The following is a 131,005-nucleotide window of genomic DNA, read 5'->3' as shown; positions in this document are numbered from 1 at the left end:
CTTAGGTCCCCTTGAGGTCTGGGGTGCCAGGTTGAAGGGTTCCTGATGGGGTTTGAGGGGCTAGGGTTGTTTAGGTAATGCTGTTAGGGATCAGGGTGCTGGGCTGGAGGAGATGCTGGTAGGGTTTGGGATGCCAGGAGAAGGAGGGGGTGTTGGTATACTTTTGGGGATTGAGCTGCTAGGTTGGGGGGTCCCAGTGGAGTGTTTGGTGCAGTGATGGGGAGTTTGGGCTGTGGTCCCAGTGGGGTTTGGGGTGCTGAACAGGGGGGTTCTGTTGAGGATGGGGAGTGTCAAACTGGAGATATCCCAGGAGGGTTTGGTATACTGGGATGGGGAGAACAAATGAGGATCCTGATGGATTTTTGAGCCACAGGGATGGAAAGAACATGGAGCACCCTTGAGGAGTTTTGGGTGCTAAGTCAGGGAGGAAGGTCCCGGGAGGAATTAGGGGGTTTCTGTCTGTGGCAGGATGATGTAATATACTGCATGGTCTACTGATGAGGTCAATATCTTAAACTGCTGCCTCAAACTTGCTACTCTGCCTAATATCATTCCCCTCCCCCTCTACAGCCTTTTCCCCAGAGGGCAGGTTTCATTTTCTCTTTCTTTTCAGTATGCTCATCTTCAGAGAGCACTGAGGTCACGCGGCTGAGTTTTCCTCCTTGACTTCAAGACACAGGAACTTGCATTCAGCTATGAAACCAAGCGGGCTGCAAATCTCATCATATCATATGACTCCAAGTAATAGCCTTAAAATCAATGGTAAGCATTACAAGACACTAAAGAAAATCACGGGAACTGTTCCTCATCTGAGTCAACACATCCCCTGGTACCAACGTGATGAAATTGCTCCTGCCAGAGATAGTCCCTCCTTTTTTCAAGGGGTGAACCAAGCAATGGACTGGCAGATGCTCAAGTCACCTGATTTAATCACGATTTAATCACGAGTTCAACCAGCGAGCTGGAAGTTTGATCTTGCTAAGTCATTTCCAGCCGATCTCATGTGTGCAGTATTGTTTCATAAAAAGGTTAATTCCTCTGGGTTAGGAGATCTGTTTGTGTCTTGCAATCAGTTGCCCTTATACTAAATTCTAAATTAAATATTGAAGTTGATATTGTTACAGAAGCCAGCTGAACACCTTGCTAGCATCTATAAAGCAATATGTATCTTAACACAGATTGATTTTGGCTCTAGCATTTTACTTCTTCTTAAATTCCCTTGGCTGCTTTTGAAGAACCATTGCCAAAAGCTGGTTGTTGGATGACAGTTTTTCACATGGGAATTGCCTCAGGCTCTTTTTGCCCAGGTATTGCACAGCAATTGGAGAACACACGCAAGACATTTATTTGAACTAGATGGATATTTCTTCAAATTTCATTCTCTATGGATATCCTGCAAATTATTCATCAAAGGCTGTATTCAGGATGCATCAGCAGACTGTGTGTGTATATGCAAAGGGAGGTTTTCCAAAGGCTCCCTCTCACCATTGGTATATCCTGCACTCCTGCCAGCCAGTAGTGGTGGTTTCTCCCTGCTGCTCCACTCAGCAATGGGAAGTTATGCGGAGCCTTATTTCCAGTTGCTGAATCTTTCACAAGAGAGCCCAGTATGTGTGAAAACACACAGGCTATAAAAGAGATAAAGGGAAAAATCCTGATTTCACCCCTTCCTGCCCTTCATTGAAGAGAGAGGTAGCAGTCCCTTAGTGGTTATTTGTACTCAACACTTCACTGTGAAACCATAGCCTTGGCTTACCAAAAGCATGATTTGCACTTCAAAATACTTGGATTTTTGAAACCTTTGCAAGTAGCCCTAAAGGCTCAGCTGTGTTGGTTGTGGAGTCTGTGGGCTCTGGCTCCTTAATTCTGTTATATTATTTTGGCAACTAACATGTCCCACATCTGTCTCCATACCTTTTGTCTGCCAAGGATTTTTATCTCTCTTCAGAGGCAGCGAGGAGCAGGATCCCATTTAAATCTGGGAAGGAGAGGAGAGGAGAGGAGAGGAGAGGAGAGGAGAGGAGAGGAGAGGAGAGGAGAGGAGAGGAGAGGAGAGGAGAGGAGAGGAGAGGAGAGGAGAGGAGAGGAGAGGAGAGGAGAGGAGAGGAGAGGAGAGGATTCTTTGCTTTTCCCAAAGTCTTGGTTGGATAAAAGTCTGGAGAGGCTCAGAACACAATGGTCAGTTTATGTTGATTTACTTCTGTCTATCTTTGTGATCTGACAGAAATATGCATGAGAGTTGTTAAAGCTACTTCCAAAAGTAGCAAAGTGAGAAAAAGGAAACCAAGCAGGCAAATACACAAGAATTTCTCTAAACAACTGAAAATTAAAAAGAAGTAATCAAGAGAAAGAAAATAAAAACCCAAGAAAATTTAATTTAAATATTAGATGATGGTTGTATACTTAGAAAAGCCAAGACACTCCGATAATTTCAGGTAATAAGGGATGCAAAAAGAAATCCTGGCAATTCTGTACATGTGAAAGGAAGGACTGAGTAAATCTCTGAATTCTCAGAGAGAAAAAAACAAACGCTGGAAACCATAGAAAATACTTCCTATATTTTTTCCTCTTTAAAGAAGGATTAACCAGGTTTGACTAGCAAGTAAAATTGGTTTATAAAGAGTAGAGCAGAAACAGAACAGGACAAGAATGTGCCAAAAGATGAGATGGGGTAAATCTGAGGTATGCCTTAGCCCGAAGAAACCTGTGCAGGAGGAGCTATGAAATGAGGCCATGGCGGGTGACCTAAACCCACCAAAGGGATATTCCATACTGTATGGTGTTGTATTCAGCAATAAAAGTGAAGAAAGAGAAAGAAGGGGGGCTATTGTAATAAAAGTGTTTGTTCCTCTAAACAGCAGTTACTTGTACTGAGACCTTGCTTCTCAAGACATAGCTGCCCATCAGAGTGAAAACACCACAGCAAGTAAGAACATCTCCTTGCTCAATGAAAACCAACCTTGGCCAAGGAAATGACAGGTGGAATATCAAAGAGATGCTGGTACAGGCTGCCCAGAGAAGTTTTGGATGCCTCATCCCTGGAGGTGTTTAAAGCCAGGTTGGATGGGGCCATGGGCAGCCTGCCCTGGTGTGTGATTTAGCAGTTGGAAACTCTACTCATGGTAGGGGGATTGAAACTATATGATCTTTGAGGTCCCTTCCAGCCCAAGCCATTCTATGACTCTGCAAATGCATCTTCCATGCCATTCCCATGCTACGTGAGCATAACACATGGACTGAACACATCTATACCCACAGCAGCGATGGGGAACATCAACAAAATGAAGACTTAGCAGCATGGATCAGTGAAGTGTTTTGGACTGCCAGATTTGAAAATGCATAAAACAAGTGCATCGTGTTGAACTAGATCAAGGTCTTTATTATTGTTGTTATTATTTTCTGTTTCTCGGTGATCCTGCTCTATTTTACCCTATGGGTACTGAGAACCCATTCATTTTCTTCTAGATTTTGTATCCATCTACCATCTCCTGAAAAAGGCTCTCCATATTCCTTGAAGATAATGCGTTCTTTTCTTTTTTTCTCTGCTTGAAAAAGCAAGTAAACTCTTTTGTTTTTCTTTTATATCTATTCTATTTTTTGAAAAGTTGCCATGGCCTTGGATGCCATTACAGCAATGCTGTAAAATCATAGGTTGGAAAAGCCAAGCTTTGCTTTGTAGCAGCTGCTGTTGGGTGGGATTCATCTCACCTATCTTTAGGGATAGGTGGGTGGGATTCGTCTCCAGTTATAGTCAGTGGAGGAAAATAGGCTCTTAGAGGACACATTTCTCTGATCTATTCTGGTCAGCTCTGAGATGAAGTGAGTCACCTCCAACTCTACCCATAGGTGTTCCTGTTCATTGCAGGGGAATTGGGCCAAATTAAGATCAACTAGTCAAATTCCTCAGCAATGAACAGGGACACCTCCATGAAAAGAGACATACGTAAGTCCCTTCCAACTCAAACAATCGCATGCTTTTATGATTCTATGATGACAAGCAATTCAATGGCAGTCCTGTATGTCAGAAAAGTCATGTGAATGTATTTGCCAGTTTTTACAGCAACACAACATTGTTTTCTTGCACTCACTTGCCCCTTAAGGACTCAGGTGTTTTGTATCCCCAAGTCCTCAGTGTAATGCAAAGGACAAGGGATGTCTGCAGACAGTTACTGTGATGTGAGTGGGAGGAGGACACAGACATCTGCCCTCTTCAGGATGACACATACGTTTTTTATTTGAATTTATTTCTCTTCTGGTAGAGAAATTGTTTATGAAAACAAAGGCCCTTGAGAAAATTTTCTTTAACTGATACTTCATACAGGCTACATTCATACTACCATCAGAATGGATCTCTGTTGATTAAAGAGTAACTGGTCCTTATTCTTGCCATATTATCCCCTTTTTTTTCTTTCTTTTTTCCCCTATTTTTAATTTTTTTTCAAACATCTGACATATTTAACGTTCACTTCTAGGTTATGTTCATAAGCAAGTGGCCAGCACCAGTTTTAATAACGACCAAGACTTTGTATTGCTTTTTACTCCGAGGAGTAGTTGTCAGGATAATAGCTCTATATTTTTAGTAATTGCTTTAGCTACATTATCATGAGATGTTTGGTTTCCAGCTCTGAATGAATGGGAACAACTTCATACCTTACAGAACCCGTGCTATTATTTGCATGCCAAATTTGGCTTGGGGCTAGGGCTTTCAGACAGTGTTTGTTCAGCTCACATCTGGCCACGTGAGCCAGTGAGGCAGGCAGCTAAGGCTTCCAGACCTGTGTTAGACTGTGTGGATATGCAGGAAGAGGCAGATCTCAGCCTCCCTTCCTCCCTCCTCTCCCATAGAACACCTCGGCTGTGCAAATCAGTCCATTAGTGGACATCTCCTTCATCTTGTAAGGCCATCCCTTCTCCTGTGGTAGGAGACAAGTATAAAGGAACCTCCTATGGCTCCCACCATCCCTACAGAAATGGTCATCCTGCATCAGGATGGACTCTCTTGACATCCTATATCACCCCACATCTCTACAGTGATGATGGTTATACATCACCCTAGATTTCTGCAGTGCCTACAGACTCCATTGATGACAAGGCAAGCTCATCTTTACCAGCACAAGAAATTGGAGGCCAGATCCTGCTTCTTAGTCCTGCAAAGAGCTCAAGAGCTGAGAAATTACTTTCATACTCTGTTGATAGAGTAAAAAGCTCATCCCAGACCAATTAGTTCACATACTGTTTGTAGAACTCCATCCTGACAGGAGTGTTGTTTGATTTGATGTTTAAGAGTGGACAGAAACTTATTTTAGTGACTGGCTTTGCTATGGTCTTGGTACATTATCTTGGGAGTTCTGCAAGTAATTTGTAGAATCATAGAATCAGTAAGATTGAAAAAGACAGCTAAGATCATTTAGTCCCACCATCAACCCATCACCACCATGCCCACCGATCATCCCTAAACTGCCAACATGATGGGATGTGACTTTAATTCAGACCATTTTGCTGATTGTGTGCGTAGAGATACTTCTAAAAGCCAGTGCAACTGATGAGGGTGGTGAACTGCAGAGAGGCTGGGATTTTTGAATGGACTTTGCCACTGAAATGAGAGGGGACAGCCAAAGATTACTTAAATGGAGTACAAGTACCTACATAAGCATAGTCAGAGGCAGTGCTTTGAATTTCCTGAGAATGTTCCTTTCAGTAGGATATTGGCAACACTCAGCACATACAAAACTCTATGATAGTGAAGCTGTCATCACTGAAACCTGTTGGGATGATTACCATGATTGGAGTGTGGTTATCAATGACTGCAAGCTGTTCAGAAGGAACAGGAGAGAAAGGAGGGGTGTGGGTGTTCCTATCTACATCAGGAAAGGAATAGAATGTGAAGCTATCCCTAAAGAACAGTCATGAGCAAGTCAAGAGCCAATGGGTGACAATTAGAGACTGAGGCAGCAAAGGGAGCCTTGTGGTCCGTGTCTGCTTCAAGCCACTAGATCGGTCAGAGCCTGTCGATGAAGCTTTCTCCCTCCAGCTACGTGAGATTTTGGATGAGCAAGTGCTCATCCTGCTGGGGGACTTCATATCATAGAATCATAGAATGGCTTGAGTTGGATGGGACCTCAAGGGTCATCAAGCTCCAACCCTCCTGCTGCAGGCAGGGCTGCCAACCTCCATATCTAATGCTGGACTTCCACCACTATCTGCTGGAAAAGTAGCACAGTGAGCTGTAGGCAATCCAGAAGGCTTCTGAAATGCATTGAGGATAGCTTCATGACTCAAGTAATTGATGGCCCCACCAAGGGGAATGCAATACTGGACCTGTTGCTCACCACTGCAGATGAACTGATTGGTAACATCAAGATTGGAGATAGCCTGGGCTTTAGTGACTATGCTATGGTTGAGTTCATGCTCCAGAGAGACATAAGACAGGTAAAGAGTAAAATTAAGAAGCTAAACTTTAGGAAATCTATCTTCCAGCTCTTCAGAGAGTTAGTCAACAAAACACCCTGAGACTGTCCTCATGGGCAAGGGTCGGACCACAGCTGGTAGATCTTTCAGGGGGGTTTCTTCAGGGCTCAAGAGCTCTCCATCCCCAGGTGAAGCAAGTTGGGAAAGGAAGGCAAGGGGCCAGCATGGCTGAACTGGGACCTGCTGGTCAAACTGAAGAGCAAGAAGAAAATGCACAGGCAGTGGAAACAGGGATAAGTACTGTGAGAAGACTGTAAGGAAGCTGCTAGGCTGTGTAGGGATGGGGTCAGGAAAGTCAAGACCCATCTTGAACTGAACTTGGCTAGAGATGCCAAAAAGAACAAGAAACGCTTCTACAGGTACCTCAACCAGCAAAGCGAAGAGCAGGAGGGAGTACCCTCTGCTAGGTACAGGCTAATAACAACAGACAAGGAGAAGGCTGAGGTAATAATTATTTTTTATACCATGGTCTTTCCTGACAACTTCTCACCACATAGCCCTCAAACATTTGGTTTGGTAGGAGGAGACTGGGGAAGCAACTTTCCTCCCACTGTAAGTGAAGATCAAGTTCATGACCACCTGAGAAGCCTGAACATCCACAAATCTATGGGTCCCGATGAGATGCATCCCAGAATCCTGAGGGAATTGGCTGATGAAATGCCAAGCCACTCTCTATGATATTTGTAAAGTCATGGACACATTCTGTGCAGATCTGTGGCTTGGACACATACTGTGTAATAACAGGATGGCCAGATCCAATTGCCTTCAGGCCTGAAAGAAGACTTGAATTTGCAGCCACTGTGGCCTGGGCAGAATGCCCAAGGTCTGAACTGAAACAGTGGATTTAGCTTTGCAACAAGATGCCTTTTCCAGGAATAATGCTTGTTAAGCGGTGCTTGCCGATGTTTCTTTTACCTTTCCCCTTTGGGAAGATCAGAGTCCTGACTAGACAAAAAAATGGATGAAGAAGAAAAAGAATCAAATATGATTTTGTTCTTTATAGTTTTTCTGTCTCCCTGACAGGCCTGAGACTGCCCCCAGAGGAAAAGAAGCCTTTTTCTCTTCACAGCAGTGGTTTTGGATGAGCCCTTTCAGATCTTTTGCTGGATGTGAGAACCTGATTTTTGGGTGACTATGAGAAAAAGATCAGTTAGGAAATGGGGACTTGACCAACTGACAAAATGTTAAGTATTCACAAAATTCATGTAGGATGAACCAGAGAGAGCCTTAATTATTTTTCCCCGAGTTCTATAGCTCATTGAGAGAGTCTTGAAATAAGATGCTAATTTGCCAAAACCTGGCAAATATGCACCGCTTTCAAGCCTTTCTTCAATTATCACTTGAAAACCACACGTTCCTTCCCAAGCCAGCCTTGATGTTTTATAAATGTTATCGTTAAGACATCGTTTCTACTTCCTTTAATGCATTTTTTACAGCTGCAGCAAAGAAATTATTTCAGTTCAGGCTGCAGATTCTCATCCTGCAAAGAGATCTCACTTGCCTCTCATAGAATATTTCTACAACAGCAAATGCTACCTATCTTTAAGATAATAGCCTGCAAGAAAGCTCCATCTGTATTTGCAGTGCAACCTTAGCTGCAGAAGTGTGGGTTAGGAGCATTGACATAAGGGCACAGATACAGCAAATCTTTCAGAAGAGGGCTTGATCTCCTGGCTGGGTTTCACCCTTTGGATTAGTGGAGGTGTTTCCTTCCAGAATGTGCAGGAATTGAGGTGGTCATGGTCTTGGGATTGAAAATCATAGAATCATATAATCATTGAGATTGGAAAATACCAGTAAGGTCACCTAGTCCAACTATCAGCCCATGCCTGTGACTTCTCTAGACCTGGTGTCCCTTGGAGTCCCATCTATTCTCTTCTTGAAAACCTCCAGGAATGGTGACTCCACCGCATCCCTGGACAGTCTGTTCCAGGCTGATGCAACAAATACTGCAACTCAGGGATCAGGAAGAAGCCTGACTTCAGCCTGGAAACATCCATGAAATCTACCCCATTCTAACTTCCAGGGATTCTTCCCATGGATTGCTAAAAACCCATCAATTCTCAGAGAAGTTGTATTTGTTACACCCCTCCCCCATTTCTGATGAGAAAAAGGCACATTCTTGATGGTAAAAATTACTTGTGGAGACAGCCACATTCTTGGTAGCCATAAGAGAAGCCCAAAGGAGTCCAATAATGGTCATATTAGAAGTGAAGTGTGTGGGAGGAACAAATACAATAAAAATCGTGTTACATTTCTTAGAATCTTTATGAGCCCCAGACCAGTGCATCATCCAACAAATGACCTGTAGTTTTGTACACTAGAAGGCAAATGCTGCACGAGACAGAAGAATGGGTTTTCCCATGTCATGGTCTTATTGGTATTCCACATCATGATATCATGCAGTGCACAGGCAGTTAAACAGTTAATGCCCCAGTTCCATGGATTGTTGACAGTTTCAGGGTACTTTTCACAGAAGAGCTACATCTCCCAGAAGACTTCACTGTTTCATTTCCATTTTCTGTTCAGGGGGAAAGATAAACCTGCTTGGGAGTCACAAAACACCTGTTTTTCTGCTTGTTTCCTGTGGTGTGCGCTCCCTAGACATCTTGCCTTCAGTATTAGAATAAGGCCTTTGTTTTTGGACACTCTCTCATTTATTTATTAACTTCAATTCCAATGATGTTGTATTGTATTGAGTTATCTCGCGTTCTGATATCATATTTAGTAAATCAGATTTTCTCCCTCAGCTCATTGCCACTGTTTTTGTTTATTACAAGTTCTCACATCACTCCTATACCTTCACAAGTTCTCTTTTCCTAGCTTTCCTATTCGCCCCTACAAGTCAACAAAACATGACAGGTGGGTTGTGGATTTGATGGGTGGACCATCTGATAGATAAGGAATTGGCTGAAAGGCTGCAGACAGAGGGCAGTAATAAATGGTTCTCTGTCCAGGTAGAGTCTGGTAATAAGTGGTGACCCCCAGGAGTCTGTCTTGGGACCGATGCTCTTAAACATGTTTGTCAATGACGTTGATGATGGAATTGAGTGCACCCTCAGCAAGTTTGCTGATGACACCAAGCCGAGTGGTGCTATTGACTCAGTGGAAGGAAGGGATGCCATTCAGAGCAACCTCAGCAAACTTGAAAGGTGTGAGACTTGAAGCAGTGCAAGGAGAGGAAGTTTGCACCCACAGTTCCACCAGCTGGTGGAAGCCCCATGGCTCTGAGGTGCTCTGGTTGGAGCCAGAATTGATGGTGGCCAATTGATGGGCCAAACCCCAACGTACAAAGGCTGTTTTCAGGGAGTGCAACTCCCAGCAGTGTGGGAGAACAGAGCTGGCAAAGAGTGTGGTCCAGGGCATCAGGTATACTGCTCTCAATCAGCTCTGAAAAGCTGACTGATGTCAAAGCTTGTTTTCTAAGCTCTCCCAGATTTTGTCTCTTCATCTCCTGAGTTTAGCATCTGGAGTGAACACAAAGATCCTCTATGTTGTCTAAAGGGAACCCCAATATTCAGCTAACTTAGAAGAACCAGGCTCTGATTATTGATGATAAATAGGTATTGATTTTCTGATCCTGTGTTTGATCCCTGGGGAAGCCGTGCAAAGGTTGTAGTATTTAGGAACTCATCCGACACATGGATAATTGAAACTGAAAGTTGTTGATAAATGAGGTCTTCTTTCCTGAATGTGTCATTCAGTAAATATGATTAAGTGAGCACGCTTATCCACACCCATGGGAAGCTGCCTATAAATATTTCATAATATATTTAAGTGCCATTCATAAGGTGTTTTATCCCCATAGGTATTTCAGATGGGAAATCCTGACTATGCTATAGCAATGCACCACAATGGATTATAGCATGAAGATATTGTGCCATCACAAGAGAAAACTTCACCACATAGGCACTGCAGGTGGATTCTTATTGGGAATCAGCAAAGAGATGCTGAGCAATTACCTTTAGCTTGTTGCTTAGACTGCATTCCCAGGCAGTGACATTCATGCTGCTGCCATGAAATTCATCTGGCATGAGACATATGAGTCTCTCGTATGAGCGGGAATTTCCTCTCTGTAAACAAAAAGCACTTGCTGCATCTGTGCTAAACATACAAGAAAATGTTCCAGTTTTCTTTTTTATTCATCAGAAGACTATTGGCCAAGGCAAAAATAGTTTTAAAAATAATTTATTTCTTCAGAAAATGTGGGAGTGCTTGTCCTTGCTTCTGTCTGTTCCCATCCATCCTTTTACTGGGCAGTATTAAAACATGTTTTTCTAGCAAGGTCTGCTTAGTGGCATGCAGTAAAAATTGATCTATTGCTCATTTTCTTCTTATTGTTGTTCAATCGCTCTGGCTCTTCATACCACTTAAAGTGGATGTTAGCTCTTGGTAACCACCGTGTGCCACTAATGTAACAGTTCTTCTTCAGGAGAATGGTTTTCCTCCAAGCTTTCACTACACCATGTGCCTTTCTCATGAAATTCTTATAATCCCTTTGGGTTCTTCTTGGAGAAAAACTCCCCAGGGACACACATTTAGAGCTTGGTTTAAGAAGACAGAAAGCAGTGTAGATCCAATACAGCAAAACTGATACATACAGGCATTAATTTTATCATGTGAGTCATGACCCTATGGAGGAACTTCTGCTCCCAAGACTTCTTAGTTTTTACTTCTCACATTTTCTGTGTTTCTCACATTAGGATGCTTCTCACCTGAGGGTCAACACCAAGGGATTTGAAGAGTGGTCTTGTCCAAGGGAAGAGGTTCCCTTGCATGGAGGCACGGAATACTTGGATTTTGAAGCTATGAAGTCTCAAGCATATGTATAACATTTGCTACATACCCAGAAGTGAATGATCCTTCCAGCCAACTCCCCTACAGTGAATTTCTCCACTGATTGCAATGGGGATTGCTACGTCAAAGGCAGACATCTAAGTATATCCTCATTCATACAGATTAATATCAGCTAAAACATTTTCTGGATTTCTTTTAAGGAACCTTTAGTCTTTCAGTGATTTGAAAAATCATATCTAGCATTACATTCTTTGGGATTCTCTTGGGAAAATAGTTTCCTACTACTATGTTATTTGGTTTGGATCTCCTATCTTGTCACACTTAACAAAGTGCTGTAGGAAGGAACACTGCTGTATTGCTTTCATGTTCTCCATCGTCTCTGGTACAGCTGGTTGTTCAAAAGCCTCATACATAATATATGTCGTGTCTTAAAGCAGCCCTGTAAACAACTGTACAACTGTGGAGGTTTTTGAACACAACTAGCCTCCAGCTACCAGCTAGAAAAAGGCATTTAAGAAGATTAGCATTAAAACTACCAGGTGAAATGAAAAATGAGGAGGCAGAATGGCCTAATGATGACTCATTGGGCTGTGAGCAGTCGCATGGCAATGTCACCTCTCTGTGCCTTAAGCCTCTGAGTGCTGATGCTAATCCTCTCTTGAAACTGTTCTGTAAATGTATGGTTTGCCCTCACAAAGGCCACCTTTCTGAGATTTTTCCAAGCAGTCCAAGGGAAATATTCCTCCTTTCCCACTGGGTATGAATTTGCTCTGTCTCCTTTGAAAATTACAAGTTTGCTGCACAAACGCCTTTGAATGACTTTGCATGTCTTTCCAGTCATCGTAGCGTATTCTGTCTTTTGCTTTAGCAGAGTGTTCCGAAACAACTGGAGGAATAGCTGCCAGGAGGTGGGGTCCTATCTGTAGCTAGAAAGAATTCCTTATGGATTGATTTTTTAAATGTTTGTGCTGAAAAATCATGTTCATTTTAAAGCCTGTCATGTAGAAAAGCAAATTAATTAGCTACCTTTCTTCCCTGTGCTGTCATGTTGATCAGATTGCTCTGTGTCTCCATGGATATAGCTCACCTACCTCATCATGATGCTTGGCTGAGCACAAGTCATAGAATTATAGAATAATAGAATATCCCTAGTTGGAATGGACTCACAAGTATCACTTATGAGTCCAAATCCTGTCTCCACAAAAGACCAGCCAAAATCCAAATCTTATCTCTGAGAGCATTATGCAGAGGTTTCTTGAACTATGGCAGCTTGGGGCTGTGACTGCTGTCCCGAGGAGCCTGTTCTGTGCCTACCACCCTCTGGTGAAGAATATCTACATGTTATCCAACCTGAACCTTCCATAGTCATTTCATAGGAACAGAAGAGCATAAAGGTCAATTGTCCAGACTCAGAAGGATGCAGACAGTACAGAATGACCGGCTCATAGAATGACCTTGGTTGGAAGGGACTTCAAAGACCATCCAGCTCCAGGTCTCCTGTTGTGGACAGGATTGCCAGCCACTAAATCAGGTACTAGACCAGGTAGCTCTGGATCTCAACCCATCCAACCTGGCCTTGAACACCCCAACAACCTCTCTCCCACTCTGTCTGCCCTGCCTTACTGTCCAGAATATTTTCCTAGTGCAATTAGGGATGGTCATGCTTTTTAGCCCCTTTTTTAATACCCCCTCCCTCCCCCCCTTTTTAAAACCCCTTTTTCCATTGGTTCTAAATCTATGAAACTTGCTGCTTATCACATTATTATGCTTGGAGAAACCTTGCTAAAAGACATCATTAAAAACCCTGGTAAAGTTTGTAGGTATACTTCTTGTAAAGCCAAATGGGAGCCAAGAGCAAGATTCCTCAGACTAAAACCTCTTGTTTTACAATATGCAACTGTAGATGCAAACATGAATAGAGAAGATGTTTGTGTAAAGAGATGTGTTCCTTTAGAGAAAAAAAAGAACTTTTCACAGGACTAAAACCTATTTTATTTCTTGAAAGGACTTCCACATCTGTACCTCATATCCATAATGAGAGGAGGTCAAAAAGTGAGGATGGAAAAGAAGTTTGTCATATTAAAATGTCAATGCTTTTGGTAGTACACCTTTCTTACAGATGACCCCCCAAAACACCTCCAGTGCTGGTGAAATCTTCACTGTATATACTCTTCAGTGTCATCTGATATAAGGAAGATCTCCAGCCTCCAGGTGAAGTCATGTACATTTAACTTACGTCTGGCTTCTTCCCAGGTCTGCTGGTCATGTCTAATTTGATACTGGTATTTTACTGTGTTCCACTCTGGGATTCACACGGCATCTCTCTGGCCCTAGGAAAAGAGTTATTTTTTAGGACAAAAAGTCTGAAAATGCAGAGTGTTTGTAGCACATCCCTGCCATAGAGTACTGGCAGAGTGTTCTAAGGACACTTGTGGTGTGGATTGTGATGGAGTAAACTTAGAGGACTGTGAAGGGCAGAGGGAGAGGAATTTATAGCCTACAAAGGGAAATCCTTCAAGTGACCCATGAACTCACCAGGTTTCATCTCATAGGGAAATGGTTGGTTCAATCCAAAAGAAAACCCGAGAGGGAATTAATATTTATGGTGCGTAGCTGATCAGAGAGTGATGGGAATAAGCCTTGCAAGTAGCTTATTTCTCACTTCAGCTGAACACACTGAAAAGCAGGGCAAGCATGGATGCCAGAAGTTGCTTGTGTCCTATTCCTTGGCTTTGGGGCAGAATTGCCCTACATTGGTCTAAATTTGGGGATAAAGTTGTATCTACAGTGGAGTTTTGAGGTTTTGACCAAATTGTTTGCTGTGTTCAAGCGTGGAGTAACATCACTAAGTGTGTCCTGGATAAACTTATTAGGAGTTTGAAAAAGGAGACAAGAGTATCATCATCATAACAAAAGGTGGGATTTTGGAGATCTTGCTGTAAATGTCCTCTACTGTGTTTGTCATCAAAGCTGTATCCATATAGTTTGATTCCCCACCAGTCCGTAGAACTCAGAGCACCAAGAAAGGGAAGTCCTTATCCAAAGAGACAGCAGGACTGAGAAATGTCACTGCAAGAAGCTCTCATTCTCTCCCTAAACTTCATCTTAGGGACTGGTCGATGCAGATGTGGGCCTAACAGGGGGAAAGTGACTGCAGAGCTTGAATGAAGAAGAAGGAAAGCACTGGTGGTTTTCAGCCACGGATCTCAAGAAAATTTATGAAGTCTGTAATGAGATGGAAAAAAAGGAGACACCGAGACCATCTCTTAGTCAAAAAGACCAGAAAATACTTTTTGAGATGGAACTCCCTTTGAAAAGCTTTCACAAGAAATCCCTTCTTTATTTATTAACCAGCAGCCATATCTTGCTCAACAGAACCTTAGTAAGAAAAGTATTCATACACCTTCCCTCCCAATTCCCGGACTGAGGTACTTAGTTCCAAGCTCATTATGACCTTAAATATGTTACCTATTACTTTTAATGGCATATTGTAGACTCTCCCACTTGTATGCATTCTTATTAAATGTGCTTAGCAACCTGGCAGTGAAGAAATAGAAGTGTCAGCTTCTTCAAATTAAAATAAAAAATCAATTATGCTCTTAGGGGCAGATGGAGATTAAGCTGGATGCAATGTACACTTACCCTTCTGTGGAAACCGATGCCTTTAAGTGCAATTAGCAGCATGTTATACTTAATCTTTCTCCTTAATACAAAAGGAACTGTTAAAACAGTGAGAGCCATTGACACTCCAGCTTCGCAGTCAGCTTCAGAGCGGTGCTTCTAAATGTATCATTTGCAACTTAGTGTTGTAGATCAAAAACATCACTCGCACACCCCTTCAGTGTTTTTTCGGGGGTGGCAGCAAATATAGGCCAAAAAGAAGAGAAGATCAGCTGTATAACTGTAAAATGGGTTTTTGCTACACTTGAGTGTGATTTCAGATATAATGCTCTGAATGCTGCATTCTCTCCTCCAGGTTTTATCCAGCTTGCTGAAAACTGGAGGTGCTCACTGGAAAAATACCATGCATGGGAACCTACCCACAACTGCTAAGTTTATAAACTTGTTTTGGTACCAAAACTGAGCACACAGAGCTAGGACAACCCATGTACTGTGATACAGAATGCACTCAGCTTGCAGCAAAGGCTCTGATCCCCATTGGGGTACAACAGCAATGATGAGAAATGCAGATGTGAAGTAGAATTTAGCTTTGTTTATAGGCCATAAGCTCCTGGTTGTGTTTGTCAGTCAGAAGATTTGGCCCCAGTTTTCCCAGAATCACTTACCAGCACCACGTCTTGGATGTTAAACACGCTGTGAGGTGTCTTCTTGCTATGTAAATAATCAAAGTAAATAATGAATCTGCTATAAGTGGTACAAATGAGCAAGATCTTGGTGTGGGAGTGGATCTCTTCTGCAGTGCAAGTATGATCAATAAGACATAGCTACGAGCCTCAGTATTGAACCTCAGTGCTGTGATTTATTGTATATAACATGCACTTCCTTTTCATTTACTGCTGAGGTGGAAGAGCTGTTGTTCAGCACATTTTCTAAGCACTCTTGAGCTACAGACATGATGCAGTGGCTCAGCATTTCCAGTTGACGTTAAAACCAGTCTTTGTTCCTCTGCTGAACAGACACAGCCCCTACCCAGCAATACAAAAACAAATTAAATTGGGCCAGTAAGCTGCAAGGAAGACTGCATTTGCTTTGAAGTAGAGACTAGATATGTGGGTTTGCAACCACCATGGACAGGGCTGGTGCTATCAATGAAGTGGAGCAAAGCGATGGGAGATGTAAACCACATTCTTCCCTAGTCCGAGGAGAACATACTGTGAATCCCAAGCCAGGAATCTCACTGTAGCTCATGGTGCCTGCCTGAGACTTTTGCTGTGAAGCATGAAGAGTAGGTTTAAATTCTGGATTAAACACATCTATGCTAATCTCTTCCTCAGTGTTGCCAACTTTGGTGATCTGAAGGGATTTCCTTCAAAGCACCCTACATTCAGCGGTAAATCAGGAGAAAAAGGTGTCTGCAAAATGCAGTAGATATGTGATATCATTCTCCAGAAGATGGCACTGCGAAACTAGGCTTAGAGCATCCCGGTGCCAGCTGACAGGGATTGGAATTGAAGCCAATGAATAAAATGGAGACAAAGGTGTGTGCAAGACATAGTTGTCCCCGACACAACACTAGCATCAGCTGGCACAAAGTGGCAGCCTCGAGATGCCTTTTGCTTATGAAGAGATAGAGTGTACGGTGGGTTGAATGCTGAAAAACTTCAATCTGAAGGCATGGAGGGGAGGAAATCATAGAATAATAGAATGGCTTAAGTTGGAAGAGACATTAAGAATCATCCAGTTCCAGTCCCCCAGTGGAGAGCTGCTCCATCATGAGCCCAGCAGCAATCCTGCAGGAAGGAGGTGTCTATGGCAGAAGGTACACATGATGATGAGGATGGACTGAACGGATGTGGATCTCCTTTGACACCAAGATCCTGCTGGGCAGTGTGCACGCTTCCTAGAATCCTAGAATCATTAAGGTTCAAAAAGACCACTAAGATCATCTAATCCAATAGCTCCATCAGGTTTGACATTGCTAATCATCCCCAATTAATTCATCACTGTGGGCTACACATCTTTGCCCCTCCTCACTGCAACTCAATGGCAGCATTCCAAAGCAGTCCACTACCTCCCTAAACTCCTCCAGGTAGTTTACTATTAAATAACCTCTGCCCCATCTGATGGTGTATATCACAGCGGAACTGCCAAAGTTGGAGTTTTGCTATTTTATGTGGTACCAGGGCACTTACCATTCCCAAAGAGAGAAACTGGGAGTGTTAATGCCATAAGATTTGTATGCACGTGTTCTTGCATCCCTTTTTGTAGGGAAGTCTCTTTGCATTCCCACCTGAACTCTAAAGCCTAACCCTGCTAAAGATTCCAGATTGGGAAGTGGATGCATTTGTGTGTGTGTTGATAACCTATTCTGGAGCTTAAAAAACACTGATTCCTAAAACAATGAGACTGTGAACTTCACTGGGTTGTACATATTTCACTTCTTCAGCTATGGACAGCTTGGAGTGTGAATGTTCTTGGGAGGTGAAGATCAGAAATGGGCAGTTAGATGATAATCATAACTTGAGTGCTTGGTGCTCAGGTAAATCTTTTACCAGTCCTGTTTAGATAAAAGCATTTTTCTTAAATACATCAATCAAAAAAATATTGAGAAACTTCTTTTCTCAACTTGAAATACAAGTTTGGGTGTTAGGTGGCTGCCAACAGGTGTGATGCTGCAGCATCAAAAGCAGCAAAATTTATGTAACTTAATAGTTGAAGATATACCCCTGAGGACACAGTGCTACTGAGACTAAAGCTGGAGCTAAGCTTGGTGTGATATTTCACCAGGGATTAAACCTATTTTAAATCTTGGGATACTATCATAGAATCGTGGTGTACTAAGCTGGGACAACTCAGTATTTCCCAGGGTAGTTTCTTTTCCCCAGTAATGCTCTAAAAGGGAGAACTAAAATGTAATCACTCAGCTTTTGCTGTCTTTTATGTCCACTAAACCATTTTGTATTCCCAGCTATGAGCAAGACCCAACGTCTCAGCCACCAGCAGGAACTGTTACAGTCATCTACAGATCAGACCTGACATTTGTATCTTTAAGTTTTACAGAAACAACCACTTAGAAAAAAAAAATTGAATGGATTTTCTCCCTCAGCCTCGATTTTATTTTAGTCACCTTCCACCGAGCTAATTTAGATAATAAATTCTTTGCACAAGGATAATACTTTCTTCTACATTTCTGTGTACGTGGCCAAACATGCTGTCAGATGCCCAGAAATGGTCTCTGAGTGAAAATAGGAGAGGGCCATGAGAGAGGAAGAAACTCCAGAGAGATCAGAGGAACAAAAGAACCCGTAAATGAGATGTGGTGGATGCTCCTTTCTAGGAGACGTGCAGGGTCAGGCTGGATGGGGCTTTGAGCAACCCGATGTAGCTGGAGGTGTCCCTGTTCATTGTAGAGGAGATGAACCAGATGACCTTTAAGGGTCCCTTCCAACTCAAATGATTCTATGATGATTCTGTGATTCTATATGGGGATGAGAATAAAGCAGAAATGCATCTAATGGAAGGGAGCTGGAAAAAAAATAATCATGCAGTGAGAACTTATGATGTGTCCCTGGCTTGGATGGCTGCAGTGTCAGAACATGCCACGGCCTTAGCCACACTGAACTATGCCGCAGTGAAAGAAGCCTCAGGGTAACCTAATTTAGAGCAGGTTAAAAGGAGCAAGAACAGGTATCATGTTTGCAGGGCATCTTCCACTCAAAAATATGCTGAAACTATGAAATGTCACCATGCTGAAAATGTCAACCCCTTCCATCTTTTCTATCAGGAGAAATAGGACTTCAGTGCTTTCCTGGCATCTGTTGGAGTTTTCGTCTTATCTTGAAGATCTGACAGCATTTCCTTTCTACTCTGAAATTCCATCCAACCTGTAAGCCTGAAAAAACATGAATTGCTTGAAGTGTTTGTTTCACAGCAACTCTGATGGAGCCAGAGGAGACAAACCATGACCTTCTGGAGATGGACCACAAACAGCAAGAAGGTGGTAAATTAACGCACAGTCTGAAGCATTTGTTCTTTTCTCTGTGAATGTATCCCCTTCATCTCTATTGCCTGACTTGTTTTGAGGCACAAACACACCATGGTGCACTGATGTACCTATGAGAGGTGTGAGAAAAACAGGCATGGAATAGTGGAAGGGAAAGGAGATGGGTTGATGGAAGAGAAAGGGGATAGGGAGGCTCAGCACTGAATTCTAGGCAAGGATCAATGAAAGGATGATGGTGACAACGGGACAGAGGAGAGTTGGGGTTAACTGAGAAATGTGGATGCCCCAACCCTGCAGGTGTTCAAGGCCAGGCTGGATGTGACTCTGGGCAGCCTGGTCTGGTGGTTGGCAACCCTGCACACAGCAGGCGAGTTGAAACTGGATGATCACTGTGGTTCTTTTCAACCCAGGCCATTCTATGATTCTGTGATTCTATGATTCTAAGTCACTGCTACTGCTCTGACACGTCCCCAGGTGTCAAAAAACCCTCCCTGCAGCAAGAACAAAGCCCAGAAGCAAGGAAACCTTCCTTCTGTTCTCCTGCTGAATGTGTGCACTGATCCCAGGGAATGCTCCAAAGATGTCCTGCATCCTCAGCCCCATCAGGAACGCTGCAGGAAAAAGGGTTACAAAGAGTCCAAAAATCCCCAGCAAATGAGCATTGCTCAGCTGTTGGGCTGGGCTGCAAGGCAGGTAGCAAAATTCCTGCAAAACACATTTGTTGCTGTGCAAACTTGTGTAGGGGAAGCTCTAGAGCTGTCCGGGTATCACCAATTGGGGCATCCCAAATAACCCCGGGTGCAGAAGGGGGGTTTTCATTCCCCCTGGGTATTTTTCAAGCACCCCACAGGGAAGCGGAACCAATCGGTGCGAGGCGCACGGGGCGGTTTCCAGCGCTGCGTCGGGGATAATTTCGGCAGCTTGAAAGAAAGAAAAGGACAAAAAAAACCACCCAAATCCTGAAAAAATCCGCAGTGTGGCTGAACGCGCGAACAGCCCCTCACCAGCACATCCGCACGTCGCGATTCTGCCTACATCCCCTGCTGCCACTAAAGGAAAAATGAAAGAGAATGATCTAAGATGCAAACGATAGCTGGAAAGTTGTGCGTGTGCTGCGCGCTGGGAGGGTACGCACCAGTTGATTTCGCATCTTGTCTTGTTCCTCGTCAGCTCTGGTGATGTTTCGTGCCTTATTTTTTCTTTCCGACAATGGGGAATAAACAGATAATACGGCAATACGGGAGCCAAGGGGTGCCAGGATAGGGACTGGAGGAGCCGCGGTGCTTTTCCCCTTATCTCTGTACCCCCATCCTCCCCGAAAGTTTCTTTACTACGCAAAATCAACCACCAAACCCAAGCGAAAAGATCGAGGGGAGGGAAAAATCAGAGCAAATATCTCACTTCGCTGGCGGCTCCGCGATGGCTTTGAGGCATTTTCTCGCTCAAAATTGCGCGCACGGAGAGACCGCGCTGCGCGCCTCCCCGCACAGCCTCCCCGGCGGCACCGCGGCTGATGCTGAGTGTGCCATAAGGGGAGGGGAGGGTGAGCGGGTTTCTTATTAAATTCTATATTATTTTCTCTATATTTCGGGAAACTGTTGAAAAAGGTCAACGGAGGAGTTGGCTGCTTAAAAAAAAAAAAAAAAAAGAGGAAAAAAAAAAAAAAAAGCCCTAAAAAAAGCGGCAGGCATGCGCACTGCGCGGATGCCATATTGGAATGAGTCTGCCGCGGGTGCGGGCGGAGGGACGGGTCGGCTCCGCGCAGCGGAAAATAGATAACTAAATAAAAAACCCCATAAACTTATTCAGGTAAGCGCCGCACCCTGCAGCTCCTTTGCAGTCTCTCTGCTGGCATTGCTCTTTATTTATTATTATTATTGTTGTTTTTTTTTTTGGTGGGGGGGAGGGTCGTGGTGGGGGGTCGCTTCTTCTTTTCCAAGGTTTGTTTTAATAAACCTCTTTAATTTTTTGTTTGCTTTTTTTTAAGAAGAAGGAAAAGCGGAGATGGCAGCGGGGCGTGGGGGTTTTTGCTCTCGGTGGAGTGAGTTGTTGTGAAGTGTTTGCGGGGCTGATGGGGCGCAGCCCGGCAGTGCCGCTCGGTACCTGCGCTCGGGGCTGCGGCTGCCGCTCCCCGCCGTCCTTCGGCGGCACCTCGAGTTGCGATTCACTGCGGGCGTGCGGAGCTTTCTTTCTTTCTTTCTTATTATCTTTTCCTGTCGTGCTGTAGATGCGCTCAGTTCTTTCTCTTCCTTCTTTTCTTTTTTTTTTCCCTTTTTTATTTTTTTATTTTTTTAAATTTTTCTCTTTTTCTCTCGTTTTCTTTTCCCTTTTTAAACTCCCATCTGTCTTCGTGGTGGTGCTTCCCTCGCTACGTTCTCACGCGACCTCCTTTCGCGTTCACTAGGCTGACGATTGCATGCCTCGGAAAAGAGTTATTTTGGGTGTGCGAGTGGCTTTCTTCTGAATCTGCCAAAGAAGTGGGGGGAGGAAAGCCGAGCTGCCGCAAATAGCGGGGAGGAAAAAAGAAAAGAAAGAAAAGAAAGCAATCGGCTGTGCCAAAACGTGCAGCCCCTGATCGCTACATATTTCCCGTAGCGCTCCCGAACTGCGGTAAATGAATATTTATAAAGCTTGTCGGCTCAACATGGCGGATTAAGGTGTCTTTTAAAAGATGGAAATAAACATTTTTTTTTGGGGGGGGGGTAAGGAGGGAAGCGAGGCGCCGCACGTTTGGTTCAACTCTCTTTTGTTGCTCGGAGAGGTGCGCTGGGGAATTAAATGCGGAGGGAGAGGGATGGGCTCCGTCCTCGGGGTTCCCCCCCCCCCCCCCCCCCAATGCAGGACTTTAGAGGTGGGAAAAGTGCAGGGGTTTGTGTGTGCTGGGAGGAAAGCACGAGGAGAACGCAGACTTCGGAGCGTGGCCGGTTTGCTTTGGGATGCCAAAATTGCAGACGTGCCATGAAAAAGGAGGAGGGAGCGGGGGCTGGGGGGGGAAAGAAATGCCGAGAGACATAGCGATGATTTATTTTGCATTAGCGGTAGATGTGTCGTGGGATGAGATGTCCTGTTGGAGCTGTCAAACCTTTCCTCGACAATCAACGGGGATGTGCTTCTTTCCCCCCCCCCCCCCCCTCTGTTGCTGAGCAAAAATGCTCTGAAATTGCTGTGCGCTGAAATTTGGGCTGACAAGTAAGTGTTGCAGCGAGCAGCTCTTCTGCAGAAAGACCCTAAAAAAGCCCGCAGTGATGGAGGGGAGGCGGAATCGCAGCTTTTGCAAAGCGAAATGAGAGTTGGTGAGGAGTTTGCAAGGAGTTGTTTGTGCCCTTCCCGCTGCCTTTTTGCAAATGCATTCTTCAGGGGAGTGGAGGAGTGAGGCTGTCTCAAGAGAAACTTCCTTATTCCAGTGCAGGGGATGTTTTACTGCTGCTCAGGGATTGCTTTTTCGTCGTTGAGAGATGTTAACTTTGGAACATCGATGTTTTGCAGCCGTGGGAGGTGATGGGAAGCTTCAGCATCCCAGTGTCTGGGAAGGGGTGGAGGAACAGGGAAGACCCAGGAAGGAAAGATACCCTTGCACCTTTTGGGATGCTCTCCAGAAACTCACTGTGCTGGAGAGTAGAGGTGGTGTTTGTCCACCTTATCGTGCACATTGAGGTTTTGCCTTTCCACAGGGCTTTACTCCATCTCCCTATCCTGTTTCCCCCCTCTGGAAGGCTGTGGGGCTGTGGTTGCAAAATCCAGGAGCTGTGGTGGAGTGGTGGGATTTTCTGTGAAGTGGGAAGGGATGGAACCACTGCAAAACTGGAAGCAGGTCCTTCATCTTCCCTGCATCTCCCCATCCTCATAAGCACCGCTTTTTGGGTGAGGTGATTCATCTCTACCTGAGCTATTGCTGCATTCTGCCATCCCCCCCTCCCCTCACCACCTCTTTTTTTTTTGTGTGTTTTTAATTTGCATTGAAGGATTCTGTGTATAACTGGAAAAAACAAACAAACAAACAAAAAACAAAGGAAAAAAGCAGCTTAAAATGGTGTTTCCCTTTGCAAACTGCACTTTCTGATGGGGACGCTTTGCTTTGCATAGAGTTGCTGTGGTGGTGCAGTCTGCGCCCCGTCCACGTTGGTGTGCAACCCCTATCCTCAGCTCCTTGCCAGGGCAGTGGGTAAGGCAGGTTTGCTTCTTGCATTTAGGATCACAGATCGGGGGAGCAAAGATGCAAATGGCTTCCCCCCCCCCCCCCCACCTTTTTACTTCCTCTTTCTTTTTTCTCTACCACAGATTATTTATGGGAGGAAGGAAAATAGTCTCGCAACTCTAATAACTTCAGTGCTTATAAGGGATTAGATCCCGATAACTACTCTGATAAGATGGAGGCTCAGCGTAATCTGTTACTAAGAGAAAATCTAAAAGCTATTTAAATAGATACAGCAAAGAGCCATCAGGCAACTAGTAGATTGTAAGCCACAAGGAAATACATCTTCACTGATTTTTAGGGGGGCAGAATAGTAGATGCATTATAAGCAAGCTGGTGTGGTTCCATTTATGTATTGAGAAAACACAGATATTCAACAGATGTTCTAAAGGATTCTGCAGAGGTGGAGTGTAACACACAGCTGTAAGGCCATCTGTAGAAGGCAGTATGTAGCTGTGATTATGAGTGATAATTGGCTGGACAGACAGCTGATGTTTTAATGAAACATTTATTAAAACTTTATGCTTGTATTACTACACGTAGAATAAACATTGCAAGTGCCAACTGTTTAGTCTATGGGTACTTCTCCCCACTGTGGCTTGTGCCGCACCAAGTGTGCTTCTGATCACTTTATCAGGCCTGTTTGCAGCCATCAAGATGCTAGCACAGTAGGAGAGTGTGGTGGTACCCTGATGGCAGAGAAGGTGCTGTCTTGTTTCTTCAGGGGTCTTTTTGCTGGCTAAATTCATATTGATGTGGGTAGAGGGGGATCTCAGGTGGTGGTGGTGGCTGTAGGATTTGGCTGCTGCCTGCTTGTGTCCAAGTGATGAAGGAAAGGATTTGAGAAAGCACCAGGAATTGAGGCATGTAGCCAAAATGTATAGAAGGAGCTAGAAGTGCGTTTCTAAAGCTGCACAGAGAATCATAGGACCATTAAGGTTGGAAAAGACCGCAAGGATCATCTAGTCCAGCCATCAACCCATTACCACCATACCTACTAAACCATGGCCCTCAGTGCCACATCTGCCCACTCTGTGAGAAAATGGCATGGAAACCAGGGGGGGGCTGCATTTCAGGTGACCTGAAGGTGATGGAGATGTTGGAGTCTTTGGTTACTGAGCATGTGGACAGTTGGGTTGCGGTGCAGGGGGTTGAAGTGATGTGAGCAGAAAACTCTCTGACATTTAAAAAACTCACAAAAAGGTTTATTTTGAGACCGGCCACTTGCAAACAAAGCGTTCTAGAGGAGGTTTGGAGAGCGTGTTCGCAGTTACTCTTCTTTTATGAATCAGAAGCGTTTGTTCTAAAACGAAATAGTACTAAAAAGGCATCTAAAAATCCCCGAACGAAGCGGTTCTTGACAACTGATCAAGAGATTGTTCTGAGTAGGTGTGAAGCTTAAAAAAAAAAAAAAGCCATGTGCAGAATCCATGCTATTTTTTCTTGCATTCATGATTCTTGCCTTTCTTAACATCGCCGGGCAGCTACCGCAAGGAACTTCTTATTGCTCGGGCAAAGTCCTGAGATCCAGTTTGAATAAAAAAAAAACATGGGAAAGGTTTGTGTTTATTTCTCTTTTCTTAGAGAAGAGGGCTGCAGTTAGCCCTGTAAGTGTGACTTGCAGGACTCTTGGTTATAACATGTGGTGGAATTTGATTCTGGATAGATTTTGGCAGGGGCTGCTGGCTGCCCTCCCATGCCCTGGGGTAGGGAAGGGGGTGGCAGGAGATGTCTGTGAGGGCTGCAGCTTATTTTTTGGCACATCCTTCCAGCTGTTGAAGCTTCTTTCTGGATGTTGAGCTCTGAGAAGGGCATAAACACCTGTAGGACCAAACCCAAGCACTGATCAGCTCAGTGGTGTGAATGGACTAAGCAGGGTCAGACCTAGAATGTCATTTTTTTCCTATGAATTGTTGGAGTCAGATGGCGGATGTTTCTTGGATTCCAGTTTGTGTCACAGTTTTCTTTGGAAGATGGCTCTGGCTGCTGTGTGGCACCGCAGTGTAACTCACTGCCCTCAGTGATGGGAGTTTGGGCTGGTGGGAGATTTGAGTTGGGCCCTAAATTAAGTTCATAACTTAATGAACTTCAGACTTGGCTGATCCATCCTGCTGTGAAGATCTGGGTGGTGTCAAATGAGAAATGTTGGCATGATAGACATCTGTTAGCATTCAAGTTGCCCATCTAAAAGGCTTCCTGGTGTTGGTGGCAGTGCAGGGGGATGGTTTGAAGACAGATCCTGTTGTCAACACCTGAAGTTGGGATGCTCCCCACCAGAGTCTAACATGGAATAGTTCCATCTCAGGAAGACTGGTGAGGCACTGGCATAGGCAGCCTAGAGAAGTGGTGAAGTCAGTGTCCCTGGAGGTGTTCAAGATGATGGGTAGATGTAATGCTGAGGGATGTGTTTTGATGGGTGTAGTGTAGGGATGGTTTAATGGTTAGACTGGATGATCTGAGTAGACTTTTCCTACTCTAATGATAATTTTATAGGTTTGGTCTAGTCTTCAGTGAAGTCCATGGCAGGGGTTTGCTTTAAGTCTTCTCTGTATTTTTAGGCTGCATTTTAGTGTAGGGCAGCTAAGAGTGGTGTGAGTACCCAAGCCAGACATTTGTGTGTTTGCCTGTCATCTTTTTTTCCCCTTTCATTCTTGCCTGATACTGTGGGGCTTTTCACTGTAAACAACTTACTTGCTCTAATTAGGTTTATTTTACTTTCTGTTGCCTTATCTCGCTGCCATTTATCTTCCTGTGTATCCTGGACTCTGTGGTGTGCCGGGTGGAGAGGATGAGAAAATTGCTTTGAGAAACAGGTCTGTCTCTGTTGGCTTGATAGTGTGAGGCGTTTGGCACCAGGGCAAGCAGGAAGGAGTGCAGTGACCTGCTGAGTTACAGAGGGCAGTCACCTCCTCACGTAATCCCTTTTCACACAAGCACAGAATCATTAAGGTTGGGAAAGATGACTTAAGATCATCTAGTCCAACCATCAACTCATCCCCACTGTGCCCATTAAACCATGGCTCACAGTGCCACATCTCCCTTTGTCTTGAACACGTCTGACTTTGCACCAGGTCTCTTCCAAGTTTAGTTCCCATCCTTTTTTTCCCCCTTCAGGATGGCTGATTAGACCCTCTGATGGTTCTGTTCTCTGCTTTTAGCTTGTTTTTCCTCCAGAGTTATTTATTTTCTCTGGCACTACACAAATGATGCAGCTGTAAAGAAATGTGCTCAACCTCAGGAGCAGAAGGATGGGCCCTATTGAGTGGCTGGAGCAGGACTGCAAGGGACCTACAGGGCTTGTTCAGACCATCTCTTACCCAGGGGCAGGGATTAGCTCTATTGGGATGTTCTTCTGGACAGGTCATCATCCTGACCCCTCCAGACAGGGATGTTTTGTGCCCGTCTTGCATTCATTGGATTCATTATTAGTGATTTGCTTCCTTGTACCCAAATCCCTTGTACCCTCCTGCAGTTTAAATCCAAATCTTCCTATTCTATCTACCAAAAAAATAAAATGTGGAAAACAGATTATTTTCATTCTCTTTTCAACTGTTGCTCCTGATAAAATGCTGTGGGGTATTTGGTATGAAGGAGAAACTGTCACTTCATATAAGTGAGAATAGTTGGTGAGGGAACCCCTCAAATAAGTGAAGGGACAGGAATTGGGAAGAAGTGATCCTTAAAAGGATTCCAACTGGTACTTTGTCTGAGAAGGAAGACAGGCTCTTTCTCTAGGAGGTGAAAGCTGTTCCTTGATGTGTTCAATAGCCTTTCTGAACGAGCCTCCGTTTGCATTGTGCAGATGCTCAGGGGGTGTAAATATTGTGGCAGGCTGCCACTATCCATCCTTCATGAAGTGTGGTTTTATTTAGGAACCTCTGCCTGAAGGAGCAGCCTTTCTTCTCTGCCGCGGCTTTAGTCCTGAGCATCCTCATGTTAAATGAGTTGGGTGATGGGCAGCATTGCATGTCAGCTAGGTTTTTGGGGAAGCTGAAGACTGAATTAACTGCCTTGTGTTGCCTACGTGCTTTTGGCGATGTTCTTAGAGCACTGAAAAAGGTCACCTGCATTGTATAAAGCAAAGACTGGAGATTCGGACTTTCAGACCTGAGAGAAAATGTTGTTGACTGACCTGAGTTGTAAAAAGTGGAGGTTGTGTGTTGTGATTTGCAGTGGGGTTACTGGGAGTTCAGCATTTGCTGGGGCTGGGATGTGCATATCTCCCTGCTAAAGGCAATGAAGGCAACCAGAAGGGCCACAGAAGTATTCAAATGAGCACCTAACGAGGATTGAATCCTAAAGAGGAAAGTGATGCTCTGGAGAATAATCTTTTAGGGCAGGAGATCAACTTGATTCCTGTATGCTTTGACTGTTCAGTGATGACTGATTGTGTGTTGTGTCCTGTGGGTGAGAAGATGGGTCACCTTAGTGGGGAGAGCCTAATTCAAGATGAGTTTTGAAGTGCCTGAACTGAGAAGTTCAGCACCAAATGCTGCAGTTTTCTGATGTATGGTCTGGTCTAAGTTCTTATTCAATCTAGTTTTCTTGATTGCTTTGCAGTGGATTTTTCACTCTTAGCTTGCAGAAAGCTTGAAGGCTGCATGAAATCATAGAATTGTAGAATTCTATGTAGAATTAAAGGTCATCTAGTCCAGCCCCCCTGCAGTGAACAGGAACACCTACAGCTTGATCAGTTTACGCAGAGCCCCATCCAGCTTGACTTTCAGTGTCCCCAGGAATTGGGCACCTACCATCTCTTTGAACAACCTGTTCCATTCTTCGTTGCCCTGTTACAGAAAAACATCTTCCTTATATCCAATCTAAATCTCCAGTATTAGTTTGAAACTATTTCTCCTTGTCCTATCACAACGGACTCTGTTAAAGACTCTAAAGTGACACGTGGTGGTGCTTAGCTTTGAGAGGTCATTCAGTAGCAATTATTTTGGACCTATATTCCACTTCCAGCTTGAATGGGAAAAGAAATGCAGGTTCCTACATCTGGATGTACCTAGGGGTGAAGCCAGTGTTACTCAATATTGGAGGCAGGAGCCATATCCTTGGGAAAACAGTGGTATTTTACTTTTCCACCATTTGGGCCTCCACAGTACACTGACATAATCGATGCACAGAAATTATCCAGGTAGGGAATTTCAAGGATATAGGATCTTTTCTTGCATCCTCTGTTCTGATAGCCTGCCTTTTTAGTATGTCAGTCCCCATTAATTAACCTTGTTTTGGAAGAAGTTCAGTTTTTAAGGAGTCATGCCAGGGGATAGACAACCCTGGGGTGCTGGATTTGTGTGTGCATGGGGTATCTCTCCCTGCAGGGGCTTATTCCAAAGGAAGGAAGAAGAGGGAGGAATGTACAGGAGATGAGAAGTGTAGAATGGCGTGACAATGCCAACGCAGGCAGTTACTCAAAGAGCCAATATTGGTAGAGATGACAGGGCAACGTGTTTGAGATAATGATGCAGCTAAGACTGACAGCTGTGGGAAGAAGCAAATAAAAGAGATTCTTCTTTTTATATTGGCTGCCTTTTTCCGACTGTGAATTAAAAGTCTGGATGTGAATTAAGTACCAGGGGAATGGGAGCTGTGTGGGGGAAGCATCAGACCGGTTTGAACCACCAAATGAACAAGGGATCTGAAAGCAGGGGATTTTTCCCTCTCTCTTTCAGTTGCATTTCATAACCCATTTATTTTTGTTGCTGCTCAATGTAGTGTCACCTTCAGTATTTTTTGCTGGTTTTTTTCACATTCCCTGGTTGACAGGCTGGCCACGTGGCTTGTGGTCCTTAATTTGAGATGCACGTTTCTTTCAGACATGCAGAAATGAGGGCATGGCACTGTATGTTGCTTCTTTAGTGTTGTTGATGCAGGCCAGTCAGCATGCTGCTGTTAACAATATGGCTGGAGACTTCGTTTGAAGTGTTAATTAGCAGCAATTAATAGGGTATTAGTTTTTCTCTTCTTATGTTAGTTAGTTGTATCAACAGGAGGCTCAGTTATCTGGAAGCTCATGTTTGCATAGGAGTTTTGTTTTCTTGTCGCATCGTATTGGGAAGATACATAAATGCTTTCCTACCACGTGAAGTAGATACTCCTAATATAAGAAGATATGTAGCTCAAAACAGAGTTGCCCATAGCTGAAATAGCAAACCTGAGGCCATAGAATCACCAAAGTTGAAAAAGATCTACATGACCACCCAGTCCAACCATCCACCTGTCACCAATAGCTCTCACTAAACCACGTCCCTCAACACAACATCTAAACGTTCCTTGAACACCTCCATGGTTGGTGACTCCACCACCTCCCTGGGCAGCCCATTCCAGCTCCTGACCACGCTTTTAGAGGAGTAGTATTTCCTAACATCCAGCCTGAATCTCACTGAGGCAACTTGAGGCCATTCCCTCTAATTCAGTCACTAGTTATATGAGAGAAGAGGCCGACCCTCAGCCCACTACAGTCTGCAGGTGGTGCTTTTCTCCCTTTCAGTCTAAGTGGACTTGAGCTTGGTCCCAGACGTGGCTGTAGAGGATCGATCTCTTCTAAGTGGTAACCACTTGGGCAGCTTCCTTCTGATTTTCCCATCTGTTTCCCTTTTCTGATAAGCAATTCCCAGTCTCGGGGGAATGGGCCATTCTTGTGAATCTGGTGGTAGATCTGGGGTTTAGCTGCATGAGAAATGGCGAGTACTATCATTGTTTGAATGGGCATCTTCAGCTTTCTATCTGTTCGTGACTTTACCCAGTCAGCGTTGTGGGAACATTACAAGGTTTAACTAAGATACCAAGTAGCTTGTGTTTCAGTATTTGTATTGGTGCCCCTGAGTTTTGTTTAAAATGATAGATTGTTGTGCTTAAATTGATTTCTTTCTGTCCTTTAAAATTCTTTTTCAGTAGACCCAGATTACCATTCATTGCTGTTTGGTCCTAGACAGAAATGAAAACAGCTGAAACTACCCAAAATGTAGCTTCAGCTGACGATTCTGTTCCTCTCACACTTAAGAAGCGTGACATAAAATCCTGATACTTAACCAATTTATTATTAATGATGTTTATTGAAGTCTTCTCTACTGAAACATAAGCGTTTTTTCGACTTACAATAGACGGATTGCTTCTAGTTTTCATAGTTAATTGAAAGTTAATATACACTGAGGATGAGTGGTACATATGTTATCAGTTAAAAGTCTATGACAGAGCACTCTCCCTCTTTCTATTTTGTGACCGCTGTATTTGGTCTTCCTGAATGTCTTCTTGAGTAGTAAAAGTTGAAAAAAAACCACATTGCCTTCTGCTTTGCATGGAGTCTGGCAGTAAGCTTCTTTCCTACTTTTCATCATGCTTCTTGTAGAGCATTTGGTGTTGGTGCTGCCAGCATAGTCCTCTCTGTCATCTGAGTCTTGGAGGCACCCACTAATAAGCAGGACCAGACCTCTGTATCTTACGTTCTGGACACACGCCTTCCTCACCATCTGTCTTCACTGCAGCATATCTTGTATGACTAGCTGGTTCCCTCTGTGCCCATAACCTCAGCTCTTAGTTTCTCTTTTCCAGTCCTCCCTTGACACCTTGTAATTCATCCTCATCTTAGTGAGTTTTACTGAAAAGTTCATTCTTTTCAGTTTTAATCCACTTTCAGATGTGTATCTCTGGGTATTGTTTGTTTGATGGCTTACTCTTACTAGAAATACGTTTCTCGATCTCGTATCTGATTCAGGATCTTGTCGGTCTTATATTCCCTTTCTCACATATTTTTATTTTGTGGTTTTATTATGCTGTTTTTAAAACAGTGTTAAAACAGAAGAACCTCCTCTGCCATCACAACCTGATCTACACCTAAGTTAGTATTTTCTACCCTAGATGGCACTAAATGGTGCAGTTCCCTTAAATTTGCCTTCAAAAAGCGGTTGCAGCCAGCACTGTTTTATTTCAGCATCTGCGTTATAAATGCTTAACTTTATTTTCTAGAGGTTTTCCCAGTCTCTCCCAAGTATTCTCCTTTAGGAACCTGGAGAATATTTCTGAAATGAAGTATTTTGATAGATATCTCTGCATGAGCTGTGTTGGAAGTTGAAGGCTGGAGTTGGGAAGGTGACTGAGTTGGCCTTTCTAGGATGCCTTTTTCTGTCAAGGATTGCATGTCTTTATCAGCTTGTCCTCATCTCTCATCTGGCAACATGGGGCTCTGGTCTGAACTTCTGGATGTGAATCCTTTGTGTTGAATATCGTGGATGTTATTGCTATCTCTCTGTTGTTGTTATTGTGATACAATGCAGTGTGAAATAATACTGATATGATATGTGATCTCTTATGATACTGTTGCCACTTAGAGGCGATATCCTCTGTTGTGGTCTTTCTTCCAGCAGCGGCTTCACTTTGGAAAGGAGAGCGAGATTGAAAAGCTGTGATGAAATATTATAACATGAAATCTATTTGGTGTGGCTGAGTGTTGGTGTAAGTACAACAAATCACTCACTGTTTCTTTTTCATTTAGTTTGTGCCATAGGAACTCTGCTACAGGATGAATTAGGAAAGGAAGGACTCTTTTCTCTGGACCATGGACACAAGAGCATCCTTCATCACTACCATGCAAGAGAGCCAGCATCTATCCCCAGAGAAGGGGCAGGGCCTGGCCAATGGCGATGGGGAGCAATTTGATTCAGGTGAGCTCACCTTTGCTCTTGCAGGTTTCCTACATGGTCACAGCCTTCCAGATGACTGCTTTAGGGAAGCTGGCAGCTGTTTACTGGATGGCATTAGAGTTGCATAGATTGATGGCTATTTTTTGAGTCTTGTGTTTTGGAAAAGGCTGTATGTCCCATATTGTGGAGTGCTCCGGTGGATCCATGATTGATGAGTTGGGGAAATTTTGACTTTTCTTTGGAGCTTTTCTACGGTACATAGTAGCTACTTTAAATGAAAAGCAGTTGAAAACCTTCCCCAGGACATCATATTGTTATCTTCCTGTCTGCCCACACACTCTTTATTTTATTTTACTCTTTAGATTAATGAAAGGAATATTCAGAAATTACAGTATTTTTCCTTTGTTTTGACCTTTATCTTTGTTCCTTCAGATTATTATTATTATTATTTTTGTTATTATTCCAAACGAGAGGGCACCACAAATGTTATCCCAGCCAGCAGAGAGCTGGTTGCATGTTGTCCTTATGCACATGAGTATGACTGGACATCTGCAGTGCTCTGAGATGGGCACTGAAAGGTAAGGATTTGCTGGGTAAAACTGGCTCAGTAACTTCACCCTTATTCCGTGTTCACGCAGGGAAGCTCAGCTGAGGAACTTGTGAAGCACAAAGCTGAGCCCCATGTCAGTTAATCTGTACAAAACATTTCATATTAATGTTGTGGTAATGATGTTGTTGCTAATGTGCTTGAATGCTTTTCTAAAAATCTTGTGCGTTTCTGTAACAGCAGTTCTTCAACAGAGGTGTAATGGTGAATGAAAGTCTACTCTTGCATGTAAGCATCCTAAAGGGTTGCCTGAAGTCTGTTTCCACAGAAGTAGGCCCTCTCGTCAGGGGTAAATCACTGATTCAAGTCTGAAAATGCAGTGGTAACAGTGTTGGGGTGAATGCTTGAAAACAGCTTGCTTTGGCTTTGGTATCCTATGTGTCTGTTCTCTCAGATGGTTCTGTGCTGGAAGGTGCCTCTACTTGAGGAAGGCTGGCTAAGGATGTCCTGTGTTCCCCCTCAGTAGGGGTTTTGCAGTGGGCATGAAGGTTTGTGTGCAGTCCCACTACTGTACTTGTGGGTCTAAGTAGGAGTGTACCCCCTGACCCTGGGCTGCCCTGAGTTTGCTCACAATGTCCCCTTGCCAGGTTTTCTAGAAGGGATAGGAATCCATTTAAAAATGGTGGTTGGAACCAGATGATCCTTAAGGTACCTTCCAACCCAAACAGTTCTATGATTCCACGTTATGCTCAAGTCATTTGCAAGGCTTTGTCTTTGGTCCACTTCTCACTGCTTCTCATTGAACACCCCAGAAATTGTGTGTGTTACGAAACCTTGATTCATCCCACCTAAAGGAAGTAGAACACTCTTATGCTACCTTAGTTAAGAGCATAATAGTTATCCTGGGCTCTGCTGTAGACATGAAAGAGCTTCTCTTCCGTAAGGTTACATATAGAGAGCTGAGGACTATCTAAAGTTAACCAGCTGAATATGGAACTGTAGTGCCTGAAGACGCTTAAAAAAAAGTCATCATAGAATTTCCCAAGTTGGAAGAGACTCAGAAGGACCGTAGAGTCCAACTACTGGGCTCCAGTTCAAGTCCTATATCTGAAAATGTTGTTCAAGTTCTTCTAGAACTCTGGCAGCTTGTTGCCATGCCCACTGCCCTGAAGAGCCTGTTCCAGGGCTCAGTCACCCTGTCAATGAAGAAACTTTCCCAAACACCCAACCTGACCTTCCTATCACACAGCTCCACGCTGTTACCACTATTAAAGAGACTCTTGTAGTTCTATAAGACAAGTAATTGCATTTAACATCAGTTCTGGTTGTCTTACAGTTGAGGAGTCACTTGGCTGGAACAGAAAGAGACATCAGGATCCTGGTTGGCTGTATTAGGTAGATGCTTATCTTGGGATGGCATTTCCAGAGTGGGCATCCTTATCTAGTCACAGCTGGATCTATTTATATCTATGAGAGAGCTTCTAGGATGAGGCACAGGTGATCAGTAGGCATTGGGTTTGAAGCAACAGAAACTGGCATGTGGACCCTAAGTGTCTTTGAGAATGTGTGTGTTGGTGACTCTCCCAAGGCTGGGCGGGAGGCTTGTTGTTGATCAGGATTTCTCCCTTACCCCAAGCCCTCACCTGGTGTGTTAATCCTGAATCATTTTGCCTTTCAGTTCTTTGTGAGTGAACAAAGTCATGAATATATTGATGTGCCGGTAAATAAGATAGCTTAGCAATTTCCACAAATACTGTAATTTCCAAAGATGTTCTCCTTCAGGTAAGCCTGGGAAAAATCTAAGCTTCTGTAGCCACAGGTTTTGGGTCTTTTTATCTCATCCTGCGAGGCTGATAACAGCTGGAATAGTTGCATTTTTATAGTGTCAATGCATGAAGGACTGCAGAGCACTTTAAAGCCATTCAGGGGCTCAGAGATAATGACTTGTTGATTTTATTTGCCATCCTAGGCTTGTTTATACATCACCGTATTGTAGGCTAGCCAGCCTTGACTCTTTCATTAAAAAAGAGCACTGAGCCTAAGCACCAATAATTGGAAAGGGAGCTGATATGTAAAATAGGCCTAATGCCAAATTTGTCATCTCGCAGGGAGCTCTGTGAAATGCTGGCACCTGGGGCTCTGTGTCTTTCCAACAGAGCCAGGACTTTGTTGTAGGAGTGTGTGAGTGTGTGGCTTGAGGACTGACAAACAGATCGCCTTTGGGATCATCGCATCCTGAGTGGGAGCAGTTGTCTTTGTATGTTGAGAGAGACTTTGCCTTTTGTTTGGAGACCTCCAGATACTCAAGAAAGGTTGGCAAAGGGTGTCTTGTCAGTAGGGGTTTTGCAATGGGCATGAAGGTTTGTGTGCAGTCCCGCTACTGTACTTGTGGGTCTAAGTAGGAGTATACCCCCTGACCCTGGGCTGCTTTGAGGCTGCTCACAATGTCCCCTTGCCAGGTTTTCTAGAAGGGAACAGAATCCATTTAAAAACAGATTTGGAAGCTTACGTTTGCTTCACAATCTTTGGTGATAAAATGAGGCAAAACAAAACACTGATGCCATGATAAATGAGTACTCCAACATTATTTTTACAGGCCCTGTAAAAGTAATTTCCTGATCAAGTCTGCAGATAAAACACTGTAGAGGAGTCAGACTGCTGATGTGTCAGAGAGAAATGAATTGACTGGGAGGGAAAGCTTTAGCTCACATTGCTGTGGAAAGAATATTCATAATGCTTCTCCCCTGGCATTCTGAACCTCCCTGTATGGCTTTAGAAAGGACAGATCGGGGTGATTACTAAAACAAGTGCTTTTGGGAGTTCTGTTGGACTGCATGTGAATGAACCTGTTGGCAAGGCTGTGGGAATAGCATGACTGGTGGCTGTGGGTTGGCACATAGCAGAGCAGGTAGTGGGTGATAATGCATTAGGAAGGACAGGAAGCTGCATCTGTAACTAGCATCTTTAATGCTAACGTAATTAACTTAGAGTTGCTGAATCCTGTCTCTCTGGAAATACTGCTCCTTGCATGGATGATATGCATTGAACTGCTTAGAAGTCTTTCTACCACTCCATGGAAATTAGGTTGCCCAGAGAGATGGTGGATAGAAATGTCGATCCTTGGACACACTCAAGGTCAGGCTGGATGAAGCTCTGAGCACCCTGATCTAACTGTAGGTGTCCCTGTTCATTGCAGGGGAGTTGGACTAGGCAGCCTTTAGTGTCCCTTCCAACTCAAATGATTCTGTGATGTTACTCCTTCCCATAAGAATGCTGAGGAAGGATGAGGAGGAGAAATATGTGGACTGACCATGAAAGTGGGAGCAAGAAGGAATGGCAGCTGAGTACACACAGAGAGCACTGTGGGCTGAGAGAAGTATCTCGTGCCTTGAAACAGAAATAGTTGAGAGAGGGAAGACCTGGGGGATATGTTCAGGTGGAGATGACCTTGGGGTTGTTGAGCAGCCCATCCCAGCACCAGAAGCACAAAGAGAAGACAGAATAGGGAACAGCCAGGCAGAGGGGGTGTGCTTTTAGCTTTTTGTCTTTCGCTTCTCACGTCAGAAGTTACTGGCTTATAGAAGGACTGCGATTGCTGGTGCCTGGGTTAGAAAGTTGCTTAAACATAGGAGTAATTCTGAGTCTTGGATAGCCATATCTGCCCATGTACTCATGAACTTGCATTCATTTAAAAGAATTATTAATCCTTGAGATCTCTGAACCTGCTAGAGCATTAACTCCATGGGGTTGCTGATTTTTGAGGCTGAAGTTTTCCCTGATCATCAAAGTTGATTGCTTGTATGGTATAGCAGAGTCTTAGCAATTTATGCACTAAGTTCCTACTTCTGCAAAGGATGGCAAAGGATGACCTAAAGAAAGCAAACTTAGCCTATGCTGAATTAGTACATTTTCAGATTGTTATTGTGGCCTTGGGTTATTGTCCAGTTGAGTAGCATGAGCATGGCCATTGCATCCCTGTGATAGCTGAGAGGCAGCCGTCTGCTAGCCACCTTACATGGGAGTAGGACTTGATTTAAATCTCCATATTTAAGCAGGTTAATTGAGTTGGTGGTAAGGAGCCAGACCTTAGACTTGATGCAGCAGTTTGCAGTGTTTAACAGTGATGACAGCTCAGTGCTCTTCTCTGAACTCCCAGATAAATCTTTACCCTCTTCCAACTCTGTCTCAAAAACCCTCCTCTGAGACATCTTTTTTTTTTCCCCTTTGCGTACATATGTCTGCAAATAAAGCCTATTTCTTCCCCTTTTAATGATGAGAGATTCCCATTGCACAGTATAATTTTCTAGTCTTGAAAACTGGAGACCTGTAGCAACAATTGCAATAAATTAACCCTGCCATTTTCTTCATAAAACTATCTGGGGAGGTTCTTTAATTCAGTTTGTCATGAGTCACTTTAATTACATCATGACCACGCTGATAAATGTGTGGGCAGGTAAGGGTCTCATGTAGTTTTCCTTGATAAATGCTTATTGCAAACAACTCATTGCTAGACTGTAAATATTTTTGCTCTGGGGATGTGACTGAGTTTGCGAGATTGCTTGGGAACAAAATGAAAACAATCAGATGTGGCTGATTTTCTTTAAGGGGAAAACAGTTTGTTTTTAATTATTGCTGAGTGTGTTTCAGCGATGGTTTCTGGCCTCAACTCTGCTCGGTGGGGATATATTAAAACAAACAAAAAGAGTAGTAATGTCAACTCCTTTCCTATGGGGAAGGAAGGATTGTGAGGGGGCATTGGTGTGGGTGGGGAAGGCATGATTCAGAGCCCTAAATCTGAAATGGGGTAAGGATAAATGCAGGCAACAGGAATGGGGATTTGGGGGGATTTGGAAAAGCAGCTTCAGTGCTGGTGGAAGGATCTCATTGGGGATCCTTGGCTGTTGGAGGGCGGAGGAAGGCTGAGCAGAACAAGAACAACATCTATTGTTATCACTGGTACACTATTGCAATCAGCAGACTGGGGGAAATCAAAGGCTTGGACATGGGCATGGCTACTACATTCTTGTGATAGTGAGCTGACAACCAGCTCTTGTAACAGCTCCTGTTGCAGTATGATGAGTTTGTTCCCCTGTTGTGATGATTGCAGGGTCAGTTCTGGTCTCAGTGTTGACTGCTCAAGTCCCAAAATCTGCTGACAGTGTTTTAAGAGCCAGTCAAGCTGGCTAAGAACAAATCTTTGAAGGAAGCTTTCTGTTTTCTTTCGTGTTGATGTTAGTATCAGTTGCTATTTTTTCCTTGAACTGTTTGGTACAACTTTTGCCTTCTTTGGCTGTATTTTGGGCTGTTTACTTTCTACTACTTGTTCTTTTTTTTCTTCTTTCTCATTTTGAACAGATGAGGGCTCCAGCATTGAGGATGCAGACTTCAACTGGGATGAGTTCCTGGAGGAAACAGGAGCCAGTGCTGCTCCCCACACCTCCTTCAAACACGTATGTGCTTTGTCTACCTTGCTGGTATTGAGTGTGTTCCCTCTTCTGGCTTTCCTGACCAAATGAAGTGGAATCTGACTGTTCAGTGGGGAGTTTTGCCTTCTGTGATAGTGTATGTGAGAGTAAGGCTGACTACTGCCTGTTGTCCGTGCGGCTCCTGGCCCTCTTAATGCTGTTAGGTGACATTGGTTCTGTGCTCTCAGGGCACTATGTCTGTACCACTGGGCTCCAGTATCATTTAAGAGGTTTAATTCTGCTCTCCTAACATACTCCTCTTTTTCTTTACATTTTTTCTGTCTTAATTTATTGCTATCAATAGAGATTCATCTCACCAGAGTGTCTTATCTCTCTGAAGGTGCCCTCTCAGTGCATGATTTGCTGACTAACAGGGTTGCTCACCACTAGAACCCAGTATGGTCCATAGAAATCCATCTCTTAGCCTCCTTCCTGAGGATGCTGCCTCAGGGATGTGAGAACCAAACAGTGGGGCTGGTGATAACTTTCCTGGGCGCATGTGTTTTATGGTGATGTTGCAGTCCTGTATATGACATGGTAGTTACAACACGGTGGCTCCAGCCTACATTAGCAGTAGTATACAGAGCCTCTGAAATTTTGAATGATGGAGAAGATCGGAGTGTGCTTTGAAGAAGGAGCCTGTCAAGGAGCAGAGCGTGTCAAGGATATTCTATGGACCCATTTTTCCATATGCAAGCAGTTGTTTAATGTCTTCTGTTTGACCCACGTGTGTGCTGTCCATAGTCTGCCTTTACACGAGGACTTGAGATGGAACTTAAACAAACACGTAGGTTCACAAGCATCATCAAAGGCATGCACATATGCTGTAGCAACAGTAGTTAGAGACATTCTGCTGGCCTTTGGGAGTTGTGTTACGATGTGTCTGCAGCAGTCCTGCAGTGTCCTAGAAGAGTGTGGCATCTTCAGTGTCTATGAGCAGGTTACTTGTGACTTTCTGAGAGAAAAATAAGTGACTTCTCCATCAGATTGCAGGACAGTGACCCAGGGCCTTTATTTCTCTCTGCCGTGGATCCTTTTGTCTTTGTGAGAACACCAGGAGAGTAAATTGGGTACGCCTTGAAATTCTGCGCATGGATTTGGTGGAAATAGTCTCCTTGTTCTGCTTGGCACAATATTCAGCCTTTGGTGTTTTACAAGCCTCAAGAGGTGTACAAGTGTTGTTATATGACTAATAGCTGGGTCTAACTCCCATAGGTGCTGAGTGCCTGCCTGTTTTGCCTTGCGTGTGTCCTGGGATTTGCCTGATGGAGCTGTGCAGAGGGCACTGTAACTCCCCTGAGATACACCACCTTTCTCCTTGGTATTGTTGAGATTTATGATGCTCAGGTGGCTGCAGTCCCTCTCAGATTTAGTTCACAGCTGATGCATCCCTTTGGAGTACACGGGAGCTTGTATGATGGGGTATGTAGTAGTGAAGTAGGAATGGTTCTGCACAGACAGGCTACGAACGAGGTGGTTGTATTAATAATAGAATGGTTTGGAATGGAAGGGATGTTAACTGTCATCCAGTTCCAACCCCTGCCATGGGCTGATTGCCACCCACCAGATCAGGCTGTTCAGTGCCCCATCCAACCTGGTTTTGAGTGTCTCCAGGGATGGGGCATCTTATAGCTTCTGTGAGGAACCTGATCCAGTGCCTCATCACACTTTTAAGTAAAGAATTTCTTCCTAATGGCTAAACTAAGTTTCCCTTCTTTTAGCTTCAAACTGTTCCTCGTATTAACTCTGTTCTCTTATGGAGCATGATCAACTAATGTCTTATTCCAGAGCATCTCTTTAATGGCAGCGTTAGCTTGCTTAATTAAATAAGGAGTCTCCCTTTAAAGAAGGAAAAGTAACATTCTTCCTTTCTCATTTTGTAAGGTTGAAATCAGCCTCCAAAGCAGTTTTCAGCCAGGAATGAAACTGGAAGTAGCCAACAAGAGTAACCCTGACACATATTGGGTGGCTACAATCATCACAACCTGTGGACAACTATTACTGCTTCGTTACTGTGGCTATGGGGATGACCGGAGGGCAGATTTTTGGTGTGATGTAATGACAGCAGACCTCCATCCTGTTGGCTGGTGTACACAGAACAACAAGGTCCTGATGCCTCCAGATGGTAAGTTGTATGTATTTTGCTGGAGTCATGCTCTAGTCTTGGGCTGATAGTTAATCTCCAGGCTTCCAGTTGGTATTGAACAAGTACTCCAGATGCTCAGCTGATGTTGAGTGGTGCAATTTCACTGAAGTTGTTGTGTAAAAGCTTAGAGTCAGGTCTCTGTAGATTAGCGGGTTATTCAGTTTGCCAGACAGTCCTCAGGAAAGGCGTTTTGGTCTAGGTGGTAAGAACAGAAGCTTATGGATGAGGCTGTCTTAAGGGAGTGTATTGCTGAATTGCCAACCCATGTCTTAAAGCAGGAGAAAGCAGGTTGTCTCATAATTCTAGAAAGAAAGGACCAAATTTAGAGTGAGAATAAAGAAAAATAAACAAGATCTGATTTTGATGACACTCGAATTTAAGTTGGCTGCGCATTCGGATGTTTTGCTCTGAACCTTGAACACTTTCCATTGTCAGACTTCTGAAGCATTTAATTCCAAAAGTAGACCCAGGTGAATGAAGGTGGCAAGATCTGATCGTCGTAGGTTAGACTATGTCCCAGTCCTCAGCTCTTGGGTGTGTGAAAGCTGAACATGAGAACTGTAGATTTATGGCGCTTGGAATAGCTTTTTAATAATATGTTTGTTCCTCTATTGGTTCTCAGTGTGTAAGAAAAATGTTTGATTATTGTTTTTTTTTTTGGTGTTCTTTTTTTTTCCCCGTGTTATTTATACAGGAACAGAACAGCTGTGCATCCTTACCTCTGTTTAGCTCTAGGCAGTGGCCTACTTGTCACTGTTGCTCATGTGTATTCCCTCTGTATATTCAGTTTCTTTGGGGCCAGGGGAAGAAGAGATGAATGGTTGGCCTCCAGCACGTGGCTGTGTTTGAGAGAAGTCTCATTTAAGAACTCTGCTTCTGAAGTCATTCTCTCTGTTCACGTGGCTGCTGAAGAAGCAGTTGTGCTGTTTGTGTGTCACGCATGACTTCTGGTGTAGATGCTGCCTCGCTTCCCACTAAACTGGATTGTGGATACAGTCTTTGTGACAGAGCAAAATGGTCTCATTCTTGCTTTGCTTGTGCTGAAAACCGAGCTAAACTCTTATCTTTTTCTTCTGGTCTGACTGTCTTTAGAACAAATGGAGGATTGATTGCTTAAAAAAGCCTTGAAGACAAATATGGCTGAGAAATCTGTTGGCTTAGGAATAATACATCAAGCTGATGTAAGAAGAGTTATTATTTTATCTTACTTTATTGGTCTCTTAAACTATCTTTTATTATGTGGATTATAATCAATGTTACCGGAAAAGGTGTACAGTGCTATAAACTAAATCTCAAAATGTCAGGTTCAAGGGGTGAAAGATTTCGTTGACTGGTGTAATAGAAAATAATGATTGTTTTATAGCTGGAGGCAACTGCTTTTCATGAAAACGTCTTTGGGATCTGCTCTTTGGTTTGTGGTTACTTCACATAAGCTGTCTTGCTTGAGTGAATGCGAATGTGCAACGCCTTCCTTCTTCTCTGCCTAAGTGATATAACTGTATGCTGGACTCTTATGTCTAGGCAACTGTAGGTACTTTCTTACTGAGCGTGTGGTTGGTTTTTGTTTGGTTGTTTTATTTCCTTTCTCTGCTGTAAGACTTAAGCATTTAAAAGGCTGAGTTCTATTTTGGAATGAGACATCTAAAATACATGGGAGCATTCCGGACTTCTCTTGGGTTGAAAAGAGGGAGGTTCTAAATGCATTCATAAATGCATTTAGGGGTCTGATTCTGCACATATTGATCACAATGAGGGTATCTGTTGGCAAGATCTATTGGCCAACAGCATGGCCAGTTATCTGTCATTAAGATTTGTTTCTTGTCAGGATCTGAGGTTTAAAAAGCAGATCTGCTAAGGACTGGCTTAGTGGTCAGGATACCAGCACTGGGACGATGCTCTGTTTCTGCTTAGTAATCAAATAGGACTGACTGGCTCTGCTCTTCTAAATATGATCCCAGACAACACTGTAACAGAGTGATAGGATGAAGAATTTCATTAAATGAAAAGAGAGATGAAAAATGGGGCTGGTTCAGTTTACCAAATCAATGGAGCTTGATTTAATGTTCAGCACGTATAGAGATTTTAAGGGGCAGCTGCCAAATAATTGTTGTTTATGATCCCAATAGAAGGAAGTCATTTAGTTTACAGACTGTTACGTTATTATTTATTGGGTGATGTTAGTTTTGCATCGTGGTGCCTGCAAGTATAATGTCAAGTCATGTTGTGTCCTCCCCTGATGTTATGGTGCAGTGCTCTGGACTGAGGGCCAAATGCTTCAGTTTGCAGTAAATTGTATTGACATATGAAAGGATGGTGTGAGTGTATGCCCACCCATAAGCTTTACCCTCCACCACCCTCTTCCTTTCGGGAAATCAGGGGAGTAAAATTGTACTTACTTCAAGCTTTGCCATTAATTATATTTTTCTCATTACAAATCGGTGTGTAATTTGAATTGCAAACTCAAATATCCTGGCAGAATAGATCTGTTTACCATTCAAAGCAAAATGAAAATTATTTAAATTAGTTAATATAGAACTCATTTGAATGAATTGAATGTTTATTCATGAACTAGCTGAGGCAAGTGTGAAGCTGTCCGTATGGTCTGTAGCTTTGGCACTGATCAGCTCTAAAGTCACGTCCTGGGACAGAGCTTTCTTTCTTATTGCGTATTAACTGTGGTGTAGACTATTGGATAGCTTCTGCCCAATGGGTCTGAGGATGAAATTTGCATCCTTTCTGTCAAAACCCCCCAGAAACTGTAAAATTCATATGGGGAAGTAGTTCAAGAAGGTGATGTGCTTCAGAGTTCATTGACAGCGGCTGGGGTGGAGCAACAGGATGGCAATTGGCTTTTGTGCTATAGCTGTGGGATGTAACGTAGGCCTTCCGTTCTTCAGTTAAAACTTCCCTATTATATTGCCCTGCATGAAAGCGGGGATAGCCTTCATCACCTCATATGCCTTTACCGAATGCCGTCCTCCTGAGCACAGAGATGTGGTGGCTGTTCTTACAGGATGAAAGATGCTGAAGATCTGTTACTCACTCATCAAGCATTAAAAATTTAAGTCTAACTGAACTTGGCCATAGTAGTGATTCCCTTAACTGTGAAAGAAAAATAGGTCTCTCGCCTCTTTTAGCCTGTTTTTTTTTTCCATGTGCTGTTTTCCTTTGTTGATGGCAGTTGGGTTCATGAACACATTTGCCATCATGTAGAGGAGCAGCGTGGAGAACCTGACAAACACAGTAGCTAAATTATGCATTGTGAAACACGCACAGAGCAGGCACGTCTTTTGATTGACACGTGGGTGGTTTTGTACAGATTGCAGGTTTACAGCTGAGCCAACATAACTGAATCTCTCCTGGCACTATCTTAAGGCATTCTGTGATGCACCGGAGATGTTGGACAAAAAGATGATTGTGTACACTTGTGATTGTGGCAGTGCTTTTGTTTCAGTGTTATTGACAGATGGAAATTCAAATAAAACATTTCTGAGTGTGGATCCATGTGGTGATCTCGGATCTGCTCACAGTGTCAGCCAGGAGGCTGAAGAGACTGGAGATGTAAAGGAACACAGGAATGCAGTGGGGAGAGAACCAGGTCTGTCCTCTGGTTTTACTATGAGCCATTACAGGTGGGAAACCTCAGAACACTGTCTAGCCATGGATTTGGTGGTCACAGTGATCGCAGCCTTCATAGAGTCATTAAGATTGGAAAAGATGGCTAAGATTGTCTAGTCCAAGCATCGACTCATCTCCACTATGCTCACTAAACCACATCCCTCAGTGCCACATCTCCATGTTTCTTGAACACCTCTGGGGGTGGTGACTCCACCACGTCCCTGGGCATCCTGTGCCAATGCCTCACCACTCTTCCTGAGAAGAAATTGTTCCTAGTATCCAACCTGAACCTCCTCTCCTGTAACTGAAGGCCTTTTCTTTCATCCTATCACTGTTAACCTGGGAGAAGAAGCTGACCCCTACCTCACCACAACATCCTTTCAGGTAGTTAAGGTAGCCTTAACTCCTCCACTGTACCAGAATTAAAACTCAGAAGCCTGATCCCAGCATGTAATGGATCCCTCTTGCGAGGTGCAAAAAATAGATAAAACTTGTGCCGCAGAAAACTGGGCTGCCCCTCAAATCATAGAATGCCTTGAGTTGGAAGGGACCTTGAAGATGATCCTGTTCCAGCTCCCTCGCAGGGTTATTGACAACTGTACTGCAGTTGAGGCTGGCATTTCTCACTCTGACATGTAGTTGACGATTTTGCCTCTTGGTGAGGCAAGAAAAGAAGAGCAAGCTTTGAGCAGTCATTTGGGTTTGGGATTTGGAATGAATGTTATTCAGGAAGCCCTGAGAGTACAGAAGGCTCTTCTTGGGGCAGTGCTCTGGGTGATGGTGATGTATCCCAGCCCTTTGCCTTTCAACTCCATTCTCAGAGGTGACGTATATGTGGAAAGCTTGTCCATGGGGTTCTTCAGGAGCCTCTGAGATGATATTCCTGAAAATAGGTGAGGGCCTCCAGGGCTGCTCTCTGGGTAAAGGTGATCATGGGTGTTTGGTTTTTTTTCTTAACAGAAACCAAGTTTCCCCTGGTAACCTCAGAGGAAAGAATACTTAAACTATGCCTGCAGGTCAGCAATTATAGTGCAGGTGGAAGGATCAGATAGGCAGGATGGACTTCTTTTAACTTTGTGAGGAGATGACTTACCTCCTCTGAATGATCTGAGATGAATTTGCTTTTCAGCTGGTATAAATTGAGAGCAGATCTGGCCCTGCTTTAGCTCTTTCACTGAAGGTTCACCTGAAATATTATTTCCTAAGAGCTTGAGGCTGGGGAAAATCAGTAGACATTCACTGAGCTTATGCTATTTTACATCAGCTAAGAACTGGGCCCTTGAGCCAAGTAAAATGAAACTCGGAAATCTTCTTTGGCAGGTTGTTCTGTGAAGGACTGCGGATGTTTCTAAAGTAGTATATAGATTTTTCTTAAAAAAAAAAAAAAATCTTTTTCGCTTAATCCTTATCCTCTTATTCCATCAAAATCAAATTTAGACTAACCTAATGTAAATAAATGGCAGGATTTCTTTATTTTAAACTCTGCAAATGACTCTTAGTGCAGTGTTTTATGTGTGCTTTTCAAGTCAACTTCAGCGTAGTATTAATTATGCAGGAGTGACGTTAGCATAAATAACTAGTCAGCAAATAAATGTCAATTAAATATTCTATTAGCATAGTAGGCAGCTTTATGCACTGCCATAGAACATTTAGCAGATTATGCTTAACGAGCATATAAAAAATAGCATTTTTTTTTTTCCTTTGCTCTCCTAATGATGGCAGAAGGGAGGAGAGGATGAAAAGCAAATACAGCGCTATCCCTGGCTGAAGATTTGGGTTGAAATTTGCCCTAGTGGGAATGCATCAGTTGACACCATTGGCTTTTGGGTCTTTGAGCAGCTGGAGATCACTGGAGCGCATCCTGGCTTGGCATCTCCCCCATGCCCCATGGGGTCCCTGCGTTCTCTCTCCTGAGAAGAAAATATATTACAGCACCCATGGGAGCTTTTCCTTCCTTCCCTTGATGTGACTCAGATGGCTCAGTCTGAGGTTTGAAAATTCAAAAGTTAGCCCATTTTCTGCACACTGTCAAGATAATGTTTTTGTGATCTTGGAAATGGCCTTCTTGCTACTGTGTGGAAATGCAGGTCTTCTTTGCATAGCATTGGCTTAAGTTTCTTCCAGAAGACTGAATGTTGCCAAATGAGACCCTTCTGGGTGTAAACTGAGAGTAATAGTCCCCTGTGTGTCTTTTGGGAAGACAAGCAAACATTGAGCTACTGTGCAAATACAGTGCAGCGTGGCCAGTGGGAAAGGCCTTGCAAATTGTTTGAGTTATAGATTTCATTAAATGCATTGCTTCTGAGCATCTCCAGTTCCACTGGGCTCAAAGTCATCCTATTTTGTTTTATTTTCTTCCATTTAATTTGATTTTCTTTGTAGTGCGACTTTTTGGGTCAAGAGGTGTAGTTGAAGAGAACCTTGCATGGAGAACCTTGTGCTTGTTGGCTTGTGAGGTGGTCTTGAGAGTAGACACATTATCCTGGTGTTACTGTTATGAGACTCTGACATAGAACACTGAAGGAAACTGAGGTGTGTGCTGCTCTGGCCTTAGTTTTGGGTTGTGGTGATACATCAGGTGTTCTGGGAGTGCAGTAGAAGAGGTCCTTAAGGAAGGTACCCACCCCATGAGGCTGGGCAGCCTGTGGGTCTAATGGGGAAGGGTTGCACGTAGTGGCTATGGCTGCTAGAGCTGCTCAGTGCCCACAGTACCTGCTCCTCATCCATCTTGGGGTGCTTATTTTTTGTTTATTTTTAGTTGTTTGGGCTTCTAATGAGGAAAATAAGCTTGGCTCACACCTGCAACTAAGTATCAGTGCAGTATCTTGTATCTTAGGTGATAGATTAATTGATGCAATTATCCCTGCGCTGTCCTAATACAGATTCTATAAAGTACTTTCATTTGTACTTCTAAATATACCCTATCCTTTTACCTGGACTGGATTCAACTGTATGGTCAGTGAAACTGTAGTAAGATGATATCGCGCAGTTTTACAGCTAACGTTGAGGATACTATAGCACTGTTTATTTTACTTTGTTATGGGCCCAGCTTGGAGCACAGATTTAATCTGCATGTTGGCTGGCGTTCAAGGAGAAGGGTTCAAAAAAGGGTTCTGCTAATGGAGTGAGATTTTGTAACAGTGGTGCTGGAAAATGAATGCACTTTCTGATGTCTGTTTCCTTGCTTGGGTGGACCATCAGTGTCCTTGTGGTTGATGGAAAATAAATGTTTGGGTTTTTTTGTCAGTACTTTCTGCCTGACACTGGTGGGTTTCTCAGGCAATTCCTGCACAGATTTGTGTGTTCCCTTGATAATTTCCTTCTCAACCTGCATGATGCTGAGCTGTGCAAGCTCCACTCCTCAATGCATCACAGTCTGTACATGTCTCATGTTGGAAGGGAGTCTACATGCACGTTTCTGCTAGCTGCCCTGGCTTCTATTTCTGCTTATTACTTTGAGTTGGAATTATAGAATTGAGTTGGAAGGGACCTTTAAAAAGTCATCTGATCCAATGCCCACGCACCAAACAGGAACATCTACACCTTGATCAGGTGCTCAGCTTGCTGCCCAGCCTTATCTTGGATACCTCCAGGGAGAGGGCATCCACCACATCTCTGGGCAGCCTGTTCCAGTGCCTCACTGCTCTTACTGTAAAAGAAATCTTCCTTGCATCTAACCTAAATCTCCTCTGTTGTTGTTTGAAACAGTTTCCCCATGTCCTATCACAGCAGACCCTGTTAAAGAGTCTGTCCCCCTTCTTTCTCATAGGCCCCCTTTAGATACTTCATAGCGCCTGTATTCATAAATGAATGCTATTGCCATTTTCACTACAGGGGCATGGCGAAGCAGCAGCGTGGTTTGCAGCATGTGTGCAGTGATCCCTTTTGGATGGCATGGGAAAGGCTGAATCATTTTAACTGCAGCTATCCAATTATAATTAAAGAATCAGCATCTTGTGTACATGCAACAGCAGAGCTGAGGATCACACTTACTGCAATGGAAACTGAAAGTCTAATCTTTTTATAAACAGTCTGAAGGGGGATGGAGATGGAAAGAAAAGCAGTGATTCTCGTGGACTTTGACAAGTTATAAATGTATTCTGAGTGAAACCGATAGTGTGGAGCTTTATGAAAGATTTAATGAATAAATATTTCATACTCGCATGGTACTTCTTCAGTAACTCGTGCTGCTGGTAAAAAGCAATAAACAAAGAACCTCCTTCAGGGGTTGTTGGGGCTTTCAAATTAAACTAATTTAATCAACTTTTTCAGTCAAGCTTGATATTAGTTCATTTCTGTACATGGATCTGCTTGTTTTCTCCTGATACCTGTTTTCCTATTTGGAAGGTGTTTGAATATCAAAGAATGTCTCCTTTCATCCTGCCACTACAGTGTGTGTTTGGGTTTTCAAGGCAGAGAGCACAGCCTGACTTTGTCCCTGTCTTCCAGGTTGAGGAGTCAGCCATCCTTCACAACTATGGCCATACAACCACAGGTCGTAGAATCAGAATTGTTGGAGTTGGAAGGGACCCTTAAAGGACATCCACTCCAACATTTACAGCTTGATTGGGTTGCTCAGAGCCTGGTCCAGTCTGAGGAACCCTCGTGAAGTTTTTGTTACCTAGCAGGGAGATCAGCTGAATATGGTGGTCAGTTTTGAATGCATGAGCGTCATTTGGGTTTTGTAAGCCATTAGCATTCAGTTTGCTACTTCTGTTGTATAAAATGCTCTGGAGCCTGGCCCTATGTGGGCAGCAACACTTGCATGCATCTGCACTGGATTTGTTGCTGTACAGATTTATGTGGGGAGGTTGAAGTCCATCTCTAGCTCCAGTTGTTGCCAAAGCTGGGACATGGGTATGCTGGAACCATTGCTTAATGGTTAACTGTCACTGCAGATCACCAGAAGTAGAACAGGTTGCATGTTAGCACTGTGTTCCATGTATTTGCAGTGCTTTTTAGAAAAAAAATCATGGAGATCTGATTTTTTTTGTTGAGAGGAGCAGGGCTGTAGCTGAGAGATTCATTCACAGTTGGGTCATGCAAATAAGACACAGCAGGGAGGTAAAAGCAGCTGTGCTCTGAAGAGTGGAGTTGACTTTGGGAAGGCATTTGTGGACAGTGCTGCTCAACCAGCTGCGGATCTGCACAGACTTGGGCACCTTCATCCACCTGCATGTGGGATGATGGTACAGGTGCATGGAGTGAGGTACTTCTCAGCTCTTTTTCCCATCAAAATGAATACAAATGCATGTTGATATCCACTCCCACTAAATCTTATTTTTTATTGGGTGGTCTCCCCCTGGGGCTAGATTGAGTAGATTCCAATGAAATTTGTGCTACGTTGTGGGTATTATAGGATCATAGGATGGTTTGGGTTGGAAGGGACCTTAAAGATCAACAGTTTCAAACCCCATGCTTTGAATAGGGTTTCTGTACACCAGACCAGGTTGCTCAGGGCCCCATCCCATCTGGCCTTGAATGCCTTTGGGGTTGGGACATTCACTACTTCTGTGGGCAACATGTGCTGGTGAACAGTGATGGGAACAGCAAAAAAAAAAAAAAAAAAAGGAAAAAAAACCCAAGAGATTTTGATTGTCCAAACCCATGTAGACTTGTATTTTTTTAAATATTGTCTATATCAAAATCCCAGACCCTTTGCACAGCAGAGAGCTTTAACTTTCACTAAGACTGGTGACTTCTTGCAGTACTGCTGCAGTAATAGACTGATTTATCTGAAATTGTTGGCAGAACCAGATTCTGTTGTGGCTCCTGGCTCCTTGCAGGGAAAGCAGATTTCTGTGGCGCTCCAACTCCATCCAGGATGATCAGAGAGAGAGAGATTAAGATGAGTAGCTGAGATCCTGTGGCTTTTCCTCTGCTGCTCACAATTCTGATCACAGTCTGTAAGATAAAGCTGCAGCCAATGCTGTGACAAAACCATTGGTTCTGGACCTGACATTTAATGCAGGTTGTGCTGGAGGAACAAAGATAGGGGAGAAAGAGAGTAATTGCAGAATGAAGCAGGGACTGTGAATGAGAAGTTGTATTTCCAAAGAAGTATATTGAAGGGAAAGGTTGTGAGCTGACATCAGGTTTTTTGTATTAATACAGATTTCCTGAGTGACCTTGATTTTTAACAGTGGGTAAAACAAGGCAGATATATGGGAGGTACTTTGGAGACGTTTCAGGGAAGATCTCCCATTGATTGATCAAAAAAACCCAACCAAACAGCAAGAAAACAAACCAAAAAACCTTCCATCCATTGCACAGAATAGCAGAATAGAATCATAGAATCATCAAGGTTGGAAAAGACCTAAAAGATCATCCAGTCCAACCGTTCACCTATTACCAATAGCTCCCACTAAACCATGTCCCTCAACACAACATCCAGTCATTTCTTGAACACCCCCAAGGTCCACTCCACCACCTCCCTGGGCAGTCCATTCCAGTGCCTGACCACCCTTTCTGAGATGTAATACTTCCTAATGTCCAGCCTGAATCTCCCCTGGCACAGCTTGAAACCATTCCCTCTGGTCCTATCACTAACGACACGAGAGAAGAGGCCAACCCCCAACTCACTACAACCTCCCTTCAGGAAGTTATAGAGAGCAATGAGGTCTCCCCTGAGCCTCCTCTTCTCCAGGCTGAACAATCCCAGCTCCTTCAGCCTCTCTTCCTCCTCTCATTTATTTGCCAAGGGATGGAAGGATGTAAATTTTTTTTATGATTAAGGTCCTGATGGGGAGCACTGGGTCTTTATGTTGGAGCCATCGTTTGACATCATCCGACTGGTGCAAACTGTATGACTACAGAAGAAAATGTTGAATGGTTGGGAATCTGCTGCCAAGCAGCCCTGCTTGTAGATGTGATGAGTTGTCACTGAAGGAACTGAAATGTCTGCATTGAAGAAAAGCCTTTTGAGATGTGTGCCTCACTCGTGACTCTGTAGCTCTGCTACATCAACGTCTATTTTGAGTTATCTTCCACTGTCACACATCTTTCTGCATGGACTACCAGACTGTGGAGCTAGAAAGCCCCCAAACCATTAAAAAAATGAAGAGATTGACGCAGAAAAAATAACACTGGATGCAAAGCACGTGGCACAGTCAACTGACTGTCCAGCTGAAAGCATTTTTATAACGTATTTTAAAATAGTAATTGAAAGATTTTAAGTGGTTACTCTAGGTAATTGCACCTAATTTCCCTTCCCTGGTCTCCTGCAATTTCCCATAGGAATTATGGAGTGGAGATTTCATCTCAGTTGAAAGACTGAGCCTAGGTAGTTGATGTGGTGATGTAATACGTAAAACATCAGCAGGCTTAAATAGCTGCCCTTGCAGATGTCTGTGAAGACTTAAAAGCAAGCAAACAAACCAAAACAGACAAAGGAAAAACTATAATTTATAGCCCAAGCGTGGCACAGCCTTTTGTCCTTGGTTTCAGAGAAGGAGGTGACTTTCTGCACAATGCTGTAGGAGCAGGGAAGGGTAAATAGTACAAAGGATTTGAACCATAGCACTCTGAAGTGCGTGTACACATTTCCTTTAGTGAATCTTTTTGATCAGGTTGAAGGTTAAATTGTGTCTACTAGTGCTGAGAAGACTTCAGGGTTTTTCAGTATGATCATTTAGGGCAAGGACAAACCAACGTGTCCAGTGTCACATCTTCAGCAGAGCATCCCTTCACATGCTCCACTAATTCTATCACTGAGTTTGCTCATGAGGAACATGCATAAAGCAAGCTTGGGAAGCTGCTAGGAGCAGATGCAAGCACCAGCATGATCCCAAACCAGCTGTGACTTGCATGTAATTTTTCTCTCATTGCACATGATAATGCAGGCTCCCAGTCACCATGGAAGGGGCTTTCTTCCTGAAGCAGACCATATGCTCCTGCATCCTGTGCAGGTAGCTGTTAAGTGATGCAGAGATTTAAGTGATGGTCCTATGAAGCATTTTTCTGATTGGAAATTAAGAGCATTTCATTGAACCCAGAATCCAGTTTCTGGGTCAGCTCTGTTGCTGTTACATGATATTGGAAAGCTCTTTTTCAGAGTTCCTATCTTCTTTTTTTTTCCTCTCTGTGTTCTCCTTCCTGCTTCATTTTGATCACGATAGAATAATAATAATGCAAACAACAAGCAAAACAAAAATGAAACAAGCAAATTGGCCTCGGGATGTGCTAACACGCTTTCTGACTGATGGTTTGTTTTGTGATGTGAAGCAGAGAATCTGCCTCCTGTGTTTGTATTGGAAAAAGAAAAACACACTTTTTTTCCCCCCCACTCTCACTTTTGGGAATCTTTGAGGAAATGTAGGAAATACAGCATTTTAGGGTTATGGCATAAAAATGTTGGTACTTCCCAACATGCTGGACTTAATAGAGAAAATGGATCCAGAGAAAGCTTTGCGAAACTCAGGAAGCTGGTGAAGCAGGAGAGGTTCAGTTGGGTATTAGGAGAAATTTATTCTCCATAAGAGTGGTGAGACATTGACACAGGCTGCCCAGGGAGGTGGTGGAGTCACCATTCCTGGAGGTGTTCAAGGAAAGAAAGGGCAGATGTGGCACTGAGGGACATGGTTAGTAGGCATGGTAGGGGATGGGTTGACAAATGGCTGCAACAAATTCATCCTAGTGCCTTCTTATTTTCTATTCATACTGTGTAGCACTGTTCTTCACCAACTTGAACACAGCATCACCAGTCTCCTGCCTGAGTCCAGACAATTTTTATCCAAGATTTTGCTTTGCTTCTTGTCTCTGGTATCTTCATGAGGTTGGGTTACGATCCAGGCTGCAAGCAGCCTTCAAGAGAAGCTGCAGTTTGAAGACTGCTAGTCTGTGGCCATTCAGTCAGGGATGTGTTTCACCTGCCTGCAGCTTCAGCACCTGATAATCTCAGACAGTGTGAGTCTGGATATTAAAATTTCAGGTAGATTTTGTCCAACCCCTCAGCTAAAGCAGGTTCCCTGCAGTAGGTCACACAGGTAGGTGTCCTGATGGGTCTTGAACGTCTCCATAGAAGGAGACCTCACAATCTCTCTGGGCAACAATGCATATCGTGAACTGCAAATATTATCTCCATTAATTCCTATATTTCTGTATCAAATTGGAAATGAATATCTGTATATACGTGCTTCTGTGTTCTGGTGCCTTCTTCATAGTGGATCTTTGCTGTAGGTTGTTGGTATTGCCAGAGGTATTTGTGCACCACGTTGGTTTGTTTTTTATGTAAGAACACTGTACTGCTGTAAAATTGTTTCATTTTCCAGAGCTGTCTCGAAGGAATAGCCTTCAGAAAGAGGCTTCAGGACCAGGAGGTGAGAAGAGGCACTTAATACATGAGAATAATTGGACAGAGTTTGAAGGCGTAAAGTCAGAGCTTTGGGTGCAATATTTTTATGTTGCAATGACATTCGCTTATACCGAATGGTCCAGAACTTTCAGGTGTTGTGATGGTGCAGAACCCACTTGAGGCTGGAGTATGAGATCCTAAAGGGACAGGGCAGGATATAAAAGTGTCTCTTGTGTTCACTTGCAAAGACAAGCCAAGGAGTTAGCGTTTGTCATCTAGAACATGTGGCATCCAAATCTCCCTTCCTCCACAAGCTTCACTTTCTAACATCACAGGGAACTTGTGCAATTCAGTATTACGTGAGAGTCCCATTGTAATTTGTAGTAACTATTGATGTGGTCTACTGTTTGCCTCATAGTGGATGGAGATACTAACTTGGTATGAAGCAAGCTGATGACTGTATGTCTGTTGGTTCTGGATCTTACTGGTTGGGGATGGATCTGGAAACTGTTAGTTTGCTTTGTGGATGAGCGTTTCATCTTCTTCCTTGTTCTTCTTTCAGGATGAATGTGCAGAAAGAATACAAAGTTCTGTATGTAGGCATAATAGTACCTGAAAGTACTGTTATATATAAATAGTACCAGTACTAATATATATAAATAGTACCGGTACCTGAAAGGTTCTTACAGTGAGAGTGGGGCAGGTCTCTTCTCACTAGTGACATGTGACAGGACGAGGGGAAATGGCCTCAAGTTGCACCAGGGCAAGTTTAGGTTGGATATTAGAAAGAACTTCTTTACAGAAAGGGTGGTTAGGTACTGGAATGAGCTCCACAAGGAGGTGGTTGAATCGCTATCCCTGGATGTGTTTAAGAGCCGTTTGGATGTGGTACTCAGGGATATGATTTAGCAGAGGTTTGTTGTTGTGGTGTTGTTTTGTGGTTGTTTTTTAAGAGATAGGCTACTGGTTAGGCTGCGGTTGGACTTGATGATCTTCAAGGTCTTTTCCAACCTGAGTAATTCTATGATTCTATGATTCTATGATAATGAGAGTGTTGATGGGCAAGCATCAGGCATGCATTCTCCCTGCTGGAACTTAGAAATCAGGACTTTATAAAGTATCTGTGCAGAGATGAAGTTATGTCCTATTTTTCACCCAGTAAAGCTTGGAAGAAAGTATTAGCTGAGCATCTGCTTGGGCCACTTCTGTGCACCTTTGTTAAGGAGCTGATTTTGCCCGGAAAACAGAGTTCTTATCTATTTTTCTTTAAATCTCTGTGGGATAAAAATGGATGTCAAAATTACAATCAACATACCAGGTTCCCCACTTCCCTGGCTTCTCCCAAACTCCTGATTTGACAAAGTGTTCATTAAGACTCCTAGGTCTGAAGATTGGGAGTTGGAGCTCTCATCTTACATGAAACATCTCTTCTGTGCATTGAGCACAGCACTTAATGCAAGCGGAGGAAAAAGTAATCAAGGAACGCGCGTGGAGGCTTGGGGTTAAGTGGCAAGAATCGTGGAGTTTGGATGCTTATTTTCACAGTGAGCTGTCACCCTAATGGACATTGATACTAATGATGAGGAACCCCCATGGTTATATGGTTTGTTCCGAGCTTTCAAATGCTGGGCTTTGCCTGGCTTTCAGAAATGCCTCCTGTCAGCTCTATCTGTGTATGTATACGTATGAGACCATTTAAGTGAGCTGTTCCTGGTTAATTTCTAAAAAGAGATTTAGTTACCTTCTACCTGGAATTGAATTGAGCAGAGAACAGTGTTATTGCTGAGCGTAAAAAGGGCACAATCTCTGTTTAGATGTGAGAAAAGGCAAGAAATTCTGCGGAAGTCTGTATGAACTTTGTGATTACAAAGCAGGTTTCCTCCTAATTATTACATAGGTATTCAAAAGATAAAACATTCTTCTTTTACTGTGTTGGGTGCTGTAGCAAAATCAGAATAATCAGCCTTTGTTCCCGCAGATACAGGAGACCAGGTAAGTGTCCCGAGTTAAAATGTTCCTCTGAAAGATGGAGAGGGATGAATTTCCCTGTACTCTGTCTTTGGCTCTCCCTCTTTCCCAGTTCCCATTTTCCCAAGGGAGAGCTATGCTGAATCCCGGTGGTCCTCAGTAGTGCATTGCTACTCATGTGAAGTCATCTTACCGAGCTGTTGCTGTTCACTGCAGGGTAGCTGGACTTAGATGACCTGAAGGGATCTCTTCCAAGTCAAATGGTCCTATGATTCTAGAACAAACAGAAGTGATAAATTTACTTCTGTCCTTTATGTACTTAATCTCATTGGAACTGATAGATAACGCCACCTTGGTAGAGCACAGCCACTTCTCATTATCAACATGCTTCTCTTTTTCATTCCTTATTTTATTTTATTTTAAGCAATCCAGTGCAAGGAGGATATTGATTTTTTAACTAAGGGAGGGTAATTAATCACAGTACTTACGAGTGGATCATGTACTGCAGCTTGTATGCAGGGTAGGTAGTTGAGACCATTGACTCAGTCAATCAAGGCAGGCCATACAGATTAATGACACAAAGGTGACCATGCTGTTGTTGGGATCTATTAGGCAAATTTCTCTTTTAATCTTGAACAGTGTAAGCGGAAAGCCAAAGCAGTGGGCTCTGAAGAAGAGCACATTTGTTTTCCATAATGTTGTATTTGAAACTGAGACAACTGAGCCTACTGCGTGGAAATACCTCAGCAGTGTCTGCTGGTAGCCCTCCTGCCAGCTGTTTCTTAGAATCATAGAATAATTAAGATTGGAAAAGACCACTAAGACCATCCAGTCCTACCATCAACCCATCCCCACCTTGTCCACTAAGCCATGTCCCTCAGTGCCATGTCTATCTTTTCCTTGAATGCCTCCAGGAATGGTGACTCTGCCATCTCTTGCTTGGCAAAACCACAGTCCACTGAACAGCACATTTCTGAGGCTGCAGTGAGTAAATGGAATGATTTCTGTAAGATCTTGGTGTCATCCAGAAAAATAACTTCAATATGATAGCATCCACTTCTGCGCATGCACACCTTTCTTCCATAGCATCCCACATCCACTTCTTCTCCCTCTGATAGTTCCCACAGCTGAATTGGGCACATAGAAGAGACCAGAGCGAGCTTTGAAAATGAAAAGCAACTCCCAGGCTACCCATTGCTTTTTTTTATTGTTATAAAGGGAACAGTTAATTAAGGAGTAGAAAAACCCAAAGGGAAAACTGTGCCTGCATAGGACTAAAATAATGTTAGGAAGCAGAATCTTCTGTGAACAGCAAGGCATTTTTTTTTTCCATGCTATTTTTCTTACTTTGACTAAGAGAGTGCAAGTGGATCATTTCTGCTCTTGTGTGCAGAACTGCATAAACAAAGGCTAAAGTCTGCACGTTGACCTTTTCTTGGGTCATAAGAAGTACAGCACGGATGTTAGAAGTGGGACTCCTTAGTTTCCAGTAGCCTGAAAAACAGAGCATGCCACAGGTTTGGAAGGCAATTAGAAAGTTAATGCAGAATATTTTTATCACTTGAAGTAGCTCACGCAGTCTAAACAAAGAAGATTAATTTGAAACGTATACATTTTCAAAGTTCCATTTTTAAAAGTTAATGAGATAATTAAGAGCTGTAAGGGCTAGGAGATAATAGCTTAAACAATCATCCTTTAGCAGTGCACAAGAGTGACCCGTTCCATTGCAGTTATCACACTTTCATCCCTGAACCTGCTGTATATGCGTGTAAATGGGACCACGATGTGCTGCTGACTCCAGGAATGTACTTGGAACACATGTGTGTTGTTTGATACGCGGTTGCTTATAGCTTCCATTTTTCCATGAAAATCCCCTATGTAATATTTTCTTCGAAGACTTACATTTTTTGAGACGGGTGTCTAGAAGGAGGTGTGTGAGCTCTGAAGTTTTATGTCCCTTGAAATATAAGGCTGCATCATGAGAAAACGAGATCAACATCTTTTCATGTATGGTTTCTTTTTGGGCCCTGCAGTTTGATCATTTTGTGCTCTGATTCAAACCACAGAACTCTGCCGTCAGTAGAACAGTAGATTGTTTAAAGCTTTAAATCAAAAAGTGTTTTGAAGGCATCTCCAGCCACATTCGGCTTTTTCCAGGGAGCCCATGAAAGAACCAAAACCGAACAGTCATTTTCACAGGAAACATCTTGAAACCACTACAAAGCTTTGTGAATTTTACTTTATTTTGGGTATGCCTGATAGGGAGTCTTATGCTGGGCTTTGTAGGGTAGGCAGGAGGGGACGTTGCTTGCCATGAAGGTCTTGGAGTTGGGTCAAGAAGTGTAGGCACAACCTGAGCCTTTTGCTTGGAGGCACAGGGGGGTCATTGAGCAGGGACAGTACCTGCATCCCCATCCGTTTCCACCTCCAGTTTGGTTCTCAGGGCCGTATAGTTCAGAAAGCTGACTGAAAATGTTAGGAATCAGCTGTTCTCTGTCAAAATGCTGTTTTATCAAAACGGTAATATTTTGTAGGAACACGTCAGTTTTGACAAATTGTTTTGATGGGCGATGTCTAAACAAATTGTTTCAGTGTTCTGTGTTATTTGATTATAACGGCATCTCGTTTTGACTCTTATTGCTTAGACCTTTGTAACGTGCTTACAACTTATGTGTTTAGACCTCCATAAAAAATAAAAGTATTTATTTATTTGTTTGGGGATTATTTTCTTAGTTAAAGCAAAACATGAGAATAATTTGATGCTATTCCTTATCTTGTAGCACGTTACCGGTGGCAGAAGCCTGAGTCTCAGATGGACTGGTGGTAGGTTGTCTCTGTACCTCCATGTGCCTACTCAACATGTAGGTTTGGCATAAGTAGTTACCTTGTTCCTTAGTATGCAGAGTTGCTGATTCAGCTTTTAACATGTCTTTAGCCATTTATTCTAGCATCTTACCCAATGCTGTGGGTCCTCTGCCATTTACTGGCCACCACATTTGTGGGGAGTGGTCAAGGTGCAGGTGTACAACTGAATGCAATAAATTGTTTTGAAGTAGTGGCTTTCTGTATGCTCAGTGATCCCTGGTTAGCGGAAGCACAGTCTTGGCCCACAGTGCTTCTGCTTTTGCTTCTTACGTCTTCCCTTGGTGCTGAGAAAAGTAAATATGTCTATGGAATATGTATGGGTTATTGGAGAAGTAGCTTGTCTTGGTGTTGTAACCTGGTGAGGTATTTATTCGTTCAACAATGTGTTGGTTCAAGTTCTTGCTCCTGCCAGTCTTTCAGATTTCACTTTTTTTCCCCCCCATATTCTGCAGTGCTTTGCTCTTGGTGGTAAAAAAAAAATGAATGGAAGTAGAAAATGAAGATTTTGTATGATCCCGTGACTCTGGGAGAAGTGCCTTTATGAAAAAGAGCAACTATTAAAGACTAGATAAAATCCCAAGAGTTGGTAATGTGATAACAGTATCTCATACACATTGAATGAAGTGTCTATGGCTCAGTGCTTTCATGGGACTGTAAATGTTCTTTTAATCTCTTATTCCTCTAGAGAGGCAGATAAATCTGAACCCATTATACGCTGTGGCTAAAGCAGGGCACAGCCATTATGTGGCTGAATGAGCAGAGGGTGGAAGCAGCCGTCTTGGTTTTCAGGTGCGTGGGTAGCACAATTATGGGGAAGGTGGTGATGCAGGATTTACAGCGCTGTGCACTTTTTTGCCCTCTGTTTGCATGGCTTTTGAGGTCAGCATGCACAATACAAGGGGAAGGGACCGTTCTTAAGCTGCTAATAATGAAAACTAGGGAGAACCTAGTGCTTGGCATGTGGTCCTGAAGGTCCTGTGCGCATTAAGTCATGAGTGTGTTGCAGCAGCGTTGAGGTTGGCTTTTGGGTCTGCAGCCCACAGTCATTTGGTCAGGAAAATGAGATGCAAGAGTAAAAGTGAGAAAATGGCAGGGAGATGAAAGGTGAGGAGTGGAATGGACATTAGAAGTGAGGCTGGGGACAAGATGAATCAAGTAGGAAACGAAATGGGAAGAATTGTTGCTATTGGTTGGTCCTTTTTTTATAGAGTTGAGGCCTGAAGAAGGGAGCTTAGTTTTATAACCTGTGCCATCACTTCTGCAGGAATAAATAGAATCTTAATGGGGACGGGTCTTTTTTCTTTCTAATTTAAGAATCTTCTGTAATCTGTAATACTGACCGAACTAGAAGCTGCTCTCTTAAATGAGTATTTTTCATCGAGGGAGGTAGACTGCTTTGTATTTGTCTCCAGTATGCTACAGAGGCTGTAGCAGAGCAGGAATATACCTTTGGCCAAGCAGAGTGAAGATCTGGCTTCGATTTTGGGCCGCCTTGCTCTAAAGTATGTGGTTCTGTATCCTTTTTATTGCAGGAAGATGCTTTTCAAAGCCTTTGGCCTTGGAACCAGAGAGGTGTGAAAGCATCCACCAGCTCACCCATGCTGGCTTCAAGATGAGCTGGACCCAACCCAAAGGGAGCAGGCACATCTGTGTGCACAAACTGCTGTTCCAAAGAGGGTTTTGATATCACCTCCAAAACCTGGAAAGAAAAGTAGTTAGGAGGGCACTGACATTTTTGGAATGTCACTTGGTATCATGCTTGCCTGGCATTTGGGCTGTATTGTGTCTGATATCATGCAAACTCTCAAGCTTTTCCCATGATGAGAGCATTACTAATGCCTGTCTCCTCTCTGGGTTATTTCTTGTTTAATCTTTCAGTTCAGCCCGTGCTGTGGCATTTGCATCAGTGGAATCACTAAGTCAAGTCTTTTTCCTGCTGTCCTCTCTCTGCTTCTTTGGAATAATCTCCCCAGTGATACATTTGATGTCACTTGGCCCCCGGGATCTCAGACCATTGCACAACTTCATCTTCTTCGTTTCTCTTCTCAACCACCCCCACACAGGACCATGGGGCTGGCACTAAGATGGATCTGTTTCTTGTAGTATTACTGGGACTCTTGGTCAAGCTCTGTCCTCATAGAGCCCCAAAGACCCATGCTCTGTGGTCTAGTCAGTGTGACTATTGCTTATGCCCTGGTCAGAGAAGCCAGTACTGCTTAGAATATCATCTCCAACGTTACCCCAATGTGATTAAGGTATCTGAAATGCTTCCTTGTCATTGGGCCTTTTGGGTCTCCTGTTGTGATATGGACAGCAGTCCCGTTCCAAGGTGCCAGCATAACAGATGAGCTGCGCCTTGTGAGGGAGGGGTGGATGTGCAAAGAGTATTCATCTCTGCTTGGAAAGGATTTAATTCACTGATAAAATTCTTCCAGATTCATGGGCTCCTCTGATTGCAAAAATGTTTTAATCCATATCATCCGCATAGAAGCACCATAGACTTTTGTAACAGCTGTGAAGTTTTCTGGTCAGCTTTTGAGTCTGCACAGCTCTGTAAGAACCAGAGTGGAATGAATTAGCATGAGAACAACTGTGCAGTAATAAATTGCTGCAGTTTCAGCGACCGTGTTGTTCTTTGTGGCTTTGGGTGTTTGTACAACAGCTTGCCTCTCTGCATGAAATGAATTCATTGGTAGGTATTTAATGGTGAGGTGTCTTTTGCTTTATTTCATTTGTTTCTCCCTCCCCTCAGAAACTCTTCCAAAGGAGTCTTCTTGGAAGATGGATCTGCTGAAAGGGAGAGAAAATGTAGATGTCTGAGTCCACTGAAGCTCTCCTGACTAGGACTTATATAAAAAAGGAAAAATATTTGTGCTTTGGGCAGCCCGATCTGGTGATTGTTAACCCTGCCCATGGCAGGGGGCTGGAGCTCAATGACCCTTCCAACCTAAGTCATTCTATGATTCTACGATCCTTCGTCCCATCCACCATCCTGTCCCAACAACTGACCAGCTAGGTGAAGATAGGCTCTAAAAGCAGAGTTCTTCCAGCAAGTCTGAAGTAGGAGATGTCTTGTTGGGTATTTTTCCTATAGCTAATAAGCCAAAGTGTGAATTAGCAATTTAAAATCAGTGCTTCAGCTGACAGGCACTGGGATAGATACACCAGAGAAACACCGCTGTTTCCTGAGATGGATGCTCAGGGTGGGCACCCATGCATTACACTGCCAGCTATTTTCATTTACCCTGTAGATTTCCTTTTGTTTGAATATTCCTGTTTAACATTTTGCTTGGTCCCCAGAGGCTTTTGCAGATCTCACGATGATTCAGATTCACTTCATTACTACTAGAAATTAATACTTGCATTGTAGCGGTTTGCTGTGCGGTACCGAGAATCCTGATTGTGCTCTACAGGCACATAAAATAGGTGCAGAACCTTAAAACTTCCAGTGCGGTCTGTTCTCTCCCACAGTTTGTTTGTTCTGGGTATTTTTTGCGTTTATCTGCAAGGCAAAAGAAGATTAAAATGAAGCAAAGCAATGCACACTGGTTTTGTTTCGGGAGGGGAGTTCTGAAGCCACTTAGAAACTGGGGGTAGTATGTTTTTCAGCTGAGTCTGTTTTGTCTGGATACAGAGATCGTCTGGTCGCTTTTGGACTTCAGAAGACTGTAATTCAGATTGAACTGTTGACAGGGTCCCCATTTTATGTAGGCCTCCAAAAGCTGTGAGGTTCAAGTCTTAGGGAGGACAAAGTCTTACTCTGAGAGGTGTTGGCAGACAGCAAGATCTGTGAATCAGGCACTGCTGAGACATCTCGAATTGGGCAGCTGGAAATGGAGGCTTCTGAAATCTGTTGTCAACATTGAAAGTCGTGACTATTTTTCTTCCCTCCTGCCAGCTTTGAAACTTTGAACCAGAGTTGCAGGGGGTTTTTTGTGTGTTTTTTTCTCTTTTTTTTGGTGTGTTTTTTTTTTAATCACATTTGTCATTCTTCAGTAATGAAGCTCTGACACTTGTTTGGCTGACAACTTCGTGGGCAGGAGCCAAAATGAAGTTCAGTTTCGCACCCTTCTCTGATGCGTTTTGCTTAAGTCTGAATGAAGAACTCCGGTCCCGTTCATTGTGCCAGTTACTGTCTTCTCACCGATGCCAGCATTAAGCTTGTTTATTGTTGTAATGTAGGTGAACAGGAGCTGATGAGGTGTGTGCAGTGTGAGTGTTGAGAGTGAAAACATCATGTAAAAACCATTTGTTCTCAGGCTGTTCCTTCATCTTAAATAATATAAAGGTGAAAAATCTCCTGGAAATCAGACAAAATTGGTGCTGCAAAAGATGTAGAACAGTTCCAGACTAACTTAAATGTTATTTTATAGATGCTTGTGACAAGTGCTTTAAAGTTTGCTGACTTCAAATACATCTAAATGCACTCTCAAGGTCATTTAGGTGTATAAATATGTGGTTTGAGTCACATTGGGAGAACTGGATTTTGGGAAAGGAGCACAATTCAGGAAGTAAGATCTACCATTTGCCATAGTCAACTGCGTGGACTGCGTAAGGTATTTAGGCTATGATTTGAATCAAGTGTGCCAAGCACCCAAACAAGAAGCATGCTCAAGCATGAGTGTTTTTCCTCTTTTTGTGGCAATACCATACAAGTGGAGGTGAGGTCTGTAGGAGCCTTGCAAGGATCAGTGTGAGTATTGCCAGCCTTGATTTGTGCTGGACTTTTTTTGTATTGAAACTCATTTCAAGGTCTCTGGAATGTGTTTGTGGGAAGAAATAGCTGCTTTTGGGGGGATATTTTCTGCTAGACAGCTTGGGATTGTGTTTTACTTCTGTATGTGTGGGTGCGCACATACGAAATGCTTCATCAGCTCCATAACAAATCTCTGCTCAGCTGTGTGCTCCACTGTAACATGGAGGTAGTTAGAGCTATATTTTGTTGTGGGGTGAGTATCACCTGTAAGCCCTTTACAGCGCATACTCATATGGCCCTACTCGTAGAACTGTAGGAATTGTACCCATTTCTCCATCCATCCATTTGAGCCTGGCCATCTAACTCTTCCTGGACTTCAGGTTCATGCCCGGGCTGTGATCTAAAGGAACAATTTTTGCAGGAGTATTGGGGTTTCCCGAGGAGTTGAGTTATTTGGAACACTTCTATATGTATTCGTGCTTCAGGTCCCTGGCCTCAGTCTGTGTATTGCTGCAGCATTGACATCTTTGGGAAGAGCTGAGAAGCCACCACATTTCTGAGCTGTTCAGGAATCTCGTCCTGATTTGTGTGCAGAGTGCTTTGATTTGGTTTGCTCTTGGTTGCCTAACACATAGTTTCTCTAAAGTGTTAAGCAAGGGCTCATTTTCTTCTGAACAAAACACGAGGGCTGCTGTAATGTGATTATTTAGGAGCTGTGCAGGTTGATTTACAGCCCTTCCTGGTCTCCTCTATGAGATAGTAGTCTTTAAAGCAGTTGTTTGTTCAGAACTAATGTCATAAGTTTCAGATGGCTGTGATTTTTCCTTTCTGCAGGAGTAGGTATGACTAACATATCTATGTCACTGTTGGTTATATAAACATGTAAATAAGTCCTTTTGGGGGAGGGAGGGATCAGAATATTTCCAGTGTAATTTAATTCCCATTTACAGACAGGTGGAATTAAAGTCTGACTTCTGGGTTTGCAGATGTACAGTGTGTTCAAAGAGACGTCTGAATCTCTGAAGCTGAGGTTTGCTGAATTGCTTTTGAGCGCTCAATCTTCCACTGATTTCAACAGTAATTGACCCGAAATTTGAATCCCAGAGGCAGCATTTATATGTTTTAGTTACATCTTACGTAACTTTGTCGACACAGATCCTGAAGTAGCACACTTAGAGCATTTAGCTCAAAAATGACTGAACATAGTTTTCAAATGAGATAGAAGTCCGTGGTCAATAATTTAAGGCTTCTTAGAAGTGTGTGGACTCGATGACAGATTCTGCTTTCAGAAAGAGCCTATAGCTGGCCTGTCAAGGAACTCAGAACTTTGAACAGGTTGTTTTTTCTCTCAGGTCATCATTAAATTAAGAAGAGACATTATAAAGCGTTTCTGAGCCTACATGGGAAGCAGGAAATTAGTACAGTATCATAGTAGTTACACAAGCTGTGGCCAGTTTAGACTGGGAGACTTGGAGATGCTAAGACACACCATGGTTAATCCCTGTCACTGCAGCAGAGCACAACCTTCCCATATTTTAGAGGTGTAACCACATGGCTGTGTCTGGGTTGCTCGAGCAGCTTGGACAGTGAACCATCTTTTTACCTGATTAGGATTGCAACTGTACCTGAAACTTAAAAGTTGATAAGTCTCTGAAATGCTAAGTCTTTCCAAAATGTACACAAAAAGTCCATTGCAATCTGCTGCTCTGAGCGTTTCTTTTCTTCCCTCATCCTCTGCAGCAATCAAAGAGAAATATGTGGACTGGACAGAGTTTCTTATCCATGATTTGACTGGCGCCCGGACTGCACCTGCAAATTTACTGGAAGGCGTATGTATTAGATTGCAGTTTCTATCTGATACTGTCTCGTGGTGTGCATGCTGCAGCACTGCTTGTGCTCCCCATGTGTAGGGCTGTGTGCTTGCAATATCTGTGTGTCCACAGCTGTACAAAAGTTAGGAGCGACATTGCATTGATTCTGCTGGCTCTGCTTCTGACTGAGTTGTGGGGTATTTTATTTGCTTTTAGGCTGGAAGGTGCTTAGAAATTTGGGTATTCATGCACCAGGAGGTGAAGGAGAATGTCCACAGATTGGAGATGGGTGTTGGTAGGTTTATGGGGAGCACTGTCAGATTATTGTGTGTATAGAATTATAGAATCACCAAAGTTGTAATAGACTTCCAGGGTCATCCAGTTCAACCATCCATGCAGAGATAGCTCCCTGAAGGACAGCAGTCAGCTTTAGCAGGGAAGTTGGAGCTATTATGGCAGATGCAACCATATAGCAAAGAACCTGGCTTGCATGGCACATTTGCAAGGAGACTTGCACCTGTGACATGCATGAGATCTTAGAAAGTATTTCAAAGCTTCAGCTTCAGGTGGGGACAGCGTGGCTTATCCTCCTTTCCATTGGGAAGATACCCATCTCTGGTGTATGCCAGTGCTATTAGGAACCTCTCTGTTCCCATTCAGGGTCAGGTTGGAGGGGGCTTTGAGTAGATGATCCTGCTCATTGCGGGGGAGTTGGACTAGATGGCCCTTAAGAGTCCCCTCCAACTCAATTCTGTGATTCTAGATGCAGCAAAAATAGCAGGTCCCAGGCAGAAATGCAGAGAGAGCTCACTGCCTTGGCTTGAAACAGTTTGTCACCCTCTTCTGGTGTTGTATCTGATACATGTGCTTAATGCTGTCTGTGTTGTGCAGTGTATGTTACCCCCCTGTCGACAGATTTGCTGTTCATGAGTGCTGCAGATTGTTCTTATACTGTTAAATCAATATGCAGTGATATATGTATTTTTTTTAACATGCTAGCTATGCATATAAAGAGCTCTTGAATTGTGGTAAATGTTAATATTTCAAGCAAGCCAATTATTAATCTTAGCCATTGAGTTGTCAGGAGTAAGTGACAGCCCTTTGGCTTAGAATTCAGCACACAAATCAGGGGAAGCGATATTCGCATTTTTGTGGCCAGGGTTTTGTAGTAATAAGGTAAATCATTACACCACCGTTTGATGTTAAAGAATGTTTTGCTGGAATGAAGCAGTGTATGAGACGAAAACAGAAAAGAATGTACATAGATTTCTATTACATTATTACATTTTGAGAGCGCATTGCCATGAAATAATATTTGAAGAGGTTGGGCAGGTGCCTGTAGCTCATACAGTAGAGGAGTTGCTTACAATGACAGATGCATTATTTTGAGTAATATCTGTTAGTCATAGGCCTGGTTAAAAGTGTACATATGATAAGGTTTTAGTCAATTTAAATCTTTTTCCTTACCAAATTCTCATTTTGATGCCTGTATTTTTGGCTTAAAGGAGGTGCAGTCAAATTTGGGTACGCTTCAAAAGTTGAAGTTCTTAAAAGTCAATATGAGAGAGCTTTCTTACAAAAGGAAAATGAAGCTTCCTCCATTGCGTAGAAGGAACTGACCTGGGCTGACACTGATTTGCAGAATTAATATTACAAAAAAAGAATATATATCAAAATGTGAATCATAGAATCATAGAATTACTCAGGTTGAAAAGGACCTCAAAGATCAAGTCCAACCGCAGCCTAATATTGTTGAATTAAGAAGAAACGGAACAATCACGCACATGAGGAGAAAGACTGTGCTGTTTTCATATATTTTGCCTGTGCTTCACATTTCCTTTGAGAAATAGTGCTTTCAACCTTTGGAGTGATTGTTAGTGCTGTTCCTAAAACCCTAGAAGTGAGAAATTGAGTAAGAATTGGAACTTGCTTTTAAAAAGAGAAATAAAAAGGTCTAACCATTGCATGAGCAAGGAAAAGCCTGACAACACAGAGTTGCTCGCAGTCACAAAAGAAAATAACTGAGCCCCAAAGGTATTGTTCTGAAAAATACCACATATTCGTTTTAATGCCTGCAGTTGGCAGCTTTGAAGGTGTGAAGTTAAACCAGTGAGAATGGTTGCAAAACCACCATAGACATTTCCATCCGTGACGGTGGGAATAATTTGCTCAGCGTTCTGGTAACAGCGAGGCAAGTTGTTTTGGTGGGAAAGATCAGTGCCCAGATTCAGGCATTTTCAGTGTCATGCCCAAAGTAGTTGCCTTTTAGGTAAACGACAGGGTCTGATTCTGTGGTGGGTTCTTATCAGCTGCAATCAATGAGAATTTGGTTTGAAATCTTCCAGTATAACTGAGCTCTGCATTGTTCAGGAGCATCCTAAGCGGATGTGCCTTTATGGGCTGTTCCACCTCTGACTATTCTTTTTTTTGTGTTGTTGTTGTTTATGATGTCGGTTGAGAAATTAGCACAACTGTTGTTTTCTGTTTTACTTCTGAATTTGCACTTGGAAGACATTGGGTAAAATAGAAGAACAGACTGTTTGCTGATCGCTTGGATGATGGTGTGAAAAACAAAAATAATCTTCTGCTGTCATCTGTTTCCTTGAGAAGTCTTCAAATAAAGTTTAAAATAAGGAGTTTTGCTTCTATTCAAACAGCCTCTGCGAGGAAAAAACCCTGTAGACCTCATTACAGTTGATTCCTTAATAGAGCTGCAGGATTCCCAGAATCCCTTTCAGTACTGGATAGTTAGTGTGGTTGAAAATGTTGGAGGAAGATTACGCCTTCGCTATGTGGGATTGGAGGAGACTGAATCCTATGACCAGTGGTTGTTTTACTTGGATTGCAGACTTCGACCAGTCGGTTGGTGTCAAGAGAATAAATACAGAATGGACCCACCTGCAGGTAAAAAACAAACCCTTCTACAAATGCTGTTTTCTTTGATGATGTTGTTATGATTGTGGAGTGTTTTCTTGTGCAACCCGTTTCTTTTCCAGCATTCACATTGCTTGGTCAGCAGGTTTTAACTGAAACACAGGTCGATTGCAAGAGCCTTCTGATTTGGGTTCAAAGTAGTGGGTCAGTGTAAACAGCATTAAATGTATTTAATAAACTGAGTTTGGTGTTGCTCTCTCCTGGAAGGAAATGTTGTGCAGTAAGAGTAGCTTTGTGCACCAAGAGGAAGAGCCGATGGAGGTGGTCCAAGGATGTACCTACTTGCCCAGCCCATTGCTGTAGTGTTTTTGTGTCCTGGTCTTCCTGCTCTTTCTCTTTGCATCCTAGTGTAGGACTCATTAGAATTCCATTTGCTGTTCTCCAAATCAAGATTTAGGTGACATTGTTAAATAAATATTCCTTTAAGTAAGTGGTTGATGGGTCTTGATAATTTAAAAGATGATTTATTTTATCCTGAGTTATCTCCAAAGGAGCAAAATTTTTGCAAGTGTATTAGACCAGATGAAATAGCAGGGGATTGCAGCTTGGAGAAGAATGCCTCTGAAGTTTAGTTTAGTCTTCAAGCTTGGAGGAAGTGAGATACATAATCCAGTTAAGCCATCTGAGGTCAGAAAATGGAACTCTCAAACCCAAGGGCAAGAGAAGTTCAAGGGGCAGTCAAGTTCAAGCAGGCTAGGCTGAGGTTGGCCAGTGGTGGAGTTTGAGGGTCACATGGAATCAGCAAAGGGAATGGGATCAAGCTAGTGATGCAAGAAGTGAAAGGCTGCAGGTATAGGAATAAAATAAGGGTCACTAAGGATTGGTAAGCAGCATAATGCTCTGGGGTCACAGCACAGGAGGGGCTCAGGACTCTTTGCAGCCTCCTGGAGAAATGATTGCAGAGACATTGACTGGGCATGGAGATGTGATTCCATCCAGGTAGTACCTTGTTACACTGGAGGAAGACTGGAATGGTGTTTTTTCTCCACCACACTAATATTATTAATCAGAACTTTGTGAAAACTTCTAAAAACTGGGTTTCTCTTTATTCAGGGCATGTGACTTTGAAGTGGTCTGTCTTGAGTTGTCTGAGTTGGTCAAGTTGGTTGATGGGATCTCCTGAAATTGTTATCTGGTTAAACGTAACAGTCTAAACTGCGACGCATTTGATCTGCTTTGGGGATAGAAGGCGGCAACCCCTGTATTTTTCTTAAAGCTGTGGTTTATGCTTGGGGGCCACAAAGCTGTTTGCCAATTCTTGTGAAGTAAAGCCCACGTTTGCTAGCTGTCTGCACCTCTAAGCTGAGTTCACAAGAACCACCATTTCCCTTGAGGTATGTGCTTTCTGGGCTAATGCATACATTCTGGCACAGCAGGCTTACACCACTTTTTCCTGTGTAGATGGGCAAATTGTCCAGGTCTATTCTTCATTATTCTTGTGCCATAGATGAAGTTTTTCCATGGGTATTAACGATGGAAGAAAGGTAGCTTTCCTTTGGATTAATGTTCCTAAGGTGACTCTTATCCCTTGCACTTTATTCAGAGTAGTTACCATGTGCTGTTTACAAACCTGCATGGGTCTTGGGTCTAACTTGGGGTCTTGAAAGCTTTTTGGAAGTGTGTGTTTTTCTTCTAAGAGAGGTGGGAATCGATGTTCTCCATCACTTCTAAATTAGGTGTGAATGCTGAAGAGCATGAATATCACTCACTTGGTTATTTCACAGAGCCTCTGTGTTACAGAGAAACACCTTTTCATTGACCATCTCTGAAACCTCTTGGCCTGTATAGGTTTGGTTAATCAATACAGGAGTGGCCTAAACTGCATTTCTACTTCTTTGTCTGTTCCATCCTCCTTTTCCTTTTATCCATTTGGGTTTCCTTCTATACTGATTTCTCTCTTTAATTTTTTTCTTCCCAGTTGTCTTATCTTTAAAACTGTTATTGGACTCGATTTGATGAAATTATGTATTTTTCTCCTCCCCTCTCCTAGATGCAACTTCTTTTTGCATTTCTTCTATGTATTCATTTAGAATCTGTTTCCCTTCCTTGGCACTTCTTTAGGCATTCCCCTTTTAGTGAGCTGTGTTATTATTGAGTTCAGTCACATACATCTTCTTGTTGACATTGACCTAAAAAAAAACTTACACATCCTAGGACGTTGTCTTGCTGGAGTTTGTTGAGAAAAGACCCTTTGGGTTTGAGTCTTTATGTTTTCTTTTTGAGTCCTTTCCTCCTGAAGTCTTTCCCCAGGGATCTTCCTTTAACCCATCCTTGCCCTTCTGGGCTCTTCATACCAGGGAGTAACCAGTCAGAAAATGGGAATCTAATGCATCTTGAGAGGCAGGAATGCTGGTTGTTCAACTTCTGACATCATCAATAATATCGGCCATTTGATGCCCACCTAACATTGGTATATTCATAAAGTACAGTGCATGAGTAATGCTTGCTATGAGACTGTTGTGGTATAGCAAGCAGACAGGAAGCAGTAGTGAGTTGTCGGAATGAAGTGCTGGGCAGTGGAGAGCTTTGAAGAAATTTAGAAATGAAGATAATAAATGGTAGGTGTGATTTCCTAAGGATGCCAGACCAGAAGATTGTGGCAGGGATGTATCCCTACCTGCTTCCCTCCTTTCTGCTGACTTCTGTGGTAAATGAGATTTGGTTTGGAAAGACCTTTGGTGGCACCAAGTATATACCATCTTAGGAAAGGGTGACAATTTGTGGGTAATATATTGGGTTTTTTTTACGTGTTAGATTAGATTCATTTGACATTGTATAGGCATTGAAATGATGCTTCAGCATGATCAACTTTCAGCTTTTTCTTTATGATCAGTAGAGAGAAAGGGATGTCCAGGTCATTCTGTCGTAGACCAGATGAAATGACATCTTCAGAAGGCTGTTCTTTTTCACTCAGAGAGGTGAGAGGAATGAACACAGAGCTGGTTGTCTAACATTTGAAGCCTGTTGGGAGGACTGCTTGACTGATAAAAGGAGCAGCCTTAGACTCTTTATAAAAGCTACTATGAATATCCTATGAAGGGATGCTGAGAACTTCCAAGCCAGATTGTGTGCCTAATTGGTATCAAATGTGGATGTTCAGTTACACATCTTCTCTGCAGGTTATTACAGTGCTTTACCAACCCCTGACTTGGAAGCTGTGTATGCACCATTAGCTTTATCTCCCAGTGTGTCTGGGTTGTGGTTTTGCTAGGCTGATCCGCCTCTGGCACCTGGCAAGCTGCATTGCACAGCAGTCTGAGGTCAGTCCTTCAAGATGCAGAATGTTCTCCTCTAAGGGAGATCCCATTGTTCTGAATATCTACAGCATCTTGGGTGGAAAGGTCTCTTTTCTGAAGCCAACTGCATCCTAGCACCAACTTAATGTATAAGAATGCACAGAGAGAATTATTAGGAAATGGCATCCCTGCTGTGTTCCCTACTGGGAACTTTTCAACAGCTTTATATGTCCTATTGGCTCTTTAGCTGTGATAGAGAGATCGTAGCACATTTTGCTTTTTCACTTGGATCTGAATTTAAGATAAGCCTCCTTGCTACCCCGGGTTGGCAGAAGCAGCTTGACACGGAGCCACTGATAGTCTTTGCCTCAGCCGTTTATGGGGGAAGAGGTAGTCTCGTTTTATGTTACTTTCTATTAAAAGACAAATTGGCAATGATTTTAATTGCTCACTCCTTGTTAACCTAAACACAGATTGACATAGTACACTTTGTTCAATTACCTGCAGCACTATCACTTAAACAAAATAGTTTATGCTCTTTTAACCATGCGATTTAGTGTCCATAAACTTGCCAGCATAAGCTAACTGCCACTGTCTAATGAAATGTGCGTTTAATACTGTTTGCTGGTTATTGAAACAGTTGAGGTTGTATTAATCTTTCAAAGCTTGTTGACGCCAAGGAAGTTGCTTCTTGTTTTCACTGCTGTTGCACAGTCGCTCCCAAAGGCCATGTTAAAATCATAGAATCACAAAATCAGTAAGGTTGGCAAAGACCACTAAGGTCATCCAGTCCAACCACTGACCCACCATGCCAACTAACCATGTCCCCCAGTGCCACATCTGCCCTTTTCTTGAATACCGCTAGGGATGGTGACTCCACCACCTCCCTGGGCAGCCTGTTCCTGTGCCTCGCAACTCCTTCTGATAAGAAATGTTTAAAATAATCTAACCTTGAACTTCCCCTGGCACAACTTGAGGCCATTCCCTCTTGTACTACTACTGTTATCTGGGAGCAGAGGCTGACCCCCGCCTCACCACATCCTCCTTTCAGGCAGTTGTAGAGAGCGATAAGGTCTCCCCCTGAGCCTCCTCTTCTCCAGACTTGAACTGTTGCTCTCTGTAAGCCTTGTGCTCCAGACCTTTCACAGCATTGTTGCCCTTCTTTCTCTCCCATATTCCTCTGCTATTATGATGGAAAGTGAGGTTCTGTTTTCAGCCTGTTCTGTTTGGAAGGCATCCATGTGGGCTTTCAGAAGCTCAGAATTTATATTGGTAGAAACAGCAGGTTGGGGTGAAATGATTATTTAAATGAAATGATTATTTCACCCCAACTATTTCTTTTTTCTTTTCGGCATCATTTCAGCCCCAAAGGGAGAGAAACAAAGTGAGTCATTTCCCTTCCCGTATTGCAGCCGTTCAGGACTCCTACAAGTAGGTGAGGTATTGGAACAGGCTGCCCAGGGGCTGGTAGACTCAGCATCCCTGGAGGTTTTCAAGACAAGGGAAAATGTGGCACTGAGTGGCATGGATGTAGAGTGGTCACGGATATGGGTTGATGGTTGGATTAGATGATCTTAGTGCTCTTTCCAACCTCAACAATTCTGTGATTCCCAAGTAAGGGGAAAACTGGTGCAATAGGCACTATATGATAGTGAACAGCTTGATGAAGAGCTCATTTCTTAACACTTGTGACCACCACACGTGCTGTAAACAAAGACTTGAAATGTATGTTCCAATTAATAGCCAGACAGTTGAGGAATTCACAGTACAGCCCTGAAAGGTTAACCTTTCCCTGAAAGCGTGTTTAAATTCGTATGCATACCCCTGATGTCTGTTTGAAGTAGCAAAGTTTGATATAGTGGAAGTATAAATACATCCTCTTCCAGTGAGTGATTCTGCAAATCCTGTTTTGATAAGGTCTTAAATCTATTGAAATCAGAGCATAAAATTCTCTTGTACTGTCAGTGCTAGGTGACAGTGCCTGCCAATGCCTTTTTTGTTTTTTTATATATGTTTCTTTTATTTCCTCCTTCAGAATTGTAAGATACCACAGTAAATCTTCGGTAGCTTGCAAATATCTATGGCTCCTAGATGTACAGAATTTACATGCAAATTACAGCAACTTGAACTGTGGGGGAAGTGAGTGAAGGCCCACTGACAAAAGCAAGGCTTTGCACTGTTCAGTCTTTATCAAGGTTCAGGTTTATTAAGTAAATGTTCATTTCCATTGAAGTAATCGTTACAATCTCTCTACCTCTCTTGTCTCCTAGAGACCTTGATATGAATGCTTTGCAATGACTTGTTATGTATGGGATACCAATGTGTTTTCTAGGACAGAAGTAAATCCAAGATAATGTTCTTCATTATAGTATTGTTTCCTGTGTTTTGGGCTTTTTTTTTCCCCCTTGGTGATTCATAGGCTTTTCACTGCTCTGAACCGTAAAGGGCTTGCTAATATAATGATTTCATAATATAAAACCCATTTAAAGAAACTCATTGAAAGCAATGTAAATCTGCACAGAGACATTGCCTGAAAGTGTAATGATTGGAATTCCTAAATGTAAGTCTGTGAATTGATGTGATGCTCGGTCATGTACCAAAGATAGGTTTGTGTAGATATCCAGCTGAAATGTTCCTTCCCACACCTACCCTCCTGCAAGAAACTCCTGCAATAGCAAATTTTCATTGAACAGAAGCACTGTTAAGGGTATTTCTGTTTTTGTTCAAATATAAATATTGGCTCAAAACCCGAGGCTCCTCAAACTGGAAAATAGTTGGTATTTTTGTTATTTTCAAATAATGAGATAATATAGTTCCTTTTCTTCAGCAGAAAATGAAAGACGTGTATTTTCTTGGGTTTTACTCCGGGATATAGAACACAATCTTCCCTAAATGTGCCTTTGCTCCTTGCTTGTGCATTGAATTTATCCACACTGTACAGTTTGAGATATACATGCTGCTCATCATGATGGAACCTTCCATTTTTATGACAGAGTAACTTTAAGACTTTCAGAAGTCTTTGATCCCCAAATGTTTACCTCTTGGTCTTGTATTTCTTAAAACTGATTTTGTGGGGTTTTTTTGTTGTTGTTATGATTTCTTTAGATATCTATTCTCTGAAGACAATATCTGAGTGGAAATGCGCCCTGGAAAAATCCCTTAATGATGCAGCAAATTTTCCTCTTCCAATGGAAGTATTCAAGGTAAAAAGTGTACATTTTCCTTTAGTTATTTTTATGCTTCAAAAGTAATGCCTCCTGTTTATTTCCATGGAAACTACAAGAGATGCAGAGAGCACGGTAACACTATTTGATTGAGCAAATTCTCAGCTACAGAATGCTATTTTTCAGCATAAACACCACCATTAGCTATGCATTTTTGCCAGTGGTGAGCAGCAGCCTGCATGCCATGCACAGAAAAGCTTGCACCAATGGAGATGACCCACTGTTTCACACTGTTTCATCACCCATCACCTCACTGTGCACACATCTGCTCTTTGGTCTCCATAAATGTTCAGCAAGGGTTGATGAATGTCGATGGGTACAATTTTTTTCTGCATGGTGGAGTTCAGTTCTACCTCTTTGCTTCATATGCACTTCTGTGTCAGACACCATTTTGTCAGACTGCCCCTCTGCTTCCATCTGTCACACAGTGACAAAATGGAACAGGATACGGGTTGGAAAGTTCAACCTCTGCTGCCATATTGCCAACATCCACCTCTGTTGTAGTGAGCCAGCATAATAAAACAGGAGGCATTACTTTCAGAGCAACCCTCGTACATTGCTGTCAAAGGTCACAAATGAGATGTTCATAGAAAATGAGGTTTTGTGTGGACTCTGCTCTCAGACCCGATTTCTTGCTGTCACTGTTTTATAGATAACGGAGGGGTGTGATCAACACTGGTTTCTACAACATCAGCATTTCTCCCACACCATTTCTAATGTGTTTAATTATGCAGACCTGAGTTCTCTCAACCTGTGACAGCGCAGTGTTACGATTATGAAAGTACTTGTAAACTCAGCTTTCTGTGAGCCCTGTGCTCAAATTTTCATCTGATTCTAAGCCGCAAAGCAGAGAAACCTCCTCCAGGGACCTGTAGTGAAGTAGGAGATAATTTTCTCCTGTGTCATTTTTACTTCACTCAATCTGATTTTTAATAGTTAGAAATGTGCTTCAGCCCTGAGGCGCCAGCTTTAATATCCCATCCAAATCCACACTGCTGTTAATCATGGCTGCTCCAGATAATCCAGATTTCTAGCTGTGCCCAACCTTTTTAATATTGCAGCCTTGCTGTGGTGTGCTGGAGGAGTGTGTGAGGGGACGTGTTGTAGCATAGTGCTGCCCCACTGTCTCCAATAGAGTGGACCAGGTGATAGAATAATGGAATCATTAAGATTAGAAAAAAAACACTGAGATCATCCAGTCCAGCCATCAACCTCATTCCCACCATGCCCACTAACCATGTCCCTCAGTGCCACATTTGCTTTTATCTTGACCATCTTCAGGCCCGGTGACTTCATCACCTCCCTGGGCAGCCTGCGCCAATGCCTCATCATACATTCTGAAAGGAAAGTGTTCCTAATATCCAACCTGAAATCCACCTGATAACCACCAGATCAACCACAGTGGTTACCACTGCTCCTGGTTCATCCAGTGTGGACACCTTCTAGGCTCCTTCCCATTAGCAGCATGACGTTGGGGCACCCTAAGACATCCACGGGTCTGGGAGGAGGCACTCAGCATGCCCCATTCTGGCACATCACAGCAACCTGGTGCCACCTTGTGAAAGCCCTGCTAGGCTGAGAGAAATGTGGAAAATGAATGAAAACATGCATTGGCTTTTCACACAGACAAGGGTTTGAGATGTTTCATGAAATCATAGAATTGCTCAGGTTGGAAAAGATCTTAAAGAACATTGAGTCCAACCACAACCTAACCATAGTACCCCAACTAACAACCCCCTGCTAAATCGTGACCCTGAGCACCACATCCAAATGGTTTTTAAACACACCTAGGGATGTTGACTCAACCACCTCCCTGGGGTGCCTGTTCCAGTGCTTAACAACCCTTTCTGTAAAGAAGTTTTTCCTGATATCCAACCTAAACTTACCCTGATGCAACTTGAGGCCATTTCTCCTCACCCTGTCACCTTCAGAGATAAAATAAAATCCTATGTGGTTGCAGGAGTGATTCTTATTCTCTGCCCCCCCCCCCCCTTTTTTTTTTCATACAGTGCTTCAGTCCAGAAGCTATTAAACTTCGCAGTTTCAAGATGAAATGCATGTTGTATGGGACAAGGATTAAATGGGGAATGCCTAACGTGTATATTTTATTCTCGTCTGTATGAAAGTGCAAAGAATCTTTCTAATGAGGCTCATAAAGCATCCTCTCTGTTTTTTTTTCTTTAGCTTATAAGTAACAGCTGTTTTGCAGCCTCTTCTCAGCGTGCTAGACTTATACCCACTTATTTTAATTATTGCATGACGGTCATAAATTTAAACTCAGCAAATCCCAATGGCCACACTGTGTGGTTAGAGCTTGCAAGGGTGTTCCTCTTAGCCAATGCAGTGCCTTGGGATGCTTGAATAGCCGGAAAGGAGAAATTCTGGGGGCCATACATGACGAAAAGGACAATACAGCTTCTTTATATGTGCTGTGGAAGCCAAGCACAAGGATTGCTGAGTTCAGTGTCTGGTGCTGTTTGGGCCCCTGATTCTGGTGTTGGAGAGGCTGGAGGCTGAATGAATGGGTGCTGTTTTTTTCTCCGCATTTAGAAGGAGTCAACCCCATCTTCTCTTGATCAAGGGGTAAAATACAAGAGGTTGTCTGTGCTTGTGAGCATGCCTTCATCTAATAAGGATTTATACATAAGTTAAGAAAAGGCTTTCTGTATGAGAATATGGTTGTTTGATCTTTCAAGGCAAGCCAAAATTCATACTTGGGAACTTCAGTAAGAATCCCAGAAGAGCCCAGCAAATGTTGAATCCAAAGACCTTTTTTTTTTCCCTAGCACCAGCACAGAAATAATGTCTCTACATGGTGCCAGGGGACTTGGTGCTACTATAACTGTCATGTGTTAGATGAGATATAAAACACAAGAGTTTGGCAGCTTGCAACTGTTAAAGATCTCGGTCTTCTGGAAAGCTGGAAATGTTTACTTTGGCAGACATGATAAACTGCCCAATTGATAAACTGAGCAATTAAATTCCACATTTCCCTACAGAAATCCATACAGACATCAACAGTCCCTGGAGTGAACAAACACACATTTGTTTGGCTGGATTGTGGCTTAAATTGCTGTTGTTGAGATGTATATGGTAGTGGGCAGTGTCAGGAATGCAGTGTTAAACTGGTCCCAGTTGGTAGTGCTGGAAAGTCAGGTCTGTATTTGTAGTATTATAGAATTGTTAAGGTTGGAAAAGACCTCCAGGGTCATCTAGTTCAACCATAACCTTCTGCAGTGGGAAAAGTGGCTTCTCTTATGAATTTATGAGCCCAACATTACTGTTGGTGGTGGAGCAATTTGTTTTTGGTGACATAGGGTTGGGTTCTGCCTGGGAACTCATATGCCTTGGATTAGAGCCTGTATTATCACTGCTCAGCAGCATAGCAGAGCTGAACTTTTTTGTAGTTTTCTTCAGCGGGAAAACACTTAAAATCTCTTGTGAAAACACAGCCCTGATGGTAGAATGGGCTGGGCTGGAAGGAACCTCAAAGATCATTTAGTTCCAACCCCCTGTTGCTGCAGGCAGGATTGCTGACTGCTGAATCAGGCACTATATCAGGTTGTCCAGCACCCCATCCAAGCTGTCTGAATTATCCCTCTTTGCATCGAAGGAATCCAAGTCATTAAGTCTGGGAAATACAACTAAGATCATCTTGTCCAGCTCTCAGCCCATCACCACCATGCCCACTAAATCATGGCACCGTCAATAAGACCTTATGAGCTGGTTACAGAAATCAGAGGGAAGGATGCAAGCAAGATCTTCCTTTTTTTTTCTAGTGCTATTTTACACTTGGCCATATGTTGAAAGCATTTGTAAAACACTTTAGGATCCTTTGAGAAGGAACGTGATATTCAACTGCTAGAAAATGTCACTGTTACATAGATACTAAACATAGTGTTTTGCAAACTGCACCTCCTGGAGAAAGTTTTGTTCTTTAAAAAGCTTCTTTGCAACACATCCACTATATTGTCATCCTGTTCTTCTTAGAAAACAAATTGGTTCTCAGAAAAAAGAAAAACAAGCTAATTGCAGACTGTGTTTAAGTAGTTTAGGAGCTTAAATCCTTCCAGAAAGCCACAACCCAAGGAAACCTGTCCTTTACTGTTTCTGCTCTGATTTTGGAATGTGTTAGGGAAGCTAACATTTGTCTGAATATCTGAGATAAGCGATGGACCAGAGAACACTTGAGAAAAGGACCAAATCTTTGGGTATAAATAAAGGTGGCTGGACTGTTAACCAAGGCCAGCTTTAAAGCTGTGTAACATCAGTGCCATGTAACATCAGCAGTGCCATGCTAGTGCTTCTGAGAGGAAGCCTGTCATCAGGAAACCAAACTTGAAGCACAGAATTTTTTAGCCCAAGTATTTATTTCCCCCTGAAGACACATTTGTTATTATTCTCTCTAGCTAAGGGACAACTGTTTCTCTACACTGGAACCAGCCCAGTGTGATCCTATTTCTAGATCATAGATCATAGAATCACTTAGGTTAAAAAAGACCTTCAAGATCATCAGGTCCAACCATTAACCTGACGAAGTCTCATCACTAGACTGTGGCCCTTTACTGCTGCATCACACATCTCTAGGGTTAGGTTACCATCACCTCTCCTGGCAGACAGTGCCTAATCACCCTTTCTGCAAGGAGATTCTTAACTGATATCTGATCTAAATCTCCTCTGGTACAACTCCTGACTGTGCTAACTTGGTGCATATGGATGTTTTCTGTGATCTGTAATAATACCATTAATTGATGCTAAGATAAAAAGGATGGAAGGAATCTCCTGTGGAGAATGATGGAGGGAACATCCATCAATGAGTTGAGAGCTGCCTCCTAAAATTCAGTACTGGGTGCTTTTTTGTTCCACAGTCAAGAATACAGGGATAAATGTTAAGAAGAACTTCCTCTCTCAGATATGTTTGGTTTTTTTTCCATCAGCTGAAAGGTGCTTTTAAAGTGTGAGATTAAATTGAAGTATTTATTCAAGTTTATAACGTATTTTTTTTAAAGAAAAATATAACATCTCTCAGAAGCTAATGCATTCCTTAGGTGTTTTAGTGTGTTTTCTTCCATTATTTGGTCATCTCGAGGAGTTTCAGCGTAAGGAAGAGAATCTTAAGGGCTACTTTTCTGCCCTTAAGCCTCTACCCAGACAACTCCGACCTGAATAGATGCACAGCCTTGAAATCTAACAGGGTTTTTCTGTCTTCAGCCCTTGCAGTGGATAAGGATATGCTGATACAGCTGGTTAAAGCATCCGTGCTTTTAATTTTGCATGGAAGCCAAACTCAAACATTAGCAATCCCTGGCCTCTTCATGCACTGGTGGCTTGGCTGGCCCTTGTTGTGCATGCTGTGCTTTAATAACCCATGAGTTGCCACGCAGTTAGCTGGCTGCCAGATTATTTATACTCCATCTGTTCTTCCCCATCCATAACACTCGCCAGCTCTTCTCCTTGGCTGCTTTTTACCTGGCTGGACTACATGCATGGCCTCCTGTCCCCTCCACTCTTCATCTGCCTTTTGACCCACTCCTGTCTCAGCTCATTAAAGCCATTTATCTCTGTAAATCTTAATCACCATCGTTAAGAGTATCCTGCAAAGGTCTTTACTTACATAACTGCCCTTACAACTCTTGAAAGCGGGGATGTTTCCAATACTAAAGATGGAATCCAGTGGAAAGACTATATGGGAAACGTCTTCACTTCTTTACAGCTCCCTCCTGATTCTGGGCATTGCAGAGTGGGTGAAGCAAAGCAATCCAAGTGGGTAAATGAAGTTAATCCAGAGACCCAGTCTTCTGTGATGCCTAAGGATCTCACTATGAATGTTAGGTCGGGAAGAGGAATGCCTGAGGGAGTTCAAGCAAAGCAGATGGGCTGAGTAGGAACCAGCTCCCTCACTCTGCTGTATTCCATATCCCTCTGGCTGCATGTTTAGCGTGTGTGGTTTTCTTTCTCCATTACATGCAAGCTCTGTATGAGATAGTTCATACTTGAAGTATCACAGAATCATAGAGAGGACCTTATTTACTTCTGCCCTGATGCAGTAGTCAGGGTTGCCACCCAATGGACAGATTGCCCATCGATTTTTTGGTAATGAAATGCTACTGAGGGCAGAATCTGTCCAGGCATGTCTCTGTGAAGACTCAGTCCCTCATCACAACTAAGGTAGTTGTTCAGAAATGTGAGTAGAGGCACTGATGGCTCCATTTTGAACACTTGGATTAGTGTTCCCACTTGCGAAACGAGAGCAATGCATATGACACAGCAAGGATTCACTAGCAGACACTTGTGGAATGGTGTGGCAATCCCAGATACTGTAATTCTGCTGTGAGATATTAAAAACAAAATAATCTGTTTTGCCTCTGCAACCCATGCTTCCACCAACCAGGCAAATCAAAGCCTGCGCTGTGTAGGAGGGGATCTTTGCCCCGGTGCCATCTGCAGCAGGCTGAGCCATACGAAGAAGGTGTATTCAGATTTAGACTGGCTACTCTGCAATGTTGCTGTTTCTATGGCAACTATTTTTATTCAACAAGAGAAGCTTAAAATCTGTAGGGCTAAATTTGATCCTAGGCAGAAGCGTGTGCAGTGTTTAAGGGGCTCTTCGGTATGTGCAGTTAATAGCTGGCTGCCATGCTCATTGCTTCAGGGTCTCAAGGACTTTCAAAGCCTCCTTCCCAGCACCTTTGCCATTTCATCCCACCCCACGTCTCTACATTTTGGTCTCCTTGTGTGACTGCACTCAGGTTTTGCTCACAGATTTACTCGCTTTGTGTCTTACAGGGGGAATTTCTCTGTCCCTGCAGAATGTGTCTTCAGGGAAAATGGCACAGTGTTTAGCAAGGAGAGCTGATGAATTGCAACAAGTCTGATTCGTCTGCAAATAATGCAGAGGATTGCAGTTGGGAGGGCTTTTTTTTCTCCTTTTTCCCCCCCCCTCAATTAAAAACTAAATGCCAGATTCCCGTAGAGGCAGTTTAACCACCACTATTATTGTGCTTGTGACTGGTTACCACATAAGAGCTTTGTGATTAAAATTAGGCTATCAGAAGCAGCCAGTGTCTTGGAGAATTAGGGAAAGCACTGGAGGAAGCAATTTCTTTCAAAACAAAAACGGAACTAAACAATTTGTTTCCAGTCATACCAGATGGAACCTACTTCTTCTCTGTCTGTAGTAGGACAAGCCAGGAGAGATGTGATTGAAGGCAACAGCATTTCATGCGTTTGCATCTGGAGAGGATTAAAGGAGGCTCAGGTCAATCGTTTATTAATTGCTGTTAATGGTCAGCCTCTTAACTTTGCTACTTCTCGGACTTAGTTCTGAGTTTTGTACAAAGTCAGAGTCACATAAGAGGTGTGAATGAACTATCCTGAACCAAAAGAACTCTGAGTTCTGGGGTATTTGAAAACCAGGGCTCAAATTAGAGCTTTTTCTTCTTATCTATACACTATGTGTGCTTTTGGGCTTAAAATGAGATGACTCCAGTTTTGTATATTGAGGAGAGTGGGCTAAGACTGAGCATTTCAAAACCTGGAAGAGATGCCCTCGTTTGGATTTGTAGACACAGCTGGAGCAGCCGGTCCATTGCATGGCTGCCCTAAATGCCACGGGCAAAAGCCATTTAAGTTAACTTAGTTAGGTCCCAGTGCTATCTGCATTGCCCAGTGGAGTGTGAAAAGACTTGAGCAAAAGGGCAGATGACTACGATGATTTTGCAGTTATATCTTTCTGAGTTCAAGACCAAGTGCTTAGTGGAAGTTGGTGGTTTTTTAAAGATTTAACTGTGTCACCCACACCTGTGCATTCTCAAAGCCTGGCTACATCCTTAAGTCTAAGACAGCAAGAGTGAGGCTGACTGTAATTGCTTCTTGGGATTTGTAGTGAGAGTTGTGACAGCCCTGGCTTTGCCTGTGGGTTTGGGATGTAAGTGGCAGCCGTTCATTCAGTAGAGGGTTCTGCAGTTTTCCACTCATTACTTGTAAGCACCCTTGTGGGCTGTAATCCATCATGTTAAAGGTTCTGACCCTTTGAATGAGTCAGCATGGTTCTTGTACTACGTTAATTTGCTGTACGTCCCTCGGTATGATTTTCACTTTGCTGTAAGGGATTTCTCAGCATCAGACTGGTTTCCTTGGCTGCTCTTCAGCAGTGAGGGCTGGGAGGTTATTTCCATTGCCCACATGGAGCTTGTGAACCCTGTGAGGCAGGCTCACTGCTGGTGTAAAGGTGTGTGACTGTGGAGCTGCTCCTGGGAATGAGCTGTAGAACCATTCAGGTTGGAAAAGACCACTAGGATCATCTAGTACAACTGTCAACCCATCCCCACATGCCAACTAGCCATGTCTCTCAGTGCCACATCTACCCTTCTCTTGAATGCCTCCGGGGACAGTGACTCCATGACCTCCCCAGACAGCCTGTGCCAATGCCTCACCGCTCCTTCTGAGAAGAAATTCTTCCTAATAAAAATTAGGAAATTTTATTAATTTAGGAAATTAGGAAATTTAGGAAAAATTAGGAAATTTTATTATTAAAAATATTAGGAAAATAAGAAATTCTTCAACCTGAACCATTCCTGGTGCAACCTGAGGCCATTCCCTCTTGTTTTGTCACTGTTACCTGGGAGCACATCTCCACAACCCCCGTTCATTTTGTTCTAGAGAACAATAAGGTCTCTCCTAAGCCTCCTCTTCTCCTGACAGAACAATCCCACGAACACTTCCCATAAGACTTGTGCTCCAGACCATTCACAGCTTCATTGCCCTTCTCTGGACACATCCCAGTGCCTCAATATTTTCTTGTAGCAAATGGCCCAAAACCAAATGCAGTACTCGAGGTGCAGATCCACCAGAAGCCAGCCAGCAGGAGCAGAGATCCACCACACACAAAGCCATAAAATACCCCCAGATGACTGTACAACTCCATTTGAAAGCAAATTAAAACTTGCTGGAAATAAATGGCTGGTGACATCCTCGTAAGCGGCTTTGAACACTGTGTGCAACATGGAAGGGTTGGTTTCTGCCACCCAACAGCATTTCAGGTGATGCTTTTGCTGTGCTGCAGGTTCTGGAGGGAGCGAGGGGAAAGCTTCACCCCTTCAGACCTCATCTTGCAGCTGCTTTTATTTAACAGGCGTCTTTCCTGTCAGTGTGAATAACTGGAGACGAGTGCAGTTCATTATCCGGTGTATCACTTTGAGTCTAATACTAATTAAAAGCTTTGCCTTTGCTTCTGTAGGCCCTATTCTTAGGAATTATGTAAATTAATTAGAATTTTGAAGAGGAGCATATGCCAAATCCTCAGCAATTCCCTGCTGGCTGAGGAGAACGGCATTAGGATCCTTTTTTTTCCCCCCCTCATCTTGCAGCTGCAAAAATCTGAGGCTCTTAAGGTAAATTTTAATGCTTCTCTTTTACAAATATGTGAAAGAGATCAAATATCCAGACCCTGACCATTTGCCATGGCGGTACAATATCAAGGCTTTTTCTCCGTGAAAGCTTTTCCATCTCAAAAGTGACATTTAACACAGACGAGCTTTTTTACTTCCACAGCCCTTCTCCAAACAAAAGTATGTTCCTGACTCAAAGAGACTTTTCTCCCTCAAAAGGGAGACGTACCTAAGATCCCATGGGTTCTCTGCGGGAATTTACTTTTGCTATTAATTTAACAAGAAAGATGTTTACATGGTAAGCTGAGTGGGAAGAGAGATTTGATCCTGAGATACATGGACAAAAGGTGATAGGCTTGTTAATTGTCATTAGTGTTACTATTTTTCCTACTTGGTTATTTTTTGCCTTTGAAAAAAGCCATAGTAAAACAGGAGCCTAGCCAAAGAAGCCATCACAAATAAAAATGAAAAGTAATGGCGTTTTTAGTATTTTGAACTCAATCAACAGATCACGTACAGAGTTGATGAAACTACTTGCGTGTTTAAGGATAAACATGATTAAGTACTTTGGTAGATCTGGGCTTATTATGTATAGAAGCCGTATGCGAGCGTGAATTGAATCCTGGATCTTTTGATGGGAAGATGCTTCAGTGGAAGCTTGCTTCCAGATGTATGGTTTGCAAAGCCGCTTCTTCTTTACCTCAGCCCAAGGATTGAGAGATGTTGGGTGTGGATCCTTGTGTAGGGAAGGAAATATCCCTACAGTCCAGGTGCTGTCTGCCTTTGGAGGTTGCAAGTTCAGCACTGGTGGGATCTGATTTTTGCAGCCATCATTTTTTCCTAGTAGTAAAGATGGCAATTTTGATAACCTTTCTCTAATGCAGTACTTACACTGAGCAGCTTCAGTGTACAAGGAGCCAAATTCTCTTCCCTGAATCAGCCTCTTATTCAACAAAACGTTGTGAAACTGCCAGAAATTGGCCTCCTGGCTTTTGGGATTTTGGTGATGTGGAAGTAATTGCCAGCAATTGGAAGTACAGCTGATGCTACACTGCAGGACACCTGAACTCTGAATGTTCCTTCCTCAGGCATCAGTTCATCGTGGTATTTTGGCCCATTATTGCTAAGCCTTCCTCAGTTTCCCCATTGGAATATACTTCCCTTGCTGTGAAACTGAAGTCATTATGAAATGTTTTTTGACTGCTTTTTGGTTCTCACATAAAAGACACGGTAATGTTGCGAAGACAGGTAAGGTGAAAACAACTATTCCTTTAGCTTTGATTGGAGCTTGTAAAAATCCTTATCTCTAATGGCACCAGGAATGTAAGATCCCAAAATAGAAGTCATTAAGTCTGCCAGTGAGAACAGTTCTTAGGAAGGAAAGTGCAATGACATACAACTTCAGATCAATAGAAAATCATTTTAGAACAAGAATGCAACATGTAGCAATGAATGTAGATGGGAATGACATTGCTAGCCACTTATTAGATACTAAGCTTTCTGCTTTTTTTGGAGTTCAGAGTGTGTGTGTGTGTTCTAAATATAACAGCTCTTCATTTTCTGGTTGTGTTGGGTAATGCACAGATCGTTTAGCCAACGCACATTGGTTCAATGTAAAATATAGTTGTTACTTCGGAATGAGGTTGCTAGCCTATATGCATATGAGACCGGGAGATGAGGATGGAGTCATTTGATAGATGTAACGTGTTTGTGGTGAGGGAGTTGAACCTGTGTTGTTTCTGAGGTTAGGTGCTGCATCCTGCTGATGCCCCAAGGTTATTGTGTGTAGACAGGTTTGATCCTGGATGAAGGTGTTGTGGCAGGTGTGTACTTGGACACAGCCATGTATTTTTGTACAGACAGATTCTCTCATTGCTCACCTTATGGGTTCAAGTTCATTGTCCTGGGCCTTATTCCACCTTTGTTCTCGCAGTTGGAAAGAAGACCTTTCCATCTTATGGTACATGAGAGCCAGTCCCGGTTTTTATTTGATGCTGTACATAAACCCAACATCCATAAGGATGAATTGGGGGCAATTAAGTCTGCTTCCACCCACAGGAGGTACAGGAGAATGCAGTTGGAGAGACTGGACAATCTGCTAATCAGCTGAGTGACAAATCCACCTGAACATCTTTCTAATAGATCTTCCAATGTGTGGAGCCTTCCTTGATGGCTGGTGCTGACACACCACCTATCCCTCTTCCCTGTTCTTTCCCTTAGGACCATGCTGATTTGAGAAACCACTTTTTCACTGTGGGGATGAAGCTGGAGGCGGTGAATATGAGGGAGCCGTTTCATATCTGTCCTGCATCAGTGACTAAGGTAGGGTCCCAAAGAAAAGAATGAGGGCTGAAAAGATGCTTAAAAGCCTCCTGAAAGATTTCCAGCATGTTCAGGAAAATAACAATGAATGTTCCCTTCTTCATCAATTGTTTCTGTTGTACAAGCATCGCTGTATGTGCACTTATAACTGGGTAACTTACATGCACTCATCCTATAAGGATGAACGTGTCAATCTGCCAGTTTCATGCAGATAAAGGGAATCTCATTTATCCCTGTCTTCTTTCCATGCCTGCATGTTTTTTCTGCACATCTCTGATTCTATCTGAAATGAAATAACTGGTTGGAGGGGGTACTTGTGTATCTTACCCACACCCTCAAAAGCAAAAGAAGGGAAGGCCATAGGGTCTCCAGCATTACTTCCAGTCCTTGCCCAGCTGTAAGCACACTGTGTGACTTTAAGCTGTGGTGCTTTCCCTTGCCTCAGTTTACCCATCTATTTCTTGATGGCTTTGGTAGAAACACGGGTGTGAAGTGTTAGATGAGAGTGGGTTGTTTCAGTTGCTCTTTGGTTCCAGTTTGTTTAAGCTTTGTATGGTTGCAGGTGTTACAGCAAATTTAACATCAGATTTATTTATTTTTTCTTCTTTTCCATCTTTTAGGTTTTTAACAATCATTATTTGCAAGTGACCATTGATGACTTGAGACCTGAACCCAGCAAAATCTCAATGCTTTGCCATGCGGATTCCTTAGGGATCTTGCCAATACAGTGGTGCCTTAAAAATGGAGTCAGTCTCACACCGCCCAAGGGTTTGTATTACTTCTCAATGGTTTGCAGCTTTTTTACTGCCTTTAAAACCATTCTGCTCTTTGCTGCAGAGCATCACGCTAAGCATCTCCAGCCAGAGCATCTTTGTTGAGCCACCGAGGCTCATAGCAGCCTGTGAACATCTCTGCAAATGTATTGCTGATGGATTAATGTCTGTCTGAAGCAAACTGAACTGAAGCATAGGAAATTCCTGTAAAACACATCTCGGTGATGCTTTGTGTGTGCAGACTGCTAAAGGAGCATTAAGAGCCATATTATGTTTGAGACAAACCAGGCAGCTTCGCTTATAGCATCCCCATTGGTACGGTGCTGAGCTGCAGAGAACACAGAAATCTAAGTGTCTCCTGGATTCAGGTTGTGCCTCACCAGTTTGCTCACAGCTGCCCACCCAAGCACAGCCATTTTTACTTAGCCTGCCTCAAAAAAAAATCCCAGATGAGGGCAAATTGAGAGCAGTACTCAGGTCAGAGCCAGGAGGAACAGCCTCCAACCGTGCTATTTCCCATCTCCGTAGCAGTGTGGTTAATTAACTGCAATTTCAGACAACCACCTGCGGTGCATTAGCAATGTTTCTTTACTTGCAAACTGTGTCGGCTCTCTGGAATGTTAAATGTTTTTTTTATTCTGGTGAGGGTGTCGAACTTTTGCCAAGAAATGACATTGCTTGAGAAAAGAAATGCTTCACAAAAGTATCCTCTGAAGCGGTGGACATTCATATTTGTCTTCGTTTTGGATAAGAAATATGCTGCTGCCGGTCCCAAGGAAGCGAAGAGCTATTCCCTGCCAGATTTAAAGGCCTCTTATATATATAAATGTATATGGATATGTATAAATATATATATGCATATATTTGTATATATATATCCAGCACTCATAGTTTGAAATTCCCACCAAAGTCTGGGGGCCCTGTGCATGCAGCTGCATATGGTGCCTCTGTGATTAATCTGTTGCTTTTACTGAAAGAAATGTACTCTGTGGATGTTTATCTTCCTCTCCCTTAAATCCAGGTGTAAAGATTGTGACTGCGTAAGTTCTCAGTGGCCAACATTTTGTTTTTTTCCAACATGAGTTCCCATGCAGCTTCTCCCAGGTCACCTTATTAACTCAAATAGACCATAGACCAGACATCGCTCTATAAAGGGTCGTGGCTTTATAGTTTCCACTCCATACTGATACAAAACCTGTTTTATGGGCCAAGAACATGCAAGCTCTCTTTAAATGCCTGCGTATTTAGAAGTGTCTGTAGTATCTTTCCACCTGTCATTACATTTTCAACTTGGCCTGGAAAGGCTAAGCAGTGGGTAGGTATCTGGTGTGATATGCAGTGCCTGTGGTCCACCTTGGCTCCTCAGAAGGTGCAAGAAGTCTTTGCTTTCTGCTCTCAGATCAGAAATCATGGAGAGAAGCTATTAAAAGGGGTATAAATCAAGTAGCAGATAGGTGCACAAAATATATTGTGCTTTTTCTAGAGTATGTGAGGGCTGCATGCCTAAAACTGCATCTTCGGATCTTTTGGGTCAAAAATACTCCTTCAGCAGCAAACATGCACTTTGAGTCATTCAAGTGTGGTTAGACATTGGAATGCTGTCTGAAAAAAAACAACCAGCAAGCAAAAAAAAAGCACACCAAAAATGAAGATGGAAAAGGAAATGCATCCAGAACCACACTGAGGCCTTACTCTGAGAAGAGCAACATCAGACTGGGATAAAGAAGCAGTCGGGGCTGACAGGAGAGGGCTGCAACGTGTCTGTGAGTGGGTCCAGGAAGGAGGAGGGAATTCCCCCATTTCCAATCAAAACTGCTCTGAGGTGTCCAGATTTGCTCCTTTTTCTTATTGTATGGATTTGGCCATTTTCCATGACGGTATTGACAATATTTAGTGCTGCAAACACAGCTTTCCCTTTTGAAAGGCAAGAAGTTCCCATGGAGAGTCAGATGACAGGGGAAAAACACATAAGTCCTTTTTGTCTTTGTGGATAGAGTCTTTGCTGTGTTCTAGTTGGGTTTTTTTTGGAGGGAGTTAAATAATGATTGACAGGAAGGTTGACTGATTTGATGATTAATTGATGGTATTTCATCAGAACAGCACTGCAAATTGGGATATTTGGGTTCAGAGTCCTTTATTTCTTCAGTACCTGTTCCTTTGCCTTTTTGCCCATCAGGCCTTTGTTGAAACCAAACATGCAGTAGATGAGTCATGAACAGGAGGTGCAAACATTTGCTGCTAGAAACAGAGAGCAGTATTTTCCTGCCTGGTGCCAAAAATGAATACCCATTTACTGCTGCCGTATAAACATTGAACAAGCACTGTTTATATTTATTGGGGTTGGGTTTATAGACCACTTCCCTTCGTAGTAGTAGCCGTTGTTCCTTTTCATTAACTATTAAGAGAGGGGAAAATTACCACAGTAGCATTCTTAAATACAAGACTTACTAAAGAAATGCCATTTCTGAAACCTTCAGCGCATTTCTGTTGTTATATTTGCTTCTGATTAAACTGTTGGTTTAAACAGCTCTTCAGTGCTGAGGGTCAGGAAAGCTGACACAATGAGGTTGCGTGTATTTGGGGAGCAGTGGGTAATTCACAGAACCATCATAGAATGGCCTGGGTTGAAAAGGATCACAGTGATTGTCCAGTTCCAACCCCCTGTTATGTGCAGGGTCACCAACCACCAGACCAGGCTGCCCAGAGCCACATCCAGCCTGGCCTTGAATGCCTCCAGGGATGGGGCATCTACAACCTCCTTGGGCAACCTGTTCCAGTGCATCACCACCCTCTGTGTAAAAACTTTATCCTAATATTTAATCTAAATCTCCTCTGTTTTAGTTTAAAACCATTCCCCCTTACCCCCCACCCTCATAAACAGTCATGTAGATTTGTGCAGGCTTTGACCATTATTACTAGGGTTTGAGCTTTAGAGAATAACAACATGTGAATATCATGTGATAGTGAGAACATCTATTTAGTTCTCATCATGTGGCTCCATGATAAGGTACATACATGGCCAGGCTTGGTTAAGGGCTATTCTTGAGTATGGATTTCTTTGAGCAACCTTTGTCAGGCTTCTGAAGTTCTGGTAAACTGCATTGCTGCCTTCCCAGGCTCTGTTCCTGCTGGCCGCACACTTGGAATAGTGCAGGGCCAAGCCGGCAGCTGGTTTTGTGGTGACACGTGAGTCAGATTTTCATACCTCATTGAAATGTGCCTTTTCCACCCACTCTGCCAAGATTTTGCATAGCTCTCAATTAAGATTAAGCTGTCCATGAGGGGTTTACATCAGAGACCTGAGTACGTACAGTGTATGGGCAGGGTTTAGGGTCCCTGTGAGCAGTGTACTCTGGCAGCTGGGATGTGCCTTGGTTTGTTTAATGCAGATGACTGCATTAAACTGGCTGCCTCCATCTGAGCCCATTACCATAGCTGCCTCCAGAGTCAATGAAGAACAAGTGGGACTTGCAGAGAAATTCTGCTCCTTCTGAAGGAGGATGTACAAATCACCTTTAGATCTTTCTCCTTCTCCATCAACTCTTCAGGAATTCAGCTCAAGGCATCTACGCTGCAGACACCTGCGTGCAAATCAGATGGATTCCCTTCTGATGCGATGTGCACTTCACCTCCTGTTTTCCATTTCATTTTCTGAAGTCTGAAAGTATCTGGCAAAGAAATAACTAGAGAGGATAAAAAAAAAAAGAGACGGAGAAGAAACAAGAAGACAGTACTGTTGCAAAAATCAGTTGCTAATTTATGTAGAAAAATTCAAGGTATTTTCATGTAAAGATTCAGTTATGGCCCTTTGTCACTTCTCCGCGCACGTTTGTTTCTAGCTTTGCAGACAGTACTGTGTTTTATTACTACGTGTTCATGCCCTGTAGAGACATTTTAGGACCCTCCTGTCTCACTCATTTTTGTGTCGGATGTGCAGTTCTTAAGAGTAGAAGCTCTTTTTATACTTGCATCTTAGCAGGATGCTTCACGTTCAAAACGTTTTCTCCCTTTTTTGGATCTTTTTTGGGTGATGGGGCAGGTGATTCCACTCAGTGCTCCGGTCCTTTCTTGCCTACCAAAAAAAAATAATTCACAGTTTTCACTGTCACAAATGATTAATTCCCATCTCATCTTGACTGTCCCTTTTTGACTGCCAATGAAAAAGACATTAAGGGATGTTCTGTAAGATTGAGTCCAGTCTGAGATATCAGGCAGGGAGATTAAGGGGAGAATTTGTCCTTTAGATGACTCCTGAAACTTTCTAGTGAGAGTAGTTCTGCAATAATGTTATTTCAGCATCATCCCAGGGCTCTGGACAGGGAATAGCACTCATTGCTACGAAGCACTGTGAAATCCTAAAAACCAGATTAAAATCAGTCATGCAATGAAACCAACCAACCAGCCAACTAAAACCCTCTGCCCCGAGTTTATTGCTAGGTAAGAAATATAGAGGAGTAGAGGCTTGGAGCTCTGTGATAGGACTGTTTGAGAGCCCCCCACCCAATCAATCACTGCCTTTTCTATTTTTCCTTAGAACGAAAGGCTGAAAACCTGATTGAATCACTGAATCATTAAGGTTGGAAAAAGGCCTCTAAGGTCATCTTGACCAACTACCACCAGTATTGCCTGCTAAACCATGTTCCTAAGTACCATGTCTTTTCTGAAGCCTTTAGGAACTGGGAATTCTGTGTTCATTTTCCTGCTCTGCTCCAGATTTCTATATGACCTCATGTAACATGCTTACTACAGTGGGATTCACCTCATGTTCTCTGAGCTATTGGAAAGTCATTTATGCGGAGTACAGCTGTATCAATGAAAAGAGAGAGGAGTTTATCTCATGGTATAAGAGAAGGGATGGATTGGCTTCTCAGTGTGCCAGTTCTCTTCCTGTTGACCTGCAGTCCCAGTTTTTAGGTGCGTAAAGAAAGGAGAGAGAGGTCCATGAATCCACCAGGAAAACTGGGACAGTGGCACTTCTTGGTAATTAAAGGTTTATTAAAGCCTGAGAGATGCTCACTAGAAAGGGAAAATGAGGAACACATCTGTGTTTTATTACTTTATAGTGAAGATCTGGAGATTTCAAAGGGAAATGCAGAAGTTGTGTGAGTGAATGCTGGAGAAGTGGCAGCAGTGGTGACCTTGCGTGCTGGCACTGCACATAGTACTCAATGGGATGGGATGCTGAGACATCAGTGGTTGTCTGCTTGGGGCCCGTTTGCACTCTCCCTGTGACGATAGCTGATGACACTTTGTTTTGTTGTCCTGCAGGTTACTCTGGCCAGGACTTTGACTGGGCAGATTACCAGAAGCAGTGTGGAGCGGAGGCAGCACCTCACCTGTGCTTTAGAAACGTAAGCTCTTCTTTTTTGCCTTTGCTCCTGTCAGACCTGATTGCTTGCACTGAAAAGCTACAAGCCTTTGGGAGCTTCCCCCAGACCAGCAAGAGTTTGTTTTAGGAAGGAAGCCAGAAAAGTGTTTCAGATTTCTCTCTCTGAAATAGAAAAAATATTATCTTACTCTTTACCTTACCAAAATTTCTTGCTCTCTCTCTCTCTCTCTCTCCCTGGTTTTGTACAGCAATTAACACAGGAACACTGACCATTAGAATAATTGTTTAAAAAAAAACTATAAACTGGGTTAAAAAACATAATTAGTTGATGTTCTGCCTTGCCAGTATCCTGGTGCTCATCTTCATGCTCCTATCAGCTGAGTCAAATCAAGTATCAGCTGAGTCAAATTGAGATGGGATCATCATTTTCAACCATAAAGGTTGGAAAAGTCCTCTAAGATCAGTCCAACTGCACACCTACCACCAATATTGCCCACTAGACCACATCCCTAAGTATAACATCACCATATTTCTTGAACACCTCCAGGGACAGTTATTCCCCTGCCAGCTCATTCTGGTGCCCAGCCACTATTTGGGAGAAGAGTTTTTTTCCTAATATCCAAACTGAGATCTCATGAAGAACTAAAACATTGAAAATTCGGTGGCATCTAAAGTGAGTGCAGGAGGATTTGCAGCATAAGGCAGTGTTGTGAATTGTGGGAGTAGGTTCCTTGGGGAGCTGCATACCCCTTCAGTACTACTCATTAGTCACAAAACTGAATTACAGTGTATTCAGAAAAAGCAGAAAGAAGACAATCCAACAAGACACCAGCTGTGTTTCTGCATGTTTTCTTGGAGGTGTCAAATGCCTTTCCTCATCCACAGCAGCCCAAAGGCAGCCTGGTCTGGAGTAAACCATTGATGCTGAATTGGTGGATTTGAACACTTCTAGCAGATGGGTTCAGAAGATTGGTACCATTAACAGAGTTTCACCCAAATCAAAGCTCAGATTCCTTTACCCCGTTTATTGTGCCTTTCTATGCAAAACCCTCTGGGACTTCAGGCTGAGATTGCTGAAAATCCAGAAGGAAGTTAAGCAGTGCTGCATTGTTTCTATGCAATGGAACAATTGCTGCATTTCTTCCTTGTGCAAGCACGCTGTATTTCCTTCTTTTTGTCAAGTAATGGATCTCAGTGCTGGCAGCCTTGAAAACAGACTCTGCATAATATTCTCCAAAGATTAAGTCAGGTCTAAGTGCTGTTTATTTTAAGGAAACATTAATCAGGTGAACATGTGTCTGTTTTTCTTTCAACGTTGATAGCAATGTTCTCTGCAGAGAGCTGTAATCTTCCTGTTGTCCCTGGCAGGTTGGTCCATTTGTTTCATGCCTATAAGCAGCTCTGGTTGAAACCTCTTTGCAGGCACTTCTTCCACCTACTGCAGCCAGACGTGGTACTGGAAGTGGATATGCTGTAGCTATTTCCCTAGGGGGGATGTTTAACAAGGAGAGTCAGTTATGAAATGGATTGACACGAACAAATGCTTAGTAAAATAAACTCCCAGCTAACTGTTTTGTCATTGATTCTGTATAAATTAGCCTCCAGCAATGAACTGCACTGAAAAGAGCCCGTGCGATGATAAATGATGTTTCTTTGTTAGGCAGTATAGCAAGCATTTAAACAAACTCACCCTGCTTTTCTGTAGTGCTGGCCAGCTGCATTTTTTACTGCAAGATGAAGACTGGGACAGTCCAAGCAATGCTTGAGCTTAAGGGAGGAGAGGGGGGTCACTGGAAGGGATAGAAGTTAATGAAAAGTAGCTTGTGAGACCTCAGATTGAAGCAGGTTCCCAGGGCATTTTGTCTTACAGCATTGATACGTAAATGGTTGGAACTGCAGCTTCTCTGGCTGCTGAAATCTTGATCCATTGAGGGCTGTTGCATTCTTGTAAGATCATGACTTCACCTTTTAATCGTTTTATTTCATATTTGGAGAGATGTCCACTCGGGAACCACAGCGATGTCTAACCTGATTTTGCCTTTGTTGAAGAAGAGGGGGAGGACAGTGGGGACCTCAGATAACCCATGGAAGACTTTCTTTGGTGCTATATATTTAAGCATACAGACTTAGTGCTATGGCAGTAAGCATGGCTGGCACCATCTGCAATCACCAACCTCCTGCATTGCTTCCTGATTTGTCATCATCCCTGACTTTCCATGTGTGTGATCAGGGCATCTCCATTTTGAACCTGGATGCCTTTGGGTTCTTCACTTAGAGTGAAAAGCAAAGCTTGCTGAAGTTATTCTTCTCAGCAGTCTGTTTAAATCTATGTTTCATTGTTGGCCCTTGGCTCTTTCAGACATCCTTCAGTCGTGGTTTTACAAAGAGCATGAAGCTGGAGGCAGTGAACCCAAGGAACCCCGCAGAGATATGTGTTGCTTCTATCACCTCAGTTAAAGGACGGTTAATGTGGCTTCACCTTGAAGGTATGTGCTACAAATGCTTCTTGTGTTTTGTGTAGTTTACTCAAACCTTCTCAACTCTGTCCTTCATCCTCTGTCCAGTGTTGCTTCCTCTGGCCTTACCCATTTACACATATAGACTAATGATTGTTTTTGAGAATTGACATCCCCAAATCCCTCCAGGAGAGGATCAAAGACCTTCCACCCTCCCATCCAATGTGAATGTTATCAGGGATTTCTGTTGATTGTATAAATCTCATTTAAGTAATGATGAATCTCTGTCCTGCTTTGTTAATGTGACCGAGACTTCCGTTCACATTTCCAATACACTCTTGTGGGATCATAGAATCAGAAGATCCCAAGCTGGAACTGACCCATAAGACTGATTGAGTCCAACTCCCAGCTCCACACAGGATCACCCAAATATCTGACCATAAGGAGATGTTCTGTTCTCTCGCAGCTTCCTTCCATCCTTTCACTCATTTTTGTCACCTGGTTCCTTAAAACTTCATCGACATTTACTGCTCCTTACCAAAGCCATTTCCTGCTCGCATCCTTCCACATTCTCTCTTCTGCAGAGAGTAACTCTGTATTACAGAGTATAGAAAGTGCACAGGGATCTTTCTTAGTATTGTTTCAAGAACAGTGTTATTTCTAAAGAGTTGAAAGCCATTCTAATTAAAGTGTTCAGATGAGTGCTGTGCTAAGCCATAAAGCTGCTGTATCCTTGTCACAACGTATTTTTACTTTTACCCATCAAGATAACACACTATTGGTAGAAGCTGCTGGCTTAATCTGCAGTCAATATAAGAGCTTCATTTTCCCTATGAAATCAATGGTTATTGGGTCACCACTGACTACAAATGCCATATGTTTCTTTTATTTCTTCTGGAGAATCATGAAAATACCAAAGGCAATTCAGATGGCCTGTAGCTCATCACCAGACTCTAAGGTCTGTGATTCTGAATGAATGTATAAGGAAGGTGTGCCATTCCTTAAGCTGCCAGCCAAAAGGGAATGTTACTGTAACCCTTAATGCAAGTAAATTTTGTCTCTACCAAGGCAGAACAGCCAAGAAAGTGTTAATGGAGTTACAGATCATAGTCTAGCAAGAAAGGAGAGTTCTGCAGGGGCTGGGACAAGGGATTCTTGCAGAGATCTCACTGGAGATGAAGTCTCTTAGCTATTCTGCACAAAAAGATCACCTCCTCTCCTATGCAAGATGCTGAACTCTGAGTGTTTTGGGGCTGGGAAGATACTGGAATCCAGATTGACCAGAACAGCTTTATCTTTGCCTGATACAGGGAGTTACTTATTCCTTCAGTTTGTTCATTGCAATTACCCAGAAGTGTTCGAGTGCCTGGCAATGTGCAGTGCAGTTTGTATGAGAGGAAAGGTCTCTGATCAAACCCTGTAAAGTTGGTAATAACATTGACATGTAACTCAAAGTGCCTCATCTGTGCTAGGAGCTTGCTCTAACATATAACAAAGGCGGATGTTCTGTGGCCTTTAGCTAAGCAGAAGTAGCATTATGTGGTAGACAAGGCTCTCTCGGCACCTCTGTGATAAATCCCTTTCTCAGAGGTTTATAACTCAGTTACTACCCAAAGAGAGACTCGTCTTGATCTAAAGCTTGTCAGGCAAAATCATTTGTGCTTCTTGTGTATTTCTTAAGCCCTATAGTCTGGGTCTAAAATCTGGGGAGATCTTCCTTTTGTATTTCCAGCATGTAGCTTTGTCTCTTCTGCATTTATCTGCAGTGTACAGTGCAGGTATAACTTTGCATCTTTGCTTTTGATAGAGTTTTTGTGCAGTGGCAGTTGTGTTTTGTTTTATTTTATCAGTACAAACTAGAACCGGGTGCCCAAAGTTGTGGATCTCCCAACCCTGGAGATGCTCAAGGCCAGATTGGATACGGCCCTGAGGAGCCTGTTTCTGGGTGTCAGCCCTCAACCCAGTGTGTGGCAGGGAGTGGGAACTGGATGATCTTTAAGGGCCCTTTCAACCCAAGCCATTCCATGATTCTGTGTTTCTGTCATAACTCCAGACACAAGGTGGTTAAAGCTTATCTGTAGCCTGGTTTGGACTCTTGGCAAAGATTTTAGTTAAAGAGCTGGAATTGATGCATGTTTGAAATTCATGTCTCAGCTAATACTGTTGTGGAATTTACACCCATACAATCCAAGAACCCGGCCCCATTTCACAACACCCATTCTTAAATCATAGAAGCACAGAATGCCTCAGACTGGAAAGGACCTAAAAGATCATCCAGTTCCCACCCTCTGCCATGCACACATTTGCCACCCACCATATCAGGCTGTCCAGGGCTCCATCCAGCTTGGCCTTGAGCACCTCCAAGGAGAGGTGCCTTCATTTCTGGGGTTTGAGAATCCATTGTATTTGTTTTCAAGCTCTCATGCTCTTAGAGGGACTCAGCATTCACTAAACTTGCCCAGTGTAGTAAATGAGGAGCGCTGTTCCATGGGTCTTCAAATCAAGCTGTCCCCCAGGACCAAAGAGAAAGCCACAAGTGTCACACTGCTCCTTTCCCTTGTCTCTTTCTCTCTGGCTTTTACTCCTTTCATTTCTTAAAGGATGTTTCTTTCCCAACTTGTAATAAAAAAAACTCCTTGCTTTATGGATGTTCTTACAGATAAATGTTTTACGCTTCTTTTGTGTCTCAATGCCAGGAGTAGAATGATCTGTAGTAAAAGGAAAAGATGCAGAGGGCTGCAGGAATAAAAAGGCTTTGCTGCTGCTGAAATTCCTCACTACAGTATGCACGGTGTTAGCCTAAAACCAGGCATTAAAAAACCCCACAGAACGCTGCTTGCAGAGTCGTAAAGTAAATGTGGCTTGGACGATGGCATCCTTTTTCTTCAGCTCCATTAATGCACTATTGTTTTTAACTGGTTATTTATATTCTGGTAGCAGCAAGACTCCCAGCTGCCATGGGAGCCCATCACTGGAGACCTCGAGTCCCACCGTTTATCATGGGTACATCTGAAGCTTTCATTGTTGCCCTTAGAGTTTCACCGTTTGACAGCCCGAACTGCAGCCATAAAACAGGACGTAGTAGTTAAGCAGTATCGAGTTAGACGTGAGGGAACATTACTTAATAAATCATGCTTTGTACAGTAGCAAAACTGTAAACTTCAGGGCAAGCATTTAATGAGCAGCAGGATGGTTCCCCTGCAGACAAGAAGAAGTTCAGAGCTGATTGGAGGCTGTGCACATCCCATCACTTTCTGCTACTTTATTACTCATCATCTGCATTGTTAATTTTTACGGGTTCATTTTAGATTTTAAAGCTGAAACTTTCTGGTGTGAATTTATACAAGTAATAATCTACACCCTCTGCACAGAGCAGGAATTTAAGGGAAATTCTTTTGTTAACCACTTCTCCAGAGAGGTTTTCCTTAACTTTCCCTCTGTATTTTCCAGAGTTGCTGCTCCATCCTTTTAAGATTTGTAGCAGAAGATGGAAATTCTCACTCTATTTCCCATCTTCCTGTTCTCTGCTCTCTCCATTTAACCTCTCCAGTCTCATGGATGTCTCTTGGTGTGGGAAGATGGTAGCATAAAACACAGCAAATGAAACTAATGAGTTTCAAACAAGCTGGTTTCTGTTTACATGAATGAGTCCAAATGAAGCAGTAAGATGTTGGAAGTGAAAGACGGGATTGCTGATTGCCAAAGGGAAGAGTCAGTGTGAGTGAGGCCAGAATAGCTCTGATTTTGTCTTACAAGAATAGTGGTGCTGCAGGAGAACAGACATTACGGTGCTTTCTTGCTCATCGGGGCATTGCAGCTGTTAAAAACAAAATGTTCATGTCACATCTATTGTTGTTTGTGAGCAGGAAAGTACATCGGATCTGTTTATTGGGTCAGAATAACATGATAGGACAGTTGCAGTGATGAAAATACTGAATTTTCCCAGATCTGGTGAGATTTCAGTGGGGACCATTGATCTCTTATTGTATTTAGGGCTGAATCTGTTGCTTACTCACTTTGTCGGGTTCAAACTGAGCTGTGATTCTTTGCTATTTTCTGATGGAGTTAAGTGGCTGTCCAGGGAGTACCAGCTGCTAAGACCTCACGCTGGGGCTTAGTTGCTCATGGAAGCAAGTTCATGCTGTATGATATGGATTCATCTTTTCATCTTCTCTTCCTTCTGTTCCTGGTGAAACAGAGATCTCATCTTCAAGGTGTGGTGTATGAAAAGAATTCAGGACTCAGAGGAATACCATGAAGGTCATAGAATTACTACAGTTGGATAAGACAGCTAAGACCATCCAGTCCATCCATCAACTCAACCCCACCATGCCCACTAACCATGTCTCTCAGTGCCACCTCGGCTCTCCTCTTGAAGATCTCCTGGGATGGTGGTTCTACCACCTCCCTAGGCAGCCCATTTCAACACCTCACCACTCTTTCTATGAAGAAATTTTTCCTTACATCCAATCTAAACTTCCCCCTAGAAGATACCCATATATCTGTGCAGATGGCATGGATTTTTATTTATTTGTTTCTTTGTTTAAACGTTAATTTCTTCTCTGTCACTGTAAGCTTTGGGTTTTTGTTTCAATTACACTACAACACATTTACACTACAGGTCATTGATGAACTTTCATGAGTGGGAAGTTCCCTGTAGTCATCAAGCTGAGCTCAGTCAAACACTGCTGCTGCAAGCAGAAGGCAGAGATGCTTTAACAGATGCAAAGATGAGGATGCTTGCAGGAGAAGCTGCTGATCCTGTGATCTCTTTTGTTAAGAGATCGCCTCATGCTGACACTGGAGCTGTAGGTCCTAATGTGGAGGTGGGAGAGCAGAAGGAATTTACTGATGAAGATGTGCTAGTGCAGATGGACTTGAATTGGAATAATTAAATGGTATCTTGATTCGGGACCCAAAGTTGTTTTCGAAACACCTCTGAGTCATTCAGAATATTTCATGTTGGCTTTGGGTGAGATCCATACAAACCATAACAGGCTCGTGTCTCCTGAAGGAGACAGTCATAACCGAACTGGATTAAATTGGGTTTAGGTAGAAATTTTCTTTGGGAACTTGGAGTCAGTGTTATGACAGAGGTCGTGGTGCATCTATACAACAAGGATTTGTATATTGCTTGTCCCCTATGGGGTGATCAGCTCAAATTTCATGTGCTGTGGGGAGCATTGGGAGAATTCGTGGTGTCTTAGACCTTTAAAAACAGTGGTTCAAGGGCAGAACTACTAAGAAAAGCTTCAGGGGAGCGGTAGGAAATAAAGGCTGATCACTTTACCTACAGTTCTAGTCACTGTGCATGCTCTTAGCAGTAAGAACAAATATCAAACTGTCCTGCTTCCACTTTGCTTGTGCAACTCTACATGAGAACCTGTGAGTCAATCAGGCAGTCTTGTTGGGGAAAGCCATGCATGTTTAACATTTCAGGCTTTTGGCTGCTTCGCTGCACACGCTTAGTGTGCTCTTATTTTGGGTTTTTGCTGGAATCACATTGCACTGTAAATGCAGCAGCCGTATCATTCCTGCCTTTGCAAAACTGAAGACGAAATGATTCCTGATTTTGATGCAAGTGAGCAGATTTATTTTTACATGTTCCATCACTTGCTTCCCTCGGTTCGTGATGAATGCTTGAATGGCTCCGAGTGCGTGTCTAAATGGTGTCGTAAATTTGTGTTTATAGGTTTACAGATGCCCTCTCCAGAGTACATAGTTGATGTGGAATCCATGGACATTTTCCCAGTTGGTTGGTGTGAAGCGAATGCTTATAACCTTACTCCACCACACAAAGCTGTATGTAAGTGCACGGAAACCTCAAGCAGAACATATGCTATATCCTATTATATCAACAGATTTATCAGGGAGCTTTTCTGATGTCTGTAATCCAGTTCTTGAAACTACCCACCTAACCAGCAGACCAGTAACCAGGCTGTGAGCATACTGTAATAAACAGTAATAAATCTAATTAGTGACCACATGCCACAGCACTGCTGTTACGTGGTTTGTACTCGCCTGTGTGATCAATCTCTCTAAAAATGGGATGGTTTACACTGGGAAAGGCAGTTAGTGGTTTGGGATTGAACAGGGTGGCTTGTGGGTTTGCCGTGGGGCTGTCAGAGTGAAACAGCTGAGTTCAGTGAGGCAGTGGGATGAATTAAGGACGTGGGAGCTTGAATCAGGAAAAAAAAAGTTGAGAATTACACCCGTAAAATACAGAACCTGAAGGAACATAAAGTGTCTCCTTTAGACAGGATTTACTTTACCCAATGTGAGGAATGTTTGCTGGCCTCTTACAACCGAGTTTCTGCACCTTCCCTGGGTATCAGTTCTGTTATTTCACTTCTGTTATCAGTTCAGGGCTTTTCCTAGCATCTAACTTAAATCCCTGTTGGCACAATTAAGTCTTGCCCTATGTCCAATGCATATTAAGCTTACTTTCTTTTCCATTCCCATCACAGTTCATGAGCGCTCAGTGGCTTGGTGTTGTTCTGTTCCTTGCAGTAGCTGTTCAACCCCAATCTCAAGCCACCAGATGAAGAATTTGCCTCAGTATTTGTATTAATTAACATCTGAAAGGCAAATTCTAAAACGCGTCATTCTTTCGAGGAGTTAAATATGCTTAAGTTAAGAATCAAGCAGCCAGGGCCTAATTTGGGAGAACACTGCTATGGCAACATTATGCAGCCTTGTCGCAATTTATGGCTAGGGATAAATTATGCTGGAGGTAATCATGCTTGTAAAATGTAATCTTATCCATATGTGTTTCTGTATGGAAAAATATTTGTGTTCTTATTAATTTTTTTTTATGTTGATCCCATAAAACACAATATTAGCATTCCAGAGGAAAGATTAAATGTATTATTACATCTTTAAAGCAGTTTTTAATGATGTAGTGACTTACTTAAAAATACCAAGAAAAGATGGCAGTGGTAATTAAGTACCATTTCATTGTGTTAGGAATCATTTTATACTCAGTGCATTTTTATAGCTTTTTATGCATTATGGATGTATTTTATAGGACAAAAGAGTACAAAACTGTTTCTTCCTTCGTTTTTGCAGTACGAAGGAAGAGAAGAATTGCTGTTGTGCAACCAGAGAAGAAGTAAGTTGCTATTATTTAAGGAGATATTTTTACAGTGACACATCAGGTCTTCCGGGGGAAGTAATACACAGCAGCTGAGCAACTTTGCCAGCTTCTGGTTCTGTCCTCTGCCCCCATTTGACATTGTTAAATACTCCAGATTTCTCTGTAACAGGTTACCATCCTCAGTGCCTGTTGAGAAAATACCTCATGACCTCTGCCCAGTTCCTCAGCCAGACACAACAGGTAAGACTGCTTGGTACCAGCAGGTCCTAATCTTAAGGATTCATTGCCTGTGTGGAAAGGGACAGCCCTACAAAGGGAGAGAGCATGTCGTGTGGATGGGAGACAGAGGCACATCCTCAGGGGATGTAAGACTCACAGTCACACTGGGAGAAATGTTGTCTTTCTGGGAAGAATATCTGAGCTATTGTGGACAGCTGTTTGGGTGGCATCGGGAAGCGTCTGCTTCTCTCCACAGAATGATTAACCCAGATACAGAGATATGCTCTGTAGACCCATGTTATTTCAGGGGAAAATACCCCAGTCCCCGTTATGTTGGAGGGTAGCTGAACAGCCCTTCTCCTGGGTTTTGTCTCTGGGCTCCCTAGTGAGAAGCAACTAACATGTTTCCTTTCTGGGAAGTCTTAATGGCATCACTCGTGTCCATCTGTGGCATGAGTTGTGAGATAGCCTCAGATCATGTCATGAGTGAAGTCCTTTCTCAGTTCTCCATTCAGTAGAGCTTGCAGTCATATTGGTTGCTATTAAAAATGTAGTTTTTCTCGTGTTGGATAAATCTGAGCAACAGAGGCTTCTCTATCTTCTATCTTAGGGAAGGCTTTTTGTAGAATGGCTTGGGTTGGAAGTGAGCTCAAAAATCATCATTCACTCTTCTTCCATCCTTCCCCTTCTAGGAGAAAGAAAGGCCCTTGATTTATAGCACAAGAGTGCAACACACACATCATTGCTACTTTCTCCTTGCAGGCACCATCAATGGGAGATACTGCTGCCCCCAGCTCTACATCAACCACCGCTGCTTCTCAGGTCCATATTTAAACAAAGGCAGAATAGCAGAGCTACCTCAGTCTGTCGGGCCTGGCAAGTGTGTGCTGGTTCTTAAAGAGGTATGAGCCAACTATTTTGGTGGGAAATATGAGGGGGAAACGTGGATCATGGGTTGCTGGGCCTAGAATTTGATAAGAGATACCTAAAATTGTCTTAGAGCTCTGTGGCACCTTCCATAGGAGGAAGACTTTGCAAGACTGCAAGCATGGAAGGGAAAATATGTATATGCATTGGGAGCTGTAATGGAGGAAGAGTCATTTTTGAAGCATGGAGAGTTTTGTTGATTGCTGACGCAAGTTTCATCTATCTTTGTCTGCTGTGCAAGTTATTGTTCTGGCCAAAGCTATGCCAGAAGTTGATCTCTGTGATTATACCCATCAGACTGTTTCTTCTGGCACAAGGCAGCAGATTTGGCATGGGTGACACCATTATGTAGGTGACCATAGGCTGATGGGGCCCTAATTGTTGGGTTCCAAATTGACCAGGACTGAAAGCCAAGCACAGGTGTGTGTGTGATGTGCTAAGTGGAAGCTGAATGCCGTGGAGTTAATCCCATACACCAAGTGTGGCAGAGCATCAGCATCTATGCACTTCATCCCAAACAAATCAGTGCTTGTAATGAGCCAGTTCTAGAGAGTTGAGTGCTTGCTGTTGACCTCAGACAAAAACTATTTTGTTTGAAAAAAATACATAAAGATTTTTTGCACAGTTCTGTATACAGTCCATGTGCAGCTGAGAGGCATGGTGACTTCAGGTGGGAGAGGACAAGGTGGTTTTGGTGGACAAGTAGGGTGCCATTGATGCCATGGCCAGTGGAATGGCCCAAGTTGGAAGAGACCCATAAGGATCATTGAGTCCAACTCCTGGCTCCACACAGGACCACCACTGTTTCGACTTGAGTTGGGTCTTCTAGAAATCCAGCTATTCCAGCTTTCTGGTCTGTACCTACATGAACCCTACCCATTGTGGATGCAGGGCCATATCTGAGCTCCCTCTGCATAGGGTGAAACAGCAAGGGAACTTTTAGGGCTCCATTTGTTTGATGCATTTGCAAGCTCCTCAGAGCCCAGCTCAGTGAGGGTGTTTGAAGTTGCCTGAAGTGAGATGGATTCCGTCCCTGATAGAAACAACTGAAATGTGGGATCACCACCTCTTCTAAACATGTGCTTCTGTTCTACTGTAGAGTGACTCCTGTGTTCCTTAATAGCCTTTGTATGCTGCTTTACGTACAGCAACACTGCCAGTTGTCTCACATGGTTAAAAGCTGGGTCATGAAGAGAACCCCATAATTCAGCTGCCTGTGCAGGTGGACACTTGGATTTGGAAGAAGTGAATCAAAAATAGCCATCAGCAGAAAGCAGGATAAAGTGGTTGTGGTGCAGAAGTTGACAGCTGCCAAATTTGAAAGTCAGTCTGCAGTGGCTTGCTGATGGGGAACATTAGCAATCTGCTGCTGCTTGAAAAGCAGGCAGTGAAAAAGCAACATGGGGGGAAGCATGAGGCATCCACAGTCAGTAGTTAAGCTAACATTTCTTCTTCCTTCCTGGAATTTGGGTTTTTAAAACATGTAGTACAAAGCTTCTGCGAGGTCCTCCCCTTGTGTCTTATGCTTTATGTATTGTTGCATTGGCTAACACCAGCTTCTCCAGATTCCTCAGGAATGGACCCTGTTATTGATCGAGCAAACCAGTTGTAGTTTCTTATAGGAATCCAGTTTTCCCTTGCTCAGACTCCTTGCAGGATTCTGTGCTGAAGGAGCAAATAGCAGTGTCAGCAAGAGATGGACATCTTGCTTTTGGAACCATGAGTGACTTCTCAAAGAGCAGAGCTGTGGCGATGGCCCAGTGTTTTGTAGTTGTATTTTGAAGATCCATGGGGACTGAACCCAAATTCTGGAAGGGTTGAAGAGAACACATTTGGGGTTTAGCTGTGGAGGAAACACGTGTTTCCTATCAGCTGATGCCAAGATAAAAGATGTCTAAGCAGCTCAGATAACCACAGACAATGGTAAGGATGGGTCCCCATTCCTCCAGCCCATACTCAGTACCAAGCTTGGTGGTTCTGTCTCACATTATACCCACTGATGATGTAGCCCAGAGAATGCAAATTGCAAGCTGTTGTAAATTATGCATCAGCATAACTTGTCTGGAATAAATAAATTATACATGGGCTTTACTTTGGCAACACACAGGGGAGTGTGGGAAAGACAACCTGAAAAAACAGTTACGAAGGAAGAACAGATTCAGCAATGGTCTGCTGATAGCCCTTTAAATCAACCTAGTGTCTAGCTGTAGCTCTCTGTCTTTAGAGTTGCTCTAGTTAAAATTTAAACCTGAGCCAGTTGTGAGCAACTCCAGTGGGCAGCAGTCTCTACGATGGAGATGTTACCTTGTTTGGCACTGATGGGTTCATGCTGCTCCTCAGCCATCTTTTACCCCAAAGTCTTGTCACTTCCCTGCATCTGTCTCTGATGCAGTGACGGATCATTCTGGATCCAACTCCAAACAAACTGGTGGTACCAGCCTGCATACTGCAGTGAGATACCTGACAGTGAGTACCACTTGTCTCTGGACTAAAGAAGGTTGAGAGGTAATTTTGTAGTGTGGAGTAGTGCCATCCCCTTCCAGATGAGTAATCTGGGCCATTCTGAAAGGGATTTTGGGAGAGAAGTAGCATGAATGTGCGTGGTTTTTTGCAGCACCTCCAGCAGAAAAAGCATGCCCTGATTTCTGTCCAATTGCTTTGCCTCCAGCATGTTGGATGAAGAGATGGTGAGCTCTTCAGGGAGGAAACTGAGGCACCTCCCAGAATGGCCCCCCTCAAGCAGGATGTCTGTGTAAAATTGTGAGAGTAATTGCAGCTTATTTGGTAGTGTGATCAAAAATACTGGCTGCAGTTCTGTGTTTGCTTGTGTGTATGCATCCTTCCATTCATTCAGAGCCTTAGGTGAGAAACAAGGAATTATTCCGGTACCTGGTACCAAACTTATTCTTAAAGCCTGGAGGTTCATTATTCCTGGTGCCAGCAGGTTTATTGTGGCTTCTTTGACCTCAAGGGGCAAGTGAGGATGATAAGAACTGTTGTTTAACATCAGCTTCAGAGTTTATCTCATTCCTGAGATGCTTGTTTGGAAAAGAAGTTGAGTTTTGGAGCCAAGAGACAGTGGAGATATCATCTATCAACATGGATCAACCAGCTGCAGCTGGGCTGGAAATTAGTGGCTGTATAGTAGCTAAGATATCTAAGAAATACTGCTTAAAGTTAGATAAAAGAAACACATTGTCAGCTAAAGGCTTCGTTCTTGGCTCAGCATATCAAAAATAGTTAGCAGTTCTTTCATCTATGCCAGCAATTGAGCCACTACAACGTTATAAAACGAGATGTCTTTTTTAAGATTTAAGATGATCTATAACCCACCATATCTTAAGGAAATATGCTGTAGAGATTAATTAGATTCTTTGTTTACTGCTATTACTATTTTAAGACACTTTGCTGTTTTTCTCTTTAGATGAAAATGGACTTAAAGATTTCATGACTGTTCCTGTTTGCAACTGATGCGATCAGGAATAATGAGCCACAGTTTGTGAAGGCTATTGCATTCTGCAACTTGATATTTTTTTTTGCAGCACAGCATGACTTCTTAGGAGAGATTTGCATAATTAAATCAAAATGCTCAGAAAGCCATGTAGCTTGTACTGAGCCTTTGCTGTATGATTGAGCCGTGTTGATGGTGTTATCATTAGAGATCAGATATTGTGTTATGATGGCAGAAATCTTTCATAGTTTGGGAAGGTATAAACTGCATTTCTGCAAGGGGGAGAAACAGGGGAAGAGGCGTAGTGCTGTTTTGTGATATCACCTCGTGGTGCTTTTGCCCAAAGAGCTTCATCCAGGATTGGAATCATCAATGAGGAGGGGTTGAGTGATGGGTAATGTGCAAATCACAACCAGTCTGTGATGCAAAGAAAGGTGCTGAGTACCCCCAGTGGCAGCAGGCACTTCTAGATATCCTTAGAAAAGGTATTTGTGCTCTTTAAAATCTGTGGTGTAAGAAAGCTGATAACTAAGAGTCAGGTGCATATAAGGTTTGGCAGAGACTTGTGATGTTGCTGTGTGATCATGCTCACTGTTTTTGCTTTAATTCTTTAATTCTCTGCAATAAATAAACTGTTCTTGGATGGGTGTTTTTTGGCCTCTGTGTGTGTGTTTCTAGTGTTTAATAGTGTGTAATATTAAGAAATAATGTTATTAGAAAGTAACATATTTAACACAGTGGTGGACTCCTGCCACACTGTGAAATGGCAGACTCAGTGACTTATTTGAGATACAAGAAGAGAAAAAGCTTAAGTTTTTTATTTAAAAAACAAACAAAACAAAACACCACACAACCTTTTTTCTTATCATAAAGGGAAATGGCTGCTCTTATAAACACCCCTTTAAAAACTTGTTCTGGAAGTCTGATGGGGGTTCTGTCAATGAAAAGCCAGCTTCAAGAGAAGTACTGGCATTGTGGGACTGCAGTTGGTAATGCTCAAGTAGTGCCAGTTATTTGCAAGGTTGGGTCTTCCTGATTTGCAGATGAGGAGAGGAACACGTCTGTTGAGTTATGTATGTGAGCATGGGAGCCATCCAAGGACTTGGTGGCGTTTGAAAACCTACCTTTGGCTTCTGTGCATTGGGTGTATGTGTTGGATGTCAGTGCTGTATCTGTATGGTCAGTAGCAGACAAGAAAAGATGTGGATGAGCAACTGCATGGAGCCACTCAGATGCTTCCACTTGTTCTCTTGGGAATCTTGGGTGTCATGACAAGATAAGAACCAGCTCGAGAGCTGTGCGTAAATCTGTATTTTAGGTTCCCCTTGTGTAAGGTGAAGAGTGTGCTTTTGCCCTTCTTCATAGAGTGCTTTGAGACATACAGGTGACAAGGACTGCATAAGGCATTGGATGCTCGGATTATAGGCATTGTTTTTAATATCTACAATTACCCTTTTTTTACAGCAGATTCTACTAGTTTTTCCAAGTCTCTCTCTCGTATCTCTCAATAACTCAGATTTTGCTGCTAGTAAATAATCTAGCCAGGCCACTCAAACCAGTTCCATTTGATCTGGTACTACGTGACATCAAGTGAAACCCTCATTGGAAAATGTTCCACCCTACAAGGTGTTCAGAAAGCCATCATATCATCATGGTTGCTGCACTGTTCAGTAAAAAATAAACTAGTTGCTCTTTGCAATGTGGTGTAGTTAGATTTTCATTTCTAATGCAGCATGTTCTTGGGTGTGTTGGGGAAACTAAATGCTCATCATACTGAAATCATTTGAAGACGTCTGCAGGCCCTCAAGGAATTAACAGCAGACATTAGGTAAAGAGCTAAATTACACCAAAACCAATCCAGACTCACTGTGGGATTGTTCATTGACATACAACGCGGGGTGTTCAAACACATGGTCTGGTGCTATTAAGAGATTTGTTTTTCTTGTCTTTATCTCCTTAGGCCAAGTGTAGGCCATTAAAGCTTAGATTCTCTGTAGGAATTATTTTTATTCTCAAAAACTTTGGATTAAATGGATTAGCACATGTGTTTTATTGTACAGAGTGGACACACACTGGCTTTTAGGCACACCTCCTGCCAACTCTTTTTGTGTAGACTTTATTAATATTCATTTAATACTGTCAGGGCGTGCAGCACTCACATTCTTAAGCATATTGTCAGCCTTAAGTGCATGAATTTCCCCTTTAGTGTTCATTATATAACAACACGTGACTTTGTCCTTGACTGAGCCATTGGATGTATTTCCATTTTTTATTGCACTGAGCCACCGTGGGTGCAGGGAATGGAATATTTTTGGGGTGAGAAAGTCTGTCTCAGGGCGCAGCACTGGGTTCATTTAATGGGACATCTCTGGGGTTAGCCAGCAGATTTAAAGCCATCATGGTATCATACTGAGGCATTATCCACAGTATGCTTGGCACATTGGTTGAATCTGGAACCTCTTCTCATTGCATCTAGCACTTGTCTTGTGCATCCTTGAACCTAATAGGCATCTGTAAGCTTCTTCTGCTTTATGCAGCGCCAAGGATCATGTTTGCTGTTGTTGAGGACTACTTTTAAATCCATCAGTGTTGTTGATTTTATCTCACTAGGTTCTGAGCATGGTGATCAATGCAGCTTACAAGCCAGGGAGTGTTTTACGAGAACTACAGCTAGTGGAAGATCCTCAGTGGAATTTCCAAGAAGAAACGCTCAAAGCAAAGTAAGTGCCCTTTTATATGGGAGGCTTCAGAAAATGAGCTGGCTGGGAGAAGAAATAGCTGTATTTTAAGAGGTTTTTTTTATAATCATTTTGCTTCATTGAGTTGCTTGACTTGTTTCATCGTAGCAACTTAAGAAGTGAAATTTTCACCTGAACGGTTCATTTCTATTGTCTTTCTCCAAGCATGCCACTTGAATGCAGAAAAACCTGGCAAGAACTGGTGGCACCAAAAAGTGCAAACAAAATAGGAGGGACTTATTTTTAAGCATGAGAGTGTCTGGAACAAAATATTAGCAGATCTGAGATTCAGATTGTGGCTTATCGTCTTTCTAGAATATAAGCTTCAATTCTTGTCTAAACTGTAATTAAGAAAAATTTCTGTCTGGAAATAATCTGTTTTCCCTTTGTGCTTTAAAATGTAACCATTTATGTATTCTTTATGTAACGGGCACTGTATTAGTATGTATCTCAAGGACAATTATCTGTTTAAAAGTGGGAAGAAGCGCATAAGGCCTCTTCGGACACCTCCAAAAGGCAGTTCCTCTCATTTTAAGACAAACTCAGCAAATAATTCCTTCTACACAGCAATCTGTTTCTGACCAAGCTTGATTACCTTGACTTTCTGAGTACTGATGCAGTGAATTTTACACTTTTTACTGAACTTTTTCTCCTTTTCAAATAAAAGCAATTTTATTTTGCTTATTTGCAATGATTGACATCAAATACGGAGTTACTGATTGCTGTTTTATTTGTTCCTTGGCCATGCAGACACTGAAGAAATTTCATGTGCTCTTACTGAGGGAGAGAACTGAGAACCTTTTATTCTCCCTAATCAAAAACTTTTTCTAAAGGAGAGTTGCAGTTAGAAATGAAAAGCTACTGGTAAACTGCTTTCATTTGCTTCTCTCGGTTGTGTGGAAGATCATGCTTTTGTGTTCATCAAACAAAGCTTTGTGGATTGGAATCCAAAAGTCGTACTTGTGCCTGCAGATTTTCATTAAAAACAAATGGAAGTCATGGGCAATGATTTCACTGATTGCTGGATCCTGTCAAACAACAGATAATGCACTGTAGCAGGTTCTAAGCAGCTGTGGAGTCAAGTTCTAGTGCCCCAGCTTTATGTTCTGTCCTGCAAAGACTTAAGCTTATGGGTAGTTTTCCTATAAGCAGCGTTCAGAATAGAATGTTGTTGGGGTTTCTTATTTGAGTGTATCTGCCTTGTACAAAAACAATGTTGTGTAGTTTGTAGCTTCTGCAACCATTATTTCTAGCAGGAGACAGCCTGGAAAACATGTAATTTGTCAACAAGCACAGAGGTGTTTTGTCCTTAGTAGTCAGCTATAGCTGTTGCCCAATCCACTGAGACCCAGGCATCCTGTGGGCTCTGGGCGTGCTTACACTTGGAAGACCAATCATAAGTATGTGGTCCACTAGATCTCATCACCCATCTGTTCCATATCAACCACTTGTCCTCCCTGATGTTACCCTGATGTGTTAATTATACTGTAGTGAGCACTTCCATGTCTTCTGCCTTCCCCCATGGCGTTTCCACTCATTTTTTCAGGCAGCAGTCTCAGCTCTAAGCTGTTCAAATGGCATCTTTCAACTTCATCAAACCACAGAATGGGTCTTCACGGATTCGGAGCTAGGACATCAAGTTTTGGTGTCACTTCTAAGCACTGGAAGATACTCTTATTACAATGCCTTGTTCTCTGGTTCCTGAGCTCTAATGGGACTGGAGAAAACCATATGGGTGCATATATCTTGTTTCTGGAGTGGTGCTGGTTGATGAAGCCAGATTGTCTGCAGGTATCTGGGATACTTTTTACTGATTGTTGGAGAATAGACTTACCCTACCTAAATACCCTTGGACTTTTCCTTCTGTATACTTAAGCTGCTTCATCAAGAAGCTTGCTGGGGCTTTAAATGTATCTTGTGCAGAACTGGGAAAGAAAACGTGCTCATGAAATCAGATACCCCGGGATGTGCAAGCAGCACATGACATGCTATATCAGGTATGACAGTCAGTTGTGCTCCAGAATCTTAAACAGAGCCCTATAACAAGCAAACGCTTGTCTACACAGACTTCCAGCTATGCTGGCTCCCAATGGTGTCTTGCTGCTAATGATGACAGCTCTACAGCCAGCTGCAGCATCTGTGCTGTAATGTGACATGTCATGTCACCTCCTTCCTTCTGATACACACTGACAACTCCTTAGATCTTGATAATGTTGTTGTCTGTTTGCAGCGATGGCTGCAGTAGGGTAGAGAGATGGTAAGGGAGGAGGATGGTGAGAAGGCAGCATTTTTTCCCCCCTGGCCCAAATGCTAAATTATTCAATATTGGTAAGGCATTATCTCAGTCCTGGTGCAAGGAGCATTAAGTTTACTCTGCTGTCACAAGTGACCAGCACAGAATCATTTATGCTACGATTGCAAAGAAGATAAACAATTTAGATTGTCCAAAGAGATGGGTCTGCAATGTGTGATGGCCTTCACTTCTCATCAGCACTACTGGCTTTCTGTGAAAATAGTCGAGCTTGATTTATTGGTGATGATGAGTTAGAAATGTCAGGCCTAATCCCCTGAATTCCCATAAGGAACAGACAAAGCTGTGGACATTGAGCCCTTATGGTTTTGGTGCTTTAATTTCTAGATTTGGCTTCCCAATCTTAGAAAGGCTTGAGGGCCTTTATGGTTTGTAAGAGCCTTCACTTATAAGAGCTGTAAGTGCAGTTGATGGGGCTTACCCATTCATTTAAGACTCAGTACATAAAAAATACCAGTGTATGTAAATTATCTGGGGTCTTGTTTGAAGTCCAGTTGATCAAAATAAGAAAGTCGGGTATTCCTTGACTCCTTATTAAGTGAAATTCGAAGACCTGCTCAAATCCAATAGCTGTGGTCTAGAAATATTGACCCCAGATCACAGACATGGTGACTTATTTATGAAGCTGTATTTCCAACAAGGTCTTCTCACTATGAACACTATACAAAACTGCCTTTTACTTGTGTTTAGGTATTCGATGTTTTCTTTGCCTTGCTTTTGCCTTAACAGCATTAGGGGTTGTGCTCGAGCCTCCCAGGTCCCCGTCACTCTTTGAGGGAGTGAATCATTTATTAACCACGATAGACAGAAATAAGAAGGAGAATCCAAGTAACTACCAGCTGGTCAGCATAACCTCAGTCTTTGAAAAGGTTATTAAGCAACATGCAGGAGTAGAAAGTGACTGGGAAGAGCTAGCGTGGAGTTAAAAAGGACAACTTGCACCTCGTGTGATGAAATGACTGCTTTGGTGGTTGTGGGAAAAGCAATGGAAATTATTTATGTTGATTTTAGTAAGGCTTTTGACAGTCTCCTGTAGTATCCTTATAGCCAAGCTGTGGAGATGTGATTTGGAGGTGTGCCTGGTGGGTGGAAAACTGGCTGGACAACTGAGCCCAAAGGCTTGTGGTCAGTGATGTGAAGTCCAGGTGGCAGGCAGTTATTAATGGTTGTCCTCAAATGTTAGTACAAAGCTACAACTCACACGATGTGATTTGTCTTCTGCATCAGCTCTGCCACATACGTCTTGAGGCAATGCAAGGGTGAACTAGTGTAACCGTTTGGCCTTTTGTGCCCAGTACTGGAGACAGAGGACACTACCAGCAATGGAATGACTTAAATCTTTTTGTAATGAGGAAACACACCAAGACACGTATTTTCAACAAGAATAACTTCAATACCCTCTCCAAATCGTATTTTCAATATTACAACATATCACTGAGTGATCAGATAGCTTTGGAAGAAGAAAACCACTTCATTTCTGTTGATTTTACCCAGATTAGGAGTTTATGTAAAATCCCCATGTTTAGAATACACTGAGTAGGGCTTTTTGGCTTTGGGGTGCCAGTTTTGATGAAAACTTTGGCAGTTGCAATGATCCCTACAGGCAGGGTCTCGTTTAGACATCATGAAATGGGTATTAGACAGTTTCTGCTGCCGTTGTGGTAAACTGCTTCAAGTAGATGGGATGGAGACAGACTTTGGTTGTCTGCTGTGAGTAGCCAGTGTTCTTCAGGGATTTCTCATTTTTGGTGGACTTTGGCTTTTTAAAGCAAATTGGAAACTTCTTGCAGAAGAAAAGATGGGAGTTTTTCATCCCCTGAAAGAAATGGAAGTTTTTAGCCGGTGAGTTATTCAAAATAGTCTCAAAGACTGTCAGAACTATGGGCTGTATCCTTGCGATGAAGCCTTTGAAATGAGGGTAGTCTCAACGCTCTCGCTGTTTGATGTGCCTTCAGCATGAGGCTTTTCACATCATCACACAATGGACCCCAGCTGGAGCTCTTAGAAGATATTTTATTCTCAAGAATCTCATATTCCAAGAGAAGAATAAGTAAGACACGGCTAGCAAATTGCTATTAGCTCACTATTGTTGCTCATGGATAAACAAAGATCCTGAGAATATTTTTTCCTCAGAAATAACTTCACACAAAATACTTTCTCCAAGTTTTGGGATCTGAGGGTGGGGAGGTGGGACAGGAAAGGGAGATTTATTTACCTGTAGCTGGAAAATCTTTTGTAAAGAACAGTGACTTCCAAGAAAACGAATAATGTTATGCTTTGATACAGCTGTTCCCCATGTCTCCAGTGCAGCCTTGCTATGCATGCAGATTACTTAGTGCTTGAAAGTGTTGATGAAGATGGGAGTCCTTGTATGAGAGCATCAGTAGGAATATCAGCAGTAGGTAATTTTTTGAATGATACTAAAGGAAAAGAGTTTTCTGATATCCAGGGGCACTCTTTCCACACGACTGTCCTCAACCACATTTGATGGTGTTTCTGTTAGAAATCTTTAGCATGAGGAATATGGAAAATCTTAGTAGAACCTGGTTTATGATTGAAAGAGGTGATGGCAAGGCCAAAATCTTGTAAAAAAAACAGTTACTGTTGCCAGCACTAACACGTTGGATTATTGAGATGGGTGCAGTTACATTGATCTGCAATTTGCCGTCCGTTCTTTTAATTGCTGCATGCATTGCATTCAGCCCAGACTGTGAAATCAGACAGCTGTTCATTTGCCTAGTTTCATCTTTTCCTTTCAACAGGCTCTCTAGCACAATGAGTCCTTTCTGGGTAGCCAAACACAATAGGAAGTACATGGTTAGAAGAAGTCAGCCATCCTTGAATAATACCCATCAGGCAGCTCTCTTAGCTTGCAAGAAAGAAGATCAAGAAGCAATTTGATTACAGTGCTTTTGCGGGGAAACAAAACCAGTCTTCTCATCCTAGTGGTGAAAGTCAGAACAAGGACAAATTAAATGTAAGTTAAATCCAAGCGCTTCCATGTACAAAATGAAACACAGGCTTACAGGTACACGTGCTCCTGCTGCCAGGATTCTTCCAGCATGAGGAGGAAGCTGGTGCTTTGCTGGAAGTGATGCTTTAGTTCATCCAAAGTTGTTGAGGGTTCAGGTGAATGTAACTGAAGCCTGTTACAGGACTCAGATTTAGTGACCAAACAATCTAGGCTGTCATTAAACTTAACGGCTCCTGGAGAAGTAATAAGGGCAGGAGTCTTTTCACAATCACGTTGAAAAGAAATAGAAAACATAATTATAAGTAGATATATTTAAATGCCTGTGGAGTTGGGCTGTTTTCAGACCCAAGCTTGATTTGACATGGTTTAGTTAGCATGGTGGTGATGGGCTGATAGTTTGACTAGATGATTTCAGTGGTCTTTTCCCACTGTGATGATTCAGTGATGAAGTATCCTCTATAGTACTTTGTATACCGTGGCATTGAACCTTCTTCCTATATCCAGGTGCTTCCAGAAGGGGTTGTTGGGAGGTAGAGCTGAAAGAGTTGGTTTCTTACTTGCTTTGCACAGCTCAGTGAAACCTTCAGAGAGAGGGAGTTGGGTCTGGGTATATGCTGTGTATTTTGGTTCTCCAGCCACATCTCCTTTGTTTCTCCTTCTGCTCCTCTTTCATATTTGACTATCGGGAGCTGTTTCCCTGCTAGTGAACTGTAGATCTTTGTACATTCACAAACCCTTTGTCTTGTTTTCCTTAATGACTTCCAAACCAGTAATCTCCGTCTTTCACTCTCTCTCCCTCTTTCTGTTTTGTCTGTTACTTTTTTCTCTTCTAAAGCACATTTATAATGCCTGAGCACCAGGCGTTTGCATGATTGTCTCTTGTGTTGCTCTCCTCAGGATGCGTAAGAGATGTTTTAAAAACCTTATCTCACAGTTTACAATAGCTCGGTGCTGCTGTTCAATAAACTATGGGGATAATTGGTTTTTCAGAGTTCACATCTATAGTATATTACAGCAGGGATGTAACTGTGTCCTTCTTAGCCATTTATCGCTCAGAAACACTTCATATAAAACACAGGAATAAATGTTTTAGTAGCACATGGATAACAAATTTCAGGCATATATTTCACTGCAGATTCCTGCTCTGAGCATTCCCTGTAGGAACCACTGGTTTTAGGGCCTGTTCTCATAGCCCTGTTAAACCACTCAGTAGACTCCTTATTAGTTCCTCAGGTTGTGTGCTACCCAGATCTCATAGCAGTGAAGTCATCTGGTCTCCATATGGCAGGCAGTCCAGTTTCACCCCGATACTTCTACATTGTGTATGTATTCAGTGACTGAAGTTGGCACAGCTGAAATGTGAGCATGTTGTGGAAATGGAACATGAGGCGAGAACTGCTTTGAGAAAGACAGCAATGGAGAAGACAAAAGGTAGAGTGGAGACTAACAGGCTAAAGACAAGGTGGTGACCAGGAAGTTCTGCAACGCATGTAAGCTTCTCTCAGGTCCATATGTGAGAAGAGACTACACCTGTCTCTTTAGTACTTTTCATCAGCTCAAAGGATAAGTGTGACATCCTGTATAATATCCACATCGAGTTGATATGAACTTTTTCTCTTCAGCCATATCTCCAGTTTGCACATGTATTTCTCCCCAAACCATCCCCTTGCCTCAGCTTCTAGGATCATTCTACCCTTCTTTTCTGTTTTCAAGTCTTCCATGACCATACTTCCCTACTTCTCATTTTTTCAAGTCAATCTGAAATAGAACTATTCTGCCTGCCTGCCCGAGAGACATACTCTCCCAAAAGCTGTTAAGGAGGGTATCTCCCTAAAAGAGGGCAGAGTCTGCTGCATGGCACTTGATTGGTAACATTGGATCTCCTTGTACTCATTTCTAGATACAGAGGGAAGACATACAGGGCGACTGTTAAGATTGTGCGAACGTCGGATCAGGTAGCGGATTTCTGCAGAAGAGTCTGTGCCAAGTTGGAGTGCTGTCCCAATTTGTTCAGTCCTGTGCTGGTGGCGGAAGTCTGCCCAGAGAACTGCTCCATTCATACTAAAACCAAGTACAGTGAGTATTGACTGCAAGGCTTGTTGCTAGCCAGGATTCAGATCAGTGGGATGCTGTGTGTGAGATAGTTATGAAGAAGAGTTGTGTAATGCATTACTATGGAGTGGGACTCACCTCTCGTAGGTGGAGCAGAATAGTTAACCTGTAGTTATTTGGTTCTGGCCAAATCATTGTGGGCTTCTTTGCTATTCTTTACAAATAAATAAGCATCCCAGAAAACAGTCCATTTCAGTCCATCCTAATACACCTCTTTGAAACTCACTGCTCTTTGGAAGCGTTGACTTTTCTTTGTATGTAAAGTTAATATAAGGAACATAAAAGGAACCTGCAGTAGCCAGCTGAGATTTAAACTGCTACATCTGAGACACTTTCTTTAGATTAGATGAATCCTGTCCCGCTCATTGAAGTTTCCAGCCTACGTGCCAGCACAGTATCGTGGTGCTGATATAGCATCAACTCTCTGTGTTCAGGGTTTGTAAAATTGTTCCTACCTATTCAGGCTGAAGTTAAGCATGTGTTGGGTGCTTTTTAATGTATTACTTCCATTACTGGTCAGCAATACTATATATATAATTGGATTTTATGTCAGGAAAATGGAAGTGGGCACTGTCTTTCTATCACGTAAGTTGCAAAAAATATCCAGTATGATTGACTTAAACTGATTTGCTTCTGTTTGGTGCCAGGATAGAAGGACAAACATGCTGAGGAAGATTTATATGACTGAATATGAGTTTCTGTGGAATTCTATATCTGAGCTGGACACCTCGCTCCCATTGGTAGCAAATGGAGAACTGGAGGAGTACAGCTGGGGAATCTCCAGCTGTGATTATTTCATCCCAGGGTTGATGCTTATATTTGGTCAGATGAACGATGCCCTAAACTCTGTTCCAGTTATGAAAAACTCAGTTCAGTTACAAGTTGACCTGAGTGCCAGTCCACATTTCCCAGGGCATTGTACTTGTCAGCACCACAGGATGCTGTAGAGTATGTCAAAAAGAACATGAACCAAGCCACTAATGAAAGGCCAGGGGACATTTGTATTCTTATAATTTCAACTTGGGCCAAAATACTCAAAATTAGAAAACAAAAGCAAAACGTATTCCTTTGTGTGTCAAAGAAACATGCATAATTCAGGTTACCTGGCCCTTTCCAGCCTCCACTGAAACCATTAGCAACTGAAAGTGTGTCTTAACTCATGCAAAGGGCATTGGATCAAATCTGAAGCATGCTGGCCTCTTGTTTCAACTTGGTCTAAGTGCAGAGTGTGGGGTTAAATTCTGAACTCATCACTCATCACCAATAAAAATGTATGTATAAAAGTTGTAACACTTTGTGCTAGTCCACAATGGTATCTTTTATTTATATTGGACATTTTATTTCCAAATCAAGTGTTTTAGAGTTCCTTGTATTTTAAAGTTCCTTGTAAAAGTGCACCCGGAGTGTAACACTGAATCAGTAGCAAAAAGCAAGCTGAAGTTCCCTTCTCTTGGTGGTTAAAGTTTTTAATGAGTGTTTTGCTTTCCTACATCCAGCTTATTATTATGGAAAGAGGAAAAAAATCATTAAGCCGCCAATTGGGGAAAATAATAACATGAAAAGCGGACATGTCAAACCAGCCAGACGCAGAAAAAGGCGGAAATCCATCTTTGTGCAGAAGAAAAGAAGGTCGTCAGCTGTTGATTTGAATGCTGCAGGCTCTGCGGAGGTATGCATTACATTGGGAAAAATCAGCAAACGCCCTCAATGCTTTTCCCCTCCGTCTTCATCTCCTTTTTGAGGGACTTCTCAGCAAAGCCCAACACTTCTGTCTCTCATTTTGAAACCCTCCTGTCATGGTTACCCTTACTGCCTTCTGCTCCTAATTTTTAATTGGTTATATTGGGACACATCAGGGACTTTCACCCTTGACCATTCTAGAATTAGAAGATAGTGTTTTTCTTTCTGCCTTTGTAAGGTTTGCTGTGCTGTCTCATACTGTATCTTTGTTTTCTTTTGCTTCCTTATAGCCCTGTGGGCAGACAGATGAGCCTGTTTGGTGCTTTGTGTAGCATCTAAGATCTCAAAATATTCTAGTAAATAATAATGACTCTTGGGCATTGTGGTTTCAAGGGCTTTCAATTTTTCATTAACCCTCTGTAGTATTTTTGGTTCACCACCGCTAACAGCAGAAATGTCAGCAGCCTTAGAAATCAAGTAAATGGTTTGTATCCCAAATAGGTGGTATTTTAGGCCTCAGTCTTTTCAGGATGCAGTGTGATATGGGATCATGAATTTTGCAGTGATTTCTGTCCAAATGAAAGCTGTAGCCATTGTGGTTAAATACCTTCTATGTTAACCCTTCTCCAGTTGATTTTCTTGTGATAGTAATGATGAAACACATAATTCCTATCCTCAGCTGAGCAGCATTTATTGTTGATTCATGCAGTGAGAAAGCAAACTGATTTGATTAAATTCCCTCTAATTCATCTGGAGGGGAGCAGCTTCTTAAGCCACTGTCGCTTGATGGCTTACGTCTTCCTGACTCAGTCCTTGTTTAGGTGTGGCTTAGCCTTATTTCCTTAAACTAAACTTCCTGTAAGGAATTTAAACTGAAAAAAATGCATTTTGAGCTGAAATCAACCATTAGCCAAGTTTGTCAGCGTTTCAACCAATATAACTGATTTGGGCAAAGGTGGCTCTTTCAGCTAAGACCTGTGCTTGTGCCTTGGATGCATGCTCAAGCCTCAGTCAAAGCCATTTTAGCTACTATTGTATAAAGTTCAGAATACACCGTTCCCATCAGTTGATTTATATTTGCAAGCTCTATGTTAAAGAAATCCCAAGAATTCAGTGTGGTTTCCTTTACCTGAAAATTTGCACTGCTCTGTCAGTACTGAAGTGTTGGTCTGAAAGCAGGAAATCTAAGTGAAGTCCTTTGTGCTGAATTTAACAGAAATGCCAGCTGAGCAGTACATCCAGTGCATTGGTACCTCTAGATATTTTAAAAGGACACCAGCGTTTCCTTCCATTTAGTACCAGTGACACTCACTGCCATTTGAAGCAAGGTGAAATGTTGAAGTAAGGTAAAATTTTCAACTCCCCTGTTTTTTGCAGGGGAGTTGGAGTAGATGTACTTTAAGGGTCCCTTCCTACTCAAATGATTCTTTGATTCCTTGATTCTTTTAAAGCCTATTTAAGATTTTGCTTCGTTTCAAGCAACCCGTGTTTCGCTTTATGCTTTAAGTATTTTCCATTTCCCCTTCTCATGCACATCTGCCCTGCTGTAAGGTTTGAGGTGCCAACACAGTAGAGGAATGTTTCGTGCCAAATGGGTTATTATCATTGACCTTTTGTTAGAAACAGAAAAAAAAAGGATATGTTCACCAGGTATTTTTCAGTTCTACATTTTGTTACAAATCTAAATTGAAGGTTAATTGACTTGGCATTGTATTGAAAATGAGGTGCTTGGTTAAAATAAATGTTACTCTGGGCCACCATGGAACATGGAGGCTCAGGGGAGACCTTATTGCTCTCTACAGCTGCCCAAGGAGAGGTTGTAGGAAGGAAGAGGTTGTAGCAAGGAGGAGGTTGGCTTCTTGTCACAGGAACTGATAGGATGAGGGGGAGTTGCCTTAAATTGCATTGGGGGAGGTTTGGTTGGATATTTGAACGAATTTGTACTCAGAAAGGGTTGTGATGCATTGGAACGGGCTGCCTGGGGAGGTCATGGAGTCACCATCCCTGGATGTGTTCAAGAAAAGAGTAGTTGTGGCACTGTTTTAGTGTCATGATTGTGATGGATTGATGGCTGATGATGAGATGACGTTAGAGTGCTTTCCATCCTTAATGGTTCTGTGATTCTATGCCACGGGCGTGCAGTTTGGCCTGGTGTCTTCCGATCTTCTGCTGTATCAATCTCTGAGCCCAGGTGCCCTTTTTCCTGCTGGTCTTTGTGCAGGAAAGTGAAGAAGACGAGCCCGATGCAGTGGAGGATGAGACGGGAAGTGAGGAGACAAGCTCAGAGCTCCGTGATGATCAGACAGATACCTCCTCTGCTGAGGTCCCCTCTGCTAGGCCCCGGCGAGCGGTTACCTTGCGCAGCAGCACCGAGTCGGACAGACCTCCTCCTATGGAGAGGGCCCGGCGGAGCCGTCGACCACAACCCATCTCCTGCAGTGAGGTGGAGAAGTCACCACAGGTCAAGGATGTGAGTATGACCCCAGGCTACCAGTGTTTTCCCTACACTGCCCTTCAGTGCCTAGCTTTCCTCATCTGAGGAGGGCATCCCTACTTCGCAACTGCATGGTTTTCCACACCACGTGGCTTTCCTTAAGATAACTTCTTTTTATTTTCCGTAGGAAATTAAGCACGAAGAAGAAGAAAAGCTCATCCTGGACAGTAATCCATTGGAGTGGACTGTGACTGATGTTGTGAGGTTTATTAAACTGACTGACTGTGCACCCCTTGCCAAAATATTTCAGGAGCAGGTAGAGATCTTCACGTAACTCTTCTTTTTTGTGTCTGTGGTGCTTAATTCACATTGAAAAATAAATAAGTAAATAAATAATAAAGCAGCACGTGTTGCTAGCCTTGGACTTGAAGAGCTTGTAAACAAATTTCAGATCCTGAGGCCAGGCAATGGCAGACAGCTGGATGAGGTATGAGTACCCTCAGAAATTCAAGTCGGAGCCTTGTCAGGTACTCAGAGAGAGCAGAAACCCACTCTTCACCACCTAGTCAGCGTCCTTGTCAAAAGCACAAGGTTTACGCCTTTCATGCCTGTGGTTCTATGGCAAGACTCACAGCACAGTTCCAGTGATGCATAGACTCCCTGGTGTACCAACAGGTAGTCCTTACTTGTTACCTAGCTAGCCATCTCTCCTAGCTGCTTAGATTCCACCTTGTTTTAAAATATTGGGCTGTGGATTAGAAAGTTGCCAACTGAACCCCAAATTTGGGGGGTTTGGTGTCAATACCTGGATGTTCCAAGTGTGTAGACACTTCCCATCTACATCCCTTGAAAGATCTGGCAGGCAGGCCCTCTGGTGACCGAATTTTAGGATATGCCAGACATCTCCGATTAAATAGATAAGTTCGCAGGAGGACAAGCCAATGTCCTTTATCTAAAATTAGTGAACATATACAATTTATATAGAATCAGACATTCCTTGGCTAATAAGTAACAGCCTCTGCTAAAAGTAAGGGGTGGAACTAGGAAATCATAGTTAGAAAGAAGCAAGTGTGGTTAATTAGTCCATACTCCTTGGTTGTATGGCAAACTGCATATTTTATTATCTCTGATTCTTCACCTTGAATAGCTCTGTTCCAGGTTACAGTAGGTTTGATGGGAAGAAATTGAAGTGTGTGTAGAGCAAGGCTGAAACACTCTCATAACAAGATCCTGTAGCTGCTGCAGTGCAGTGTGCTACAACCATTTGTTAATCAGCCTGGAATAACTCCAGGGTTTGAAAGCCAACCCTGTTCCTCCTGTGCCATAGAGCTTTATGGTAACTGTAATCAAACACAGATGACTGCAGATTTTCCTTGCTATTTGCTGTACTATTAAATTATACCATCAGGCTTTGGTGTAGGGAGGACTTGAGCAATGGTCAGTCCTGATCAAAGCAGTGTATAAGGTGTCCAAATCCTCCCTGTGTTTGGCACTACCTAATCAGGGTTTTCCCGGGGAGTTTATGCTGCCTGTGAGTTACTGTACTTTTTCTGCATTTTTAATCTGATCTTCCCTAAGGGTTAAAAAGCCGTTTTGTAGCCCAGTCATCTGCTTCTTAGTCCATTAAAGAATAAAGAGAACTTGAGCACTTAATTAAAGAAGGATCATAAAGCTAACAGAAGTCCCTAATAAAAGGTCTTTGGTCTGGAATGCTAGTTCAGAGTGTTTGGTGCATGAGTTTGCCTGAAGGAGGGACGTGACCTTCAGAGGACCCTTCACTACTCCGATATTCTGTGACGTTAGAGTTGGCAAAAGCTCCTGGAGATCCAGGTCCGTTCTCCTTGGTTGTTCAGCAGTACATGTTGAACAGGGCAGATCTTGGGTGGCTTGGGGGACTTGACACAGAATAAGGCAGGCATAAACCTGTGCTGAACAAAAGAGAGGAAGAAAGGGTCTTGTTTGGTGCTGTGATGCTGATTTACTTAACTTTTTCTGTTCAGCTCTGCAGCTTTGTCCTTGCTTCATTTCCTCAGCCACAGAATGGAGTTTGTCTGACCTCTGTAGTCCTCTGCAGAGTTTCTTTAGAAAGTGATCTGCTAGACTTTCCTTATATGATGGATGAGAGACTGTGAGGTCACAGTAGATAACTTCCAAAGAAGCATCAGGTATTCCAGTAAAAGGAGATGAGCTGCATTGAAGTTGAAGTGTAAGAACAGGGCAGGGAACAAAATTGGCTTCAGTTTTGAGAGCAGACTTCCTTTCTTGTTTCTCAAAACCTCTCTGCTCTTGAGAGTCCACAAACAAAACCCTTATCACTGTGTTTTTCTTCCCCAGGACATTGATGGCCAAGCCCTTCTGTTGCTGACGCTGCCCACGGTGCAAGAATGCATGGAGCTGAAGCTTGGTCCAGCCATCAAACTGTGCCATCAGATTGAGCGAGTAAAAGTTGCGTTCTATGCACAATACGCCAACTGACTGCACTTCTCTGTTTCTTTCTGTTCACCTTCTTGTTCCCTCTATTTTATAACACTGCAACTTGTTCGAGTTTTTTTCCTCTCCCTCTTTTTCTTTTCCAAAAAAAAAAAAAACCAAACAAAACAGTCATGGAATTGGAAGCACCGGGAATTAATCTGAAGGGGGAAAAATAACACAACAAAAAACCCAGCAACAAATTGAACTAACTGTTCAGCAGTTGTTAAGCACAGTGAACGATTGCTGGTATCTCTCCTCATGAACCTCGCCAACATGTTTTGCTGCAGTGCAAGGCTGGCATGGATCAGATGGATTGTCGTCCTTTAAAGCAAAGCTACCTATGGCAGACACGTTTCCACCGTGAACAGTTGGACATTTTCAGTAATGATTATTTGTCTTCATCAATTTCTGGACACAAACAGTCCTTTTAGCCAACTCTGACACACTTCTTTCATATTGAAATGGAAGTGAGAATTTGTACCATTACATGGGCTTTACTGCAAATTTGATCTTAGTGATTTTGGGGCTTTTTTTCACCTCCTCTCCAGTCCTACAAAAGGAAGAAGTGTTATACCAGCCATATGCTATCTGTTATTACTGAATGAGTTATAAAGTGGGACTCAACCCTCCGTCTCTGAATGGTATCACACAAAGCTGCATTAAATTGACAGTGCTGCTCCAAGACCTTAAGCATAGTAATGCTTTCTGAGCCATGGTGGATATGTACAGTCAGCTGAATGTTTCACTGATGGGATCTGTGCAGTACTGCATCCATGTGAAGGACCATACATGAAATCCTCCCAAGTCAAGTCCATCCAGTTATATTCAGGTTACCAAATATAGGCAGGACTTTGCAACCCAAGGAGTTAAAAAAAATAGGGGGAGGGTGGTCCAGATTTAATTGCAAGACTATTCAGCACACACTGGTTTAACTTGCGCCTTTGTTAGTCTGGTTACTGGGTGGGAATAAAAATCATCAATGTTTTCATGCTGCTTTCACCATGGTGCTTTAGTCCAACTGACTTGTCCAACCCAGTGCACCTTCTGTCACCAATCTTTATAAAGCCTCTGCATTGTCCTGGCATCCTGACCTGTGAAACTGGGGGCTTGCTTCATGCTAAGTAGGGTGAGCAGCAGAGGGAGTGAAAAAGTGAGACAAACATCCTGGATTTGCCTCAGTTGTGCATACAGGATGAGTATTTCCCATTTACTTTACGGGGATATATGGCCCTGTGAGTGCCACATGTTGACTTGAACAGTGGTTTGTGTCATCGCATTGCTGTAAATTCTCCTGAAAGCAAGAACCAAATTGGTTCTGCAGACCAAGTCTGAATTTTGCTCTGACTTCAGGGGCAGGTGAATTCTTCCCTCAAAAAGTGAATGGGATTGTTGGTGCTGCAGCTCCTGAGACTTAAAATTTTCTTCTATTGAAGATCTTGGCTCAAGTTTTAATCAAATGAAGGTAACACGTAATCATCCCTGTGCCAAAATGTTTCCTTTTGTTTCTAAGAAATGTAGGAATAGGGTTCCATAGTACTGCAGGCACTCATAAACTTGGCTTCAGACTGGATTTCCTTCTCATAGGAGCAATGAACTCTGTCCATGCAGCTAGTTTGATGACTACTTTGGATTCCCCTAAAAACATTGTGCCACTTTTCATCTCTGAAGACAAAAGATAGTCAAGAAGAGAGTAGAATCATAGAATTGTTAAGGTTGGAAAAGACCTCCAAGGTCATCTAATCCAACCATCCAGCTACCACCAATATTGCCCACTAAACCACATCCCTAAGTTCTGCATCTATACATGTCTTGAACACCTGCATGGAAGCTGGGCCAGGGAGCAGCCTGGCCTAGTGTTGGCCAGGCTGGGGATGGGCTCTTTTATTTCCTGAGGACTTTTGCTTCTCACCATTTGTCTTTCAGTCTAATATTCTTCAGTGTCCTCTCATTTATCTCTCTCTATCCTGTTGGAGAAGATGATAGCTTGAAATCTCAAGCCTAAAATTACCTTGCATTGAATGGGTGATAGATGCTTTATTGTATTGGGTTGCTTTTTTTCTTTAAAGTATGCAGAATGGAAGGAAAAAGATAATTGGGCTACTGTTGTCTGTTGAATTGATTGCCTCCCAGAGAAGCTGGAGCCAGACCTCTTAGTTTCTTAAACAAGTAGGGAGCGGGCTCCTCACACTTCAATTGAACATTTTGCTCAGATTGTCACTTGAGGCTTGAGCAGAGATCGGAGAGAACTGCGTACTCTTTCCTACACTTCATTTCAGTTCCTGAAAATTAGCCAGGGTTTGGAGTAATGTATTTCAAAAGGGCAATCTTAAGGTAAAATGGCACTTAACTTTGCTGTGTAGAAGCACTTTTGCAAGGCAGTCATCTGGAAGACCTGGCGAATCCACACTCCGACTGACTGACCATCTCTGGATCAAGCCTTTCTGTATCCAGTCAGGTGACTTTAAATCTCCTGTAGCTAATTCTAGATACTCTTTAGTATTGTAAGCAAGTAAACCATCATCTGGTACTAAGCACTGCAATGTTAGCATTCATATGAAGGCAGTAGATGATTTGAAGACATGTGACACAGGGATTTCTGTGTTTATGACTCATCCGTCTTTTATTTCATTTCTTTCTGTCCAGTTTCCACAATACCATTTGATTTCCAAATGACATTTTTAACTAAAATAGTCCTTTAATGTGGTTATGTGGAGCAAACCTGCAGTTGCTTTGGGCTGTTGTATTCTGCTGAATTTCAGTACATTCACACCTACAAGAAAGGTGAGCAGGCACCTGTTGTTGATCTCTCTTCAGGCATAGGACTTAGGATGGACATTTCTGGAGCTTTGTGCTCTGGAACACAAGTAAAGAGTAGGAGGATGTGGTACTTGCCCATCTCCATTTGGCTTCTTTTGAGCTGAAGCTGGATCAGGTTTTTAAGAGTCTTTGCTCCCTTTCCAACCCCAACAGCACTGAACAGAATCCAACCAGTCTTCATTCCTACATTGGTCTCTGATGTTGGATTAAAGCAGTAAGCTACAGGAATGTCTGTGACTCCCAGCTGGTAGACCTGCTTACTTCCTGCTGTCATGGATGCTCCTCTCACCCCTCAAAGGAAGACGATCTCTATGATTTCAGAACCCTTCTTCCTTTTCCAGATTGAAAACACAGCTTCATCCACACCCTCTGCTCTTTCCTCAGTGCTAGGATGACTGAACCCTGTCTGTTTCTACCTCTCAAAGGTCTGTTGGCTTCAGCTCTGAGAAGGGTTTCAAGGTCTCCAGCTCCACCATGTTAGCCATATGCAGTAGATCTCAAGAGTTCGGTTTTGCAGGGTGCAGAAAATGTAGAAATGCAGCACTGACTTCTAAAATCAGGGCAATTACTTACACACCCTGTCCTTGGTGAAGCATCTAGCAGATTCATGTCCTAATGGAAATAGCCTGGTCCACATTTACAGAGGTTTTTGAATGTCTGATAGGATGTACAAAGTTTCTCAGTAAAAGATTCGTAATGCCCATTATGATTTCACCCTGACTAAACAGCTGATCTGCCTTAAACTGGAATGTTGCCATTCTTTGGCTTTAACTAGCAAGCTTTTGCAGTCCATAGATGTGGACTGAAGCAAACACCATCTCAGCTCTCCGAAGGCCAACCAGACACCATTGAGTTGCCATAATCAGTCGCTGATCGCCTGTGCCCCAATCATGTTGGGGCACAGAATTGATTTTGATGTGGCATTGCTGTGTAATTGCAGTGGTTTTTAGAAGCTCAGTACCATCAAGGTATTTCAGATGATTTTTGTTTTTCTGGTACACAGTGTCTGGAGGAATAATGCAGCTCGTGCTGTTCCTCCTATTTCAGAATTCAAAGTGCCAAAAGAGAAGAACATGCTGCAACCGAACACCATTAAAACCAGCTTTATTACTTGTGGGTAATTATAGTCTCAAGGGCTCCATTTTGGTGCTAGAATATGCCATGGTGTATTTTCCATTGCTTGGAATTACGAAGCTGATTCCTCTCTTCAGGAAATACTTTCTGTAATCAAAAGCATCTTAAATGTTAGGGTTGTATGGCTGTTGTTTTTTTTCTTTAATTCAGATGCACTCAAGAAATGAATTCCCCACCCCTCAGTCATGTGAGTTTCTAAGAACTTTTGTACAGTATATTTGTATATGTATATTTAAAAACTCTTTACAGATTTCAGTGCATGCCTGCTTTTTTCCTTGGTAATATTTTGTCATATCAGCTGACCTGTGATTAAGGGAATCTGTTACTCAGGATTTGATCCAGAAATGAGCGAGGTTAGTGGAAGTGTCCTCACACGTGTGGGCTTTGGGACAGGGTCTTCATCAAATTCTTTCACTTAGAAGCCAAAAAGCATGCAGTTAATTAATAGAAAATTTAAAATCCACCCTCCTCCAGCAAGCAGATATCCTGCTGAAATCTGCCAGGCTTAATGAGAAGAAGGCTCCTGTCCTTAGGTACTCATGAACTCCAAAAGAAAGGAGCAGAAGTGTTTAATGTTCTCATTTATTACTTCGTACGATACTCCAGCAACAAGTACAAATGATCTTAATGTCTGCGTTTACAATATGAGTCAGTCATCAAAGAATGAGAGTTTTACAGCCCAATAGTCCTTTAAATGTCATCCGTCCTGGAGGAGAAGAATGATTTTACAATGATTTGGTGCCACACACTGGAATTCTCTTGCAGAAGACAGATGAACTGCACAAAAACATATTGGGTCATCATTTTAAGTACACGCGCCCTTTTAATTGCTTTAGTCTTTCATGGGAAAAAGGTTTTCATGTTGTTGGTTTAAAACTCCTGCTTCTGTAATGGCTCATGGCACAGCGTACTAGCAGAATACATTAGCATCTGTTGTCACAGTATGTGTGAATGTGGAGGTGTTTGTGATCAAGCAGATACTGCAGATAGGGCAAGGTGATCTCACTTCAAAACCTTGTTAAAGGAGTCCTCTGTGGAGCCTAGAGGGCACATGCTCCCCAGAACACATTGTGGAGGGGCATGTTTCCAGCAATGCTGTTGCATGGACACGTTGCCCATGTAGCCTAAGCAGCAAGACAATTGCATCCTACCCACAGATATTCCTGACCTTAATATTTACCCAAGGTAAATGTAGATGTGGGCAGGGAGGTTTTTCAGTGAAGAAGAGAGGGTTCTGGATTTGAGGGTCTTGTCATGTGAAGGGAGAGCAGCTGCGGTCTATCAGCAGAAATTCCTCAAGACATCTCTGTCTTGCTCATAGTAAATAAAGATGCTCTGAGCCCTTGCAGGGGCCAGGTGAGAGGGAGGAAAGAAGCAGGCAGAATATTCACAGCTAGAAGGTTGGGCATTTTCTTTTTTGTTTTGCTGATGGAGATGTAGGGATTTGGCCCTGATGGGTGGATAGGAGGGCAGTAGGGAAGATCAGTCTTTCTTCCTTGCACACAGCTCCTGTACATCTCTTAGTTTCTGGAGGCAACTTTCAGACTTCCAAGGGAAATGTCAAGGACCGAAACTTGAGCTTTTTCCCATAGGAATAGAGATAATGCCTTAAGCTCAGGTTGTGGATCTACAAAATGCTGTTGTGCGTTACGATGTGAGAAGAAAAAAATCAGCATTTTCAAGTCACCAATCTGCTTTTTGCGGCTCCAGTCTCACTGAAGTTTATGACCATTATATCTGCTTATAAATGTATACAGGGATATAATATACAGGCAGGCATTCACTGTGATATGGTCCAAAAGTGGTGAAGGATCTCAACTGCGGAGTTTGAAAGGAGTTGGGTCTTTCCTTTTTCCAGGGTGAGGCAAGGCAAACACTCAGGCCCACCTGACACATATGGAACAGCAGAAATGAGCTCAGTAACCAGCAGTCATGGTCCATTCGTGGTGATGCAAGTTGGAAAGCTTTGAACTGTTTTGCATTCCACTTTGTATGGAAGATTTGATTCAAACAGTGTATATATAATCCCTTTGGTGTGTTACAAATATACGTGTGTGTGTGTGTATATATATGTATATATATGTGTGCGTGTGTATATATGTATGTGTATATATATATATACATATAAACCAATCAATGCTGGTGTTTTTACTTTTTAAAGTTCATGGGGCAAAGGGCATGTTGTTAGTTTGCTGTAAGATTCTATTCTGTATATATGTTTTCATGTAAATAAGTGAAAATCTATATTCAGAGTTATATTTTAATTTTTATTCAAAATGAAATAAATCCCCTTTTTACTTGAGCAATTGTAAGCTACGTTGTTAATGAAGTAACAATAAATCACATTTCTCTCAAGGTCGGTATTTGATTTCACTGGACAGTGAGGGTTGTGTTTTGATGCATTTGATGTATTTGTTCTACCTGGTAAGAAAACCATCTCTTGTGTTTGTTGCCAGTAGCTTTGTTTTGAGTGACCCCACGCACTTGCCAGGAAGGGATGGTCAGGACTCGTCCATTGCAGAGTTTGACACTTAACGACACATCTGGGGTTTCCCTTTGTAGTTTCTAGAGAGAAGCACCATCAGCACGACGTCTGCTGGCCAAATTGAGTTGCCCAAAGGAGGTGACTTTTGTCATTGCCTTTGGATGGACTCTTCATTTAGGTTAACTTGAACACTTCCATGGAGGGTGACTCCACCACTTCCATGGGCAGCCCGTGCCAATGTCTCACCACTCTTTCTGAGAAGAAAATTTTCCCAATATCTATGAAGTGGGCATGCTGTGCAATATAAAACATTGCATTTCTTACATGTTTGCATCTTACTCTGCTGTATGCCTAGGAGGAAGTGAGCATAGGATCTACAAAAGTAACTAACAAGGATTCAGATGGCCCTCATTTTGAGGAGGCTCCTCATCCCATTCATGGATACAGCAGAAGGAGAGAAATAAAATGTCTCTGTGCATCGGCCACTGTTTCTCTTAGCTCATTAAAACTGACCATTCTTTTTCAGGCAAAAAATAATAACAACCATGAACAAGGTTTGGGGAGATTTAGAAAGCAGTGAAACCACAGGAAATTTTTTTACCATGTCACCAAATCTTGAAATGAAAATCCTCCCTTGCAACTCATTATGATGCTGCACTCGCAGTCAGTTCTTAGAGGAGTGCAGCACCACAGACAGACAGAGAAGTGACCTGTCCAAAGAGTCTTAAAAATGAAGTACAGGGCCAGTGGATAGTGATGTGTTTTGACTCACGACCTGCTACATCGCAGATGTCCTCACTGGAAGGTGAAGTAGAGAATGAGAAGGATTTATACAAGGAAATAATTCTGAACCAAACCAGACAGTGACATAAGAACTAAAAGAGCAGAAGGTTGGGTGTTTTATGATATTCTTCAGAATCCGGGGGTGAAAATAAATCCATATATCTCCCTGCAGCTTATTATACAGTCATTTAAAAGTAATGCAAAGGACAGACATTGGTTTTTAGATTTCTGCCCCATCTTAGGGAAGACATGCTCTGCAAAGAGCTAATTTTTTTCTGAAAAATACAAGGCAAAGTGATTTTAGTAAAACACAGGCAATATATTCCCACCGAGTTCCTGAAATTAATTTCTGACACATGAAACACAGTTGTCGTATGTGGTTCCCTCAGGAAAAATATCTACCAGCCTTGCTTCTGACCTCATAGGCCAAGATGCTGAAGGCTGGCCTCCATTTTTAGTGTTGCAGTTTTTCATGCACAGTTAATTTGGGCAAGATACTTCCCTTGATTTGTGGACAAGATCAAGCATTCAAGTAAGCAGCGGTGTGAACACCAACGCATGGTTACCTGACAAAAAACACCCAGAAAATTGAAGTTAAGTTGGATTTTCAGGTCTCTGGGGAAATACCACATTTCTTTTCACATATCTAGTGAACACAGAATGAACACACACAAAAAAAGGTAGCTAATTCTGTTTAATTCCCAGGATTTTTAGACAGGTTTTCAAGACTAATAATAATAATTAATAATAACCATATTGTTGCTGCTACTGCTAATGTTGTTAGCATTGTTATTGCTTTTTTAATTTCAAGATTCATGCCTTTCAGTGAAATTTAATGATGATTTTCCCTCCCTCTGCTGCTACAATATTTACCTAGGCACGATACACCTCTTGCTACAGTCTGTACTCAATTATCATAAGTTGATTTTATAACCGCATCTCAGCTGAAGATGTAATTACACTGTCTTCTCTAATAAGTCATAAAATCTTAGAAGTAGAGAAAATAGTATTCAAGACACCTTGAGGTGTCAGCTTGACTGTTTCCCCTTCGCAAGGCAGGAGCAATTAGAGAAATCTAACTTGTATCTGGCATTTGTTTAACTTGACCTCTGGATGGGTGTCAAAATAAGACCTCCAGCAACAAGCGATTCCCCAGCACTTCTACAGCATAAAAAAAGAAGTGATGGCATTTGGATGATGAAGTGTAATATTCCCCGGCACAGCTACCACACTGATGTTGGCGTTGAACGGCCATCTCATTTTGAAGAGTTTAATAAGACTGGAGATTAATGTAGCAATTAATAAATGTAAAAGTGGAAAATTCACAGTGAAGAGTGATTAAATTTCAAGCAAACAGCTATGATAATAATTTTCTTCACGAGCCCTTAGTTGGGGACATAGAGCATATGATCTGGTGGCTACAACAGATGATGCTTCTGCAGGCAGCTTCCCCATAGCCTTTAGGGATAGCATCATTGTTCTCACCTCTGGATAAATATCTTTTGGAATAAAGCTTTGTAATGCAAAGCTCCCAGTTTGGACCTTGGCACCTCAATGGCTCTCTTCTCAAAGTCA

The 131,005-nt window shown here is 42.7% G+C and overlaps 1 protein-coding gene across 2 annotated transcripts; it reads left to right on the top strand.

Moving 5' to 3' along the window:
• Positions 1-20,598: 20,598 nt before the first annotated feature.
• On the top strand, positions 20,599-128,464 carry SFMBT2 (Scm like with four mbt domains 2). Of its 2 annotated transcripts, XM_072334370.1 has the most exons (21): positions 20,599-20,698; positions 31,579-31,747; positions 37,629-37,723; positions 39,623-39,863; positions 64,064-64,152; positions 66,792-67,038; positions 73,410-73,507; positions 85,138-85,239; positions 85,860-86,007; positions 91,281-91,363; positions 93,701-93,827; positions 99,490-99,603; positions 100,866-100,908; positions 101,063-101,133; positions 101,875-102,014; positions 108,101-108,210; positions 115,414-115,589; positions 117,122-117,294; positions 119,527-119,775; positions 119,927-120,055; positions 122,074-128,464. In XM_072334370.1, exons 2-21 carry the CDS (start codon positions 31,642-31,644, stop codon positions 122,212-122,214), a joined length of 2,682 nt encoding a protein of 893 aa, XP_072190471.1. In that variant the 5' UTR covers positions 20,599-20,698; positions 31,579-31,641; the 3' UTR covers positions 122,215-128,464. The 2 variants fall into 2 exon arrangements, with proteins under 2 accessions (XP_072190471.1, XP_072190480.1); XM_072334379.1 differs by lacking the exons at positions 20,599-20,698; positions 31,579-31,747; positions 37,629-37,723; positions 39,623-39,863 and having other exon boundaries at positions 64,088-64,152; positions 66,983-67,038.
• The last annotated feature ends 2,541 nt before the right edge of the window (positions 128,465-131,005 follow it).

The sequence above is a fragment of the Excalfactoria chinensis genome, chromosome 1 (assembly GCF_039878825.1).
Source record: "Excalfactoria chinensis isolate bCotChi1 chromosome 1, bCotChi1.hap2, whole genome shotgun sequence".
Taxonomy (NCBI): Eukaryota; Metazoa; Chordata; class Aves; order Galliformes; family Phasianidae; genus Excalfactoria; species Excalfactoria chinensis.
This window is presented reverse-complemented; position numbering and strand designations above follow the sequence as displayed.

What these genes read in the sequence shown, in the direction of transcription:
- SFMBT2 (XM_072334370.1), top strand. Translation starts at nt 31,642, where the DNA reads ATGGACACAAGAGCATCCTTCATCACTACCATGCAAGAGAGCCAGCAT. An exon ending in AATGTGGCTTCACCTTGAAG is followed by an intron (nt 93,828 to 99,489) that starts GTATGTGCTACA and finishes TTGTGTTTATAG; the next exon opens with GTTTACAGATGCCCTCTCCA. An exon ending in GAAGAAACGCTCAAAGCAAA is followed by an intron (nt 108,211 to 115,413) that starts GTAAGTGCCCTT and finishes ACTCATTTCTAG; the next exon opens with ATACAGAGGGAAGACATACA.